The sequence below is a fragment of the Pelophylax lessonae genome, assembly GCF_965119305.1.
Source record: "Pelophylax lessonae genome assembly, chromosome: 1".
Taxonomy (NCBI): Eukaryota; Metazoa; Chordata; class Amphibia; order Anura; family Ranidae; genus Pelophylax; species Pelophylax lessonae.
The window spans coordinates 462,665,874-462,809,722 of NC_138768.1; the positions used below are offsets into that span (position 1 = coordinate 462,665,874).

At 44.1% G+C, this 143,849-nt stretch overlaps 2 protein-coding genes across 5 annotated transcripts; both read right to left on the reverse strand.

Moving 5' to 3' along the window:
• Window positions 1–4,306: 4,306 nt before the first annotated feature.
• LOC309568295 (survival motor neuron protein 1-like) lies at window positions 4,307–75,604 on the reverse strand. 4 transcript variants are annotated; one of them, XM_082273960.1, is made up of 10 exons: window positions 75,418–75,604; window positions 56,446–56,517; window positions 53,594–53,827; window positions 53,216–53,410; window positions 50,920–51,150; window positions 49,732–49,914; window positions 49,525–49,593; window positions 49,290–49,439; window positions 23,444–23,518; window positions 4,307–4,641 (listed from the first exon to the last, which is right to left on the reverse strand). In XM_082273960.1, the coding sequence occupies exons 1-9, from the start codon at window positions 75,463–75,465 to the stop codon at window positions 23,453–23,455; spliced, it is 1,248 nt and encodes a 415-aa protein (XP_082130086.1). In that variant the 5' UTR covers window positions 75,466–75,604; the 3' UTR covers window positions 4,307–4,641; window positions 23,444–23,452. The 4 variants fall into 4 exon arrangements, with proteins under 4 accessions (XP_082130086.1, XP_082130087.1, XP_082130088.1 ...); XM_082273961.1 differs by having other exon boundaries at window positions 50,956–51,150; window positions 75,418–75,603; XM_082273962.1 differs by lacking the exon at window positions 56,446–56,517.
• Window positions 75,605–103,268: 27,664 nt separating this feature from the next.
• MICOS13 (mitochondrial contact site and cristae organizing system subunit 13) lies at window positions 103,269–133,600 on the reverse strand. Its single transcript, XM_082245093.1, has 4 exons — window positions 133,476–133,600; window positions 126,469–126,625; window positions 105,960–106,011; window positions 103,269–103,412 (listed from the first exon to the last, which is right to left on the reverse strand). The coding sequence occupies exons 1-4, from the start codon at window positions 133,502–133,504 to the stop codon at window positions 103,315–103,317; spliced, it is 336 nt and encodes a 111-aa protein (XP_082101219.1). The 5' UTR covers window positions 133,505–133,600; the 3' UTR covers window positions 103,269–103,314.
• Between the last annotated feature and the right edge of the window lie 10,249 nt (window positions 133,601–143,849).

Sequence of the window (143,849 nt, forward strand, 5' to 3'; positions counted from 1 at the left end):
AGTGGTGAGGCCCAAGCCAGAGCCTCACCAGAAAGAGTTATATAATGTACGCCACCTTGAAACGATCAGTGGGAAAATTAACTCAACATGAATTATGGTTGATGAAACCCCAACAAGCTTTTGGATCACCAGAAAAGCGAGGCAGCAGAGGCAGCTGGAGTACTAAAGGACAGGCTGAGACGGGGGGAACAACGGGAGCTGGAGCAAAGGTAGGAACAGAGGGAGGGGAAGAGGACACAACCTGCAGCTGATCCAATCGAGAGGAGAGTTCCTGTAGACATTGCGAGGTCTGCTCTTGATAGACCTGCTGTAGGTCAACTCTCTGCGACAAACATTGCAATTGTTCCAGAAAAGGCTACGGTGTCTCCAGAGAGTTTATGGCCTGAGCAAACATTTAGGTTTCAATGGTAGTGAGGTCTTGTAGATTGCCAACTTGGGGTTCCCCAGGGTGTAGAGTCCAACCCCCAGCATGCTTTTTTACCAGGGTCCCTGATGGTTGAGGATGGAACCAGGGTGCAGCCCCCAGGTTACGCTCAGCTAAGAATTTGAAGTACTCTGCATGCAAGTGATTTAACAGGAGGAGACAAAAGGGAATCCAAGACACAAGACACAGGTCAGGGTGGGCGACAGAAAAGCACAAACAGTGGACAAGCCACGGTCGGTACATGGGAAGTCAGACACAAAACGATAGTGATAGTGAATGGGAGCTCAGAGAACTCTGAAGTTGCTCAGGCAAGGAATGCTGCACTGAGCATGTGTATATATAGTGAAGCAAATAAGGAGGCATCCCAGCAAGGAAAGGAGGAAAAAGGATATAAATCAACAGTAGAGCAGGCAACACCCATAGGTGAACAGAGGAGCCAGCAGCACATATGAAATGAAGTCATAGATCTAGCAGAATACTGCAGCAAAGAAGTAAGAATTTCACAAACAGAAATTGTAAAGGGGGGTACTCAAAAAGGAAAACTCTTCCTTTTCGGTAAGTACAAATTTTTCAAGCTGTGATGCCTTAAAATGGCCTCTTGTGGGTCTGCCAACCTCCTAACATGTCACCACACATCGGAGAATTCCAGAAGAAAGTTCTTCACAGCCTTTTCACTAAATCGGGGATCCCCAACACTTGGGCCACCAACTAGTGCCAGTCCGCGGCCTTTTGATGACCAAGCCGCACAGCAGGAGATGAGCAACGGGCTATCACAGACCACAGTTGCCGCTCACCTCCTGCTGTGCGGCAATGCCTGTTGGTCTTCTCCCGCCTCCCCTGCCCACCTGGCTGACAATGTCATCCAATCAGCAGGTCAGAGGCGGAAGGAGCTGCAGAAGGGAATAGATAGCTCATCCCGCCCCCTGCCCTGCTAATAGGATGACTACATCAGATGGGCGGGCAGAGAAGCTGGGAGAGGACACACGGACTGATCATAGCCTCTGCCCTGCCTAAGGTACGAGTCCTGTGCAGGGGAGGCAGACATTAGAATGGTGAAGTGTCATGTTAGAGAGGAAAGAGGGGGGGGGGGAGCAGACTGCAGGGGCACTGTGCTGAAGGAGGCTGTGATTGCTAGAGGCACTGTAATATAAAGTGGGATGCACTGTAATCAGTGCCCCCTTTACAGTGCAGTCACCTTTACATTAAAATGTTCCACTTACAGAGCAGTCCCCTATATCTTACAGTGCCCCTTTTACAGAGCAGTCCCTGTTACATTAATGTAAAGGGCACTGTGATGTAAAGGGGACTGCACTGTAAAAGGGACACTGTAATGTAAAGGGGGGCTGTGATGTGAAGGGGAACAGAGGACACTGATATAAAGGAGGGACTGAGGACAGATTCCCTGCACAGCCCTTCCCCCAAAGCCCCCCCCCCTTCATGGTCCCTGCAAAAATTGACTGCTGTGAAACCTGTCCCTGGTGCCAAAAAGGTTGGGGACCGCTTTGCTAAATGACATCTGGGCTGGAGATTGTGGGATCCTCTGCCGGGTGGAGCACACAAACATGAGAACCTTACTCTTGGTCTACAAACCTGTGCCCTGATTTTAGAAAGTAGAAACAGTATATTTGAAAAATACTGGACCGAAGACGCAGATAAGAAATCTATGAAACAGACTCTGGGGGTAGCCACAAAAAAACAATAACATGTAAAGATATATATGTATTTATATGGGGGAATCCCGTGCAATGGAAAATATAGATTGGAGTTGCTGCCTACCCAGAATACTACTCACCGTGGTGGGAAGTCAAAAGTATATATTCAGTGTGTGTGGGTGGTGGCGCTACTCTAAATGTGGGGTCTATCTACTTTGGTCGACTTTGTAAATGCTTGATATACACATATGCAGAAACAGTATCCTTATGCAAATGTATATATGAATGAAAATAAATATAAAAAGATATAAAATGGTGCTGGTGACCAACCAGTGTACAGTGAATATCCGTGATAATCACATATAAAGCATTATTAATTATTAAACCAATATTGGAGACAATTTTGTGGTGAAATGAACCTATCGTAGGTTCATGAAAGTGACTCTGCAGTAAGTCAATTTAAATTTAATTATATAAATAGTATAAATAGATATATAAACAATATTATGTAAAGTGCATAAGTGTCGTGTGCAATAAGAGGAAATAGGTGAACCAATAGTCCTCCTGCTTAGTCCCAATGAAGTACACTTTGATAAAGTGCTCAGTGCAGAGGATGTTCCTCTAATGCAATCCTGCCAGTCCCAATGTAATGCACCTGTAAAAACCTGTAAAAAGTGCTCTGTGCAAAATAAATATTTCTGGCATGCAATCCAGTTGATGGTGTTCCTTTAGTGCCACAAAGGGGAAAAAACACAAGAGATGTGTGAAGTGCCGATGCTGTACTGTACTGTTTCCTTGCTGTGCTCAGTGCAGTGCTCCGTGCCCCTAATGAAAATGCACTCACCGCAATGCTCTCCCCTTGAAGGGGTAGTAAGTCTTGCACAACAAATGGGTGATCCTGCCTTTCCCTCTGGGTTCTGTTTGATGGCCTATGTATCCTGGTCCTGGTGGATATGGATGCGCGTGCCTCCAATGCAAGGTAGACAGGCCATAGTGTAGTATGTCAAAATATTTAATAAACATAAAGCAAAATATCCACTCACAGTTTTAGCGCTATATCATATGCTGATAGTATGGCGTCCGTGCCGGTTGTCCGGGTGCAGATGTGTTCCACAATCAGGAATCACTTTAGCGGAAGTGACGGAGCGACGTAATGTCCAGTCCCTGTTACATTAATCTAAAGGGCACTGTGATGTAAAGGGGACTGCACTGTAAAGGGACGTTGTGATGTGAAGTGGAACAGAGGACACTGATATAAAGGAGGGACTGAGGACAGACTCCCTTCACAGCCCTTCCCCCCCATGGTCCCTGGGAAAATTGACTGCTGTGAAACCTGTCCCTGGTGCCAAAAAGGTTGGGGGCCGCTTTGCTAAATTACATCTGGGCTGGAGAATGTGGGATCCTCTGCCGGGTGGAGCACACACACATGAGAACCTTACTCTTTGTCTACAAACATGTGTCCTGATTTTAGAAAGGAGAAACAGTATATTTGAAAAATACTGGACCGAAGACGCAGATAAGAAATCTGTGAAACAGACTCTGGGGGTAGCCACAAAAAAAAAAAAACAATAACATGTAAAGATATATATGTGTCCACATAGGGTAACCACTAAGTCTTTTTGGGGCTATTTTATGCAAACAAAGGGAATATTGGAGGCCCTATATTTTTATGTAATTTTATCTAAGTAGAATTTTGGATAAGTACATTTTTTATTTTATAGTGTTATACATGTGCTGACCTTTTCAAGAAAGACCCCCAGTTTCAATTTGGGTAAAAAAAATGTAAGGTAATTTATATGGGGTGGTCAACACAATGTAAATATTAGGCTACATAGTATCTCCGTCAGTTAATGGTAATTTAAAAAATACCAGTTTGCATACTCACCCTGCCTGCCCTGAGATCCTTTTCCCCAAAGACGAAACCTCTTAAAAAAGTTTCCTGCACTATTTTGTGCGATTTCATGTGTGTTTTGCATAGACATCTGTGCATGAAGTCACACAGATGTCAGGCAAGTCGAACCTGAAATCATACTGACCTGCGGCTTTGAAATCTCTTGAAGTAGCCGCATTCGGTGAATGGGGGCTTAGAGTTTACAATTTTAAAAACTATTTTGTGAGTATTTGGATGGAATAGACTGAGATTGTATACGATTTCTTATCTACATTTTACGCGTCCTAATACTGACCTAAATCATATCATCTTCAAACATTATATTAAGAAGCTTTACAAAACATTTTCACCATTGATTTTATTTTTACCCTGTTAATCTTTCAATTTTTTTTATTTTGTTGCAAAGTTGTTTTAATACTCAGATAAATTTATCATTTTGGTCAGTAAAAGAGAAAGGAAAAATATAATAGCTGTGTACATGATAAATAGAATATGGCAATAAACTGGAAACATTTTATTATTATATCATTTAATATCTCTGTATGTGGGTCTCTCAACATGTGTGAGTAGTTGTCATGAAATAGGGCGAGGGCAGTGGAGGAGGCTGTCCAAGGGGAAAAGAGGAACGTAGCGAAGTGTCCTGCCTTCTCCATGGGAGAGATAATCCTTTCATTCTGGAGCAAAAAAACAACAATTAACAGAAAATAATCATAACACACTGTAAAGCGCTGCGCAAACTGTTGGCGCTATATAAATCCTGTATAATATAATGAAAATAATGATTATCATCTCAGAAACAGTTACTTTTCTCTATAAAAGCTTGGTTAAGTCATCTTTTCATTCCCATAAAAATCTCTCCAACCTTCTATACAGGTTTGTACATTTACATTGTATCTAAACACAAAAATGAAGTCTTTAGCTGCTGCTGAAATATGGTATATGTCCGCAGTACCGGGAAAGAGGGGGGGGGGGGGTTATCCACACTCCCAGCTGCTGTAGCGTAAAGTGTATAAATCTGAAAAGTCGACTGTCAGGTGGAAGTGATCGGGCAGTGCCAAATCATTTTCATGCACCCTCAGTATATTCAAACCCCACCTACAGTGGTTATAAAAAGTCTACACTACCCTGTTTAAGTGTCAGGTTTCTGTGATGTAAAAAAATGAGACAAAGATAAATAATTTCAGAACTTTTTCCAACTTTAATATTAACCTATAAACTGTACAACTCAGTTGAACAACAAGTTAAAATCTTTTAGGTGGAGGGAAGTAAAGATAAAAAAACTAAAGTAATACAGTGGCATAAGGGTGCACACCCTTAAACTAATACTTTGTTGGAGCACCTTTTGATTTTTTTTACAGCACTCAGTCTTTTTGGGTATGAGTCTATCAGCATGGCACATCTTGACTTGGCAATATTTGCCCACTCTTCTTTGCAAAAACACTCCAAATCTGTCAAATTGCATGGGCATCTCGTGTGCACAGCCCTCTTCAGATTATACCACAGATTTTCAATCCGATTCAATTCTGGGCTCTGGCTGGGCCATTCCAAAACTTTAATCTTCTTCTTGTGAAGCCATTACTTTGTTGATTTGGATGTATGCTTTGGGTCATTGTCATGCTGAAAGATGAAGTTCCTCTTCATGTTCAGCTGTCTGTAATGTTCTGGTACCTCTGGTACCCTTGTTCCATATTTCTCTCTTACTAAATTGCGTCCCATCTTGTTATCCAAGAGATGCATACACCTTTAAGACCGGATGACATCATTGCTGAGCGCCGCTATGAGCGGCTATTTCAATCGCCGGCTTTCTCTCACTCATTGCTCGTTCAAACCACATGTTCAGCGCACCTTCTCCTGTGAAGTCGGAGCTGCTGACATTTCCCTTTGCTGAACTGAAGCCGGAACCTCGCTGCTGATCCGTATCTCGCTACGGGATCACCTCTCTCTAAAGGACACTGTTACTACTAACCTATCTAAGTGATAAGTACCCCACAGGGGATTCCTTACTAACCAATCTCCTATTGTCATCTACTGCAATTACCAGGACTATCTGTATCTATCTATTCCCTATCATCTGCATAGACAGTTAGCTCTTGGGACTACCTTCAACTATCCTTGCACTAGGTTACTCTGTCTAAGTATACTCCATCTGTGTCCTCTTACCATCTGCACTATACTTGACATCAGAACCTATCTGCTTTACCATCACCTGCAACTCTCCTAATACTACTCTTAGTGCTCATCATACAATAGCCTGTCTCTCATCTATACATTCTCATATATTCTATCCCTCCATTAAACATCTGATTAAGTATATGTATATTGCATAACAGGCTGTGCACTGTGATGAAGTCCTGAGAGTTGGATATGTTTGTTCAACAGAATCTCTACAAGGCTACTGAGTGTAATAATTCTGCAGCTGTAAATCCATCCACTAACAAAAACGCATGAACGTCACAGATTGAACGAGCCCTAAAAAAAAATATGGATTCAGCAGAATTACCCACTCATGTACTACAATTAAAAAACAGCAAGTAGATGCATTGATCCTTGCGCTTACAGAGGTACAAAACGAAAATCAGACCTTGAGACAGCAGGTTGGCCGTCTCACACAGCTTTCTGCTGCTCAGCCCCGTGAGCCTAAGATAAACCCTCCTCTAGTGTTTTCTGGTGATCAGAGCAAATTTCATGAATTTAAAAACGCATGTCGATTGCTTTTTTTGTTAAAACCTCTAACCTACACCACTGACCAAATTAAGGTTTGTACCGTCATCTCCTATTTAACGGGTGAACCCCGGGCCTGGGCAGACGCTCTCTTTGAAAAGGATGATCCTCTCCTTAATTCTTACCCTTTATTCCTAGCACAACTCGCTAGTTTATATGAAGACCCCAATAAGCAGAGTACCGCTGATACCCAATTACGGGCCTTAAAACAAGGAAGGAGACCTGTTGAAGATTTCGTGGCAAATTTTAAAAGATGGTCCCCTGATTCAGGGTGGAACGACACATCTTTTTGAACGCAGTTTAGACTCGGCCTATCTGAGGCCGTTAAAGACGAGCTCGCCCGAGCGGATTTACCTGGCACTCTAGAGGGACTGATACAGACCAGTATCAATATTGACAGACGACTACGAGAAGATGGGCTCACCATTTTCCAGTCCTTCTCGGATGTTGCCTGCTGACCCTACTCCTATGGAAGTAGGAATGATACGCCCACCTCTGACCCTTTCTGAACGTGCCAGGAGGAAAACCGAACATCTTTGCATGTACTGCGCATCCCCGAATCATTTGATAAGCGGCTGTCCCCTTGTCCGCAAGAAAAGAGGGTGAGTGTTCAAATGTCTTGCTAGGGGGATTCACAACTTCCTTTTCTAATCCTTATCTTTTTGTTCATTTACCATTGCATTGGGACCAAACTAGGATCACCACCCAGGCTATGATCGACACAGGATCTTGTGGAAACTACATTGACATTTGTTTTGTCTCCCTTAATAAAATACCTATTGTTTCAAAACCCAAACCTGTCTCCGTTAGTTTTATTAACGGTACCCCTTTATCCTCTGGTCCTATCACCAGTCAGACACAGGCACTCCTTGTAACTGCTGACGAGTCTCATGTGGAGACCACCACCTTTGATGTATTAACTTCACCACATTTTCCAATCATTTTGGGACTTCCCTGGTTACACATACATCAACCAATCATCGATTGGAAAACAAGAACGCTAGCCTTCTCTTCTCACTATTGTGAAACGACGTGTAATCTCCCCACATATGATAGGATCCTGTCTGTAGTGCCGGATGACATTATACCCAAGTGTTATCAGGATTTATCGGAGGTTTTCCTTGAGAAAAACGCTCAAATGCTACCTCCCCATAGGGACTATGATTGTTGTATCGATCTACTCCCTAATAGCAAGTTGCCTTTCGAACATGTTTATCCTCTCTCACAGGATGAACTCTCTCATCTTAAGGAGTATCTGGATGAGAACTTGGCAAAAGGATTCATCCGACCTTCTACTTCCTCCACTGCTGCTGGACTCTTCTTTGTCCGCAATAAGGATTCTAGCCTTAGGCCTATCATTGATTTCAGACAATTAAATGCCATTACAATAAAGGATCGTTATCCTTTACCTCTTATTCCTGAACTTATCGAACAGGTGCGTGGAGCTTCTTTCTTTTCAAAATTGGACCTAAAAGGGGCATACAATTTAATTCGAATCCGTAAAGGGGATGAATGGAAGACGGCATTCAGAACCAGATACGGACTGTTTGAGTACCTTGTAATGCCATTTGGGCTATGTAATGCTCCCGCAGCCTTCCAACGGTTTATAAATGAGATATTCAGAGACTTGCTTGATGTTTGTGTTGTAGTATATTTGGACGATATACTTATCTATTCTCATTCCTTAACTGAGCACATAAAACATGTGAGACTTGTGTTGTCAAGGCTACTTGCACATAACTTATATGTTAAATCAAAAAAATGTTTGTTTCATAAAGAGGAAGTACTATTCCTAGGATATATTATATCTAAAAATGGAATCAAAATGGACATGAGCAAAATATCCTGCATTCTGGATTGGCCTGTGCCAACCACTCGCAAAGCATTACAAAGGTTCCTAGGATTCTCTAACTACTATAGGAAATTCATTAAGAACTTCTCTGCGATTGTGAAACCTCTCACACAACTCACAAGCACGAAGAAACCATTTAATTGGTCAACAGAAGCAAATGGAGCATTCTGTCTGCTGAAATCAAGCTTTACTACTGCCCCCATACTATGCCATCAAGACCCATCCCTTCAATACATCTTGGAGGTAGATGCGTCAAATATGGCAGTAGGAGCAGTTCTCTCACAACGACCAACAAACACCTCACCTCTTCACCCAGTTGCTTTCTTCTCAAAGTCATTAAGCAGCCCCGAGGTGAACTACCCAGTAGGTGAGAAGGAGTTACTAGCCATAAAACTGGCGTTAGAGAATTGGCGACATCTACTTGAGGGCACTCAATTGCCAATCCTGATATATACTGATCACAAAAACCTTCAATACCTTCAGACTAATAGAACTCTTTCCCACCGGCAGGTACGGTGGTCGTTATTCTTTCTGAGATTTAATTTTTTAGTGACTTACACGCCCGCAGACAAAAATAAAAAAGCGGATGCACTTTCACGACTAGCCGAGAAAGATTGTACCGAGGTTCCCTCAGTTCCTATAATACCACTTGAACGTATTATCGGTGTCGTTCGCTCCGTGAAGGAAGAGATTTTGCACAGCATAGGACTGGACTCACCTCCACCACAACTAACTACTGACGCAGAAGGCTTCCTCTACTACAACGATAAATTATACATACCCCCTACTATGCGAACCAAGATCTTGGAATTGTCGCATGATGTACCTATGGCAGGACATATGGGTATGACTAAAACTTTCAATCTACTTACTAGGCAGTTTTGGTGGCCAGACATGAAGACAACCGTAAAAAAGTTTGTTTCATCTTGTGATATCTGTGCAAGGTCTAAAATTGACAACACAAAACCATCGGGGTTACTTTGTAGTTTACCAATACCCCAGGTTCCGTGGGAAGTGGTATCCTTAGACTTCATAGTGGAACTACCACCTTCCAAAGGATTCAACACCATCTTGGTGTCAGTGGACCATCTGACCAAGATGGCACATTTCACTCCTATCCGAAAACTAACTTCATCCAAACAAACAGCGGAATTGCTTGTGAAACATGTCTTTAAGTTACATGGTATTCCAAAAACACTGCTGTCTGACCGTGGTTCACAATTCATCTCAAAGTTTTGGCTAGCTCTATGTCAGATACTACGAATAGAGCGTAAACTTACTTCTCCCTACCACCCTCAGACCAACGGACAGACAGAGAGAGTTAACCAGTGCATTGAACAGTATCTGCGTTGCTATACTTCGTATCTACAGGACGATTGGGCAGATCTCCTCCCGCTAGCGGAATTCGCCTATAACAACGCGACTCATAGCACTACTAAACAAAGTCCATTTTACCTAAATTATGGGTTTCATCCCACACTCCTTCCTCCACGTATCTTGCCATCAAGTAATCCAGTGGCATCTGATTATCTTGCCCAGATAAAGGATTCTCTGGGATTACTCAACAATACCATATCCCATGCTCATAGCCAACAAAAGAAGTACTACGACCTCCGTAGGAAACCCTCTCCCCAATATGCCATTGGGGATCTTGTTTTGCTTTCTACAAAAAATCTGAGATTAAAAATCCCTAGTAAAAAACTTGGACCTCTATTTCTGGGACCTTTCCCAATAGAGAAGCTTATTGGAAAAGCTGCAGTACAACTCACATTACCAACGGACCTCAAGATACATCCCATCTTCCATGTGTCGCTACTGAAGCCCCATGTTCCTAACCAAGGAATAAGGCCTACTATCTCACCTCCACCTCCTATACAAGTGGAAGGTGGAGAAGAATTTGAGATAAAAGAGATTTTGGATTCCCGTTTCCATAGAAGAAGACTCCAGTATCTTGTACGATGGAAGAACTATGGGCCCCAAGATGACACCTGGCTGGATACCTCCGATATACATGCCCCTAGACTGATTCGCAATTTCCACTCGAAATATCCAGAAAAACCAGTTCTAGAGGCCTTCCGGAGCCGGCCTTAAGGGGGGGGGGTACTGTAATGTTCTGGTACCTCTGGTACCCTTGTTCCATATTTCTCTCTTACTAAATTGCGTCCCATCTTGTTATCCAAGAGACGCATACACCTTTAAGACCGGATGACATCATTGCTGAGCGCCGCTATGAGCGGCTATTTCAATCGCCGGCTTTCTCTCACTCATTGCTCATTCAAACCACATGTTCAGCGCACCTTCTCCTGTGAAGTCGGAGCTGCTGACATTTCCCTTTGCTGAACTGAAGCCGGAACCTCGCTGCTGATCCGTATCTCGCTACGGGATCACCTCTCTCTAAAGGACACTGTTACTACTAACCTATCTAAGTGATAAGTACCCCACAGGGGATTCCTTACTAACCAATCTCCTACTGTCATCTACTGCAATTACCAGGACTATCTGTATCTATCTATTCCCTATCATCTGCATAGACAGTTAGCTCTTGGGACTACCTTCAACTATCCTTGCACTAGGTTACTCTGTCTAAGTATACTCCATCTGTGTCCTCTTACCATCTGCACTATACTTGACATCAGAACCTATCTGCTTTACCATCGCCTGCAACTCTCCTAATACTACTCTTAGTGCTCACCATACAATAGCCTGTCTCTCATCTATACATTCTCATATATTCTATCCCTCCATTAAACATCTGATTGAGTATATGTATATTGCATAACAGGCTGTGCACTGCGATGAAGTCCTGAGAGTTGGATATGTTTGTTCAACAGAATCTCTACAAGGCTACTGAGTGTAATAATTCTGCAGCTGTAAATCCATCCACTAACAAAAACGCATGAACGTCACACTGTCTAGCAGAAGCCTGAAGGTTTTGTGCCAATATTGACTGGTATTTGGAACTGTTCATAATTCCCTCTACCTTGACTAAGGTCCCTGTTCCAGCTAAAGAAAAAGAGCCCCAAAGCATGATGCTGCCACCATGTTTCACTGTAAGCATGGTGCTCTTTTGGTGATGTGCTGTGTTTTTACGCCAAGCATATCTTTTGGAATTATGGCCAAAAAGTTCAACCTTGGTTTCATCAGACCATAACACATTTTTACCACATGGTTTTGGGAGACTTCAAATATGTTTTTGCAAATTTATCCAGGCTTGGACGTTTTTCTTCGTAAGAAAAGGCTTCCGTCTTGCCACTCTACCCCATAGCCCAGACATATACAGAATATGGGAGATTGTTGTCACACAGCCAGTACTTGTCTGATATTCCTGCCAGCTCCTTTAAATGTTGCTGTAGGCTTCTTGGCAGCCTCCCTGACCAGTTTTCTTCTCATCTTTTTATCAATTATGGAGGGATGTCCCGTTCTTGGTAATGTCACTGTTGTGCCATATTTTCTCCGCTTGATGATGACTTTTGTAGCAGAGTGTCCCAGAGAGAGCTGGGAGAAGTCCTGTTTGGGGTTTATACATCTCCCAGGCTCCTCTCCTACACGTTTAGGGATTTCTGATCCACAATCCAATTAAGATCTTGGTCCTCACCCCCAGGCCAGATTAGGCTCACCTGGGACAGACAGCCAGTGCTCTCATCCTGGGAAATCAGACACCTTCTGTCTGTGAGAGAAAAAGGTTGGTGAAAATATACAAGTTGTATATGTGGAAGCTGACAAGCTGTAGGCTTGCACAGCCTGGTAGTTAGGACTTGTATATATTGTATAGTTAGTTCCGAGTCATGGCTAGGTTTTTGTTTTGTTATTTTTGTTCATGTTTGTTTTTTCTAAGACACTGTACAGCACCTGTATATAGACTTGGAAATATCACAAATAAACACTGCAATGTTTGTCACTACCTCACTGTATTTGGTATCTGTGCCTAAGAGACTGCTTATCCCCAGGGAGCTTTGTACCTGCTACCTGTTCCCCAGCTTACATATGGTGGAGGATGCAGGCAGCTGTAGTAGGTTAGGACTTAAAGGGCCAGTACCTGGAATGACTAAACATGGAGGAAATTCTCAAACAGTTGGTGTTGTCTATTGCTGCATAGCAGAAAGCAAATGCTGCACAACAGCAAGCAAACTCTATCGCACAAGTGCAAACAAAGGCGCTGTGCCAACAGATTGGTGCTGTACAGAAGCAAACGCAGAGGTTGTTTGAACAGCTAGCCACTGCTGCAAAAGCGGATAGGAAAACCCTGACTGAGGTTGTGGAGACGCTGGCGCAGTGGTCACCTGCTATAATTGAAGGTGTTGGAGACCAGCCCTCAACCATCCATGTGGGTCGCTTCCTCTCCAAGATGACGACCCAGAGGCCTTCCTGCTGATGTTTAAAAGGACCACTGAGAAGAAAGGTTGGCCTAACCCAGTGGGCCAGACTGGTTGCACTCTTACCTACTAAAGAATTGCTAAAGACCTACTATGATCTGGAGGCGGCAGAAGCAAGGGAGTTTGAGAAGGTGAAGCAAGAAATCCTGGCTTGACTAGGTGTCACCTTGGCCGTTTCGAGCACAGCGGGTCTACAGCTGGTCCTTCCGAGATGAAAGGCCCCTAAGATCACAGATGTTTGACCAAATCCACCTGGTTTGGAAATGGCTACAGCTGGAATCCCTGTCTAGGCCACAAATAGTGGAGTATGTGGTCATGGACCGATTCCTGACGTCACTACCAATTCCTCTGCAGAAGTGGGTGAGTCAAGGGGCCCCCAAGTCGGCAGACAACCTGCTGGAGCGCGTTGAAAAGTACATTGTTGCAGAGATCCTGGTCACCACCCCTACAGTTGCACGGACTTTCCACCCAAAGCCACGGTTTCCACAGGCAACCGGTAAGACTGTTCCAGGGGAAGTGGGTGGTAAGCATGGCAGTAAAACAGAGGGGAGGCTTTTTTGTGCCAGGTCTGAATATTGGCGCCCAAACAAGAGAAGCCAGGGCCTGTCAGCAAACCTAACTGTATAAATGTTAAGTGTTTCTGTTGTCAGCAACTGGGACATGTTGCAGCAAACTGTCCATTGACAGATGAGCCTATGCAATGTGACTTATCTTTCAGACAGCAATTCTGGGTAAACACGTGTCAAATGACTGTCAGTAATAAGCCTATTATGGCCTTGCTGGACTCAGGAAGTTTGATTACTTTGGTTAACGCTGATGTGGTTAAGCCTGAGAACTCTCATGCTAAAAAACTTTCTGTGAGTATTGTGTACATGGGGATATCCAGGGGTATCCTATAGCCCCGGTAAAGTTTCAATTTGACATAGGTACTGTGACTCATCTTGTCGGATTTGTACCCCACTTAGTGCATGAGGCCATAGTTGGCAGGGATTTCCCCAAGTTTTGGGAACTGTGGGATTGTCCAGACTCGATCACAGTAGCCGAATCAGAGGCAGAGCCAGAATCCCTGGCCAGCACATAAAATGTGGGTTCAGGTGCCTCCTTTCAGGAATCCCCAGGTCTTCCTTTCTCTGTTATGACAGGAGAACTGGAGGAGACTGAGGAAGTCCCCACAGCCAGTGAAAGTGGACAGCCTTCTGCTGACACTGACGTTACATTAGAATTTATTGATCTTAATGTGCACCAGGAAAACTTTGGTACTAAGCAGAGAAAAAGACCCTACCCTTGCCAGGGCCTGGGAAAAAGTGGTATTGGTTAACGGTGTGCCTGTTGAACCAGGGAAAAGGCCGTGTTTTCCGTATTTCAGTAGCAATGAGGATGTAATGCATCGAATGTATAAAAAGAATGGTGAAATTGTTGAACAGTTGGTGGTCCCTAAACCGTACAGAAGGGTGGTACTAGAACTTGCCCATGGACACTTGCTGGGTGGCCATTTTGGACTTCTTGCTTCCATACTTGATGTTTGCTATCAGGGAGGTTCCCCAATCCTTTACTGGGTACTCTCCATTTGAGCTGCTCTATGAGAGACACTCTCGGGGACTCAGACATAACCATGGAAACCTGGGAGGGGGAGTAGACACCCCACAAAAGTGTAATTGAGCATATTGCTCAAATGCAGGACAGAATTGCAGCGACAATGCGTGGTAAAGGAACACTTACTTCAGGCCCAAGAAGCCCAACAAAGAATATACAACAGGGGGGCCCAACTCTGTGTTTTCTCAACAAGTTCCTACTTGGCTAGTGGCAGGGTCCCTTTGAAGTAGTTGGAAGAGTTAGGGAGGTGAATTACAAGGTAGATTAGCTGGGTAAAAGAAAGCCTAAGCAGATATACCATGCAAACCTTTTAAAGCCCTGGAAGGATAGGCTGGCATTAGCTGCAAGCTTTGTGCCTGTAACTCCTGGGAGTACCGAGTCCCCTCTGGTCCCTGAAGTTACAATTCCAGACACACTGTCTCGTTCCCAAAAGCAGGAAGTTACAGAGCTCCTGATAAGGAACAGAGAAACATTTGTACCTTTTTGTTTTTTTTTAATTTTTGAAAAGTTACCAGGCACAACTTCAGTGGTTCAGCATGATATTGTTACTGAACCTGGTGTACATGTCAAACTCAAGCCATGCAGAATTCCTGAAGCTAGGAGAAAGGACATCAGAGACAAAGTCAAAAGGATGCTGGAGCCAGATGTCATTATGGAGTCCAATAGTAACTGGTCTAGTCCCATCGTGTTAGTCCCAAAACCGGAAGGTACTTGGAGGTTTTGTAATGACTTCAGGAAACTTAATTCAGTGGCAAAATTTGACATGTACCCAATGCCCAGAGTAGACGAAATTATAGCCTGACTTTTCAAAATCCACTATCTGACAACTTTAGACTTGACCAATGGGATATTGGCAGATCCCCCTGACTGATAGCGCCAAAGAAAAGACTGTGTTCGTGACCCCTGAAGGTTCATTTCAGTACAAAAAAGATGCCCTTTGGGTTGAAAAATACCCCTGCAACATTTCAGAGGGACATGGACAGGAACCTAAGACCTCACCACCAGTATTCAGCAGCCAATCTAGACAACATAGTGATACTGACTGGGAGTCTCACTTTCCCCCAGGTCCAGGCAGTCTTGAATTCCCTTTTCAAGGAAGGTTTTACGGCAAATCCAAAAAAGTGCGCAATTGGTTTAGAAGAAACCAGGTATTTTGGCTACACTATTGGTCGAGGAGTCATAAAATCCCAATTAAACAAAGAAGAATCCGACCAAAAGTGGCCACGTCCGGTAAACAGGGGATACTATAGAGGGTTCATCCCAAATGTTGCCACTTTAGCAGCTCCACTGACTGACCTTACAAAAGGGAAAGACACAGTAATGGTAAAATGGACCCCAGAAGCAGAAGAGTTTTTCCAAATCTTGTTGTTTCCCCCTCGATTTTTCCAAAGATTTTTTAGTTCAGACGGATGCGTCTGATGTTGGAATTGGGGCAGTATTGCCACAGGTACACAATGGGGAAGAACACCCTGTGGTGTACCTGAACAGAAAGCCTAACCCCATGGAGCCTAAGCCTTTTTCTGACATATGTTGCTTACAAGTTAAAATCAGTATTTTGTGCTAGAAAATTACTTAGATAATATTATATATACTGTATATATATATATATATATATATATATATATATATATATATATTTTTTTTTTTTTTTTTTTAGTAGAGACCCTAGAGAATAAAATAATGGTGATCATTGCAATATTTTATGTCACACGGTATTTGCGCAGCGGTCTTTCAAAAGCAATTTTTTAGGAAGAAATACAGTTTTATTAATTAAAACAAAACAAAACAGTAAAGTTAGCCCAATTTTTGTATAATGTAAAAGATGATGTTACACTGAGTAAAGAGATACCTAACATGTCATGCTTTAAAATTGCGCACATTTGTGGAATGGCAACAAACTTCGGTACTTAAAAAAACGGAATTTTTGTAAAATCTTACCTGTAAAATTCCTTTCTCTGAGTCCTCCGACAGTCGCCGCCTCTTCATATTCGTCACATATGGGGTATTAGACTTTGCTCCGAAGGAGTAGCTAGGCAACAGAATATGTTAACAATAAAGCTTTAACATATCCCACCCTCAAGGGGTGGTCCCCTCAGTCAATACCCTCCTACTTCCTGCAACCATATCTCAGTTTTAGTGGAATAGCAGTAGAGTATACATTCAACCCCAAAAGAGGGGCGGGGCGGCGACTGTCGGAGGACTCAGAGAAAGGAATTTTACAGGTAAGATTTTACAAAAATTCCGTTTTCTCTTACGTCCTCCGACAGTCGCCGCCTCTTCATATTCGTCACATATGGGGACGTCCCAAAGCAGTGCAAACATGAGGGGTGGGAAACGCATCCGCGCCGAAAGGCAACGCAGTCTCCACATCAAAGAAAGGAACCTTACCAAAGGAAGGAAACCAGCTGGGCAACAGCAAAAATAAGTGCTCAACAGGAGCAACAACCCAGGAAAAGACAAAAAAACCAGGGAATACAAAGATATCCCAACAGCCAGGAGTCCCCAACAAGGGACCCTATGGAACAGCCGCACTAAGAACCTTGCGGCCAAAGGAAGCATCCGCCGATGCCTGAACATCTACTTTGTAGAATTTTGTGAAAGTGTGCACGGTCGACCAGGTCGCCGCCTTACACACCTGGGCTACAGAAGCCCCATGACGGCAGGCCCAAGACGTACTCAGTGATCTAGTAGAGTGCGCCTTCACAGGCACAGGGGGAACCTTCCCCTGCAAGGCATAGGCCTGTTCAATGGTCTGCCTGATCCATTTGGCGATGGTAGAGGCCGAAGCCGCCATGCCCTTCCGAGGACCCTCTGGAAGAACAAACAAGGAGTCCGTCTTACGAAAAGACTCAGTCGATTTAAGGTAAACCCCAATCGCCCGAACAACATCCAGAGAGTGCAATCTCACCTCCTTTGGATGTTTAGGCTTCGTGCACAACGAAGGCAAAACAATATCCTCGTTAAGATGGAATTCCGAAACTCGTTTCGGCAGAAAAGAAGGATTAGGTCGCAAGACCACCTTATCCAAATGAACAACCAGGAACGGAGACTTGCAGGACAAAGCCGCCAGTTCCGACACTCTGCGAGCCGAAGTGATCGCCACCAAAAAGGCGACCTTTTTGGACAACAGAGACAACGAGATCCTGACAAGCTAGACATTAAAACTGAGATATGGTTGCAGGAAGTAGGAGGGTATTGACTGAGGGGACCACCCCTTGAGGGTGGGATATGTTAAAGCTTTATTGTTAACATATTCTGTTGCCTAGCTACTCCTTCGGAGCAAAGTCTAATACCCCATATGTGACGAATATGAAGAGGCGGCGACTGTCGGAGGACGTAAGAGAAATGGGATTTTTGACCTACCGTAAAATCCATTTCTCTGATGTTTGACGGACACAGCTCCTGATATTCATAACCATTGGGTTATACTGCCCCCTACAGGAGTAGGACACTAGGCAGAAAATAATTCTGGCTACACCCATGGGCAGTTCCAGGGGGTATACTCTCTCTCTGCTATAGCCACTCAGTTTTGTTACAAGCAGTGTCAGGAGAATTATAACTCCACAGAGTGGTGGGTGCTGTGTCCGTCAATGAACATCAGAGAAATGGATTTTACGGTAAGTCAAAAATCCAATTTTGTCTTTCGTTCATTGACGGACACAGCTCATGATATTCATAACCACTGGGACGCCCCAAAGCAGTGTTAAACATGAGGGGTGGGAACAACAAAAAAATTCCCAAGGCTAAACATTAGCCAACCAGGCAACAGGAGCACAACCAAACATCTAGAGCCCACCTGAAAAAAAAAAACAACACACCCTCAACGCAGCTGCAAAACCTTGGGGCCAAAAGAATCACCTGCAGATGCCAACACATCTACTTTATAAAACTTTGTAAAAATGTGTATCGATGACCAGGTGGCCGCCTTGCAAACCTGTGTCACTGACGCCTGATGACGGAAAGCCCAGGAGGCACTAAGCACCCTAGTAGAGTGCCCCTTCACAGGCAAAGGAGGAACCTGACCCCTGATGGAATAGGCCTGAACCATCGTTTGTCTGATACATCTGATATTGGCGCAGAGGAAGCGGACAACCCAGGAGGCACTAAGCGCCCTAGTAGAGTGCCCCTTCACAGGCAAAGGAGGAACCTGACCCCTAAAGGAATAGGCCTGAACCATCGTCTGTCTGATACATCTGATATTGGCGCAGAGGAAGCGGACAACCCTTTTCGAGGTCCATCCATGAGCACAAAGAGAGAGTCTGACTTCCTGAAAGACTGCATAGCTGCCAGGTACACCCTAATTGCCCCGACCACATCCAAGGCATGCAAGGCAATTTGCTTCAGATGTTTAGGCCTGCGACACAGGGAAGGGGGATAAAGTTTGAAACACGAAATCATAAATTATAATATAATAATAATACATTTTATTCAATAATATAATCAAACCAAAAACACTGAAATGTATACAAACAAGGGGTGTGATAACACTAGTAACTGTAATAATGGTTTAGTAAACATCTCAGATATGAAAGATTTTGAAACATGGGACTGCACAAAGTCCAACGTTACAATCGGGACAATAGAATCTGGTTTCCTTTCTTATTTTCCTTCCACTGGCATCTCTCATTGAGCAACAAACCACGCGCATCCTTGTAGGTGCTGACTTTTTCTCAGTTGGTGGGATGTAGTCCATGAAGTGAAGACCAGTCAGGCGTTCCGGGTTAACAATGCCAACAGCACGGTGTCCAGATCTATTCACAGCCATTGATGGTGTTTGGTGATTCAGAAACATATGTTCGGCAACTTTCCAAATGAAGTCCGAATGAATCACAGGCTTGTAACTCATTTTTTTTAGCTAAATGTAGGCATTCCACAAGCATTGCTCAAGAAGATGTCTGAAGATCTTCTTATAATACTTCTTTTGCTGTTTCTCCATTGCTGGATAGAATGTCATTGCTTGGTCGGCTCTGTCGACACTTCCCATGTTGTTGTTGTAGTCTATCACTACTTCATGACTTCTTTCCCACCTTTCATGCGTACCATAACAGTGGAGGTGTTATGCACTGTACTCATTAGGGGCACATCTTTTTTGTCCCACCATCGCAGTGCCATCATTTTGCCTTTCTGCCAGGCAACAATTTCTCCTGTCTTGAGCTTCTTTTTGCCAAACATTGGCGGCATGTCGCGCCTGTTAGCCCTTACGGTTCCATAGGCATCGGTTTTGTTTTGCAGTAGAACCTCATAAAGTTCAGATGTATAAAAGTTGTCAGTTGTTACACAATAGCCCTGATTTAGCAATGGCTCAATTAGTGAAAGAACAGAAGATGTTGCCATTCCATAATTGCTGTATTTTTGATCAAATTTTGTTCCTTTTCAAGTGTATATCACTGAATTCCAAATGTAGCCAGTTGGTGAATCGCATAGCATGTAGGATTTTACGCCAAATCATACCCTCTTTGATGCAATGTATTGCACCTAGCTGAGCCTTTCCTTGTAGGCCATTAGACTTTCATCTATGCTGATGTCTCTTTCTGGCACATAGCTCCGTTGGAAATTCTGTAGAATCCTTTGATATCTTTCCCACATTTTTTTTTAGTTTTGGTGCAGGATGAGTAGTTTCATCAAATTCTTCATTGTTTTCGAAGTGGAGATATTTGATTATGAGGGAAAATCTGTATTCTGACTTGACTGTGCCAAAGAATGGAGTGGCAAGTAATGTTTTGGTTGTCCAATACCTCTTCTGCAGGGGTTTACCCCACTACTCCCTGAAGAATTATTAGGCCCAGAAATTTCCAAATGTCATCTTTGGTCACTGGTTCCCACTTTCTGCATCTTGTAAACTTCTGATGCGTAGCCAATTGTTGCTCTTTGCACCGGTTTGTCTCAGTAGCTATTTTTTCAATAACCTCATCGGTCAGAAATAATTGTAGGTATGCCCAGGGGATGTTATGGTCAATGTAAACTTTATACCAGGTGCTCCGGTAAATGGGAATCTTGGGGGCGCTGCCTGATCTGTACCACAGTCAATAGAGCACCAAGTTCTCAAATCGCTGAGCTCAGTCGCAGAATCGTCGCTGTCGTCACTTTCAGTACCTGATGACGAATTTTCCCACTAATTACTATTGCTCAGTTCTTCAAATAATTCTGATTCACTGTCGCTGTTTTCCAGTTCGTCTAAAAGCGCTTTTGAGCTAAAAGAACGCTTTTTGGATGCCATGGACATTCTCAATTTTCCAGGCACAAAGAACTGCAAAAGCACAGGCAGGGCACTGGAAAAGCTACTAGGTGAAAAGCTGTGGTGAAATGGCTTGATACAAAGTTGTAATCCTAACAGATTACACTGTATCATGTGATTTGTTTTATTTACTTTTTTTAAATTCCCGCCGGTTCCACCACCCCCCCCCCCTGCGTCGCAGCGCACGCAGGGGAGGGAACCTGAAGAGCGGTGCCGGCATCGGCCGGAGCACACAGCGGCAGGACAGCAGGAGGATGGCTGCAGGACATTGGGGGGATCGTAGCAGAAGGTAAGTGTGATTGTGGGGTAATCCCAATTGTGGCTCGAGGTTACCGCTTTTGGCACTGTATATTAACCCCGAGCCACACTCGGGAATACCGCCAGGGAATTTAAGGCTCTAGTACCCAGGAGTAATGTCATGTCACGGGTTTTTACATCGGAGACCTGATCAGAGCCGAATGCGGCTTTGTTCCGGTCTTTGGCCAGCCGACATGCTGGCTGTTTTCTCCGGTCTCCTTGTGGGACAGGAGACATGGCTAAGCCGCGAATGCGGAGAGAGGGGGGGATATGCCCCGTTCCGCTCCTTTTAATGACAGCCAAGTGGCTGCTCCACCATATCAGTTGTCATTGCAAGAAAGCCTACCGTCGGCTCTAAACAACGGTGCTAAGGTGATGCCTCTAGCTGCAGGCATCACTCCAGTACAACCCCCTGAACCTGAGGCCACATATTTGCGTTTCGTCTGCTTTATTGAACATAAGCGAAAGTATGCTATTATAGAAAAGGAATGTTTAGCCATAAAGTGGGCATTAGACGCACTAAGGTATTATCTATTAGGGCGCAAGTTTGAGTTAATAACTGACCATGCTCCCCTTAAGTGGATAGCCCAAAAAAAAAACACAAATAGATGGGTGAACCCTTGGTTTCTGGCTCTTCAGGACTATGCCTTTACTGTAAAGCACAGGCAAGGGCTTAAGATGGGGAATGTAGATGCCCTGTCCCAGGTTCACTCCTGTTGGGCCACCAGTATTCCAACCCTGGGGCTGAAACAAGAGGGAGGGGGGGGGGGGGGTTTGTAGCAGAGCATTCCAGAGAGAGCTGGGAAAAGTCCTGTTCGGGATTGATACATCTCCCAGGCTTTTCACCTAAACATTTAGGGATTTCTGATCCACAATGCAGTTCAGGTCTTGGTCCTCTCCCCAAGGCCAATTTAGGCTCACCTGGGACAGACAGCCAGTGCTCTCATCCTGGGAAATCAGACACCTTCTGTCTGTGAGAGAAAAAGGTTGGTGAAAGCATACAAGTTGTATATGTTGAAGCTGACAAGCAGTATGCTTGCTCAGCCTGGTAGTTAGGACTTGTATATATTGTATAGATAGTGCCGAGACACTGTACAGCACCTGTAAATATCACAAATAAACACTGCACTGTTTGTCACTACCTCACTGGATTTGGTATCTGTGCCTGAGAGACTGCTAATCCCAGGGAGCTTTGTACCTGCTACCTGTTCCCCAACTTACACTGTCTTCACTGTGTTCCATGGTATATCTAATGCCTTACAAACTCTTTTGTACCCTTCTCCTGACTGATACCTTTTAACAATAAGATCCCTCTGAAGCACCTTGCGGACCATGGCTTTTGCTGTAGGGTGCGACTAAGAAAATGTCAGGAACGACCTACTAGAACAGCTGAACTTTATTTAGGGTAATCAAAGGCACTTTAAATGATGACAGGTGTGTACTGACTCCTATTTAACATGAGTTTGAATTTGATTGCTTAATTCTGAACACAGCTACATCCCCAGTTATAAGTTAGTGTGCACAGTTATGCAACAACATTATTTTAGTTTTTTATTCTTACTTCCCCCCTAAAAGATTTCAGTTTGTTTTTGAACCGAGATGAAAAGTTTATAGGTCACATTAAAGGTGGAAAAAGTTCTGAAATTATTTACAGAAACCTGACATTTTAACTGGGGTGTGTAAACTTTTTATATATCTACTGTATGTGCCCTAACCCTGTACATTCACAAGGCAACAACCCCCCCCCCCCATTCGGGCACACCTCAGCCATGTTTTCTGGGCTCTGCACCCCCAGTTTTAGGCCCGGGAACCACATAGCAGGTGCCGACAGGTAATGGGGAAGTGAACCTCTGAACTACTCTACCTAGTAAGATCAGCTGTCACATGCCACAGTGCCAGGGGAAGAAGCTAATGGGATACAATCTGCATTCCATTAGTTACACTGGAGGGCAGATGAGACAACAGGGGGTCAAAAATACCCCTGATGTCCCTTTGAAGAGAACCTGTCACAATCCATGGGGCTGAACAAAAGAAATGTAAGCATGTATGGCTAATTAGGAATTAGAGTCATGGAATTTGATGTACTTCGCTAACCAATGGGGTATAAAAAAAAAAAAAGATGTTTTGGGAGAGATTGGAATGATTTGTTTAACCTTAGGGGTATTGGCTTATTTTGTACAGTACATAAAGCCAAAATATTTTGTAAAGTAATGAACTTGGATGACAATATGAAATGTAACATTTTTGTTTTCAGCAAAAAATAACTTTCTATGTTTAGAGGACATGGAGACATTCAGTCTGAAATTGGTGTACATTGCGTCAAGATTATTAATAGATTTCCTACTGCATGCAATAATACATTTTTACTGTAGATAATTTACTCTTCTATCAGTGTGATGACTTACCTTTTTATGTTATTTTCTTCTGGGCCCTTTTTTAAGATTGGGTCTTAAAGCTTCAGCCCGTCCTTGCTTTAGGCCCTGGAATACAAACGGTAAGTAAGTTCTGCACATTCTTCATAGAAAGGCATACACATGTAAAAAGATTGGAAATATTTGTGGGATCAATATTAGCTTTTACACGCTGGAATATTGTAACTGTACTGTTGCCCTTTATTTTGTAAAGTGCTGCACAAACTGTTGGTGTTATATACAGTTAGGTCCATATATTTTTAGACACAGGCACAATTTTAGCTTTTTTCAGATATTTACCAAAAACATATTTAAGCTATAGTTTTACAATGGGAATGGGCTGAAAGTGTACCCCCTAAGGTTAAATTTGAGGGTATGTACATCCAAATCGGAGGAAGGGTTTAGGAATTAAATATCTTAAGAATAGCCATCCCCCTTTTAAAGGGACCAAAAGTAATTGGACAGTTGAATCAAAAGCTGTTTCATAGCCAGGTATGGGCTATTCCTTCGTTATTTCTTCATCAATTAAGCAGGCAAAAAGTCTGGAGTTGATTCTAAGTGTGGTATCTGCATTTGGAATCTATTGCTGTGAACCTACATAAATGTATTTTCTATATACGCATATATATATATATATACACACACATACACACACACACTGTTACTTCTGCTTTTTCACTGTCATTTCATTTAAAGAGCTAACGTACACTTTCTCTTAACTGTAGGAAACAAAGTCTGTGATGACACTCACCGCCTGTCGAAAACCAACCACCTATCTTCCTGTTTGATCAAAGAATAGACATTTGCGAGCAGGACCAGTTTGAACCAACAACTGTCATGGCGGACTGCTGCTAGTTCCATTTTTGTGTCAGTCACATGATGTTAACGCCCATTTAACTATTAGCTTGCTATTCAGAAGATATGGACACTGATTAGATTGATTATACGATCACACCTAGATTACAACCTAGAACACGCCTATGTCTTATGCATATTCATTACTATAAATTAGTAAATTAGTTAGCCTAATGCTTGTTAGCTAGGCAATATACTCCTGCTTTTGCCCAGTTCACTTCAAACTGAGCTTCTGTAAAACTGTATCCTCCCACTGCAGTGAATAAATGCACCTTTTCTTTCATCAATTTGGACTCACTATCTCATCTTAAAGGTCTTATTTGAAGACTCCCTAACGGGAAGTAACAGTTCAAAGGAGCTTTCCATGCAAGTGAAACAGGTCATTGTAAGGCTTCAAAAACTTAATTTGGAGTGGCCAAATCAATAGTTTGATACATTCTGCGGAAAAAAAAACACACTGGTTAGCTCAGCAACATAAAAAGGCCTGCATGTCCAGTGGTGGATGATTGCAGGATCCTTTCTACGGTAAAGAAAAACCCATTTACAGCATCCAGACAAAGGAAGGACACCCTCCAGGAGTTAGGCGTATCATTGTCAAAGTCTACAATCAAGAGAAGACTTCACAAGAGCAAATACAGAAGGTTCACCACAAGGTGCAAACCTTTCATAAGCCTGAAGTATAGAAAAGCCAAATTAGACTTCGCCAAAAAAAACATTGAAAAAAGCCAGACCAGTTCTGAAAAAGCATTCTTTGGACAGATGAAACCAAGATTAATCTGTACCAGAACGTGGGGAAGAAAAAAGTGTGTAGAAGGCTTGGAACAACTCATAATCCAAAGCACACAACGTCATCTGTAAAACATGCCGGAGGCAGTGTGATGGCATAGCTTCCAGTGGCACTGGGTCATTGGTGTTTATTGATGATGTGACAGAAGACAGAAGCAGCCTGATGAATTCTGCAGTGTTTAGAGATATACTGTCAGCCCAGATTCAGCCAAATGCATCAAAATTGGTTGGACAGCGCTTCACTGTACAGATGGACAATGATCCAAAACACACTGCAAAAGCAACCCAGCAGCTTTTGAAGGAAAAGAAGAGGAATATTCTGCAATGGCTGATCAATCACCTGATCTCAACCCAATTGAGCATGCATTTCACTTGCTGAAGGCAAAACTAAAGGCAGAAAGACCCACAAACAAGGAACAACTGAAGACAGCCGCAGTTAGAGCCTGGCAAAGCATCAGAAAGGAGGAAACCCAGTCTTTGGCAATGTCCATGGGTTTCTAGACAGTCAATGCCAGTAAAGGATTCTCAACAAAATAATAAAAATGACTATTTCATTTAGGATTATATTCATTTGTCCAATTAAGTTTGAGTCCCTGAAAATGGGGGGACTGTGTGTAAAAATGGATGCAGTTCCTAAAATTTGTACTTGATATTTATGTTCAACCGCTTGAATTAAAGCTGAAAGTCCGTACTACAAATTAATTTGGATTGTTTCATTTTCATGTGATTTTAGTGGCATACAGAGTATGAAAATCGTGCCTGTGTCCAAATATATATATATACCTAACTGTATATCCTGCATAATAATATTAATATTCATTTACAGAAACATAGAACCTGTCTTTCCAAGTATAGCTTCATGTTTATTCCAAGCATACTTAAATTTACTTACTGTTGAGGGACCCACTACCTCTACTGGAAGTCTTTTCCATCATCAACTACTCTTTCAGTAAAATACATTCTAAGGTTAGTTTTGAACTTTCCTCCAGCTGGTTTGGGGTCATGCCCCCCTTAATCACACCAATAATATATTCCCCTTAATCACACCAATAATATATTTAAATATTTAGGTCACATGTTTCTTTTCCTCCTTTTCTCAAGACTATACTTATTACCATCTTTACCACCATGACAGTATGCGGAAGGTGGGTTTACACACTCCCAGCGGCAAAGTAATTGTACCTTCCCTATTAACTATATTGCATTCAAAAAAATTGTGTAATTTCTGAGAAAGATTTTTATTTCATTCACCCCTGTTTGTAAATTAGTTGAATCAGAGAATTTAAGAATTGCAATCTTTTCATTTTCCATAAGATGTCTCTTGACCAATCTACAGAGTCCCACAATGTATTAATCACAATGGTCTGGATTCTTAAAATGCAAGATTCTCTATGCAATAGAACTATATTTAAGCAAAGTATAATACGCTTTTTACAAATATATCTAATAAAACAACTGGTCATTTGCCATGATCTGAAATTCAGGCAAGTAGATATTAACCACTTTAGGACCGCCCGCCGCAGTTATATTGCGGCGCCCCTCCTGTGCGAACCGCCATATGGGTGCATCAGTCGCGCACCTGGTGCAGCGGGGATGCTGATGAACGGGGCGAGCGGCCCGATTGCCCCTGGGCCACCCGTGATCGCTCCCCGCTGAGAGAGGACGGTCAGCTGTTGTAAACACAGCTGACCGTTCTTCTCTCTGAAATGATCACAGAGCGTCTGTGAGCCTTCTATGTAGGATCACAGGTCTCTGTGATCATTTCAAAAGCCCAACACAACACAGCTAGTAAACACACCCCTAGGCTTACATTTAACCTCTTGATCACCAACTAGGTTAACTCCTTCCCTGCAAATGTCATTATTACAGTAACAGTGCATATTTTTAGCACTGATTACTGTAGTAATGTCAATGGTCCCCCCAAAAGTGTCAAAAATGTCAGTTAGGGGTCCAATCTGTCCACCGCAATGTTGCAGTCCCACTAAAAAACGCAGATCGCCGCCATTACTAGTAAAAAAATAAATAAATAAAAATGACAAATCTTTCCCCTAGTTCGTAGATACAATAACTTTTGCGCAAACCAAACAAAATACGCTTATTGCGATTTTATTTTTTACTAAAAATATGTAGCAGAATACAAATTGGCCTAAAAGGATGAAAAATGTTGATATTTAAATTATTTTTTGGGAATGTTAAATAGCAGAATGTGAGAAATATTGTTTTTTTTTTCAGAATTAAATTTTTTTGTTTATAGTGCAAAAAATAAAAATTGCAGAGGTGATCAAATACCACCAAAAGAAAGCTCTATTTGTGGGAAAAAAAGGACATCAATTTTATTTGGGTACAGCATCGCACGACCGCGCAATTTTCCATTAAAATAATGCAGTGCCGAATCGCAAAAAATGGCCTGGTCATTAAGGGGGCAAATCCTTCCGGTCCAGAACTGGTTAACAATGGTTTGAACTGTAATATATTTACTAGAAATGATTTTTCCCAGTATTGGCCAGCAGAGGTCCCTGCTGATTGCAAGTACTGAAACTACACATAACACATCAGGAAAAACTGTCAGATTTTCATACCTAGACTAAAATAAAAAAAAGCAGTAAACATGTAGAAATACTAAATTCAGAAATAAATCTTCTTATCTGAAAAATATGTTTCTTGAAGTTCATTAAGGGACAAAAGATCCAGTTCGAGTTAGCTGGGTTATACTGTCACCTACAGCAGGACCTGGACACTGGCAAACAAAATGTCACTGGCCAGCCAGGTATACCCCTTCCCTCTCCCAGCATGCTTTAGGTTTTTTTAAAAGCTGTATATATGTATAATGTTTGCACACATTGAAAAAATCATTTTAGGCCCGAAAGTTACTTAAAAACCTCAAACATGTTATTTATTTTCTGTACTCTACAACTTCAATAGGAGATGCTTTAAAAGCCCCCACACATCATCAGTTTAGAATTAGCCGTGAATAATGGGCCTAGAATATATTTTCTTTCACTCCAGTGTGCGGGGCGATATGAAAAATAAGTAGTAATCAATGTTTTTCTGTGTCACCTCCCCCTCAAAACCAGTGTTTACATTTGTATGTGTCTGTATGTGGGCATGAGGCTTAAAGGAGTTGCAAAGGCAGAAAGTTTTTTTCCCTAATACATTCTTTGCATTAAGATAAAAAGCCTTCTGTGTGCAGCAGCCCCCCTAATACTTACCTAAGCCCCATCTCTATCCAGCGATGTCCATGAGTCCCTCGGCTGTCCTGGACTGTCCCTACTGATTGGCTAAGACACAGCAGCGGTGCCATTGGCTCCCATCACTGTCAATCAAAGTCAGTTAGGCAATCAGGTAGAGAGAGGGGACGGGGCCTGAATGGCAGCTCCGTGTCTGAATGGACACAAGGAGCTGCAGCTTGGCTCGGATGCCCCTATAGCAAGCTGCTTACTGTGGGAGCACTGGACAGGAGGGAGGGGCCAGGAGCAGCGAAGAGGGACCCGAGAAGTGGAGTATTCAGGCTGCTCTGTGCAAAAACACTTCACAGGGCAGGTACTTAGTATAACACGTTTGTTATTTTTTTTTTTTTCAATCATTTTTTTTGGGAGGGGTGGTTTTACGTTTTTTCTTGCCACAAGGGGCTCTTCCAGACCTGTGGATAAGGCTTCCTCTGCATGAAGGGGCGCTCTCACCTGTATCTGTGGTGGGGGGACGTCTTCGTTAATTTCCTGGATCCGTGGACCTCTCTGGTACAGGTCAAGTTGGTCCACGAAGTCATTATGTCCAGCTACAATATCAAGTTTTGGTCTTTTCCTCCGGAAAGGTTCTTCCCTTCAAACCTGCACTTGTCCCCAGATCGCTTACGGGGTCACTTTGTGGCAGTGCAAGACTTGTTACTTCATGGGGTCCAGCTTCGAAAATGTTTTCAGGGGTTTTACTCAAACCTGTTTACAGTTCCCTGGAAGGAAGGCAAGGTACGTCCAATTCTGGATCTTAAGGCGCTAGACTGCTTTGTGCCGGTACAGAAGTTCTGCATGGAGTCCATTCGCATGGTAGTGGCGTCCCTACATCTGGGGGATTTTCTCGCTTCTATCGACATCAAGGACGCCTACCTTCACATTCCACTATGTGCCTGGTCACCAGCGCTTCCTCCGCTTTGCCGTGGGCAGAGAGCATTATCAAATTGTGGCGTTTACCTTTGGTTTCGCCTCCACTCCTCGGGTCTTCACAAAGTGTTGGCCCCGGTGCTAGCATTGTTGCGTCAGCGGGGGATCGCGGTACTGGGGCACCTGGATGATCTTCTTCTGCGAGCAGGGTCTCCGACTGCTCTGATGGACACCTTGGGGGATTACTCTGCTATCTCTGAGGGAGTTTAATTGGATCCTAAACCTTCAGAATTCTGCTCTGGTTCCGTTCACAAAATTGGACTATCTGGGTGGCTTTCGGCCTCAGCCAGAGTGTTGCTTCCTCTGGAAAAACTCTAGAAATTGAAGGAGACAATTCAGCTTCTGTTGTCCAGCAGACGGTCATTCCTCCAGGCTTGCATGCGAGTACTGGGCCTGATGGTGTCTACCTTCGAGGCGGTCCTGTTTGCACAGTTCCCCACGAGATCTCTGCAAAAAGAGATTCTGGTGAAATGGGACAAGAATCTATAGTCTCTAGAGGTGGCTTCGTTCTCCAGCACTTCGACAGGGAAATCTTTCTCCCCCTGTACTGGGCGGTTGTCACCACGGATGCCAGCCTGTCTGGGTCGGGAGGCGTCCTCAGGATAGATTGTGCTCAGGGGGTCTGGACTCGGGAAGAGTCCAGACTGCCGATCAATGTACTGGAACTCCGAGCAATCAGACTTTGGATCATTGGACAATTCGTCTTCAGGGGTGTTCGGTACGAATTTAATTGGACAATGCCACGGCGTGGCCTATGTCAATCACCATGGGGGGGCACAAGAAGTGTCATGGCGGATCGGGAAGTAATTGGCATTCTAAGGTGGGCAGAGCGATCATTCCAGCCCTCTCTGCTGTACACATTCCATGGAAGGAATTGTGGCTGGGTTTTGTTATCTTCTGGCTGACGCATTAGTGGCTCCTTGGCATCAGTATCGTCTGATTTATGTCTTTCCCCCTCTCAAACTTATGCCAAGACTCCTGTGAAGGATCGAGGCAGCAAGGGATTCCGGTCTTTCTGGCTCTCGACTGGCCTTGCCAGTCTTGCCAGTCTTAGTACATCATACCGATCTGGTACGGCTGCTCACCAATGCTCCTTGGAGACTTCCTCTCAGGGAAGATCTGCTGTCTCAATGACCAATCTTCCATTCTTCCTTACATTCGCTGGTTTTAATGGCTTGGCTGTTGAAAGCCAGGTGCTGGGAGTGCGCATGCACTCGGGGACGGATGTGAGCTGACTGAGCTCCGCACACCGAAGCCTTTACCACGTTTCTGACAAATCTGGGCACACGAGGCGTACCCATCAGCGGGATGCAGCGCAGAGGGAGCGGGCAGCCGAAAAAACAGAACTCAAAGCAGGGATACCCGCTACGATCAACGCGGCCTTCCTCCTCCTCTCAGCAACACTGTCCCAAAATGGCGTAAGGTAGGAAGGAAGCACGAGGGGACATAAACACCAGGCAGTCACATCCATCCCGGTAGGCTTCTTCCTCCTCATCCACACTTGTGGGGGAACACTACCCCCGGGAGTGGGGAGATCAGGGGGAAATTTTTTTTGGGGAAAGCTCTCCATGCCCCTCATCCCCAACTATGTTTTCAGGCCAGCAGCACTTTGAGGGGTACCCAGCCTCATCCCTGGACAGACACATGGCTGATATGGCTGAACTGGCTAGGAGTCAGCCCAGCCCTGCCCATACTCAGCCTGCCGCATACACAGGAGACGCTGCTTTGATAGCCTGCTTCTCCAATCTCTTACAACAGGAGTTGTCTAAAGCCTGCACCATCATCACTTCAGATCTTAAATGTGATTTCCAGGATATTGGGAACAGACTGGACACAATTGAGACTAAAATGGATGGCACCATCTCCAAAGTTATCCAAAATTCAACTATGATAACTGCATGATAGATTAGAAGAAGCCTATTCCAAAATAGAGGAGCTGGAGAATAGGTCCCGTCGCTATAATGTGCGCATATGGGGGCTTCCAGAAGCTATTACGGATCTAGAGGAGACAGTATAAGAGCCGATGAGGGATATTTGGCCCCATCAACTTGAAATTGACCACGTTCATCGCGCACTTACAGCTACTAGGCCGGATGGTCTGCCACGAGATGTGGTGCTCAAGCCTCATTATTACAGAATCAAAAGAAAAAATTATGTTGGCGGCCAGGCTTAAATCTGATCTCTCTCTACCAGGATCGCAAATTCAGTTTTCGGATCTGGCCCCATCCACGATCCAGAAGCGACGGAATATGAAACTGCTTCTGGAACAGCTCATGAATCAGCAAATCAAATACCAAAGGTCATTTCCGTTCAGACTCTCTTTTACTTATAGGGGTAAATCACACTCCTTTTCCACTTTTCTTGATGGAGAGGACCTACTAGTAAACCTGGGAATTATTTTTAGGGACCCAGCAACGCCTCAACAACCAGGGAGAGCTGATGGACCATTATCGCCTATCTGGTCTACCCAGAAACAACGTCAATGCTAGTCTTCATTGAGAAAGTCTACCCCAATCACTTGAAAGACGGCTAGGACCTACTTTAAGTTTTGGGCTTTATTTCAGGAACTCTGCCTTCCCAAATGGTCACTCATGGTTGATGGGGTTCTCATACCTCATCCTGTCCTTATTGGTGCCTCTGTGCTTCTTTAGTGTGGGATACATGCCTATTTGAGCAGTTATTATAGTTTCTGTTGACTACTTGTATTTTTTTTAACTTGAAAATTCAGTCCTGGCTATATGCTAGTGTGGGCACGAGTGGAAGTGTATGCGCATGCCACGTTTGGTGATCTTGTCTTCATCTCTTGGGTGATGAAAACTTTGCGCTTGATTGGTCAGGCTTGGATTCTTACCAGGGTTATCGCCAATGGTTCAAATTGTTACCAAAATGTATTATTTGAGCTATGTTTTGGCCATAGACCAATTAATTTCTTCTATCTATCCTTATTCTTTTCTTTCTTTTTTTCACATCTTAGTTCTTCAGGTCTAGCGTGCAGACTGTATCACAAAGGTTTGATCAATGTTTCCAGCTCGGGGGTTGCCCATGGAGGTTTTGGGATCTTCATAGCTAGAGCAGGTGAGCTTGTTCTGCCCTGCCATGATGCTTAACCCACACTCTACAAAGTACACAGTTATATCCCACAATGTACAAGGCTTTAATGCCCCCACAAAACGCACAAAAGCTTTTCAATGCTACCACAAACTGAGAGCGGATATCCTTTTGTTGCAGGAAACCCATTTTTCTAAAACATCGGCCCCTAAATTTCTCAATGCAAAATGCACGCAATGCTATTTATCTTTGAGTCCCGAAAAGAAGTGTGGGGTTGCGATCTGTTTTTCCAAAAAGGTCCCTTTTACTCCCCACACAATTGTTAGAGACAAGGAGGGTAGATATGTCATGATGGTGGGCAAGATTAATGATCAGGAGGTATCCTTTATTTCCTATTATGCTCCTAATGTGGGGCAGGTAGAACTTTCTTGCAACATGTTGGAGGTACTACTCCCTAAAACGAGGGGAGGGATGGTGTTGGGCAGTGATAGTAATCTTCCCTTGGACCATGCCTTAGACAAATCCCACCCTCACAGAACAGTCATTAAAAAAGCCCCAAAACAGAGTTGTAAATTGGCGCAGTTATTGCACCAGCATGACTTAATTGACGCCTGGAGAGAGAATAACCCGTCTACTAGAGATTACACCCACTTCACACACGTCCATAACACCTATTCACGCACAGACCATATACTATTGCAAACACCTATGCTGTCATTCATCACTTCAGTAAAGATTTTGGATGCACCGTGGTCGGATCATGCTGTGATCCAACTAACGTTGTCTGACCTATGGTCCAGACCGTTCCCCTTCATCCTGCAGATTGAATGCCTCCTTAATCAACGATCTGATTATATTCCAAGAAATAGAAACGGAGATACGGAAATTTCTTTGATGAAAATCTGCCTTCTGACACACCCCCTTGTAATAATTGGGCATGCCCATAAAGTGGCCATAAGAGGGAAGATAATCCAACTAGCAGCTAGAGCAAAGCAGACTCGTGACAGTACGATAAAACAACAGGAGGATGCATTGACTTCTCTTAGAGAGGAACAGCGTAAATTGCCTCAGATGTATATTAGACACAAGATTGATATGGCAAGGGTGGCTCTAAATTTAAACCTCACAACGCGACGGAAAAACCTATTCGCTCGGCTAAGCATAAATTCTATGCAATGGGTGATAAACCCAACACTATGCTTGCGAGAAAAAAAATGCCCCGGACCTACACAGCAGCCTTACCCAAGCTACGCCTTAAAAATGGTCAGGTTACACAGAATCCGCAATGGTCGTGAAAGAATTTTTGATTTTTACTCAGCTTTGTATGACAAACCGGATTCGTTGAGAGAGGCACAGGCTGATACATTTTTCAGGATATTCCCTTGCTCAAATTACAAAAGACACATATGGAGCCTATGGATGAGGAGATCAGGGATCATGAAATCCGAGCAGCGATTAAAAATGTAAATCCTTTCAAAGCCCCGGGCCCAGATGGGTTTTCTGGACACTATTATAGAAAATACCAGGAAATATTGATCCCACACATGCGCTCTTTTTACAATGAGATCCAAAAGGGAGTGCCCCTTCCACCAAATGAGAATAGGGTGTTTATTCATGTTTTACCTAAGCCAGGCAAAGATCATGGAGATTGTGCGAATTACCGCCCCATTTCTTTGATCAACGTTGACTTAAAAATCCTGAGGTTCTGGCAGCACGTATGAATTAGTTTTTGGCTCGCTATATACACCCAGACCAAGCGGGTTTTGTCCCCACCAGGCAGGCCTCAGACCAAACCAGGCGAGTTATAGATGTATTATCAGCAATATCAGGAGGTTACCCTGCTTAAGTTGTCCCAGAAGGTGGCCTTTTTTGGAGGCTAGTTCTTCTGCTTGCAGGGTGTCATGGTGGCGTTGTCTTGTCGTTTACCTTACCTGTTGGTTTACAGAGCTGAGGTGGTTCTTCGTTCCTGTCTGTTGTTTCTTCCAAAGGTCATCTCTGATTTCCATTTGAATGAAGCCATTGTGTTGCCTTCCCTATGTCTGAGGCTTAAACATCCTAAGGAAATTGCTTTGCATTCCCTGGATGTGGTTCGGGCAATCAGGGTGTACCTGGCAGCTACGGAGTCTTTTGGGAAGTCAGACTCACTATTTGTACTCACAGCTGGACCTCGAAAAGGGTTGGCCATTTCTCCTGTGACCAATCCCAGATTGATCAGACAGACAGTGATTCGGGCCTATTCAATTAGGGGTCAGGTTCCTCCTTTCCCTGTTAAGGCACACTCTACTCGGGTGCTTAGTGCCTCTTGGGCCTTCCGTCATCAGGCATCAGTGATGTAGGCCATCTGGTATTCTGTGCACACTTTTACAAAGTGGAGGTGTTGGCATCTGGGGATGCTTCTTTTGGCCTCAAGGTTTTGCAGGCTGCTGTTTAGAGGACCTGGTCCCCTTTGAGGGTGTACTGCTTTTTTCAGGTGAGCTCCAGCTGTTTTTGGTTAAGCTGCATGTTACCTGGTTGGCTATGGTTAGCCTTGGGAATCTTTTTCTGCTGTTTTCCCACCCCTCATGTTTAACACTGCTTTGGGACATCCCAATGGTTAAGAATCATCAGGAGCTGTGTCCGTCAATGAATGAAAGAGAAAATGGGATTTTTGACTTACTGTAAAATCCATTTCTCTGATGTTCTTTGACGGACACGGCACCCACCCCTGTGTGGTGTTGGCTTTCTTCTGACACTGCATGTAACATGCCAGTGCCTATAGTTGAGTGTGGGAGTATACCCCCTGGGACTGCCCATAGGCGTAGTCAAGCTTTTTCCCGCCTAATGTCCTACTCCTGTAGGGGGCAGTATAACCCAATGGTTAAGAAGAATCAGGAGTTAAGTCCATCAATGAACATCGGAGAAATGGATTTTACAGTAAGTTTAAAATACCTATTTTCTATCTACGACTGCGCCTCATTCATTTTTTGATTGTATGGATATACTGGAAAATGCTTCATAGCTAAATATAAAAAAAGAACTGGCAGAAACCACTGGGACCCTGTTTGGAGAAGTCTGGACAAAATCGGTCTTCATGGAAAAGGGTTCATACACATTTTCACCAATAAAATTCCATGACTTTTCCATGACTTCACGTAAATATTCATGCCCTAATGTTTCATGAAATGTCTATGTATACATTTTAAATAAGAAGAAAATCCATGTCACACCCAGCATATTTTTACTAAAATAAATGACAAGCATTGTAGTGTACAGTACCTCTGCAGTTAGGGTTTAGTTTCTGGATACAGCGTGACTCAAAATGGTCCCTTGTTTTACAGTGAATGGGATGGAAGCACCGCTGCTGCAGCTTTCGGATTGGAAGCTGTCGAGCACGTAGCTGCAGACTGGTGCTTTGCACCTTTAGCGTGGCTAGACAGTGCTGCCTCTCCCATATTCGAAATGTCAAGCGTTTTTTACGACACACACTGTACATTTAGCGGACATGATACAGGAGGTGGTCAGAGGCAGCAGACATGATACAGGAGGTGGTCAGAGGCTGCGGACATGACACAGGAGGTGGTCAGAGGCTGCAGACATGATACAGGAAGTGGTCAGAGGCTGCGGACATGATACAGGAGGTGGTCAGAGGGAAAACCAGGGGGATGGAGAGCACAGGGGGAGGGGGGGAACTGGAGAGCACTGTCTGGGGGGGAACTGGAAATCACTGAGGGAGCCAGGGAGCACAGGGGGGTGGAGAGCCCTGGGGGAGCCAGAGAGCATGGGGGGGAGATGAAAAGCACTGTGGGGAGCTGAAGAGCACCAGGGGGGCTAAGAGCACGGGGGAGGGCTTAAGGGCACTGGGGGGACTAAGAGCACTGGGGGGGTTAAGAGCACTGGGGGGGGCTAAAGAACACTGGGGGGTAAGGAGCAATGGGGGGCCAAAGAGCACTGGGGGGGGCTAAAGAGCACTGAGGTGGGGTTAAAAGCACTGAGGGGGGTAAAAGCACTGAGGGGGGGTTAATAGCACTGAGGGGGGGTTAATAGCACTGAGGGGTGGGGTTAATAGCACTGAGGGGTGGGGTTAATAGCACTGATGGGGGGCTAAAGAGCACTGAGGGGGGCTAAAGAGCACTGAGGGGGGCTAATAGCACTAAGGGTGGGGGTTAATAGCACTGAGGGGTTGGGTTATTAGCACTGAGGGGGGTTATTAGCACTGAGGGGGGTTATTAGCACTGAGGGGGGGGTTAATAGCACTGAGGGGGGGTTATTAGCACTGAGGGGTGGTTATTAGCACTGAGGGGGAGTTATTAGCACTGAAGGGGGGGCTAAAGAGCACTGAGGGGGGCCAGCAAAGGAAGTTGTATAGGAGGGGGATAGGGCAGCTGCATATAGATGAATTGATCTTTCCATATTCCTCCTGCAGCCGCTGAGAGGAAGAGAATCAGGTATTCAGGGACAGCAGAAGGAATATGGAAAATTCAATTCATCTATATGCAGCTGCCCCATCCCATCCCCCTCCTATCCAGCACACAAACAAGGCTGCTCAGACATTCTCACTGACCTTCTTCCTGCACTTTTCCAGGAATTTCATGACCGTACGAACCCTGTGGAAGAACTGCGGCCAAAAAGCCATGCCTCAGATATCAAAACAAGGCTAAGCGACTCAACTATGCACAAAAACATAGGAACTGGAGTGCAGAGAAATGGAAGCAGATGCTCTGGATTGATGGGTCAAAATTTGAAATATTTGGCTTTAGCAGGAGGCCTTTTTTTTTCCCCAAAAGGGCTGGAGAGCAGTACAATAACGAGTGTTTGCAGGCAACACAACGGCCACAAACATACAACCAATGTCATTAAGAACTATCTTCAGCGTAAAGAAGAACAAGCAGTCCTGGAAGCGATGGTTTGGCCCCCACAGAGCCCTGAACTCAACATCATGGAGTCTGTCTGGGACAGGGCCGTCTTTAATATGGATTGGACCCTGGGCAAACATTTTCTTGGGCGGCCCCCCCCGATCCATGCAATTTAGCTCTCCACCCCAAAATCTAAAAAAACATACACACACATAGAATTATCAAAAAAAAAACTTTAATAATATAAACATAAAGAACTAGTCCACAAGCAAGTCAAGTCCTTAGCTAGATCTGTATGTAACAGTACTCGCCAACTTAATAACTTTTAGTAAAACAGTGCAAATCAACATTATGTTTTGTGTGTAAAACAAATAGCTATGTTGTCTAGTAACACAAAAATAAATATTAATAAATAAAGCAATTAACAATACACAGCAATTAAATAAACAAATATCAAAATGTATAACCCGTAGAATCCAAAATCAAACATTAAAGATAAAGTACTTATGTTCCACTCCAATTTAGAGAAAAGGTAACCAGGTAGCAGAGTAACATCATCTACTACACTAAAGCTTGAAGCTATGTGCTTCTGCACTAAAAAGGGTGATAAAACCATCCTTTAAAAAAAAATCAAAAAAACAAAAACAGGATTTTCTGTATAGCAGCCTTGGGAAGCTTTATGGAGAATCCTTGTATGTTAACATTCCTATTAGGCAACAGCTGCTAGACTATTGTCAACCACTAATCTAAAAGTGCAGATAACTATACATACAAAGTAAGAAATACTTAAATGCAATTTATACCACCAGTCTACGTGCTTTTTTAGCAGCAAATGTCTTTGTAATGTCGGTGAAGTAAAGACTGCGAAGTATATCTGATTCAGCAGACATTAAAGACAGTTTGGTGAGACGACTTTGGCTCATGGTCGTGCGTTGTAGATTTTTGATCCGTTTCATTTTTGAAAATGATCGTTCACCTCGACAGTTAGTAATCATTAAAGTAAGATACATTTTTAAAGCAATTTCCGTGTTGGGAAAGGTATCCCTAACATCCTTGTCAAAAATGGTATTGTACATAAATTGCTCTATGCTGCAGTCATCTGGTATTTTTATCGAGAAACATAGAAATTAATGACTGAAATTGAATTAGCTTGTCACCAAAGGTTGTGCCCAAATCATGCTTGTAGAAAGCAGACAACATTTGTGCTGCAATTTTAATAGAATCAAAGTTCATCACTGGAAAATTTATAAAGAATCCAAATAAATCACACACTTCACTGTAAGCTCCTAGTCGATGCTCCAGACACTAAAAGTTTGTCAACACATGGGAGAAAGGCCTTAACATAAAAGGTCTCCTTGGGTGTTTAGTGTGCTTCTTCACTGTGTCCATAGTCAAGTTGCTGCTGACGGACATTCCGGCGTTGAAGACGACGATGAGCCACAGTATACTCTTCAGTATCTGTGAGACGCTTGCCAGCTTCTTCAAATGCATTAAATTTAGTACGTTGTTCATTAATAGAATCTTTAAAAAATTCCAAAACGCCAATTGCTGAATTTAGGTTGAGTTGAACAGACTGCAAAGTTTTGCTGCTGCTGTTGAAGCGCTGTAAAACAGTGTTCCAGAATTCTGCAAAAATCCCAGTCTCAAGTTTGCTCATCTGATCAAACAGTTCTTTTGCCATATAGCGACACTCTGATCTTTCTTCACAGTCAGCTGAAATTTCCAACAAAATGTCCATTATATTTTGATAGCCATGGACTAATGCCTGACAAGCATCAGCACGACATGACCAACGTGTGTCACTTAGCTTTTTTGGCATGGACACAGTGAGGTTTTTCTCATCAAGCTTGTCTTTAAGCTTCTTGTAGCGTCTGTTGAGCCAGTAAAGAATGCATACAGAGCTTGTATGAAATCAAAAAACATGACAGCTTCACTACAGGAATTTGCAGCATCCTTTCCAACAAGGTTTAGTGAGTGTCCAAAGCAAGGTATATACTTCGCATATTTATTCAGGTTAACAATTTTTGCTTGCATACCCTTGTAGTGACCAGACATGTTGCTTGCATTGTCGTAACTTTGTCCACGGCATTCTTCTATGGAAAGTCCAACATTATTAAGGAATTTTATTAGCGCATTTGCCATTTCTTCTCCTTTATGCCACGTTGAGGGTAAGAATGTTACAAAACGCTCCACAGGTTGTTTTCCTTCTAAGTATCGTAAAATCACTGTGAGCTGATCAGTATGGGAATAATCTTCAGATAAATCTACAGATACTGAGTAGTACTTTGGCATTTTAACCCGGTTGATGACATGTTCTAAAATAATTTCCCCTGTAATTTTTATAAGTTCTTCACAGACATTTGCTGATAGATAACTTGTACATCCTTTGCCCTTGTTTGCCTTTGTTTGGATGTGTTGTGCTAGGAAAGCATCGTATTCTGACAGTAATTCCAGAATTCCAAGATAGTTGCCATTGTGTCCCATTTTTGGACCAGTATTCCCGCATCTCAAGAGTAGATGGGTTGGGCCACAAACCAATGTCAGTCATGAAACCTGACTGTTCCACAGTTTCTGGCAGTATATCAAATGCTTCAGCAGTAGGCTCTTGCATTTCCACAGTATGGAGGCTAGGCAGCAAACCAATATTACTGAATAGGCCTTGCTTCTCCACTTCCATGGGAACAGGTGATATTTCTAGTTGCGTAAGTTTATCAGAAGACACCACTGCATCAGCTTCAGAGCCAAATTCAGATATACTCTGAGCAGGAATCACTTCCTGAGATGTACTAGCACGTTCTCCAGAAGATCCACTTGTAGATACAAGAAAACCAGTTATTTTTGGAATTCTGCATAGTTTTTCCTCCAACCCCTGCTTCTTCTTTCGCTTCTGTGCACCACTGAGAGGTTTGGACATATTAAGGCCTCACCAGCTCTTCAAAAAATAGATGTGACTGACACCTGTATTAAAAAAATAAATTATGCTCTGTGCAGTCTCTTATTAGCTATTAATAAATGCTTCTATGGTGTAGCATTCAGTAGTAAAATGCCAAACTCTACATGCTGAGATCAGTGAGACCTCAGTATGTACCGCATCTTAATAGCATCTAGGGCCCCTGATAAAAGTAATGCACTAGGGTCCTTACAAGCCTGCCCCAATTTACGCACCTACTTTCAAAGATTAAAGAATAAATCGTTTCAAGATATGAATATATATTTCTTAGTACTTTCAATAAAATTGAATTTAAAGCGGAGTTCTGGCCTCAAAATCCACTTTGGGCCATCCGCTTGCTCAGTGTCACCTAAAAAAGAAATGGATCATCCCGATTTTTTTTTTCAATTACTTACCTTGATATTGAAGAAAATATACTCACCTTTCTTCTACTTCCTCCCTCTGCGGCCGCGGCCTGCGCCGTCACTTCCTTCTTGCGTTGACTCCTGGGAGCTGAACGTCATTGCTCCCCAGAATCAATGCGCCTGCACCGGCCACGCTCGTCACTTCCAGTGCAGGCGCGTCATTCCCTGCTAAACAGCTTCTGGGCATGCCCAGAAGCTGTGCAGGGATGACGCGCCTACACTGGAACTGACGAGCGGGGCCGGTGCAGGGCATTCTGGGGCCGAAGAGGACACGGAAGAAGACGCAGAAGTGGACGCTCTGGCTTCAGCTGAACACACCTGAGATAGCAGCTCTGGAAAAAGAAATTTCAAGTACCCCTTATCACATCACAGTGCCCCATTACATTGCAGCCATTTTTATGCATAGTGCCCCTTTACGCATCACAGTACCCCTTATCACATCACAACACCCTATTACATTGCAGCCATTTTCACATCATAGTGCCCCTTTACAAATTACAGTACCCCTTATCACATCACAGCACCCCATTATATTGCAGCCATTTTCATGGCTTCTATGCACAGAAAGTCACTGTCTGAGAGACTGTCTAGATGCAGCGGACCGGACCGGTAGATTTACAGCGGTCAGCGCCGATGGGGCTCCCGATTTGCGGCTTAAGGGGCATCTCTGCTTTGGGCCCCTAAAGATTGACAGGGCCCTGGGCAGCTGCCCTTTTGCCCTGCGGTAAAGACGGCCCTGGTCTGGGATTACATTAGGAGACAGAAGGATTTGAGGCAGTCTACATTCACAGAAGATCTGTGGTTAGTTCTCCAAGATGTTTGGAACTACCTGCCTGCCGAGTTCCTTCAAAAACTGTGTGCAAGTGTACCTAGAAAAATTGATGCGGTTTTGAAGGCAAAGGGTGGTCACGCAAAAATTGGATTTGATTTAGATTTCAGTTCTGTTCATTTACTTCCCATTTTGTTAATTGATAAAATTAAACTATTAACACTTCTATTTCTGAAAGCATTCTTACAACTGGAAGACAAGGCCTTTTTCTGACACTTTTTGTTTACAAGTAAAAATCTGTATTTTTTTCTAGGTAATTACTTAGAACCTCCAAATTTTATTTTATATATATATATATATACATATACATACATACACACACATACAGTGGGGAAAATAATGATTTGATCCTCTGCAGATTTTTAAGTTTGCCCACTTACAAAGAAATCAAGGGTCTATAGGTTTTATTATAAGGCCCCTTTCACACGGGCGTTCCGTATGTCCGTATACCACCCCATCCTTTTGCGGGTGATATATGGACATAATGCATGTCAATGGGATTGTGGACGTCAGTGGATGACCATCCGCTGACATCCGATTTGCGTCCTTTCAGTTCTGTTCCGTTTTTTGGAACGGAACAGAACCCTATTTTTCTTTCGTTTAAGAAACGGAAAGGACGCAAAATCGGATGTCAGCGGTGTCATCCGCTGAAATCCGCAATCACATAGACATACATTATGTCCGTATATCATCCGCAAACGGATGGGATGATATGCGGACATACGGACCAGATGACACAAGTGTCATCCGTGTCCGTATAAAAAAAAAAAAAAAGTGCCGCAGCGGATGAAATAAACTGAGCGGCCGTGTGAAAGAAGCCTTAGTGTATTTTAAATGGTAGAGACAGAATGTCAACCAAATATCCAGAAAAAAACATATTAAACAAATGCTATAAATTAAGTTTTAGCTCACTGAGTAAAATACATATTTGATCCCCAAGCAAAACATGACTTAGTACTTAGTGGAGAAACCCTTGTTGCAAGCACAGAGGTAACACGTTTCTTGTAGTTGGTTACCAGATTTGCACACATCTTAGGAGGGATTTTGGTCCACTATTCTTTACAGATCTTCTCCAAGTCCTTAAGGTTTCTTGGCTGTCTGTTGGCAACTTGAAGGTTCAGCTCCCTCTATAAATTTTTGATAGGATTAAGGTCTGGAGACTGATTAGGCAACTCCATGACACTAATGTGCTTCTTCTTGAGCCACTCCTTTGTTGCCTTGGTGGTATGTTTTGGGTCATTGTCATGCTGGAAGACTCATCCATGCCCCATCTTCAGTGTTCTGGCTGAGGGAAGAAGGTTTTCATCCAAGATTTTACAATACATGGCCCTGTTCATTGGCCCCTCATTGTGGCAAAATCATCCTGTACCTTTAGCAGAGAAATAGACCCAAAGCACAATGTTTCCACCTCAATGCTTGACTGTAGGGACAGGGTTCTTAGAGTCATAATCATCAGTTTTCTTCTCATTATGCTTTGGGGCCGTATCTCTGCTAAAGGTACAGACCGACTTTCCCGCTCTGAGGGGCCAATGGACGGGTACATGTATTGTAAAATCTTGGATAAGAACTTTCTTCCCAGAACACTGAATATGGGTCATGGATGGGTCTTTCAGCATGACAATGACCCAAAACATACCGCCCAAGGCAACGGTGGTTTAGGAAGAAGCATATTAAGTTCATGGAGTGGCCTAGCCAGTCTTCAGCCCTTAATTGTACAGAACATTTATAGCGGGAGCTGAAACTTCAAGTTGCCAAGCAAAAGCCAAGAAACCCTAAGGATTTTGAGAAGATCTGTAAAAAAGAGTGGAACAAAATCCTTCCTGAGATGTGCAAACCTGGTCACCAACTACAAGAAAGGTCTTACCTCTGTGCTGGCCAACAAGGGTTTCTCCACCAAGTGCTAAGTCATATTTTGCTTGGGGATCAAATACTTAATTTACTCACTTAACTGCAACTGATATATATTTATTTGCAGAGGTCCTAGAGATTAAAATTGTGCAGCAGTTTTTCGAATACAATTCTTTTGGAGAAATTACGCTTAAATGAATTTTATTGCACACAAACACAATAGATTAACCAATTTTCGGTCCATTCTAAAAGATGGCATTACGCCAAGTAAATAGATACCCAACATATCATGCTTTAAAATTGTACACGCTTGTGAAATGGCAACAAACACCATAGTTGACACTTTAAAAGCCTTTGCAGGTTAGCAGTTTAGAGTTACAGAGGAAGTCTGGTGCTAAAATTTTTGTTTTTGCTCTGACGTTCGTGGCAATACCTCACCTGTGTGGTGCAATTGCTGTTTACGTATGCGTGCGTTACCAACACATGCGCGTGCCTTTGTGGGCGAGCACAGGAGGATGGGGGCGCTTTAAAAAAAATTATTTTATTATTTATTTTTTTACACTGTTTAATATTTTTTTAAATCACATTTATTGCTATTACAAGGAATATAAAACATCCCTTGTAAAAGCAATAGGCAGTGACAGGTACTCTTTATGGAGAGATAGACCTCAGATGTCTCCTCTGCCCTAAAAGCATCTGATCACACCAAGATTAGTGTGTTTAGATGCTTTATCAACTTAAAAATTGAGCTGTTTACATCTGGGAAACCGGAAGTGATGTCACCGGGGACCTTCCCATCCTCCACAATCTCTGTGGTAAGCTGGCAGAATTGCTGACTTTCATTCTGGGCTCCCCGCCGGCATGGGAGGTCCCGGAGAGACATGAATGGGCAACGACCTCTCCTGCCACCTGTAAAAGCAATTCAGCAGCTAATTAGCTGCTAGGATGGCTTTTACATAAAAGCCTGAAGTTGCCTTTAACCACTTAACCACTCACCGCAAAGTGACGTAGGGGTACGTCTGCAGACTTTGCAGGGTTATACCAGGATGATGCCTCTAGCTAGGTACTGTGGTTTAGAGCCGACGGTCGGCTTTCCGTCGGTAACGACCGATGTGGCTCGGGTGCCGCTCGATCGTTACCCGGGTGAGCAGGAGGGGACGCCCCCCCCCCCTCCCGCCGCCTTCCGTGACTTTGCCCGGGCCTCCAGTCCCACCGGGAGACCCGAGCACCCAGCCGGCACGTCCGCCTGCTGGATGGAGTCCCGATCTAAGCCGGAAGCGGCTTCGATCGGGTCTCCGATGACGTAACCCGGAGTCGGCGTCCATGACGTCACGTCCGAGTTACTCTGCTGCAAAATGCAGCAGATTTTAAAAACGACTATATGCAAAAATGCAGTTTTCGGTGTTTTGCATACATGAAAGTGTAGTGGAAGGGTCTAGGGTCTTTTAGACCCTCAATCCCTCCATAAAGAGTACCTGTCACTGCATATTGGGGTCACAAGGGATGTTTACATTGCTTGTGACAGCAATAAAAAGTGATCAGATTTTTTTATTTTTTTTTAAAACCTGTAATAAAGTTAAAATAAAATAAATAGGAAAAAAAAAATTTAGCCGCCCCCATCACCGTTAGCTCGCGCACGAAAGAAAACGTATACGGAAGTCAAGCCGCGAATGAAATCACTGTTCAAACCACACATGTGAGGTATCGCCGCGATCGCCAGAGCGTGAGCAATAATTAAAAAGAAAGAGCTACACTCTAACTCTAAACTGGTAACCGTTAAAAAAATTTAAAGCGTCGTCTATTCAGATTTCTATTGACCGTAGTTTGTCGCCATTCCACGGGTGTGCGCAATTTTAAACCATAACATGTTGGGTATCTATTTACTCAACATGACATCATCTTTCACAATATAAAAATAATGGGCTAACTTTACTGTTTAGTATTTTTTAAATGCAGTGAAATGTGATTTTTCGTAATTTTTTTACAAAAATGGCGTTTTAAAGACCGCTGCGCAAATACCGCGTGACAAAAAATATTGCAATGACCGACATTTTATTCTCCAGACTCTTTGCTAAAAAAAATATATATGATGTTTGGGGGTTCTAAGTAGTTTTCTAGGAAAAAATACTGATTTTAACTCGTAAACAAAAAGTGTCCGAAATAGGGCTGGGGTTAAGGGCCAGACCATTTTTTGCAATACGGTATTTTTTACAATTGTGCGGTCATGTGACGCTGTACCCAAATGAAATTGATTTTCTTTTTTTCCCACAAATAGATCTTGCTTTTGGTGGTATTTGATCACCTCTGTTTTTATTTTTTTGCGCTATAAACAAAAAAAGAGCGACAATTCTGAAAAGACATGACAATATTTTTTACTTTCTGCTATAAAACATTCCCAATAAAAAAAAAAAAAATCAAAAAAATCTAATTGTTTTTATCAATTTAGGCCAATATGTATTCTGCCACATATTTTTGGTAAAAAAAATCCCAATAAGTGTATATTGATTGGTTTGCGCAAAAGTTATTGCGTCTACAAACTAAGGGATAGATTTATGTAATTTTTATTTGTTTATTTTTTACTAGTAATGGAGGCGATCATTGATTTTTAGCGGGACTGCGACATTGCAGATCGGATACCTGACACTTTGGAGGGGACCAGTGACATTACTACAGTAATCAGTGCTAAAAAATATGCACTGTTACTGTATTAATGACACTGGCAGGGAAGGGGTTAACACCAGACGATCAATTGGCCCCAGACTGGACAGAAGGAGAAACAATATGTCCTATGGAGTACTTTCTAGGATGAAGATCCTCACCTCACACCAAGCAAAACAGATCTTTAAGTTGTAATGGTGGAGTTTGCAAGAAATCAATTTCCCAGCCAATAGGATGGTAGGGATGACAAAATCCAACAGGCCCCTGCCCCTTAGGACTATGGTTTGAACAGCCATGCCATTAAAGGCAGCAACCTATGCAGCAGGATGGGACACTAGCCCTTGGGACAGGTGGCCTGAATGATCCAAAAAGGACCATGGAGGGTCTGTCAGGTGTCTGAGTATGTCTGTATACCATGTCCCCCTGGGCTCATTCAGTACAATCAGGCTAAACTGATCACACGGCGTCACCAAAGTGTCCACTGTGAAGGCCCAAGGATCCTTGGATCTGGCTACAAATCTGTCCAGTTTGTTGTTGAATATGAATGGAAGAGGACCCTCATCTGGTGTCCCCATGTGTGGCAAAGAAACTGAATTTCCTCTGCATAGATGGCCCATTTCCCAGGATCTAGACGCTGTAGACTGAGAACTAGGAATAGTAAAGGGCTTCCCTAACTCCAGCACAGAGTTGGAAATCCACCAGGCTAGGATAAGCCTGGCCTTTGAAGTCAGACATAGATAGTGGACCAAGGACCAAGCCTGTTTGTCCCATTCTGCTGGAATGTTTAACTGCAATGGTCTGGAGTGAAACTGGGCATACGGCACAGCCTGGAAGGAGGCAACATGCGACTCAGTACCCTCGTGTATGCACAAACCAAGGGTTTCCTCTAGGCCCAAGCTTGAGAGCGAAGAGCCAGGAGTTTGTCCTTAGGCAGGAAGATCCTTGAGAGGGCCATCTCCATAGTCAGGTCTAAGTACTTTAGTCTGTAGAGATGGGTCAATCACCATCCTGGCATTTTCCATATAGAAATTTTTGAACTTTTGAGCCCTCAGGAACAAGCTGGGAATCTTCAGATTCAATATGGGCCAGATTCTATTCTGCTGTTGGTACAGTTGTAATGACCCTTGAGACAATTCGGGCATGCACAATAGGGAAACGGCTATGAACCTGCAAGGCTTTACTGCTGGTTTGCCTTACAACAAATGGCGGCGGCAGCACCAAGGAGCCAACTAAAAAATCGGCTGGAGTGAGGACACCGCGGAATCCCTGGACAAGTGTCCTAATATTAAAAGCCAGCAGCTACAGTATTTGCTGCTGACTTTTAGTTTTTTATGAAGGAGCCTGGAGCTCCGCTTTAAACAAAGTTCATAGCTTCTAATCTACAGGGGCCTTAAACACCTTATAATCCTCAGTGAGGGTCATGAGGGTCTTGTTAAGGCAAGAGAAACCAAGATCTGTCACAGGAAGCACCCATTTACTAAGGTAAGTTTCATCTATAGGATATTGTTGGGCAAAATGTTTTGGAGGAGTAAACATCTTCCGTAGATAAGACCAGTCCCTATATAATGCAGGCTCCACCACAGAATGCACTAAGAAAGTCTTGGCTGGTCTAGGGAATTTAAGGAATCACATACTGAGCAGACTCAGGCTGCTCTAACTCTCTAAGAGCATACAGCGTTAATAAGGTTAGCTACAGTATCCTTACCATGAAATCTCTATAATAGGTGTGTCATCCTGATCTAATGCCTCAGAAGGTAAGAGAACCTGCTCTTCAAATGTTACTTCCTCACAGTAACCCAGGTATTTGCAACAGAATTCATGGTAATGTTCCCACAGCAGAGAAAAACCAGATATAACCAGTACCGTTTGCAAAAACATAAAAAGCTGGATGCACAACCGCCGTAATCTCCTGGAGGATGAGGTGGTGCAGGTGTAGCACGCAGAGGTTTTCAAGGACAGGACTCTGCTCCAGGCAGACCCTAGCCCTGGATCTGTAAAGTACCGTGAAGCTAATTCCATGCTTTTCACCATGTGCCAAAGGAGTGCCTCGAGAGGATCCAATGCAAAAGCAATATTAAGAGCAGCCTAGTATCCTAAAACAGCTGGGGTCCGGGTACCGTCCCTCAAGGCTCTGCCGAGGCGTCAACCGATCCAAAAGTTGCATTAAGAGCCGCAGTGGCTATGATGTAGCTGAGAACTTGATATAAGAATCAAGATGGAATAATCGTAGATAGTGAAAAGGTCCATCCCCTAACGACACCAGCAAAAAACTAAGGCTAGTTGGGTGGGAGAGGGAGGGATTATATAGGGGATGTCTCGGCAGATCACGTAATAATTTCAAGAAGTCTGTAATTTATGATCAGGAAAAGTTATTTTGTCTTGAATTCCTCCTGAAAAATAGCAGTGCCCTTCCTGGTATGTGAAGTTACATAGGTACTCATCTGTCTACAGCCTTATAGCTGTATATCTGCAATGTGACATCTACAGTAAGGCACTGCTGTGTTTGACTGCTATTCGCATCAGATATGAATTGAGATTTGGTAATTTGGAATCCAAACTGAGATGTGACAGCTCCATGTGAGACAGTATCAGGTGCTGGTCGGATCCGTAATCCGGTAACTGTTTGATCAAGGAAAAAGTGACCGCACTCCGAATTAGAAATCAAACAGGAGTGTATTTATTCCACATCAAAAATAGGCATCAAAACTTCAAACTGTGAGACATGGGACAATAGGTAGACGCGTTTCACGACTAAAAATGTCGCTTACTCATTACCAAGTGAGATTTGGTAATGTCACTACTGTCTTGCTCAATGTTCTCTTTGCTGGAGGCTCTGACCTTAGGGAACAACAGCTCTGCCTCTGCCAAGATGGCCACTTCCACACAGAAACACAATGCAGGGCAAGGCATGGCCAATCAATAAGATCAGCTGCAGGGAGAAGACAATAAATACTGGCAACTTGTTCTTCGCCCTCTGCTTGCCCATTTTTTTTGGGCTTCCAGATTTCAGTTTCTCTTTACAGTAAACATCTTCTTTGCCCATATTAGGCAAAACTTTCCTTTAAAAAAAGTTACTTCCCTTGAGCCCCTCCCCTTCAAATCACCAGAGAAATACCACAAATACCCAGTACTTCTAAGTAGGGAGAAATATGTGATACTCCCTTGCATTCCCAAAAGGCAGTGCTCAAAGCCTGAGCAGTCACTCACCAATCCTAAGTGCTGTCATATGGGGAAAAGGTATATGTACAGTACATAGCCCTGTCTAATTTTCATTCATTTAGCAAACAAAAATGTATAGAAGAACCCCCGGTGAAAAGGCAGTATTAAAATAGTGGGTGAGCACAGATAAGGTAAACACAGCTTGCTAAAAGAGAACCTGTTGCCTAATAGGGGAAAGCATAAGGATCACTTTAATCTTAATGAACTTTCGTTTACCTACTGTATCTAGTCACTGAGAAGGCACCAAAGATAGATACCTTGTAGAAGCCTGTATGATACCCAGTCATATACCAAGCCATCAGCATACAAGCTAAGACATCTTCATCTTCCTGCTCTTCTTCATCATAGTCCTCCCACTCTGTGCTGAAGAAAGGAGGTGGTGGCGGTGGTGGAGGAAGGGGTGCTGACTGACAACAAGAAAAGCAAACCACTTTAGAAGCAGAGAAATAAACAAGGCAGAATAAAAATGTATGAGGTATTGCAGTCACTTACTGGGGGCCAATTGTGCCAGGCAGGAAGGTGAGCTCTCACAGGTGGTGGAGGTGGTGGCCAAAAACAGCCCTAAAATAAAGAAATTTAATATTTATTTCAATATTTACTTTTTGGCGGGTCTCGAAGAAGTCAAAGACTCATCATCCCCTATCTCACCAGAACACAGAGGTAAGCTTTTCCTAACCAAACATATTGTAGGATACTCACCTTGGGTGGAGGAGGAGGAGGTAATGAGGGTGGAGGTGGTGGAGGGGGAGGCGGAGGCGGTGGTGGAGGTGGAAAAGTGTACATCCAATCAGACTTCTTCCCTTGTTTCCTCCAATTACGTGATAGATCGGGTGAAGAGGTAGAACTTCTCCTTGTGTACATCCAGTCTGTATCCTCCTCATCCTGCCAATCAAAGCTTTTACATGTGAAAGCCAGCCAGCTCCTAGTGAATCATGCTCAGTCTCCCCCTGCACCATTTGAACTAGTAACAAACTCAGTCTGCTCATCTAACAGTCTTAATCGTTTGATTGTCAGCCAGAGGAAATTTAGCAAACAAGTCTAACAAAGCAGATAATGAAAGTATGTCCGGCATCACAAATCCGTACAAAAAAAGTAGCACTATTGAAAGGATGACTTATATTTGTAACATTTTGGGGATTAAGAAAGGTTCTTGCACCATTATAATATGCCACATTAAAAAAAAAACGATAGATACCTACAGCAACAGCTGAACTGACTTCTGTGCTTTGTCTGGTGCAGACACGGCCTAGAACACTGAACAGATTGCTCCTAATTAACAAAGGGGCTTGCACCCTTTTTGTTCAATAGCAGTAGGATCTGCTCTTTTTTCTCAGTTTAGAACAGTAGCGCAAGCATAAAGCCTGTGCCACTCTTTAATTCTCCAGATTATGTTCTTTCTCTAGCAGTTACCTTGTGTGTTAACTACTAGTTAACTACTAGAGAAAGTACACAATGGCCGAAACACGTTGCAGTGTTTCTACATTGGCGGGATGCTGGACATACTTTCTTAAAGCACATTTTTGCTGCTTAACAAGCCATCTGTGCATCGGAACAGATGTTAGTTCTAGTGCATGAGAAACATAAGAAAGTGCTGTGCATGGGTTCTTTGGGTGGCAATGAAAGGGTTAAACATATATTACCCCCAATAGGCGGAACTAGATACCAGTCTAATTCTTTAGTCAGTCTCAATAATGTTATATGCTATGTCTGACGTCATTGTCTGTCTCTCTGTATACTAGGCACAATGTTTTACTTCAAGTCTTAGAAGTGTTACACCTACCACCCCCAATATTAGCACAAGGGTAACAAATTTAAACCTCTACCTCTTACAGCCCTAAATGGTCCAGGCACCAAACACAACTCAGTTCCACACATATCAGGCAGTACCCCTGAGCTATCCAGTCCTAGAGGTGCAGGACTCGCCTGCTTCTTGCCGCGAGTGTGTGCGGGGAGTCTGGATGGAGGCATCAGATCAGCCAAGTTCTGCTCCTCCTCATTGTTATATCCCTCATACACCACCACACAGGTGCCCAAAACCTCATCCACAGAGCGAATAACGGCTGAGTATAGCTGTCCATCCTCAGACCACTGCACTGAACAACGGTCACCAACCTTCCACTATATGAGAGAAAAAAAAATGAGAGATTGTGGACTTGTAGGTGTTATAAGAAAACTATAAATGTAATAGAAAAATTAAAAGAGAAATAGAAGAAAAATAGTATATCTGCCATTAGATTAAAAAGTCGGTGTAAAGAAAAGCTACAACCAGACAGGAAGAAAATCTGACAGTATACAAGAATACCAGTTAAAGCAGGGGGAGGGTTGGGGTAATCTATCCATGCCCTATTACGGTGGACCAAAGCCCAGTACACATTATCAGCGGGGTTGCATGAAAAAAAACTGTCAGCTCCGGTAGGATCTGCTGTACTAACAATGCTAGGTTAGTTCAGAAATCTCCCCAGCTAAGCTGTTGTGTTCTGACAGGGGGACAGTCATTGGCTGAGAGCGCTGATCAGGACTCCGACTGTCCGACAAAAGCCGGCCGACATACACACAGCCTGAATGTTGGCTTTTTTTTTTGAACCGGCCATTGTCTCCCGACATTCAGCCCGTGTGTACAGGACTTGCAAAATGTCAGGAGACAACGGCTGGTTAAAAAAAAACAAAAAAAAAAACGTCCGACATTTGGCCTGTGTGTATGTTGGTTTGGCCGGCTTCTAACGGATGTGCATGCTGGAAAACCAGCATCCAACCGACTCACGATCAGCCCTCTCAGCCAATAGCAGAGAGCACTGATCGGAGAGTTCTGGCAGGGGGGCCGTCTCCCTGTTAAAACACAACAGCTCGGCTGGGGAGGATCGCTGAACTAACCTCGCATGGGTTGCACGAAAAACGAATAGTGTGTACCAGGCTTTAGGAAACACAACTGGTTTGGCAGAGATCGTAAGCTTAGTGGTATAAATGGTGGTCGTCGTAATGACCACTGGGGTTAATAGGAAGAAGAGCTCAAACCTTTGATAATTAATTTCTGTAATCTGCTAATTAATCTGACGGTGAAGACAGTAGATGCACAAAAGTGTCATTTATAAACTGCAGAATGAGATCTTTTTGTGCTCTCCTAAAAACAGGTACCCTTCTAACATGCTTGTCTGAATTCACCAATAAATGTATTTTTTCACAATGACTTACAGGCATGTTAAAACCTTGGGTCAACTATCCTCAGAATCATAAAAAAATTCTTTACTGTCCCTATTCAACCCCTTTGAAATTAAAAGTTTTGCAATATCTTGTTTTACACGAAAAAGTGTTAATCTGATAATTCTTTACATCAAACTGATTTGCTCCATTCACAGATAATATCTAAACCAGGGGTCTCCAAACTTTCTAAACAAAGGGCCAGTTTACTGTCCTTCAGATTTTCGGGAGGACTATACTGTGGTCAATGGGAGAATAAAATGTCCTGGCGTTAGTGGTAGTAAACAACGCTCCATGATTGGCATTAGGGGGAAGTAATAGTGCCCAACTGTTGGTATCAATAGGAAGAATAGTGTCCCATCATTGGTGTCAATGGGAGCACTAGTGCCCCATCATTGGTATCAATGTGAGGAATAGTGCCCCATCATTGGTATCAATGTGATGAATAGTGCCCATCAATGGGAGGAATAGTGCTCCAACATTGGTGTCAATGGGAGGATTGGTGCCCCATCATTGGTGTCAATCGAAGGAATAGTGCCCCATTATGGGTGTCAGTAGCAGAAACTATGTTGGCAACAGTGGGGAAATAATGTCCCAAGGGCTGGATAAAGGCAAGCAAAGCTCTGCAGTTTAGAGACCACTGATCTAAACTAAGCTAACAATTGTTGTCATATCAACAAAGTTTAAAATATAAAAGATGAATGGCTACTACGTAACCATGAGTTTATGCAAATCTCATTTACATGTACTTTATAAATGACCCCCTAAGGTAACAACGCATCACAACTACAGCGAACTGTGATAATACTTTATTAGAGGGGGTATAAGAAGCCATTAACATAACTTAGAAGCTGTAATCACTAAACTAGCAGGGAAAATATGTAAGTATTGTAAGAAGGGTCCACTGAGGTGGCAACACAGACACTGAGCAGTGAGGTCCATAAGAAGAAGCAGGTTTGGTTTGATACTACAGAAAAGACTCAGTCACCTGTTTGACAGGTGGGGTGCTATCCCCACTGCTCCCAACAGACACTATTTCATCCAGCTGATGCCTCTCGGTATTTCCATAGCCATCATACTGGACCACACAAGTGCCGCTTTCTCTGTCAATGGATTTTACTGTAGCAGGGTAGACACATCCATCCTCTGACCAAACTGCACTACAAGGGTCTCCCACTTTCCACTAAGAAGGATAAAAATATGATATTGAGCATGGGTGGCAAAATACAGTTATAGAAAATTCCATGCAACATTTACTTCTTTCTCAGAAAACAAAGGTAAAAGAAGAAACAAATAAAATACAGTGCAATCTGCAACTCTGTCCATTTACGTATTTTAGTCTATATTTTATAAATAGGCCACTCACTTTGGTTGCGAGAGAGCGAGAGGTTGACTGAGAAGAAGGATGTGTCAGAGGAGGAGGAGGGTGTGCCTTCTTCTTCTTACTCCACTTATCCCCCTCATCCTTTGGGTGATCCCTGTGACCGTCTCTCTCCCACTCTGATTCTCTTGTCACGTCTCGTTGACAATCTTTTTGGGGATCACCTGATGCAGTGGCTTCTTCTGCCCTCCGGTTTTTATCAGTGCATCTAAGCATATCCTGGGGATAGGGATTGAACTGGTTAATATTCAGTTTCCTTCAGTGGATCTTCACCTAGTTTTTTGTTAGCAGTATTATTTTATTCTCTACTTTTCAAAGTGGTTGTAAAGGCTCAAGTTTCTTTACCTTCATACATTCTATGGATGAAGGTAAAAAACCTCCTCCCCCTACTACTTACCTAAGCCCGATCTCGATCCAGTGATGTGCATGAGAGGTGGGCTTCTCCCGAGTCTCTCATTCCTCATTGGGAACATTGGCTCCTGATACTGTCAATCACAGCCAGTGAGCCAATGAGGAGAGAGCTGGGGGCAGGGCTGAGCCATGGCTCTGTGTGTCTTATGGATGCATAGAGTGGGGCTTGCGAGTGAACACGCACCAGTGCCCCCATAGCAAGCAGCTTTGCTACTGGGGGCACTGGCTAAAGTGGAGGAACGGGGCTGCTCTGTGCAAAACCAATGTACAGAGCAAGTATGTATGACATGTTTGCTATTTTTAAGAAAAATTGTAACCTTTAATGCCACTTTAACTTATATTAACATTTAGGGGATCAAGCCCTAAAATTAAAAACACAATAGCTTAGGTTGCCTTTAGTGGAAATCACATGTCAAAATGATCCGTAAAGCCAGAGAGGCAGAAGGAACCACAGCGGCCAGAGGCACAGCAGGTATTCCACACACCCAGAGGTGTAGAATACTTGCAGTTTCTGGGGTCCCAGAAAACAGGGAATTTTCAATACACAAGCTGCTGAAAAAATAAATATATAAACGCTTATTTTACAGGTGACCTGTTTTATAAAGGTGACCCAGTGGTGAGACTGGTAAGGTAATTTGCAACCAAATGTCCCTGGAATGAGAAGGCAAAACTTGTTTTAGTAAGGTCTTACTGGTTAACAGAGGCGTTAGGAGCCATTTATAGAAGCTTTTTGGTTTGACTGGTTAAAGGGCAGTCTCTCCACTTATAACTAAATATTTAAAGGAAGCAGAATACATCTGTTCCTTGACTAATGATATACATCTATTTTCAGTTAATGGCACTTCACACTTTCCTTTGAGAAAGTTCTGGACTGATTTAAAGAGAACCAGTATGACTCTGAATCTTTAGTGTTAAAGAGACTCTGTCACTTTGACCATTTAGTATCTTTAAAGCCTTCCCCCAACCTACCTTATACTAACCTTCCCTGCACTCTCCAGCTGCTCCCTTGCTATGCAGTCCCAACACTATGTAAACTCTGTTTTAGGTAGTGTTCTAGTGTAATGATTTCCAAAAAACAACAATATCTCTCCTGCGCTCAAGTGGTATGCGGGAAGGTGAATCTTCTAGGCGGTTTTATGACACAAAAGAAGTGGTCTTGCTGCCCCCCTCAGGACCAAGGGTATCCAAAAGGCACTACAAGAAAACAACAAGAGAAGGGCGCACCGACCTTGTGTATTACCACTTAAAAGTTTATTAAAATCAAAGAAGGGTAGCGTACAATATACTCACAAACGTAGCATATGAACAAGCATATAGGAAACGGGCACCGCTCGCTTCCAGGACACTTCTCTACTGCTGGATAGCGTGATGGCGTCCTCAAAACCTGATGTGGCTTACGCGTTTCGAGGGAGGACCCTCTTCCTCAGAGCCAAAATCGCCACTCGTGTAGAGAAGTGTCCTGGAAGCAAGCGGTGCCCATTTCCTATACGCTTGTTCATATGCTACGTTTGTGAGTATATTGTACGCTACCCTTCTTTGATTTTAATAAACTTTTAAGTGGTAATGCAAAGGGTCGGTGCGCCCTTCTCTTGTTGTTTTCTTGTAGTGTTCTAGTGTATCCAGGGTAAATGACATTGTCCCCTTGTTCAGCAAACAGCCTTCAGGACTGGCGATTGGCCACTCAAGCTGAGCACTGCATCTTGGGAAAAGGTTACATGCCCCCCTACACCTGGGTATTTGTAATGCCACAGAGCAACAAAACTGTGGGGGAGCATAGGGAAAGTGATTATGTGAGATGGGGAAGCAAGGAAATAAGAGAGTTGCTCAATTCACCCTGAATGGGACAATATTCTCATTAAGTTGTTATAGCATTGCAGCTGCCTTTCCGCTCGAAGATAGATGTGAATGCTGTTATTCACTTATATTCTTTCCATATCGGTGCAGAAATGTCAGTCCAGTGTCAGGCTGTAAAGTCTCCTGCCTGTGCTCAAGGTTAAAATCTGGGATGCCAAAGAAGAATTAAAGTTCAATAAACCTAACTGTACATATATAATTTTGAATGTGTGTTTGCAGCACTGAGCTCAGGCAAGATGGCCTTACAACCGAACCCTCAGCTGGCAGCTCTGCTCTGAAAGGGAGAATACAAGTAAATAATAAGCATTCAAGCAATCCTGAGCAGAAAGACCTTACAGTTACAACAATTAAATCGTAGAGGTTTACCTTATTATAAATGCCCAGTGGCACATTAACTGTCCCTCTTTATTCTTCAGAAAAATTGAGAGGTTTCTATTTCAACCACTCAGCAGGAGATTCTGTTACAGAACCTAATGAGTGTTACTGCTGTCACACTTGGATACCAAGTTTAAAAAAAAGGGTTCCCATAAAAAAGGGATAGAGATACACAACTATGTAGTAGGTATAGGTACCTGGAAAGACTGGACAGCCTTTTCATAGGATTTAATAAGAGCAGCATCGTCCCACTCATCAATATCTTCACTCTGCAAGACCCGAGAGAAGATATTTCAGGACACATGCATTTCCCATCTGTCACCAGCATCCACACTTCTCAACTTTTATGCAAACACCACTATGTATGCATCTCACAAGCGTATTTATTCACACAGCCATTAGGACACATACTTTATTTCACCTCAAACGCTACACCAGTATGGCTCACTCTCTGGGATAAAAATTTGACCTTTCAGAAAGTCACAGCAGCATACATTTTGTCCATACCAATACCAGTCCCAAGTTTGTTTTTATGTCCAGTACATGTTGCAGTGGCAATTTTCTTTCTGTACTTGCTAGAGCATTCTGGAAGGGAGGCCTACCTGCAGTTTGTCAGCCCCTTGGTTATATGCGTGTGAAAATATACACCTTGTATAGGTAACTTTTCTTGTATGCATGATGATCTCATTCTTCTATGGCTTTGCTCGTGGACTTCACAAGAACATTTATTAAAGTGATTGTAATACTTATTATAGAACAAATTGGAATAGCTTTGCTTGACTTCCAATAGTTCTGTCATCTACAAACAATGAACTTTGTGTGTGTAAAATTTCCACCTGGAAGAGGTCTATAGCAGGTATCAGCACATAAGAAGGTTGGGAAAATGTTGGACCACCTCTTGCTCAGTGAGACTAAGCTATATCAATTAGGGTCCTTTTACACAAGCCGACCCGTTAAGTCCACCCATCAGTTTTTTTAGGCTGACACGATTTGACCCTCCAGCCTCCTCTATGGAGCAGCGGGTGTCAATGGACATGTGTCCCTTGACACCCGCCAACACCGGATCCAATCCCGTCAGCTAAAGACAGACAGATAGGGATCTGTTCCCCATCCAAATGGCGGATTGGATGGCAGTCAGGTGTAAACAGACAGGCAGTCTGTTAAATTCGACCTACCATAGAGGAGAGTGGGTTGCGTCTGTGTCTGCTCTGCATATGTGGACTGAACACAGACCAGCCACCCACCTGCTCAGCGGGGATCAGCAGACAGATTCCACGCTGAACAGAAACGTCCCACGTGTAACGCCCCTTAGTTGTCAAAAAAAAAATTTTCGCTGCAGGGAAAGCCAGAGAAAGCTGAAAAGAATGATCATTATGAAAAATACATGGTATGCCTTAGTGAATTAAGTTAATTTCAAAAGTGCACTAGTATCCCAAACAACAAACAAAACATGGAAATAGTGCTCAGGTGGATGCCTTTCCCACATTAAACACAAGCCTCTTACCAGACCTTTATGATCTTAAATTATAGAGATCTCGCTGTGTACATCCAAAGGATGCAGCAGGACACCAGCCTGCTCGTGTGGAATGACGCCACAGAAGTGGCTCCACCCATCTGGGACGTCATTCTGCACAAGCAGGCTGGTGTAGACCGCCACTGTGCTTGTTAGGCCCCTTTCACACGGGCGTTCCGTATGTCCTTAGATCACCCCATCCGTTTGCGGGTGATATACGGACATAATGCATGTCAATGGGATTGCGGATGTCAGCGGATGACCATCCGCTGACATCAGATTTGCGTCCTTTCAGTTCTGTTCCGTTTTTTGGAACGGAACAGAACCCTATTTTTCTTCCGTTAAAAAAACGGAAAGTACCTAAAATCAGATGTCAGCGGTGTCATCCGCAATCCCATAGACATACATTATGTCCGTATGTCATCCGCAAACGGATGGGATGATATGCGGACATACGGACCGGATGACACAAATGTCATCCGTGTCCATGAAAAAAAAAAGTGCCGGAGCGGATCGCAATATGGTCCGCTCCGTGTGAAAGAGGCCTTATTGATTGTGTCTCACTGGTTTTTTACTTCATAAGTGTAAGTGCATTTGATGCTTTTAATTATTGTTTGTTTTTAACCACTTTACCACTAGAGCATTTTGCTGTCTGGGCCACTTTTTGCGATTCGGCGCTGTGCGAATTTAACTGACAATTGCGCGGTCGTGCGACGCCATACCCAAACGAAATTTACGTCCTTTTTTTCCCACAAACAGAGCTTTCTTTTGGTGGTATTTGATCACCTGTGCTATTTTTACTTTTTGCGCTATAAACAAAAAAAGAGCGTAAATTTTGAAAAAATAACAATATTTTTCACATTTTTTTATATGAAATTCCCCCCAAAAAATGTAAAAATCGAAATTTTTTAAAATTTTTGGCCAATTTGTTTTCTGCTACATATGTTTGGTAAAAAAAATCACAATAAGCGTATTTTGATTGGTTTGCGCAAAAGTTATTGCGTTTACTAACTAAGGGAAAGATTTATGTCATTTTTGGTGTTTTTTTTTTTTAACGAGTAATGGCGGCGATCTGCAATTTTTTTTGCGGGACTGCGACATTGCGGCGGACAGATCGGACCCCTGACTGACATTTTTGACACTTTTGGGGGTACCAGTGACATTACTACAGTAATCAGTGCTATAAATATGCACTTTTACTGTAAAAATTACACTGGCAGGGAAGGGGTTAATTTTATTGGAGAGGGAGGGGTTAATATATGCCTGGTGCTTACTGACGTGTGGGGGGGAGGTGACTGAGTGACCCAGGGACAGATCGAGGATTCAGCTATGCTGAACCCTGCAATCTGACCCTGCCTGTCACTTAGGAGATCCGCCCGCTGTGTTTACACACAGCGAGCGGATCTCCAGACTTGATCCCCGACGATCGGGGAAGAGCGGCGGCGATCGCCACCGCTCCTCCCCTGGCCCGACTCCCGCTGTGACTGAATACAGCGGGAGCGAGCCTCCGGCGGAGCGCGGGTGCCGCCGAGAAGGGGGAGTGTCTGGCGACATAGGTCTACGTCGCCAGACGAAAACGAACCACTTTGCCGCAGTAGTGCTCGAGTGAGCAGACGGCAAGTGGTTAAGCTTATTACACTACGAAGTTTTCCTCTTTCTGCATATGTTGAGAGCACAAATCTGCTATTTCATGTATTTGATACACTTGGATTACTATACTGCTAAGAGTGGAATGGGATGAGCTATCCTCTTGCTGCTGAATCCTTTGGATGTACACTAAAGCCTCGTACACACGATCAGATTATCGGACAAATTTTCTTTAGTTTTTTGTTGCATGCTAGTCTCATATGGAAAGTGAAGCGGTTACTTTCATATGTAAATTCTCGTACGACAGAAGTGATGTCATGTGTTGAATTGTTTTGTATGTATTCTTTCGTTTACGAGCATGCCTAGTCTTCTTCCTCTTATGATTTTTTTTCGGAAGAAAACTGTACTAATTGAACGGAAATTGGACGTTGTGTTCACTTATGATAAAAATTTTATAGCCTGCACATCCAATTTTTGTCATACGAAAATCCGGAATCGGCTGTCAAAAGCACTATACTAACGATCCAAAAATCGGCAGATCGTTTCCGATTTTCGTATCGTGTGTATGGGCCTTTAGCGAGCAAGATCTCTATAACTTGTGATCATAAACGTCTGTTAAGAAGCATGTTTTTATTGTGGGGAAGGCATTCACCTGAGCACCGTTTTCATGTTTTCTTTGTTGTTTGGGACACTGATAAATCACTTGGATATTCACTATTGGATTGAGTCATTTGTATGTGATTCAATCCTTGAACTGTCACTTGTAACCAATTTTCTTTTAGGACTTTATTCATGCATTAGCTGTTTTTTATCCATTTATTATTTTGAATACTGTTTTTTGTATTGTCACGATTGTATTAAGTTATATTTAACATGTTTATTTACTTTATTCAAATATTTTGTTGTACACATTGTTTGGATGATTAAGTGCCCATTCACACAACCGCAACTTGTCAGGTGACTGGTCAGCCTGACAAGTCGAGGTCCATGCAGTGCTACGGGAACCGTTCTAATAGGAGCGACTCAAGTCGCTCCGACTTAGAAAATAGTTCCTGTACTACTTCGGGGCGACATCGGAGCGACTTGCATTGAAATTCATTATATGAAGTCCGTGCAAAGTCGCGCCGAAGTCGTGCCGTGGTAGTGTGAACCGGCACTTAGGGAAGCGCACTAGTACACTTTTGAGATACTTTTTATGAGCCTTGTGTTCGGACTCACATAGTTGCGGCTTTCATAGACTTTAAGGTTCAATTATTGTATTAATCATCTACACATTTGTTTATTAGTGTGGTGGTGGGATAAGCACAGGATTTTTTTACTTGAATAAGATTGAATTTGGCAAAATTCTTTGCTCTGCAATCTGCCCCATATGATCTACTGGAAAATTTCTGTTTTTTTTTTTTCTCCTCTTCCTTAAGGGCACATAGCAGCCATTTATTTTGGACTTGGTAATGCACCATTTTCCTCCTTCTCAAGGGTGTAAAATACCCACTTGCCTTCCTAGAACTGCTCCTGCACTCTTTCTCCTCTGCTAATCTAGCCATATCCCTGCCAACAGGCCATGAGAAGTTAGTTGAGGGGTGGTATACAATAACATGTAATCCACCAAGATGAAATTTACAATAATGCAGCACAGCGAACAACGTGGTACACATTATGGGGCTGATTTACTAAAACTGGAGAGTGCAAAATCTGGTGCAGCTGTGCATGGTAGCCAATCAGCTTGTAACTTCAGCTTTGACAAAAACAAGGAAGCTGATTGGTTTCTATGCAGAGCTGCACCAGATTTTGCCCCCTCCAGTTTTAGTAAATCAAGCCCGTTATGTAACACACCGCACTGCAATTCAATGTAATATGGCATAGTACAGCATAGAGTATAGCTATTTTTCAGCAGCACTGTATATTATAGCAGCAAACATATCTCTCATTGCAAGCACTCTGTCAGCTCTTCCTATCTACTTCAGGTCTCTCCAACATGCATTGACTGTGTATAGCACCATTGCACTCTATTTAGCACTTTCTGCAGCACTGTATAGCACAGCAGCAACTATTTCTCCCTGTGAACACTCTTGTCAGCTCAGCTTATCTACTTCAGTTCTTTTCAACAAACATTGACTGTGTATGTGACTGACTGTAAGACATGGGTGCTCAACCTGCAGCCCTCCAGCTGTTGTGGAACTACAAGTCCCATCATGCCTCTGGCTTTAGCAGTCATGCAATGCCTCATGGGACTTGGAGCTTTGCAACAGATTGAGGGCCACAGGTTGAGCACCCATGCTGCAAGGCCGCTTGCAACTGATACTCCTGTTTGAGCATTTACTTTTTCAGACTTTTTTTTTAATGTATTTGCGCATATTTTTGCACACATGCGTTTGCACAATTTTACACGCACACACACATTTTTGCGCAAATGCGCAAAAACGTATTCTCACGTTCTTTTCTGCACAGTATGTAAATGGGAATTTGCGCTCATAAGGCATAAATTACTGACCAAAAATTGTGTGCATAGGCACATTACAATTATTGGGCTGTATTTTAACTAAAGGAAAAAGCTGTACTGAGCTTTTTCAAGCTGCAGTGTGCAAGAGGCCTTCATAGAGAATTGTTCCAGCACTATATAGTATAGGCAAACTCTCCCTACCTCCAAGATCTCTCCCGATCTACTCCAAATCATTCACACAAAAAAAAAAGACTGCTGGAAACACAGACTTTTATATGGAGGGGGCTGGAACATAACGAAAGCTCCATCATTTTAAACCACCGTCGACATTTCGGAGCCCAGGAAGTGCGTTTTTGGTAACTGTTAACTATAATGGAGCTATTTTCCTAAACTGCGAATAACTAGGATTCAGGTAGAACTTATGTAACACCCAAGCCTGAAACTTATCCCTACTTATAAGTAGACAGCCTTTGAATTCAGGCCTATGAGGAACCCCGTATCCCTGGCACTCTACAACCTGATATTGCATTTCCTTGTCACCCTGCACTCCTGACTCTGGGCCTCCCTGCCTCCCAGCACTCCTGGCGCTAAATCCCAACACCCAAGACATGGTACCTTACTGCCAGGAATAAACTCTGCTACCTGTTGTCATCCTTGCAGAGACATGCAGAGAGTAGGAGAGGACTATATGCCCACTTCCCCCATAGTGCAGACTGTCAAGGCCAGTCATTCCTTCAGTCTCTAGGGGTGCTGTGCACACTGTGTGTATTTCCAGGGAAGAATGAGGAGGCACCCACTTCCAGGCTAAAGGACAGTTGGGAGCCAAATACTCAGAATGCCTACTACCTCCCTTACTATGAAACCCTTCCAACATGGCAGCCATTTTCTGGAAGTCCAGCATCCAAATGTACAGTGGGTACGGAAAGTATTCAGACCCCCTTAAATTTTTCACTCTTTGTTATATTGCAGCCATTTGCTAAAATCATTTAGGTTCATTCTTCTTCCTCATGAATGTACACATAGCACCCCATACTGACAGAAAAACACAGAATTGTTGACATTGTTGCAGATTTATTAAAAAAGAAAAACTGAAAATATCACATGGTCCTAAGTATTCAGACCCTTTGCTGTGACACTCATATATTTAACTCAGGTGCTTTCCATTTCTTCTGATCATCCTTGAGATGGTTCTACACCTTCATTTGAGTCCAGCTGTGTTTGATTATACTGATTGGACTTGATTAGGAAAGCCACACACCTGTCTATATAAGACCTTCCAGATCACAATGCATGTCAGAGCAAATGAGAATCAGGAGGTCAAAGGAACTGCCTGAAGAGCTCAGAGACAGAATTGTGGCAAGGCACAGATCTGGCCAAGGTTACAAAAAGATTTCTGCTGCACTTAAGGTTCCTAAGAGCACAGTGGCCTTTATAATCCTCAAATGGAAGATGTTTGGGACGACCAGAACCCTTCCTAGAGCTGGCCGTCCGGCCAAACTGAGCTATCGGGGGAGAAGAGTCTTGGTGAGAGAGGTAAAGAAGAACCCAAAGATCACTGTGGCTGAGCTCCAGAGATGCAGTCAGGAGATGGGAGAAAGTTGTAGAAAGTCAACCATCACTGCAGCCCTCCACCAGTCGGGGCTTTATGGCAGAGTGGCCCGACGGAAGCCTCTCCTCAGTGTAAGACACATGAAAGCCTGCATGGAGTTTGCTAAAAAAACACCTGAAGGACTCCAAGATGGTGAGAAATAAGATTCTCTGGTCTGATGAGACCAAAATATAACTTTTTGGCCTTAATTCTAAGCGGTATGTGTGGAGAAAACCAGGCACTGCTCATCACCTGTCCAATACAGTCCCAACAGTGAAGCATGGTGGTGGCAGCATCATGCTGTGGGGGTGTTTTCAGCTGCAGGGACAGGATGACTGGTTGCAATCGAGGGAAAGATGAATGCGGCCAAGTACAGGGATATCCTGGACAAAAACTTTCTCCAGAGTGCTCTGGACCTCAGACTGGGCCGAAGGTTTACCTTCCAACAAGACAATGACCCTAAGCACACTGCTAAAATAAGGAAGGAGTGGCTTCACAACAACTCCGTGACTGTTCTTGAATGGCCCAGCCAGAGCCCTGACTTAAACCCAATTGAGCATCTCTGGAGAGACCTAAAAATGGCTGTCCACCAACGTTTACCATCCAACCTGACAGAACTGGAGAGGATCTGCAAGGAGGAATGGCAGAGGATCCCCAAATGCAGGTGTGAAAGACTTGTTGCATCTTTCCCAAAAAGACTCCTGGCTGTATTAGATCAAAAGGGGGCTTCTACTAAATACTGAGCAAAGGGTCTGAATACTTAGGACCATGTGATATTTCAGTTTTTCTTTTTTAATAAATCTGCAACAATGTCAACAATTCTGTGTTTTTCTGTCAGTATGGGGTGCTATGTGTACATTCATGAGGAAGAAGAATGAACTTAAATGATTTTAGCAAATGGCTGCAATATAACAAAGAGTGAAAAATTTAAGGGGGTCTGCATACTTTCCGTACCCACTGTATGTATTACTAAACTGATTAGGGGATTGCAGGGCCTTAATTATGAGGAGCATTTACAAGCGCTTGATTTATTCTCCCTGGAGAAGAGAAGTCTGAGAGGGGACATGATAGTGATTTACAAATACCTCAACTGTAATCTCAGCATGTAAAAAACTATTCAGTCACAAGGAAAGTAAGGAGGACACGTGGCCACACAATGCTATTAGAGGAGAAGAGATTTAACCTCAGGCTACGTAAGGTTTTTTTTTACAGTAAGGCAATAAGATTGTGGAACTCTCTTCCACAAATGGTAGTAACTGTGTGGAGTATGGCTACTTTTAAAAGACTGTTGGACGTACAACTCAAAGATCAAAACATTCAGGGGTATGGGAAATGAATACGTTCACAAACACTGACACAGGTTAAACTGGTTGGACTGTCGTCTTTATTCAACCGTAACTACTATGTAACTATGTAATTATTTATTTTTATTTTTTTCAATACAACACCTTTTTTGTTACTCCTCCCTCCCAAAATAATTGGCCCACTAAATTATTAGTTTAAAAATGTAATCTCTATCAGGCAAAAATTAAAGCGAAAACCAAAACTCAGTTTTACTTACCGTAACCTTCTTTTGCAATAAGGATAAGTTAGCATGCACAACTATAGCACCCAAAGTCTGATAATGTTATGGAAATAGAGCATGTATTATCAGTCTGCAATGCAAACACAAGACAAATGTTTAACTTAAGGTTGCAGCACATCAGCGCAATGCAAAATGCCTGTTCGACAGTTCAACAAAAAAAGGACTTTTAGAGGTCGCAGTATTGCCACCTGAATGCTTGCAAACCTCCTCTTACCTTCCTCTGAAAAGCGATCCACCACAGATCACACTTCAGGGGGCCAGTAAACACTGCCCCTATGTAAAAGGAGCCTTACTGTGCACCCATGTTTTACCTACTGTATTAGGCATGTACAGCCATGGCCAAAAGTTTTGAGAATGACACAAATATTATTTTCGCAAAGTCTGCTGCTTCAATGTTTTTAGATATTTTTGTCAGATGTTACTATGGTATACTGAAGTATAATTACAAGCATTTCAAAAGTGTCAAAGGCTTTTATTAACAATTGCATTAAGTTGCAGTGTTGACCCTTCTTTTTCAAGACCTCTGCAGTTCGCCCTGGCATGCTGTCAATCAACTTCTGGGCTACATCTTGACTGAGGCAGCCCACTCTTGTATAATCAATGCTTGGAGTTTGTCAAAATTTGTGGGGTTTTTTTTGTTTACCCGCCTCCTGAAGATTGACCACGAGTTCTCAATGAGATTAAGGTCTGGGGAGTTTCTTGGCCATGGACAAAAAATGTTAATGTTTTGTTCCCCAAGCCACTTAGTTATCGCTTTTGCCTTATGGCAAGGTTCTCCATCATGCTGGAAAAGCAATTGTTTGTCACCAAACTGTTCTTGGATAGTTGAGAGAAGTTGCTTTCGGAAGAGGTTTGTACCATTCTTTATTCATGGCTGTGTTTTTATGCAAAATTGTAAGTGAGCCCACTCCCTTGGCTGAGAAGCAATCCTACACAGGAATGATCTCAGGATGCTTTACTGTTGGCATGACACAGGACTGATTATAGCGCTCACCTTTTCTTATGTGGAGAAGCTTTTTTCCAGGAGCCCCAAACAATCGGAAAGGAGATTCATCAAAGAGAATGAGTTTACCCCAGTCCTCAGCAGTCCAATTCCTGTACTTTTTGCAGAATAGTCTGTCCGATGTTTTTTCTAGGGAGAAGTGGCTTTTTGCTGCCCTTCTTGGCACCAGGCCATCCTCCAAAAGTCTTATCCTCACTGTGTACACTGTACAGATACAGATGCACTCACACTTGCCTGCTGCCATTTCTGAGCAAACTCTGCACTGGTGGTGCCCCGATCCCGCAGCTGAATCCACTGTAGGAGACAGTCCTGGCACTTGCTAGACATTCTTGGGCTCGCTGAAGGCTTCTTCACAAATGCAGTGGAAATGTTTTTTGTGGGATTAAAGTTAATTTTCATCGCAAAGAGGGACTTTGCAATTAATTGCAATTCATCTGATCACTCTTCATAACATGGAGTATGTGCAAATTGCCATCATAAAAAACTGGGTCAGTAGACTTTGTAAAAATTTATATTTGTGTCATTTTCAAAGTTTCTGGCCACGGCTGTAGACCAAAGCATATGGCGCAGTGTATGTTAAAAAAAAAAAAAAAAAAAAACAGACCATACACCAAATATTCTGACTGTATATGTCCTTTAAATCTACCATCAACTATTTAGGACAAGAGCCTACCTGATTTGATATAAATTGAATTTTGTACCAAATCCCAAAAAGGGAATTTTGACTTACCTGCAAATTCCTTTTCCTGGAATACAATATAGGACACAGGACTTGTATTGGTAGACAATGGGTTATGTGCAAGTTAAATTCAGGTGATTGGACACTGGAATCATTTTTCTAGGGCCACCACTAGGGGTATGCTCATATAACCCCATGCACTCCATAAGACTCCAGTTTTTAGCAAGCAATAAGGAGTGACTAAAAGATTGTACTGTACTTCAAAATGATGAATTTACAGTCATGTCAAAATTACCCTTAATTGTACAATGTACATGTACATCATCCAGCCTGTTCCGGGTTAGGAGCGCGCATGTGGGCACTCCCTGCTGATCCATGCTGACCCTGGCTACAGCAGGATTTTGTCAGCATGTCCTGGGGCCAATAATTTATGGCTGAGACCTGACCCCTTCCTTACCCAGGCTCCTCATTGTTTTTAGGGTGAGGAGAGGGGCCTGGCCTGGGCAGCTGTCAGAGCTGCTCTCCATCCTCCTCCCTGCTATTGTAGTTCCTGCTGGCTTCCCTGTGTGTATATTTGGGTTCATTAACCTTTTTACAGTTACCCTTGGAATCCAAAACATCATTTAGGGTAACACTCAGTAATATATTACACTCTTCACTCTTAAAGTTACAGATACTGTCAGTATTCTCTTTTTTCGTAGCTGCTTTGTGGGTAACCGACGGGATCTCTGCCGCTGCTAGATCCACTTCAGGCCCTTCTATTTCCTGAGGTTTGGAGACTGATGCAGAATACGTGCCCTTCATCAAGATCTGATCAGCCGCACCTCTGACTGCACCAGAAGAAATGCCTTACGCCATGTGACACCCATGTATACAATGGCTGTGCCTTTAGGAAATAATGCATTTCAATTAATGTATCGGTCATTTTAAGACACCCTGACTCAATACTCAAGACTTTCCTCAGGGATTTTTGCATCAATATGGACGTGGAGGGCTCATTCGCTGAGGCTTGAGAGGCTGAGACGTCTACAGGGTCCTCCCCGCTGGAGTGAGCCAACACCAGTCTGGTGCTTTCCTAGAATGCTGCCAGCTACATGTCTCACTCCCAACCTTTCAGGTTTAGTATCAGTGAACTGCTCCAGGTCTTGATCTGTGTCAGTTTGACACTCCACATCATTATTCTTTGCTAAGCCATGGACAAAACACCTGCTGTGCACTAGCCTTCCATCTGGAGGGGGTTAACCTCTGCAGCAGCCAACGCAGCATCTTCTACTGGCTGTTATGCAGTCCCTCCTTTTGGTACAGCAGGCAGTAATGTCACCCCACTGTTACACATGGAAACCTTGCCAAGTATTGCGAATAATCTTTTGTATCAACCATCGTAGTCCATTGTGTTCCAGTTGCAGGTACTCCACAGCACCGCACCATCTGCCTGAGGAGGCACAAAGGAATTATATGGCTCAACAACAGGTACACCTGTCACTATGACCCACATCAAACTGTGATAGCACATTTTCAATAAAGGGGGTTGCAATACCCCAATTTTACCAGCTTGCTATGGTGGCGGCGCTTCATCAGCCACACCAACCTTTGTACTTTCAGCTTTAGCATGCTGAATTACCCCTTATCAACATGGTAATTCTTAAAGTAATGGACTGCACCCACACACTCCTGCTGCATGGCACAGGCCTACTCTGTTACACTACAGCATCAGAGCTGTCCAGGACAACCTCTGGCTCAACACACAGTTCTCAGGAGATTTTCAGGGACATCTTTGCTGTCCTGCCTATGGTTACCATGGGAAACAACCCACCTTCATCGCCATTAATAAATGCACCAAGAAAATTCTCAGCTTTGGCATGTTTCCTTACCAACTGGATCCTGTGACCTCTTAACACACCACCCTTCCTCTTTAAAGGGATATTCTTTCCCACCAGGGCAGCTTCACAGTTGGCCTAAGAAACCTCAAGCTCTGATGCGTGGGCTCCTGGGAGGTTTCCAGGTACACCTCTGTCACATCTGATGCGGTCACTAAATAGCACACATACTTCTATGTTCACCCTAAGTAAAACTGTCCCAGCACTCTGCTGGTTTAGCACAGGTACATGCAGAGAACATATGTCCTTATTAGTCCTTAACATTGCTGTGGGTTTAGCTTTAAACTGTGTCTCACCACTACACAGGGTATTCCAGAGTGGCAAGTCTCTCTTTAAACAAACAGTGGGTCTCCCAACTGGGTTTATTCCCACTTCACGTGGGTCAGTTCCATAGCCAGATTTTTGCACATTTATAATAGTAAGACTTTAACCCAGTCCTGGCCCCGGGGCAGGTGTTGTGATCTCATATTTTGAGAGTGTTGCCTCTTCTCTATTGCACCTTCACCGGCTAATTCCCCCATATGACCACAGGGCGAATATACAGCCTTCCTGGACTTTCTAACGCACCCTGCAGGCCAAACAGGTTTCCTGTTGCCAAGGGCAAAAATAGACCTAGGTCCTTGGTCATAACTCTTGCAGGATGCTGGATACTGAGCCACAGCTCCTATACAACACGCTTTCCTCACTTACTACAGGATACCACTCAGTTTCAGACAAAACTCACTGGCCTTTCCAGACTGCTAGCTTCCCTTTTTGAAGACGCCATTTGCCATGACCCTCAGCAGAGGGTCTCCATGGACTACAGGACTGGTTTCACTGGCGCTGCGTTTGGCAACCTCACTTCACCTTTGCTGCCAGTCAGCCTCTTGCACCCCCTTGACACTTGGAGTGCAGATATGAATTTCTGCCGGGCAGTGCTATTTTGTGCAGTTTCCAGGGACAAAGGGCACTTGAGAATTGAGCATGCCCCCACTCACCGCATCCCAGGCAACACACAGGCCTCTTACTGCCTTCTTATCCTGGTTCCTTTCCCATGCTGTGGTACCTTTAGACCAGTGCTGCCAGGGACAACAACCCATTTAGCCAGGGTTAATGCTGCATGCACCAGTCTACAGCATCTTCACATCCTCTCGGTCACATACACACAGGGGGTGATTTACTAAAAGGAGTGCCCACAGAATCCGGTGCAGCACTGCATAGTAACCAATTAGCTTGTAGGTTTTATTGTCAAAGCTTAATTGAACAAACTGAAGTTAGAAGCTGATTGGTTACTATGCACAGCTGCACCAGATTCTTAGTTCTCCAAATTTTGGTATATCTCCCCCACAGTTTTTTTAACTTTTCAAAGTGGAGCCCTCTATCCGTAGGGGCACCCGCTGAATGCAATGCCCAGTTTTCTGGCTCCTCCACATGGAGCACAACCAGATTATGACACACTTTCACTTTTTGCGCAAGGATTCAGACGATTCCACTGCATGCTTTGCCTGCCTCTGAGAACCATTTGGGATCTTATGGGGTAATTAGCTCAGTGGTAGAAGCATTTTGAGTGAGTCAACGCCAGTCCAAACTGTGGTTTAGGGCTTGCCAGCCCATTTTTATTAAACAGAATTACAGTTTAACAAAAGCAGTTGCCCACGCAGGGGATTTTCACCATCAAAACAGGTAACGAAAACAATGCCAAGCCATCTGGCTCTCTCTTCAGGAGTGCCACTACTTAGTCCCCTTACACCATTTTACACAGTACCTCTGCGTTCATTCAGCTTTCCCAGTTCTCATGGCTCTCTTGGCTCTTCCAGTTGTCCTGGCTCTCTCAGCCTTTTTAGTTACAGCACCCTGCTGCCTGAGCCCAATCCCTAGTCTCTCGATAGGGGCTCTCCAGACACGCCAGGCTCTCTTACTCCTCTGAGAGCTCAAGATTTCCACAGTCCCCTAGACTCGTCTTGGCTCTCTCAGACCTCCATACTCACTTAGCCATCTCAACCCACACAGCTCTATGGACTCTGTAATGTCTCTTGAGTGGAGCACATCTGTCTCCTAAGCAGGAGTCTTGAGCTGTGCACACCTGCACTCAAAGCCTGCCGGTATCCTACAAGACCTGGACACTGACTTGGAGACTTCTACCGACCCAAAACTCTTTGAAATCTCCAAACTCCGGAACCAAATACGGGAATACCAAAACCCAGAGAAAGCTTTAAAAACGGTTTACTCCGCTCATAATCGATACTCCAGAGCCGCACACACTGCATATGTGCAAACCCTGTGTCATTTCTATTTTCATTTTCACAGCAGCAGGGCCTCACACTGTCACAACAGCTTCAAATGCTGTAATTTTTTTCACCCATGTCCAAGAGGCCTAAGATGCTGATGGTATGACATACATTGTGTTTAGCTTCTCCTAAAGTTTCTGCTTTTCTATCCTCCCTTATCACCTGTTCCCCTGCTTGCTGGCCCTGATTTTAACCATAAGGATGGATCCTTGGCTTGTACGGTCCTATGGAGCCCCACTGAAGTCACCCTTATTGCATACGCACAAATTATGTGAAGCTGTTGAATGCACTGGATACACATATACCCCATTCACAATGGAGAGGGTTTTTTTTTTTGTAGCTCCAACTCGATGATCAGAAACACTCAACAAGTAAAATCTCATTCATTTCAATGGCCCCCCGTTTACATCTGAGCGTTTTGTCACCTGTAGCAAAATGCCTGTTGCTCAAAAAAGTACTTGAGCTTCTTTTCAAGCAGATTTGAGCATTTTTGTCCACACTGACTTCAATGAAAAACACCTGAACCGTGAGAAATGAGAAGTTTCAGGTGTTTTTTCAGGTGTTTTCAGCTCAAAGAGCAGCTCCCTTCTAGCATCACTCCTCACCTTACACAGCTTTCTATTGGCCACAGCAAAAACACCTAAATGAAAAACGCCTATATTTGCAAATCTGTTAAAAAAAAACCTCAAAGATGCCTGAAATAAACACTCATGCCTGAAAAAAAGATGCCTGAAAAAAACACCTGATACACACAAAGTGAGTGACAGGAAAGAACTCTGTGTAAGTAAACAGTGCAGAGCTCTCTACTGACAGCGGCGATGTGCCAGGGAATCAAAACTGGCACATTACCCGTTAGTAAAAGCGGTCAGATTGCTCGCCGTACTTTCACAGTCCCACTATTTTTCAAAATGTGCACTCTTTTTCCGTTTATATGATTTAAAAAAAAAAAAAAAAACAGTAGTGATCAAATACCACCAAAAGAAAACTCCATGGGAAAAAAAAAATTATATAAATTTAGTTTGAGTACAGCATTGCGTTGCATGACTGCGCAACTACCAGTTCAAAAATTGCTCTGAGGGGGGTAAAATCTTCAGGAGGTCAAGTGGTTCAAGTAAAAGTGGTTAAAGTAGCACAATGCTGAGTTGGAAAAAAATGGTCTGGTCATAAAGGGGGTAAAACCTTCTGGAGATCAAGTGGTTAAAAATGTCATCCATAAAACTAGAATGGAACCCAAACTGCTACATTCTGCAAGGCAATATTAGCATAGTACGTCATCTGATCCCCAAAATACGAGAGGTGAAGTATGGATCTGATGAAAATTGATAATACACTGATAATTCATCCCTTTAAGATGTTACTAAACCCAGGACTCTGCATTCACAATATCTGATCACCCACAATACACAGAACATGGAAATGCAATTGTTTTAGTAAGTATAAATAAATATAATTAGTAAATATAAACTGCTAAGTACATTTTCCCATCAGCAGTTAGAGCAGTCTTGTGACTTCGATCAGTGTCAAGCTGAGCACTGTTTAAAGCTTGTAGAAGGAGTTTTCATTCTCACTCGATTGCCCTATGAGGCTGCAGGACCCCTGACCCTCTGTCTGGACAGTGCTGATTGGCTCTGTGCTGATCACATGCACCCTCCCAAAAAAAAAAAAAAGGTCTCTGAGCATGTGAAGCTTGCCTCCAAGGCTCTGTTCTATCAGGAGATGGATTGGGGACAGTAAAAGAATGGGAAGATTAGAGAAGACAGGATCAAAGAGCCTTTTTACACAATATAGAGGATTAACCCCTTGGGTTCCACAGTGAGTATAACCCAGATAGCAAGGATAACTTGCTATAAATTTGTGGCAGTGTTGAATTGTAAGTCTTGTTAACTTGCTGCACATTTTGACTGGCAAGTTGTACACTTGCAGAGCACTTGAAGCACAAGTTCTAGTTGACACGTTGACAATTTGTAGCAAATTTGTGTGGCAAGTCTCTAGCAAGAGCAAAGTTGCAGTGGCGAGTCTACATCAAGAGCTCTGCAAGTCTACAACATGTAATTTCAGCCACAGTGACCCCCTGTGGTGGGATGACTATAGCACAACATAACTGAACCAGAACTTGCAGCAGACTTGCAGAACGTTTGCAAAGAAAGTTGATTTGGAGTCATGCAATGCAGACTTGCTGCAAGTGTGCAACAAACTTGTGAAGCCTGGCAAGTCTAGCAATAGTTTAGCAAGTCATTTTCAAATCTGCAGCACAATTGCTTGCTATCTGGGAACAAGCAAGCTTTACTGCATATTCACACTCATTTTCCTGCTGTGGGTTTAGTAACACTTTAAGCCTGGTACACACAATGAGATTATCGGAGTAATGATCATCCATTTTTTTTTTTGCATGGTAGTCGCATATCAAAACAGAAGAAGAGGTTTCTAAAGTAAACAAATTCTCATACGACAGAATAAAAATGTTGGAAGTGATGTAATGTATTGTATTGCATTTGTATTGTATTTTCAGATGAAAACTGTACAGCTTATACAAAAATCGCAAGATCTAGTATCGTCCTAGAAAAATTTTTGGATTTGTCCCTTCTAATGATTTTTCGGACGAAAGCTGTGTACGAACGATCAGATTATCGCACGATCGATTTAAAAGCAGAATTTGCAATCTGCAGCATTTCAAAAGGGAAAGTAATGGAAATGTTTCTGAATGAGGGGAAGCGGTGATGGAATTATTGAGGATTGTGATAGAAGCGACAAGTTGCACGGTGTGGAGCCTCTCATGGAAAGGACTTTAGGACCAATGATGGTGGACTTCAGGAGCAATGATGGTGGACTTTAGGACCAATGATGGTGGACTTCAGGAGCAATGAATTAGTTTACTCTCAGCCTCCACACTCTTCTCTGTAACCCACACTGTATCAACCGAGAAAAAATTTCGTATTTGTCCCTTTGAATAATTTTTCGGACGAAATCGGTGTACGAACGATCAGATTATCGCACGATCGCTTGGAAAGTGGAATTTGCAATCTGCAGCATTTCAAAAGGGAAAGTAATGGAAATGTTTCTGAATGAGGGGAAGTGGTGATGGAATTATTGAGGATTGTGATAGAAGCGACAAGTTGCACGGTGTGGAGCCTCTCATGGAAAGGACTTTAGGACCAATGATGGTGGACTTCAGGAGCAATGATGGTGGACTTTAGGACCAATGATGGTGGACTTCAGGAGCAATGAATTAGTTTACTCTCAGCCTCCACACTCTTCTCTGTAACCCACACTGTATCAACCGAGAAAAAATTTCGTATTTGTCCCTTTGAATAATTTTTCGGACGAAATCGGTGTACGAACGATCAGATTATCGCACGATCGCTTGGAAAGTGGAATTTGCAATCTGCAGCATTTCAAAAGGGAAAGTAATGGAAATGTTTCCGAATGGGGGGAAGCGGCGATGGAATTATTGCGGATTGTGATAGAAGCGACAAGTTGCACAGTGTGGAGCCTCTCATGGAAAGACCTTTAGAACCAATGATGGTGGACTTCAGGAGCAATGAAGGTGGACTTTAGGACCAATGATGATGGACTTCAGGAGCAATGATGGTGGACTTCAGAAGCAATGATGGTGGACTTTAGGACCAATGATGGTGGACTTTAGGACCAATGATGGTGGACTTCAGGAGCAATGATGGTGGACTTTAGGACCAATGATGGTGGACTTTAGGACCAATGATGGTGGACTTCAGGAGCAATGATGGTGGACTTTAGGACCAATGATGGTGGACTTTAGGATCAATGAATTAGTTTACTCTCAGCCTCCACACTCTTCTCTATAACCCACACTCTGTATCATCCGAGAAAATTTTTCGTATTTGTCCCTTTGAATAATTTTTTGGACGAAAGCGGTGTACGAACGATCAGATTATCGCACGATTGATTTGAAAGCGGAATTTGCAATCTGCAGCATTTCAAAAGGGAAAGTAATGGAAAGGTTTCTGAATGAGGGGAAGCGGCGACGGAATGAATTTTGATAGAAGGGACAAGTTGCACTGTGTGGAGCCTCTCACGGAAAGGACTTTAGGACCAATGATGGTGGACTTTAGGACCAATGATGGTGGACTTTAGGACCAATGATGGTGGACTTTAGGACCAATGATGGTGGACTTTAGGACCAATGATGGTGGACTTGAGGAGCAATGAATTAGTTTACTCTCAGCCTCCACACTCTTGTTGCTAGGCAGACAAAAATCCATTTTTCTCTCTGAAGCAGATGCCAATTTGTACAATCTTTTCCTACAGATCAGCCAGGAGACGGTACACCAGCTAGATGTCTCCTGATACATGATCCATTCTTTTCAATCGGTGGCCCTCATTAATGTGACTCCTACATCATCATGTCATCCATCCCACACACAATCCCAGTTACACCAACCTATACACTGTCTATGGCCATCTGATGGGTATCAGGCACCTTAGTACACAAACCCATACAGAATCCTCGAGATCTCATCATCCGGGTAACTGATGATCATCATATGCCTAGATGCAGAATAATAAAAACCCCCACACACAAAACATGAATGTCCATTCTCACCCAGACACACCATAGCCCTGTACATCACATGTACCATCCGCTATTTGTCACCTGGGAGCTGTCCTTATGGTACAATATCTCCCTGTCACACGCTGCCATCCTCCGGTGTATTAGACCGTTCCCAGCCACCAGCACCCCATCCTTGCTCTGCAACCAAGGAGCGAGGCTTTATGGGAAACGTAGTCCTCTCCCTGTTACAGCCTCGGCACTGCAGCATCAGCACACATCATCTCCCAGAATACACCGCGCCGACACAACCACTCATCGCTTGACAGAACGCCTCAGCGCCCTCTGGTGTCGGCATAGCAGCGCTGCAGTCTTCTGACAGCTGAGAAATAATTCAGAAAGCTGAACCCAGCAAAGAAAAACAACAAATATTGTCTAAGTACAAAGACGTGTGGGTTATTACTTTTGCACCTTGTTGTGCTTTGTGGATTTCCTCCAGAGATGTTCAATAATCCAGTGTGAGGCTTTTTTTTTTTTGGAGAAAATTCCTGTAATGAAGACCAAACGCTGCTGCTCTATATCTTATACAGGGTGCCCCCCCGTCGTCTTTTTTTTTTTTTTTAAAGACAGCCTGTAGTAGATGATGCCTCTTAGGTCCCTCTCTCTGCACAGGCTATATACAGTAGTGATCGACCGATAACGGTTTTTCGTTGCCGATACCAATATTTTGGCCAATGCACATCGGTATCAGCCGATACGGACCGATATTTTCGTACAAAATTTTTTTTTATTTGACAGGTACTCTTGAGGAGGGATATGGGGGTCTATAAGACCCCAAATCCCTCCTCTGCACTTAAAACAATTCAAAACGCCAAGTTTGGCTGTTTTGAATGCTGTCATTTTTTTTTTTTAAATCTGGCGCCAGACACTGATGTCACTCATGACATCACTTGGGGGTTTTTGCATGGAGACCCAATCAAAGCTGAATGTAGCTTTGATCGGTCCTTCGACGGCCGTGCAGGATCGTTGCCCAGGTCTCCCGGTGGGACGGGAGACCCGGGCGAGCTGCAGAAGGCGGCGAGAGGGGACGTCCCCTCCGGCTCCTTGTAATGACAGCCCAGTGGCTTCTCAGCCGCATCGGTTGTCATTACAAGACAGGCAACCATCGGCTATGGGCGCCGGTACCAGAGTGATGCCTCTAGCTGCAGGCATCACTCCGGTACAAGCACTTTCCCGAAATATCAGCAATATTGATAACCTTGGTGGCCAATTCCGATTTATCGGAGAAAGTGCATATCCGCCTTCGATACATCGGCTTTGCCGATAATCGGTCGATCTCTAATATACAGCATGGTGATAATTGTACCACTATTTTATAAGTGTAGCAGGATTCCCAGCCGTTTTGCTGGATATGGGTCCCCCTGGGTCACACCGGGTGCAACAAAAGTACCTTTGTGCATATTTCTCCAAGTCTGAGCACTGAAACAATGACCAGTCCAGTATCTTTGGGTTTTTATATTTATTGAGAACTTGGATGGAAGAAGGGAATGAGTGGGATACTCCTTTGGCTTAACTACGCACAATTTACAGGGGACAACTGAGAAAATGCCTGTTGATGCTGACTTGAAGCTGGCTTGATGCCGGTCAATGGCAGTTAGCGCTGGTTAACGCTGGCCTGCTGCCTGTTAACGCTGAACTGACTTCTGATCACCTCCTTGTGACTCAGAGTCCTTTTGAAGCTCCCTTTGGCACTCCTTGCTGAGGTAGCTACCTTATCACTGCTGAACACTTGTACACTTCAGGGCCCACACCGGCACCCTCTCTCACACACTTATCTTCAGGGCTTAGACTCTTGCACCCCCTTTCTAAGCCTTCTCTACTGGTTAGCCGGCTCCCGGATCTGTCTGACCTTCTGGAGTTGTCCCCTCTCCTAGGTGGACCCCTGGGCAGTTTACAGTACTCACGACACTGCTTTCCTGGAAACCTCTGCCCAGCAGCTTCACTCGATCCTCAGCACACTGGATCCCTCTCTGCAGCTCAGCTCAACTTCCTGTCCTCTAGGCCGACTGCCCAGGACACCTTTCCTGACACTGACAGGAGGAGAGACAGCCGTCACCCCCCTCCTGGGATTTTGCTTCCCGCCAAAGATGCTCTGTCATGTGCTCCCCTCAGACTTATATCCCCTCCCAGGATGCATTGCGGCAGATTCTGCCCTCTGGGATAGATACAAGCCCTGGTGTGCTATTGGTCAGGTTTCCTCCACTGTCCAATAAGAGCCCTCATTGGACACAGTGGGGAGACTCCCCAAGCTCAACAGGCACACCTGGGAACACATGACAGCCTAGCTGAACAATCAAGGCCCCCTGATAAGCAGACAGGACCTCCCCTATGGGTTTCCTAGCACCTACCTAGGAGGGTGCTACATCAGGAAATATTTTGGTTTGCAAAGGAATTTGGTGTACACAAAACAGATGTATATCCTTTATGTCTGTTGAGGAATATATTTAAAGTGATTGTAAACGATCACCTTGAAAAATAACCCATTCAGTTTAAAATATATATGAAAGGCAAAACACTTGTGTACAGATACCAAAAACAGTATAAATCCCTGCTTTTCCTTTTTTTACAAGTGATCACATTCCCTCTGTTCTCAGCCACATAGGAGCTGGGGGGAGGAGGAACAGCACCACACTAAGCTTCCCAGTGAATGGCTGTGCAGGGGTGTGTGTCAGGACAAGCCTGATCATTGGAGGAGAGCATACTGATTTCCCAGCATAGCTAGAGAACTGGCAATGGTGTGCTCTCCTGCTTAGTGTGGTCAGCTTTTAATAGGGAAGCAGGTGGACTGGCAGGAACCCCAGGGATTTCACAAAAAGGAAGCAATACAAAGAAAACAGGATACTTTTTCATACAAGTACATGGTACAGCAGCCACATATCAGGAATATGAAGTGTTGGGGTTGCATACTCTTTAACCACTTTCACCCCCTTTTTGCCCAGGTCCTTTGTCATCCATGGTTCCCATGCTAGTAATTTGGAGTGTATCTTATTTGTTTGCTTAGCTTGTACCTTTTCATTATTTATTATCTGCGTAACTCTGGCTTTGGCATCCACAATTAGATACTATACTTTTGCCTAGCAATAATACATTTTGGTTCATGAGAATATGCGTCAGTAGTTGACATTTTTTATTATTAAAGTGTATGTAAGCCCAATAAGTAATGCTTCATTTAAGTTTTACAATCTTAACCACTTTGATACTTTAACTCCCTTCCTGCACAGGCCTATTTTTAGCTTTCAGATTTTCATTAGTAATTTAAAAATACAGTTTGTAGAAAATTGTAAAAAAAAAAAAGTTTCCGTTTTGGAAAATTTAGCAAATGTGTGATTTTTCTTCTTCACTGGTGTGGGCTGGTGAGGAGGCACTGATGATCAATACCCTGATTATTAGTGTAAACAATGTTCTGACAGGCTTGTTGGTTAACGCCTCTTCTTTCCTCCCACGGATACAACGTGGGAGGTAAGGACTGCTGATAACCGGCAAGTTCGTTTACATGTGATCAGCTGAGATTGGACAAAAAAGCTGCTGTGATTGGACCTTTACCTCGATCTGTGACTAGCTGTGTCCAAAGGACACAGCAGTGACAGAGCGCACCCGATGTGCACCACAGGAGGCGCGCAGGTGGCGGGGTTCTGGGAGGACGTCTAATGACGCCCTCCCAGAACTGGACAACCGCACTGTACCCATCTTTTTGCTATAGAACAGTCGGCAAGTGGTTAAAGGATAAGTCCACCTTTGTTTGTTCTTACAGGTAAAATAAAAATATCCATCTATTATTTTATCATTGGATCGCAGGTGCAATGTCAGGCTCCTGCAGACACTTTCTGCAGTTCTGTGCCTGTACCTCCATGTAGGCTGTCAGTAAGGAAGTTGCAGGAAGCATCAATGGACTATGAAGGTGTTGATCAGTGTCCTCAAGGTCTATTGAGAACAACAAATCTCTGTGCCATGGCGACAGCTGGGACTTATAATTTAGTAATTTTGCAGATCACTGTGAATGAATGATGCAGCTGTGCAGACAGAGCCCCACACAGCTATACTGATTTGAAATATGACAACAGCTGCGGGGAGAAGAACCACATATATGCAAATTTGATGCCTTTTAGAGCGCATTCAATTCGCATGACGTGAATGTGACCGGCTCTCAATGGAGCCGATTCACACATGTCCAGGGGCGGCTGCAATGTGGTTTGGAAAAGGGTTCTGTGCGTTTTTGTATCTGGTTCAGGTGTGAATTCAGGGAAAAATTCAGCCCTGAATCACATCTGGACCGCTGAACACAAACGCATTGGACTGCGGACATGTGTTAACTCAGCCTTACTTGTTACACAGTAATTACCGGTGTAACATGTACCCCGAACCTATTCTTTAACCACCTGACCTCTGGAAGGTTTTACCCCCTTCATAACCAGAGCATTTTTTGCTATTCAGCACTGAGCTATTTTAACTGGCAATTGCGCAGTTATGCAACACTGTACCCAAATTAATAATATCTTTTTATCTTTTGCGATATAAACAAAAAAAAGTCCAAAATTTTTGTCAAAAAAACTATTTTTTTTTATGTTATAAAACAGTCAGTAATAAGAAATAAATAAAAGGTCTTAATAAATTTAGGCCAAAATGTATTCTGCTACATCTTTGATAAAAAAAATAATCCCAATAAGTGTATATAAATTGGTTTGTGCAAAAGTTATAGAGTCTACAAACTATGGTATATATACTGGTATTTACACAGCTAAAGATGCTATACTGTAATGGTGGTATTAAGCGACCTATAGTGTGACTGTGATAGGGTGGGGGGCAATCTGCAGAGGGTCACTAACTGATACCGCTAACGACACTAATACAGTGATAGATAGATAGATCAGATGACACTGGCTGGGAAGGGGTTAATCTCTAGGGGCAATCAAGGGGTTAACTGTGTACCTAACAATGTGTAATGTGTGCTGCTTTTACATTCTGATCTGGTTGTTTTTTCTCCCTGTATTTCAGGGAGAAGAAATGGCCATATCGCTGTTCCTATGCACACAGAGTTCTGTGTGTTTGTAAACCCAGAATATATAAGGGGGCACAGTATGTGGCCACTTGTGTGTGATTGTGGCCACCCCACCTGTTAGCAAGTTATAGTTAGATAGATTCAAAGGGTTGCTGTGGTGTTATCATTAGGCATTTATGTGGTTCATTTCACATGGGAATAGGTAGCAGGTAACAGCCAATCATCTATCAAGGAACATTCTAGTGGCTGGAGCAGAGGCTATTTAAGACTGGTGCGGTCTGGAGTTCTTCCCTTTGCACCGAAGAGCACAAAGAGAAAAGTTCTGGAAGTTCTGGCGCTGTTACTCCTTACCTGCCAGCATGGAATCCCTCTTGAGACAGCTTATCGAGGAGGCATTGTCTTAATATGCCTGGGGCTGTTTCTCAGCAAGAGCAGACCGCAGTGGATATCGTAGCCACCTCCTCCATGGTGGAAGTGAAGACTGATTGGCCTGCGGACAGTCCGGTCGCCAGACGAGAGCGAGGAGAATCCGGGCCCCAGAGAGGAAGAAGATACAGGAGAAGCCAGAGCATGTAGCAGCGGGCGAGCCGCCATGCGGTGTCATGGCGGTGAAGACGTTCTCTATTCCTCTTGTCATTAACTGTTTGCATAATAATATTGACCAAAGTATATCAAATTATTCTAATTGCTTTTCTGTACAAGCACCATTACAGGCGGGTAGTAGCGTACCAGAGGTGTGCATGAAAGATGCGATGCCTTGCGAAATGTCGCCTCTGGGTTACCACCTGAGCTTAGGGGTTAAAGAAAGGATCTGGAAAGGTTATTTTATCAATATATTATCACTTTTGCCTACGCATAAGGAGTTGTCTGTTAGGATGGACAGGAGGGAAGAGAAACAGGAGGAGGAGAGGCACAGGGGGGCCCCCAGATCATTTCATAATTGGCTGCAAGCATTTTGCATATTCGCTGGGGTGATGGCGGAAAGGCACCCTGAAAGGTGCGGGGGCTTGTTTCAACACCTGGATCACGTTTTGGAAGCCTATAAGGGTTTTGGGGGGTTAGGCTGGTACCACCACTGAAAAAGTTTGGACAGCACAGGAGCTGTATCCAAAGCTGCATCAAATAAACTGCAGCCTATGGACCAACTGGTTCGATAAATCAACAAACAGCGGGGACCTGCTCACCCCCCAGGCCCTGACGCAAAAGCTTGGCCCATTAAGTTAGGGTCTGAGGCAAAGACTGGCTGCAATGCCAAACCAGCCATAGTAAACATGCTGCGTGCCACAGCCTCCGCTTGGTCAGCCGGTCCTTAAAGGATGGGGATTCCTCTATTGGGATCATGGTTGCTTTATTCAACCTGGAAACAGGAGGGTCCACCACTGGTGGACTAGTCCACTTTTTTTAAAGTGACTCCTCAAAAGGGTAATGTACCGCAAAACGTTTGGGGACCACAAAGGGTAATTTTGGTTGGTCCCATTCCTTACAGGAAAACCTGTCAAAATAAGTCACATAAGGAAACACCTTTGAAGTACGAGGCTACTTAGGTGTACCAAACGGCACAGCCACGTCCGTGGCTACATTAGCCGCATCCTCCATCTTTAAAGTCTCACGCACTGCAGTAACAAGTGCGTCTACCAGTGGCTTTTCATTCGCTGCTGTGGCCATGGAGGAATCATCAGGGGTGTGATATTAAGTGCCCCTGGAAGGGCCGTGTACATGGCGGCATCCGGCTCAGAATCAGATGACACAGACTGAGCAGGTGAAGGCAGGGGACGCTTCCTCCTGGGCCTTTGTCCACATGCCACTTCCACCCGGGACACGAAGGACTGCAGGACCACCGTCAGTTCAATCAAGGGAAGGTGGGATTGTGAGGGACCTGCCACCTCCATGAAGGGGGTCAGTGGAGGAGATGGGACCCTGAGGCTCCATAAGTAAAGGAAGACCTTGCAGTACAAAAACAATCTTTTGGCACCACTAAAGGATTCCTTCAAGGCTCAAGGTACCTATCAGCAGAGAGAGATAACAGGGACCCCCAAAGACTACCGACCGGAGGAGCGACAAGAATTCGAACCCAGCATCATCATGGAGGCTATCCCTGTTCATATGTCCCGGGCACAGGAAGAGGAAAATAAGGAGGAAGAGAAGGAGCTTAGGCATCCCTACGAGGCTTCAGTTGTCTCCAGCATCTCCCAGACTAAGGGAAAAAGGCCCCCGTGACATCTGACTACACAAACATGGCCACCAACCGGAGACCAGCCAGACTAAGGGAAAATGGCCACCAACAGCTACAAACACTGAAGCATGCTGCCACAATCTTTCCTGTACCCTCTGCAAGGGGGGCCCCCCTCCACTCCCATTAAACTCACTTTCACAGATAAGCCCAGGGAAACACATAGGGATCTCTTCAGAACAAAAGGTAGGAAGCTGCAAAAAGGTTTGTCAAACATAACTTATCACCCAAGGGGAATGTTAGGCTTTAAGTGGAGTGGGAATCACTGGTTGAAGTTATACAAGTGGGTTGAGCACTGCACTTTAAATCACAATATTGATTCATTCATTCTGTGCTAGCAGTTTTAATTAAAGTTGTTAAACTGTGCAAAAGGATTCCATGGGGATATTTTATTGATACTTGATTGACTGAACTGCCTTAGGGCTCATTTAGACTTGTGTTGCCTGCTGCAGAGCAGTCTGTGGTAGATCCCTTTTCAGAGTGAATTTTGCACATCATGAATACGCCTGCACTCTGTATGATACGTTATTTGATCCTTGAGCGCTCCAAGTTTTAACCCCCCCCCCCCCACCACTCTTAGCACTCAAATTTCTCCACTATGCACCTTGCCTCGTTCTTCTCTGCTGGCTGCCTGCCTGCGGGCAGTGGGGGGTGTGACCTCAGGCCTTGTACGCGTCAGATAGGCCTCTGAGGTTTTGCCACCTATAAACATACACACTGCATACACTACACAATCAAACACTTACCCTAGCATTTTTTTTTCCACTGATGGGGGCAGCTCACTTCTGCTCAGTTAACTTTGCCCTTGCACAGCTCCTCCTATCCCTTCCTCGTCCTCACCTGGCAGCCAGCAAATTTAGGGCACAGTGTGTGTGACTCAGAAATGGCATCATGCACACCGCTTTCCTCTTCATAATTTCTGCCCTTTCCCCTGCAATGAGTATTTTGCACTCCTCTTAAAGTGATTAAAAAAAAACAGACTTTACAAACATGTTATACTTACCTCCTCTGTGGGATCCTCTTCTTATCGAGTCCTTTTTGCTGCTCCTGGCCCCTCCCTTCTATCTAGTGCCTCTACAGCAAGCAGCTTGCTATGGGGGCACCCGAGCCAAACTGCAGCACCATGTCCATTCAGACATGGAGCTGCCGATCGCCCCTGCCCCCCCCCCCTCTCCTGATTGGCTGACTTTGACAGCCGCAGAAGCCAATGGCGCCACAGTTGTGTCTCAGCCAATCAGGAGGGAGAGTCCTGGATGGCTGAGGAACTTGTGGACATAGCTGGACAGAGAAGGACTTCAGGTAAGTATTACGGGGGCTGAGGGGCAGCTGCTGCACACAGAAGGCTTTTTATCTTAATGCATAGAATGCATTAAGATAAAAAAAAAAAAAAACCTTTTGACTTTACAACTTACATGCCAGAACCATATCCCTCCTCCTGCTACGGCAGATCAGCAGAAAAGGAAAGGGAGGAAAAGAGTACATTGGCTGTCCTGAAAAAATGGCTGCTAAGCACACTGGAAGAGAAGAGGAGAGAGGGGGGGGGGGAGAAAGTGGCACATTAGTAACACTCTAAAAGAGTGTATGGTATGTGCCCTTGAGTATTGGAGGAGCTGCCTATTGCTGCCAACTTTTCTTTGTTAAGGTGTTTCTCGCACACAGCTCTGTGGTGCAGTCATGCATTTCCTCATGCATCTGGTACTTTTACTATAGCTGCTACGCTGGGATTAGCAGATAGGTTTTACAAAAGGGTGCACAGCCCTTTCTACTTGCTGCATATTCAATTGCTTGCATACTGTTCAGCTAGTCAATTTCTACCAAATTCATAACTGAAGTCTACATTTTAAAAATTGGGGAAAAAATTGATCGCATGGGGATGGGAAGGGGTTTGGGGAATGTGGGGGCTGTGGTTTTGAAATTGCATTTGTGCACTCTGTTTTGACATATTATGAAACGTTAAGGCAAGGTTCACATCTATGCAGGTTGCGGTTTTGCCGTGCATTTGACTTTTTTTTTGGTAATAGGAAAGTATGACATTTCTGTTCCTGAAGTGTGACTTTATACTCTCTGTAGAGGTTTAGAGGGTCATAGTTTTAGAGTTAGGGTTCTTTTTTTTTTTTTAATTCTTTATCAATATTTTAATATAATACAAATTCCTATAAATATTTCAAACTAATAATACACATTCCAGGATTTAAAAAAAATTACAGTGAAAAATACAGGTAAACAAAACAACTATGTCCCGGTAATTAATTTCAACCCCCTCCCTCCCCCCCTTCCTCCCTACCCTCCCGCTCCCATACCCCCTCTCCTTATCTCTCAGTTTTTTCTTGATTTTCATTTTCTCCCTCAATTCTTTTGGTGTATTCTCTAGTTTTTTTTAACTGCATTCCCATACTGATTCCCATTTTTTTCTATCCTCCTCCCCATCTATACACAGAAATTCCAGGTTTTTAGTAGCCTCTATTTTTTTCAACCATATGCCTATTTTTGGGGGGTGTTCCTTCTGCCAGTTTTGGGGTATCAGACTTTTGGCCGCGTTCATGAGGTGTGGGATCAAGGAACTTTTATATTTTTTAACCGAACCTTTTATTCCATAAAACAGACAATACCACGGATCATCTGGGATATCAAAGTTTGTGATCTTTTTTGTCAGTATGGCTACCTCCTTCCAATATAATTTAATTTTCAGGCAGTCCCACCATAAATGTGCCATAGTGCCATCTATTTCACACCCCCTCCAGGACTTTTTTAGGTTCCCAGTCTGGTATTTCCCTGTTTTGTCTGGGGTATTATACCACCTAGATATACATTTATAGTTCATTTCAGCTGTATTAGTGTCTATTGCGGAACTGTGAATTAATTTCATACTTTTTTTCAAAATGGAAATCTGCTCCGCTTGGCCCCAGTTCTTTTTCCCATCTCCCGATAAAGGATGGCCTTGTCTGATCCATCTCCTTCGCTAATATTTTATATATGCTTGAAATTTTATTTCTGTGTCCCTCTCCTACACATATTTGCTCAAATGATGAGAGCTCTTTTTCGGACCTTAGTGGTTGTGGTAGTGTCATAACAAAGTGTTTCAACTGGCAATACCGCCACTCGTCTATTTTCCCAAGCTTCTTTTTTAAATCCTCAAAAGTGCAAATTTTCCCTTTTCCCAATATGTCTTTTAATCGTATATCTTCCCTCCCCAACCATTTCCCTTGTGTATCCTCATACCTGGTGGAAAAAATAAAGGTATCAGTGGTGAATTGAATTCCATTTTTCCTTTTCTACAAATTAAATCCCAAATTCTAAGTGCTTGTCGTGTTATAATGTGTATTTTATTGTTTAGTTTTCTATATTGTGGTGGGATCCATATAATTTTCCCTAGTTGTGTATAACTCATAATGTTTTCTATATTTAACCAACTTTTTTCCGTTTTTATTTTCCCCCATTCCATCACCCGTGATACTATTGACGCAAAATAATATTTTTTAAAATCTGGGACTGCAAGGCCGCCCTGTATCTTACTTCTGGTTAATACTTCGTATTGGATCCTAGGTTTTTTTTTTTCCATATAAATCTTGTTATTAAAGTTTTTAAAGTCCTGAAATAAACCTGAGGTATTGGTACTGGCACCATTTGAAATTTATACGTCACTTTTGGGAGAACAATCTTAACCACTTAAGCCCCGCAGGATTTGGCTGCTAAAAGACCAGGGGGTATTTTGCGATTCGGCACTGCGTGACTTTAACGGACAATTGCGCGGTCGTGCGATGCTGTACCTAAGCGAATTTGACGTCCTTTTTTTCCCACAAACAGAGCTTTCTTTTGGTGGTATTTGATCACCTGTGCGATTTTTTGATCACGCGCTATAAACAAAAAAAGAGCGTCAATTTTGCAAAAATAACAATATTTTTCACATTTTTTATATGAAATTCCCCCCCAAAAAAAAAAGTAAAAATCAAAATTTTTTAACATTTTCGGCCAATTTGTTTTATGCTACCTATGTTTGGTAAAAAAAAAATCGCAAAAAGCGCATTTTGATTGGTTGGCGCAAAAGTTATCGGTTTACTAACAAAGGGAAAGATTTTTGTCATTTTTGTTGTTTTTTTTTTAACGCGTAATGGCGGCGATCTGCAATTTTTTTTGCGGTACTGCGACATTGCGGCGGACAGATCGGACCCTTGACTGACATTTTTGACACTTTTGGGGTTACCAGTGACATTTCTACAGTAATCAGTGCTATACATATGCACTGTTACTGTAAAAATACACTGGCAGTGAAGGGGTTAACTTTATTTGAGAGGGAGGGGCTGTGTGTGTCCCTAGGGGCGTGATTCTAACTGTGATTGGCTGTGGCTTGAGGTGTAGGGACACTGATCAACGGTCCTACATAGTAGAACCGTATGATCAGGGTTTCTACACAGGGAGAACTGACAGGCAGCTTGTTTACACAAACTGCCTGCCTTTCTCCCTCTCCCCCGCCGATCGCCGAGTGACCGGCGGACATCGGGTCCGCCGGTCACACGCGCGGGGGGGTCCGTGACCGCGCGGGAGCGCGCCGCCGGCGGCGCACGCTCGCTCCCCAGACCCTCCCAGGCTAGTGACGTTTATATACGTCACTTTGCCTGTGAGGGGCTGACCGCCGCAGTATATTTACTTGCGGCGGTCGGCAAGTGGTTAACAATGTTTATCCTTCTGATCCATGCTAGAACCCTCAGGCTCCATGCACACAGGGCGTCATAAAAACGTGCTCCAAAGCTGTTTACTTGACGCCGGAAAACAGCAGCTGTAAAAAATCGGATTTTTGTAAGATCTTACCGTAAAATCCTTTTCTCTTAGCTCATTGACAGACGTAGTCTTCTTGATTCACAAGAACAGTTATGTTGTCTCCGCAGGAGCAGGACTAGGCAGAAAGAAAAAACGTTCTGGCTCCACCTTAGGGGCAGTCCCTGAGGGTATATCCTCCCTCTCTCTGCTACAAGGCATCAGTTCTGTCACAAAGCAGCAACAGAGAATTTAACCCAACCCAACTCAATGATAGAGGGGCGGGTACTACGTCTGTCAATGAGCTAAGAGAAAAGGATTTTACGGTAAGATCTTACAAAATCCAATTTTCTCTGTCGCTCATTGACAGACGTAGTCTTCTTGATTCACAAGAACTGGGACATCCAGAAGCAGTGCCACAAATGAGGGGTGGGATTGACCGAAATCAAAATCCAATCTAGAAGGCCCAACCGGTGCCAAACTAGAAGTTTTAAAGGCTCATTATAAACAAAGAATGAGACTCAAATGAAAATTTCCAACGGAAAAAAACCCTCGAGGCAGACCACTGGTCTCCTCAAATGGCGGCCTGCAAAACCTTGCGGCCAAACGAGGCATCAGACGATGCCATTACATCAACTTTATAATGTTTTGTAAAGGTATGCACCGACGACCAGGTAGCCGCCTTGCACACCTGGACCACTGACGCCTGATGGCGAAAGGCCCATGACGCACTAAGTGCCCGAGTGGAGTGCGCCTTAACAGGGAACGGGGGCTCCCGACCCTTAATAGAATAAGCCTGTACCACCGTCTGTCTGATCCATTTGGAAATAGTCGCGGCAGATGCAGGCAACCCCTTTTTGGGTCCATCCGGGATCACAAAAAGTGAATCCGTCTTGCGAAACGAGTCTGTCGTTTTCAAGTATACCCTGATCGCCCGGATCACATCCAAGGAGTGTAAAGCAAACTCCCGAGGATGACTGGGCTTAGGACACAGGGAAGGTAATACAATTTCTTCATTCAGATGAAATTCTGAAACCACTTTTGGTAGGAAGGATGGATTCGGACGAAGAACCACCTTATCTCTATGAACCACCAGATATGGGGAACGACAAGATAAAGCGGCCAGTTCTGACACCCTGCGTGCAGAAGTGATAGCCACCAAGAAGGCCACCTTCTGGGACAACGTAGGTAGAGGAAACTCCCTAATATCTTCAAAGGGAGGTTTCTGAAGAACCGACAATACTAAATTAAGATCCCAGGGTGGTAACGGCGCGCGCACTGGCGGAGCCAGCTGTCGCACCCCCTGGATGAAATTCCGCACCAAGGAATGAGTAGCCAAAGGCTTCTGAAAGAAGATAGCTAATGCTGAGACCTGACCCTTGATAGTGCTCAAGGCCAGTTTCTGCTCAACCCCTTGTTGCAGAAAAGCTAATATTCGACTAACCGAATAAGACCGTGGACGGAACCCCAGAGGTTCACACCATGCAATGTAGGACTTCCATGTACGATGATAAATCTTTCTGGAAGTCGCTTTCCTTGCTTTAACTAGAGTAGGAATAACTGAAGCTGACAATCCCTTGTCCTTCAGCACCTGGGTCTCAATAGCCAGGCCGTTAAAGCCAGCGATCGTAAAGCAGGATGGAAGCCACTTCTTTGGCCGCTCGGACACTCTTGGTGCCCCCCTGGTGATTGACATAAGCCACGGCCGTGGCGTTGTCCGACTGGATCCGAACCGGGCTGCCCTGGAGCTGCTCGGTCCAGTGAATCAGACAAAGTCTGATCGCTCTCAGTTCCAATACATTTATCGGCAACCTGGATTCTTCCAGGGACCAAAGTCCCTGGACAGATAACTGACCGAGAATTCCTCCCCATCTGGATAGACTGGCATCCGTGGTCACTATCGTCCAATATATTGGCAGAAATGACTTTCCCTGGCTGAGCATCGGAGACCGAAGCCACCAGACCAGAGACTCTCTGGTCTGTTTGCTCAATCGGATCCGATTGTCCAGGGATTCCGGATTCCGATTCCATCTGAGAAGAATCTCTTGCTGAAGAATTCGGGTATGGGACTGGGCAAATGGGACTGCTTCGAAGGAAGCCACCATCAACCCCTGAACCCTCATGCAAGTTCGAAGAGAAGACCAGCTGTTGGATAGTAACAACTGGACTGCTGATTGAATCTTCCGGAGTTTCCCTACCGGAAGGAAAACTCTTGACCTGACTGTGTCTAGAATTAGACCCAGATATTCGAGCCTCTGGGTGGGAACCAGAAATGACTTTTGCTGGTTCACCAGCCACCCGAATTCCTGTAAAGAAATTATAGTAATTTCTATGTTTTGTAGCAGGGTCTGAGGAGACTCTGCATGAAGCAGGAAATCGTCTAGGTAACCTAGAATCGATATGCCTCTTTGGCGCAGTAGTGCCAACATTGGGGCCAACACCTTCGTGAAGACCCGAGGAGCCGTGGCGAGACCGAAAGGTAACGCCACAAACTGATAGTGGTTCTCTTCTACGGAAAAGCGTAGAAACCGCTGATGTCCTGCGAAAATGGGAATGTGAAGATAGGCGTCCTTGATGTCTATGGACGCTAGGACATCCCCTGGATGCAGGAAGGCTGCTACTGTGCGAATGGATTCCATCTTGAATTTCCTTATGTTGAGAAAGGAATTGAGTGCCCTTAAGTCCAGAATTGGACGCACTTTGCCCTCTTTCCTGGGTATTGTAAATAGGTTTGAATAAAACCCTTGAAAACGTTCTGTCCAAGGAACGTGGACTACCACTCCTTGTTGTAGTAAATCCGTGACTGCTCTCCGCAGATCTTTTAAACGATCCGGGGATAGTCGGATAGTGGAAGGGAAGAATCGCGCCGGTGGGAGAGATCGAAACTCGATCTTGTACCCTGACCTTATGACTTTGCAAACCCACTTGTCCGGGATTCTGGAAAGCCATGGATCCGGGAACCGGCGAAGACGTCCCCCCACCCCAATTATGGGTGGGGGCGCACCTTCAGGCTTTGGACGATTTATCTTCAGGTCTGGAGGGGGCGGGCTTTTGCTTGCCCGACCAACGTCCCCTGAAGCCTCCTGAAGGAGCTTTGGAGGACTTCATTTTTTCCCCCGCGGGACGAAAAAACTTTTTGTGAGCAGAGAAAGAAGGCCCTCGTCTTTGACGAGTTCCTTTACCCTTAACATTTTGCGGTAAAAAGGTGCTCTTTCCACCTGTGAGATCCTTAATGATCTCATCTAAGTTGGCTCCAAATAGACGCTCTCCTAAAAAGGGGATATTAGCCAATGCTTTTTTGGAACCTTGGTCGGCTAACCATCCTTTTAGCCACAGTGTACGCCTGAGAACCACTGCTGAAACTGATGCTCGCGCCAATAATGGAGTGGCGTCTAACGCCGCATCACACACAAACTGTAACCCCTGTATCATTTGTTCCAACAAATCTGATACCGCCTGAGGGACCTCTTCTAAGTCCCGGCGTAACCACTTGGTCCATTCAGTTACAGTCTGCGAAACCAGACCAATAGCAATTATTGGTCTGAAAGCTGATCCAATCAAGGAAAACATGGTGCGAGACATAGCTTCTATCTTGCGATCCACTGGATCTTTAAAAGACGGAGCGTCTTCTAAAGGAATAACCGTGGCTTTATTCAATCTACCAATTGGTGAATCCACCACAGGTGGTTCTGTCCATTTCTTAATGAGGGTTTCCTCAAACGGATAACGCCTGGTAATGCGTTTAGAAATAGCAGAGGTGCGTTTTGGCAGACTCCATTCTTCTTTGATTGGATTGCCAAAACATTTGGGCAATGGAAAAACCTTCGCCACTTTGATGCGTTTTTTAGTCCCAAAAGGGATTTCAGTTTCAGCTATTTCCGACGGAATACCCTGTAATCCTAAGGTTTCTTGAACAGATACAATGAGTGCGTTTACCAACGCTTCCTCTCGGGCTATGGCTGATGCCGAAACATCCTCCTCACTGTCTGAAGAGACAGTACCCGAGACACCAATCCCAGATGAAGTACCTGCAACTGCAGAAATAGGCTCAGATTCTGAATCCAAAGTTTCAGATAATAAGGGGTTAGGCGGGGGTCGCTTTCTTGCGCCCTGTCCCTGACAAGCCACTTCCACCCAGGACACAAAAGTTTCCATAATAGCTGACAATGATTCAACCGTCAGTGGGGTGCTGGAGGATCCTGCAGACACCTCGAGGGGATCCGGTGGAGATACATGAGTGGCAGGGTCCGGACACCTCTGCCAGAAAAAACAAAAAACTTTTTTTTTTTTTTTTTTAAATAAAAAAATACCTCTTTTTTTTTTTTTTTTATGTGTCTCCCCCTAGCGCAATAGCGCCCCTCAGAGTACCTGCTTCTTGATCCCCACAGAGAGAGAGAGGGACCCCCAAGGCTCACCACCCGATGCAGAGAAGTTTCCAACCAACTGCAGTCAGCGTCTGTCTTTTACAGACTGGAAAGAGCTGTGTTAGTTTTCCCGGGTAGAAGGACGTGGCTCCGCCCCCTGTGTACGCCTTCCGGCGTTCCCAGATCTCCACGAGGTAGCTGGGCTCATCAAACATGGCCGCCCCCATACGGGAGACAATAGACTCCAAAAACATGGCGGCCGGCGTGACCTGAGGACATTCATGCACCCGGTCTACGGCAAAATGGCGGCGGACTGCCGAAATCGTTTTTCCCAGCACATCCACCTGCATCTCTGCTAAGTGGCGGTTTATCGATCTGCAGGAGGTACACTACAATTAAGGTAGGATTATACCTCCTATGTCTGCTGTAATACTACAGTCTGCTGGGTAGAGTGTTAGCTCTCAAACCAAGTCCACTTCCCACCAAACACATACTGTATTTACAAGGGGGACTTTTAGTGTCAGATATATACTGACCATGTATGGAGGGGCCCATAATTCATACTGCCTCATAACGAGGAAAAAAGGGAATGTTTACTCACCATACCGAACCGACAGGCACCCTCTCTTCACAATACCCTCCCCACCGGGGTGGGGGGTTGTGGACCACTCCGGACGCCTCGACTCTCTGGTTCCTGGCGTCCAAGCGAGACTTTTAACTCGCAAGGTCAGTCCCTCCAATGGGACTCCGTCGCGGCCGACCCAGCGCGGAGCTCTGGTCTGCACGCGCTCGTAGGCAGAAACCGGGGTGACCACTGGATCTCAACATCCAGCCCGTCGCCCGGCCCCGCATACTTACTTGAATGTGTCGCGGCCGACCAAGCGCAATGCAATGGTCTGCGCGCGCTCCTAGGCCGGCTGGGGTGACCACTAGTGTCGCCCAGTCCGGCGTATTTGCTTGAAGATCTCACAGGAAAAAAACACTGGAGAAAACTACCTAAAAAATATTTTTTCTAAAGAAAAAATCTTGCCAGGACCAAAAAGATCCCAGCAAGGAACTTAGGTCCTTACTCCTGACTAGACAGAAAAAAACTGATGCCTTGTAGCAGAGAGAGGGAGGATATACCCTCAGGGACTGCCCCTAAGGTGGAGCCAGAACGTTTTTTCTTTCTGCCTAGTCCTGCTCCTGCGGAGACAACATAACCCATTTCTTGTGAATCAAGAAGACTACGTCTGTCAATGAGCGACAGAGAAACGTGCTTTCAGTAGCTTTTTCCACTAGCGTTATTGCACGTTTGGCCACAGTAGCTGTTAGCAGCGTTTTTTCTGCCTCCATTCAAAATCAATGGTTCCCTATGGGAGCCTATTGATTTGAATGGAAGTCGCACCGCAGGTCGGATCAGGGTGATCCGACTTGCGGCGCGACCTGCACTGTGAGAATCTTGAGGGGGAACTCCACGCCAAAATGGGGTTGCAAACCAGGCCCTTCGGGTCTGGTATGGAATTTAAGGGGAGCCCCACGCTGAAAAAACAGCGTGGGGTCCCCCCCAAAATCCATACCAGACCCTTATCCGAGCATTGCAGCCCGTCATGCCAGGAAAGGGGAGGGGACGAGCGAGCCGTCCCACCCCCCCCTGGATCATACCAGGCCACACGCCCTCAACATGGGGGGGTGTGGGTGCTTTGGGGCAGGGGGGGCTCTGCACGCCCCACCTCAAAGCACCTTGCCCCCATGTTGATGAGGACAAGGGCCTCATCCCCACAACCCTGGCCGGTGCTTGTGGGGGTCTGCGGCCAGGGGGCTCATCGGAATCTGGAAGCCCCCTTTAACAAGGGGGCCCCCCAGATCCCAGACCCCCTCCCTATGTGAATGGGTATGGGGTACACTGTACCCCTACCCATTCACCCCATAAAAGACAGTGTGTGTAAATAACGACAGGAGACGTTTTGGAAAGTTTATTAAAAATCTTCATCCCGTCTTCTCCCTCTCCGGTCTTCTGCTCTTTTGCTTCTTGTCTTCTCCTCTCCGGGGTCTTCTGCTCTTTTGCTGTCGGCTCTTCTTCTTCCTCCGACGACGACGTCTCCGGCGATTATGCCGGTCTCTGCAGCTTATTATATAGCCATTAGGGGCGTGGCCGCCAGATGACGTCATCTCCCGCCCCTTATGTCACATATGACCCTGTCAAATGCTTTTTCAGCATCGATTGACAGTATCAATCCTGGGTCTTTACTTTTGGCCATATGTTGTAATAAATGGATTTTTGTAAAATCTTACCGTAAAATCCTTTTCTCTTAGCTCATCGACAGACGTAGTCCTCGGTGATACACCACCTTCGGGTTATGTTACCTCCGCAGGAGCAGGACTAGACAGGAAATTAAAAAGCTCTGGCCACACCCTAGGGGCAGTCCCAGAGGGTATATCCTCTCTCTCTCTGCCTCAGCAAATCAGTTATGTGAAAAAGCAGTGCTTAGAGAATTTAACCCAACCCAACTCCAAAACAGAGGGGCGGGGACTACGTCTGTCGATGAGCTAAGAGAAAAGGATTTTACGGTAAGATTTTACAAAAATCCATTTTTCTCTAGCGCTCATCGACAGACATAGTCCTCGGTGATACACCACCTTCGGGACGTCCCAGAGCAGTATCACAACTGAGGGGTGGGAAAATGGAAATCAATCCCAATCTAGAAGGCCCAACCGGTGCCAACTAGAAGTTTACAATGCTCATCCTTAATGATGAGACTCAACCAAAAAAAGAGAAAACAATTTTTTTTTTTTCAAACAGAAAAAAAAAACCCTCGAGGTAGACCACCGGTCTCCTCAAATTGCGGCCTGCAAAACCTTGCGGCCAAATGAGGCATCCGCCGATGCCGTCACATCAATTTTATAGAATTTTGTAAAGGTATGTACCGACGACCAGGTGGCCGCCTTACATACCTGGACCACTGACGCCTGATGGCGAAAGGCCCAGGAAGTACTGAGCGCTCGAGTGGAGTGCGCCCTAACAGGGAACGGAGGACTCTGACCCTTAATAGAATAAGCCTGTACCACCGTTTGTCTAATCCATTTGGCAATGGTCGCGGCAGATGCAGGCAAACCCTTTCTGGGGCCATCCGTGATCACAAAAAGTGAATCCGTCTTACGGAATGATTCCGTAGCTTTCAGGTATACCCTGATTGCCCGAACCACATCTAAGGAATGCAACGCATGTTCCCGATGATGCTTGGGCTGAGGACACAAGGAAGGTAGTACAATATCTTCATTCAGATGAAAATCTGAAACCACCTTGGGAAGAAAAGATGGCTTAGGATGAAGTACTACCTTACCCCTATGAATCACTAGGTATGGTGACTGGCATGATAATGCAGCCAGTTCTGACACCCTGCGAGCAGAAGTAATAGCCACCAAGAAGGCCACCTTCTGGGATAGAGTAAGCAAGGGAATCTCCCTGATGTTTTCAAAGGGAGGTTTCTGTAGAACCGACAAAACCAAATAAAGATCCCAGGGCGGCAAGGGCGCGCGGACTGGAGGAGCCAGGTGCCGCACCCCCTGGATGAAATTCCGCACCAAGGATTTGGTAGCTAAAGGCTTCTGAAAGAAGATTGCTAATGCTGAAACTTGACCCTTGATGGTGCTCAAGGCTAGCTTCTGCTCAACCCCTTGTTGCAAAAAGGCCAATATTCGAGTCACCGAATAGGTACGTGGAGGAAATCCTAAAGATTCGCACCACGCAATATAAGTCTTCCATGTGTGATAATAGACTTTGCTGGAAGTCGCTTTCCTTGCTTTAATGAGGGTAGGAATGACTGAAGTAGACAAACCTCTGTCCTTCAGTACTTGGGTCTCAATGGCCAGGCCATTAAAACCAGCGACTGTAAAGCACGAAGGTAAATTGGTCCTTGAGACCACAGACACTCCCTGAGACGAAGTTCCCACGGAACGTCTGCGACTAACATGTCCAAGTCGGCCAGGCCGGCTTGAGGAGGCCAGCCTAGAATTTCTAGGACCACTGGCGCTGATTGGATCTGAACCAGGCGTCCCTAGAGGTATCTGGCCCCGACCATCCGAGAAAGTCTGGTCGTTTTCTGTTCCCACACATTTATCAGATACCTGATTGCTATCAGGAAGGGTGATCTTTTCTGGTTGAACCTCAGGGACCGAAGTCACCCGACTAGAGGCTACTTGGCCTATCTGGTCAACCAGATCCGATTCCTGTGAGGTATCGGGACTAATCTTAGGAAAAGGTAAAGGAAAAGATCTTTTCAGGGAACGGTAACTACCGCTTCCTGTGGTACTTAAATGTTGGAAGGGAAGAATCGCACCGGTAGTAGTGGTTGATGCTCGATCTAATGTCCTGAATACCGGTGAAAACGTCCCCCCACCCTGAAACCGGGTGGGGGCGCACCTTCAGGCTGTGTACTCCTTTGCTTCGGGTTTGGCTGGGTTGGTCCCCTTCTTGAACCCTCCTGGAGGAGTCTTGCCTTTCCCGCTAGTACCAGCCGGGCGCCCTTTATGGGCGGTAAAGAAAGGTCCTCGCTTGTTGCGAGGTCCCTTAGCTTTAGCAGCCTGTGGCAAAAAAGTGCTCTTGCCCCCAGTGGCATCCTTAATGATTTCATCTAGGTTGGCTCCAAATAGACGATTCCCCTGAAAGGGGAGATTGGTCAAGGTCTTTTTGGAACCTAGGTCAGCTGACCAGCATTTTAACCACAGCACACGTCTGAGGATCACTGCTAACTTAGATGCATGCCCTAATAGGGGAGTAGTGTCCAAGGCTGCGTCACAGATAAACCGTAGCCCTTGTATGATCTGTTCCATCAAATCAGATGTCTCCTGGGGAATATCTTTTCCCCTAAGATCTTGGCGTACCATTTTCGCCCATTCCGTAAGTGTCTGGGAAACTAGACCAATAACGATTACTGGTCTAAATGCTGACCCTATCAGAGAAAAGATAGTGCGGGACTCTGCTTCTATCTTTCGATCCACCGGATCCTTAAAGGACGAAGTGTCCTCCACTGGAATAACCGTGGCTTTATTCAGCCTGGAAATAGGCGGATCCACGACTGGTGGTACCGTCCATTTCTTAATGATGGATTCCTCAAACGGATAGCGTCTAGCAATACGCTTGGAAATAGTAAAGGTACGTTTAGAATGCTCCCATTCTCCTTTAATCTGATTACCAAAACACCACAACTAGTGCGTCCACCAATGCTTCTTCCTGAATTATAGCAAGAGAAGAAGCGTCCTCCTCACTGTCTGAGGGGGCTTTACCTGGGATAACAGCCCTTGCAGAGGAACCTGCAACTGCCGTGACCATCTCTGAATCTGAGTCAGAGGTGTCAGATGGTATAGGGGTAGGCGGGGGTCGCTTCCTAGACCCCCGTCCCTGACAGGCCGCCTCCACCCGAGCCACCATAGACTCCAAAATTGCTGTAAATGACTCTATACTCTGTGCACCGGCGGGTCCCGAGGCCCCCTCGAGGGAAACAGGTGGGGGAATATGTGTGGCAGGGTCCATAATAACTCCAGTTACTTCCTGGATAATATAATTCAAAAGTAAAGAAAAAAACTTTTTTTTTTTTTTTTTCTTTTCTGACCCCCAGCGCCACAAAAAGCCCCTTAGTGTTACCTGCTTAGGGATCCCTATCGATCGAGAGAGAGAGAGATAGACCCCCAGGCTCACCACTTGATGCTCAGAGTTAAACTGCAACAGCTTACAGCGCTGTCTTGACAAACAGGAAGTCTCTTGGCTGGCTGCCCAGGAAGAAAGGAGGCGGCTCCGGCCCTCTGCACGCCTTCCGGCGCCTCCCCCAAGCTCCACGAGGTGTAGGATCACCTCAAACATGGCCGCCCCCATGCTGGAGACACGAGGCTACGCCAAAATGGCGCTCGTGCGATCCAGCAAAAAAAATGGCGGCGGCCTAAACTGAATAGCGGTGTGCTGCAGGGCACACAACACTCTCTCTGCATGGGGATATGGCGTGGTTGGCGGTACCGGCCCTGGCGGACCGCGTGGCCGTTCGGGAGGCCTGCTATTAGCTGGAGATCTGATTTGGAAGGCAGTCTACATGTCCGTGGCTTCTGACTGGTAGGTAGCTTATACTTAACCCATAAGATTCCCAGAATGCCACAGATTACATCTTTAAAACATGTATACAATAGATTGTTAGCTCCCAAGCCAAGCCTCCTGGCTTTTGCACACATAAATCACACTCAAAGTAGGAGGATTTGTGACATGTTATAGGATAGAAAGGACTCTTTCTTACCATACAGAGAGGGGCCCGCGTTCACCACAGAACCCGTCAGGGAAAAAGGGGGAACATACTACTCACCATACCGGAACCAGGCGGGCACCAACTCCTGACAGTACCCCTCTCCACCGGGGCGGGAGGGCTGTCGACCGATACGGACGCCGTGACTCATGGTCTTTGGCGTTTCGGCGAGACGTTTAACTCGCGTGGACAGTCCTTTAATGGGACTTTGTCGCGGCCGACCCAGCGCGGAGCTATGGCCTGCACGCGCTCGTAGGCTGAACTGGGGTGACCACCGGATCTCAACATCCAGCCCGTCGCCCAGTTCAGCTTTCTTGCTTGAAGATCTCACAGGAACACTGGAGAAAAAAGCTGTCTAAAAAAATCTTTTTAAGAAAAAAATCTTGCCAGGACCTAAGATCCCAGCAAGGTGTCTAGGTCCTTACTCCTAACTAGACAGAAAATAACTGATTTGCTGAGGCAGAGAGAGAGAGGATATACCCTCTGGGACTGCCCCTAGGGTGTGGCCAGAGCTTTTTAATTTCCTGTCTAGTCCTGCTCCTGCGGAGGTAACATAACCCGAAGGTGGTGTATCACCGAGGACTACGTCTGTCGATGAGCGCTAGAGAAAGTAGGATTGTCCTTTACGCTATTATCTTTGCCCTGACTTCCTAGGATAAATCCCACTTGGTCCCCATGGACCCATTCTGCCATCAAGCCCCTCATCCTAGTAGCCAGGATTTTCAAAAAAAGCTTTGTGTCTGCATTTAGTAGGGAAATAGGTCTATAACTTGAACAAACTGTTGAATCCTTTTTTTTCCAATATAACCGTAATCGAGGCCCCTAAGGCCTCTCTACTCATTTTATACTGACTACCTAGCCCATTCATATACCTTTCTAGTCTAGGGATCAGCAAGTTTTTAAACCTTTTGCAATAACTACCGTATTTTTCGCCGTATAAGATGCATTTTTTCTTCCCCAAAACTGGGGGGGAAAAGTTGGTGCGTCTTATACGACAAATACACATTTTGCCTGCATTAAAACTGCCCCTAACTTTGTGTGGTGCTTGCTCGCAGTCCTCTTTTTATGCTGTGTGTGCTGCAGGCTGGATTTGTTGCATGTACTGCGGGCTGTGGAGACTTCTCCGACTCTCCCTGCATGGCCAGGCTGTGTGTGTTCGGGCTTCCCTCTCCCTCCTATAGAGCGCCTTGTCCCCCCCTCACGACAGTCTATCCATGTGCTGCCCGGGCACCATGTCAACGCTGAGCTTACCGGTATCCATCAGTGCGGGCTGTGCCTCCTCATGTCTCCCCGGGCCACGTCTGCCCCTCCTGCTCCATACGTTCCTGCTCCTATTTGATTTGATGCCCGTGATTGATGGGCAGAAGAATTGATCCGCCAAAGCAAAGCCCCCCGAATCCCGGGGAGAAAGCACCGTCCTCCCTACCTCATACTGCTGCTCCTGCTCCGCCCCCACTTCGCCTACTACTCTATTGGATGCCCATGATTGATGGGCAGAAGAATGGCTCCACAAGCTCCGCCCCCGAATCACAGGGAGAAGACACACCGCCCTCCCTACATCATACTGTTGCTTCTGGATAGATCACAGGCAGGGTGTGGTGTGTGTGAGAAAGTGTTCAGGGGGACCAACTATAGGGTAAATGAAATGTAAAATGTGCATACACACCCACACACACCTAGGGTCTAAGAGAGCCTACAGTATTTGGTTCAGAATCTTTTTTTTCTAGATTTTCCCCCTTTAAAATTGGGTGCATCTTATACGGCGAAAAATACGGTAATTGTAAACCCGTCAGGGCCGGGACTTTTCCCCACAGCTGTTGTTTTTAAAGCTTTCTCTATTTCCTCTCCTGTTATGGGGGCTTCCATCTGTTTTAATTTCTCTTGTAGTTTGGGCAACACTGCATTCTTTAAATACTGCTTTATCAGTTCTATTCTATTCTCCTGTTGACTCTGTCCCTCTTTCCCATTAACGTCATATAGTCTCCAATAGTATTTTTTAAACACTTCTGCAATCTCCGGCGTTGAGTACTTTAGTTCTCCTTCCTCCCCTCTTATTTGTTCTATGTAATTAATTGCTTTTTTTTTTTTTTAACCATCCTTGCCAGCTTCTTCCCAATTTTATCACTCCATAAGTATTTTTCTTTGGCTACTCTATTGAATACTTGTCTGGTTTCCTGCCCTAGTAGTGCTTTCAGTTGGTCCCTTTTGATTACTGATTATGTAACTTTTCACCTTGAACTTTGTTTTTGTTCTAAATCATAAATCTCTCTCGAACAGATTTCTGTCAGAGAGAGAGGGTGGACACCCCCGAAGACCGAGACGAAACTTCTTTCACAAATCCTTTCAGGAGAGTTCCCCTTTACTTCCCTCCCCTTCCCCTCCCCCAAAAGTATAGGAAAAAAAGAAAATCAAAAGACTGACCTCCGGGGGCTCCCATTGAGTCTTATCACTTATTTCTATCATCCCTCTTCTCTTTAACCTCCATTCCTTCCCTCCCCCGCCCCCTCTCCACCTCCAAGTCCACTTCCTCTTCTCCTCCCCTTTTTTTTTTTTCTTCCTACCCCCCATAAAGTCTGTACTTTTCTCATTAGTTCTTTATCTTCTTCCTTAATGTAGAGGTCTTCTTTGGGATTGTTTGCCAATGATCTACTGTCTCTAAGCTGAGGGCTGTCCATTCAGGTATCTATCTCTGGTATGTTTAGAGCTTCACAAAATGCCTGCAGTTCCTCAGGGAATGTCAGCCCGAATGTCTTTCCTTCTTTTCTTACCCCCAAGCATGCCGGGTACTGCAAGTCATGTTGTTTTAATATTTCTGTTAATGGTTTTAAGACCTGCTTTCTGACCAGAGTATCCTGGGCAAGATCATGGAACACCTGTATATCTATTCCTTCATACTGAGGTCTAGTTTTTGATTTCTCCCAGATCTGTGCTTTTATTTGGTACCTGGAGAATCGGACAATGACATCTCTTGTTTTTTCCTTTGGTAAATTCTGTGGTTTTCTTATTCTATGGGCTCTTTCAAACCCAATTTTTTCTGTCTCTGCCCTTCCCATAAGAGGGTTGAATAATTTTTCAATAATTTTCCCTAGATCATCTTCCTTCTCAGACTCCGGTAATCCTCTTATTCTCAGATTTTTCCGTCTATTCCCATTTTCTTGGTCCTCCATCCTATATGACATTCCTCATGTCTATTTGTGTCTTTTTCATCTGTTCTTTTAGTGATTTAATATCTTCATCATATTTATCTATTTTCTTTTCTGTTTCCTCCACTCTAACCAAGATCTGGCCCATATTTCCATGTAATGTTTCCATCTCCCTTTTAATAGAGCGCTCTAAATTTGCAAACATCTCCGCTATTTCGCATTTTGTTGGTAGTTTATCTTTTGATCTTAAGTTCCATTCTCTTCCTGATTCTCCTCCTTCCTCCCACAGAGCGCTGTCTCTTGAGAAATTAGGGCCAATTTCTTTAACGGCATTAACATCTTTTAGATTACGAGGTTTTTTACTGTCAGTGTCCTGTTTTATTTTCCCAGCTTGTTGCTTTTCGGTGCCAATAGCTTCTCCTGTCCCTTCTGTTGTCATATATTTTTTTATACTCGCAGGACTTGCACTTACTTTTCCTGTTTTCCCCCCTCCTTTATTTTTCTTTTTTTTCCCCTTCTCTTTAGCCTGTCTAGTCTCTCCCCTTTCCTTCAAGTATGATCTTTCTTAGGACTTTGCTCTATGGAAGGGAGGGCTTTTCAGATGTTTCTATATAAAAAATTTTTTTTTTTTTATTGGTCTTCTGTAATATTCTAATTTTCTGAGATACTGAATTTTTAGGTTTCACTAGATGCAATCCATAATCCTCTTAATTTTAAATTAAAAGAAAAATGCTTGAAATATCACTGTGTGTAACAAATCTATATAAAATTTTGACTTTTTGAATGTAAACTTTGATATTCTATTTTTTTTTATTGCACCTGTATATAATAGGGGAGGAATTAGGAAGATACCCTTGTCTATTGCAACTTGAATGGGTGAAAAAATGATTAATCTAGCTATCAGGACAGGTTCTAGCACTAAGAGCATAGTATAATAGGCATATCATTTTAAAGCAGAACTCCATTCAAAATAAACCAGATAAAAAAAAAAAAAAAAAAACAGTACAATAAAGTTTAACCTTAAATAAATTGTTCTTGCTGCAATATTTAACTTTGATCCAGAAATTTTCATCACACTAATTTCTTTCTGCTGCTGGAGGTCATAAGCCGGATGGCCAGTCAACCCACTTCTGCACCCAAGTCACCCTGGGCTTTGATAGTGGAAGGAAATGCAGCACAGAGACAAGCTCATGAGCATGCTACTCTGCTTTTTCTTCTTACCAACATGCTTCTTGCCTGCATATGAACTGGTTTGCACCATGTACTGCTTTGTCCCCCTCAACTCCAGTTCTGCTGTACAGGGACAAAAATCAGCCGATAGGTCAAATTCAGGTACTTACATTGCTTGCATTTTAAAAATAAATTTACATGATGTATTATTGATTACAAAGCTGCATTAAAGTGTGTCTTTTAGGTGTGCACTTAGTTCAGCTTTTAAAAAAATTCCAGGTCTGGTAAATGGTCTTTAAAGCAGATCTTCACCTCTTTCTAAAGTAGGGTTAGCATTAATTATGCAGTTGTGTATTCTGTTTGGATAGTGCCATGTGTGATTTTTTTATAACTTATTTTTCATGAATCCCACGGCTTCCACAATTGGCTGTCCAGTAGTTTTATGTCATCGGTGTATGCTCGTTGACGGCTGGGATATTGGTATCAGCTTGTAAAAATGTGCCATGCAGTGTGAGTACTGCGCAGGTGCAAGATTTCTCCAGAAGGGAGGCGAGCTCCTGAAAGGAGGGAGGAGACAGGCGAAGAGTGAAGAAGAATTTGTTTGCTATTCTCTGCACTCTCTCCAGTTCCCCAATGGTACATCACTAACATCCCTAGACCGTTCAGATTATGAATCATTAACCCCTACTCTCTGAATTCTGAAGCACTGTGCTGCCAGCTCTGTGAAAGTGATGGGCTTGTGTTTTAATGGTTTAATCTTTGGATGTACATAGTATTCCCAAAGAGCTGAACAGGATATGCACAGGTTCTAGCTGCAGCAGCCCGTTTTATCACAAATATCAGTCCTCATATCAACACTTGTGTCCTGCAATCAACATTTTCTAAACTTCCTTGCAAAGTCAGTCAAATACACAGTTTGCTAACAAAAACTAGATTACAAACATGCAGTTAATTCAAATCATACGAAAGAGAAAATAAAATGTATAAATAAAGTTTATTTTTTTGCTTATATACAGAGGAATCACTTCACCGAGTCTTTTATATACTTCCAGCCATCTGCCGAGTACTCACAAACTTTGGTTGGTGCAGATGAGAGAGCAGAGACAGACTTCTGCACCCCTAAAAACAAGACAGGTTGAGAATTAGCAGCAGTTCTGAACAGTTGGTGCACACTATATGGTTTGCTGGAAAGGTTTTAAAAAAATGTTTATTTCATATCTTTTGAATTAAGACTCATGGACGTAGAGTTTCAGCAAGTGTTTTAACCCTGATTGTGTACAGAAATCAAATCTGCATAGATGGTGCTTGCCTGGTTGAATACAAACAGATTTGGACTGCACTGATCACCCAAGTAGACAAGCTTTGAACCCTGCAACAAAAAGTATTAGTCAGATGCTCAGCTTAGAACAGCTTAGCACAGAACACACCGGAACGCACCAGACCCCAGTACAGTGTAAAAAAAAAAAAAAAAAAACACAACAAGAAAGGGAAAAAAAAAAGGGGGAAAAAAAGCATCTGGAATGCATCAAACATGCCCTGGAACAGATACAAAAATGCGTCAAAAATGTGCATAATTTTGTGGTGTGAAATGGATCTTTACACAAGGTAAACAGTTTATTGTAAGCTACAGTTTACTGGGTGAAGATTCTCAACCCTTTTACTATATCACCCCAAAAGGTCTAACCGCTACACCCTGATGCAGTCATGTCAAATGCAAAAACAGTGGGCTAAACTGAGTGGAATACTTCAAGGAGCCACATTTCCAGAGGGTAAAATGTACCTCGTAGGGGGGGAAAAAAAAAAAACCTTTTAAACACTATAATTTTGAACAGTATAGCAACTAACAAGATTTTTTTTCCAGAAGGGGAGATAAAACAGTTCTCACTGCAGCAATTTCTAAAAAGCAATCCGCGGTTTTAAGAGGGCAGCCAAGGAGCTTCTTCTAGGTGTTCAGGAGGTAGGTTATTTTTTTTTCTCATTGATGAATAGCAATTTTTTTTAGCACAACTAAGCTTTGCGTTAGTCACAGTTGCGGCACAGTCCCAATGGCTTGAATGGATAGGTTTGGCAGACTGTGCTGTCGGTTAACTTGATAAGGCACTTTAAATTCTACAAGGCATCGCTGGCTACTTCATGTGTACAGGCCCCGCTGGCAGCATGTTGGATTTTAGGTAGGACGTCGGTAAAACCACCTGTTTTTACTGCCCACTGGCCTCCTATGTGAAAGAGGCCTTAGGCCCCTTTCAGACAGGGCAGATTCCGTGAAGCGGATCCGCCTGCTCAGCAGGGGATCTTTCCACTGATCTCCTCTGAACAGGTCCGTATCTGCGCTACATAGCCCACTGTTCTCTATGGAGAAGTCGGATCCATCCGACTGTCATCCGATTCACAGGACGGATAGGGAACAGATCCCCATCCATCTGTTTTTAGTGGACAGCATGAGATCAGATGTCAGCAGACACATGTACACTAACAGCGGCTACTTCAAAGAGAGCTATGAATGGCCCGATTGGGTTTTCTTGGAAAACTGACAGGCGGACCCCACATCAGTCCTTCAGTGTAAAAGTGGCCTTATTTAGCTGCAAAAAGGTTTACGTGTAGCCTTTTTCAGCTGGTTAACCCACTGAGGGCCATATGCAAGCCAAAAAACGCAAGCCTGCCATGGCTGCCCTGAATTTTTTCCACCGCCTGTGGAAGTCAGGCGGCTAGAATTTTTACAAGGTTATCAGTGATTCCAGTGGGCTGAATGAAAAAAAAACCCAACAAGAAATTGCCATACTAACATGTGATGTTAGCGCGACAATCTCCCCTGCTGTTCCCTGGGTGTTCTGACAGGGGGATGTACCCCTGCAAGAACACACTGATCAGCACTCGCAGCCATTGTGAGCACTGATCGAATGCTGGTTTTCCAGCATGTCCCTTCATCAAAAGTCAGTTGTTAGACTGCCCATGTGTACGCAGCCTTAAGCCTCAACAATGAGAATATCAGACAGATGTTTGTCCGTTTCTTTTGCATGCTAGTCTCATATTAAAAAACAAATAGTTTACTAAAGTTCTGAAAATTCTCGTAAGACAGAATAAAACTTCCCGCGATGATGTAATATAATGCATTGTACTGTAACGGGTTTGTTTCTTCAGATAATTTTGCATGAATGGTCATGATTGGCTCTCGAAAGCTGTGTACTAAGGAATAGATTATCGTGCGATTGCTCAGATAGTGCCATTTTTCATCTGATTTTCTCATCGTGTGTACTACTAGTACTACTAGGCATGTGTCCCAAACTATTGATTTATAAGGGCCAACATTGACAGGCAGGAGTTCTGAATTTGCATAATGAGCCAGCAATGGTAGCTTCAATGTCTTTTCATAGAAACCATTTAATTTGAGGAAATTCAAACCTTTCTTGGCCTAAATGTAAAAACAGACAATGGAATTTTTACTCTCTATAGCATTTAATAAAACCTAATTTTCACACTGTGCATTAGCCCCTTTATAGAAGGAAAGCTCAACATGTATGCATGCTGGGTGAAAAAAAAAAAAAAAAAAAATATCTGAGGGCCTGATTTTTTTATTTTTTTGCCAAATGATTAGGTTTCCTCTATGTAGAGCCACAATACAAGATAACCATTGTATACATTTTAAAGAAACACTAAGGAAATTTTTACCCCAATTCCATGATTCGCCAAGAGAAAAGTCAAGCTTTGGTGTAGATGGAAGCTGTAAAAGAAATATAATCATATTTACTGGTTTTCCCTTGAGGTAACGCAAACAGAATGTATACAAAATTATATAGGATTAAAAGTACCATAGACAAAGGTTATTGCATTACTAACAAATATTACGTTTAAGCATCTTTACTGTGTCAGTTTACCAAGCACAGACAAGAGCTGAACTGATGTTTGATGTGCACCCTGAAACAGATTGAATTCCTAGCATAATGTATATGGTGGCAGCAGTCATTATATCTGCTGGACTTTTCGAAAGCCATCTACCTATTTTTTAGGTGTACGTATCACAGGGGCACCAATCCTTGTGGCAACTGAAATGGTGAAAAAAAAAGAAAATGATTGCTGCAAGTCTTTTAAAGATTCAAAGATTGCTCAAGCGTGACGATTTTTTTTTTTTTTTTTTTTTTTTAAGCACCAATATTGGAACTGTATACCCATTAAAAAGCTCTATTGTTCTGATATTCAGCAGCCTGAATACTGTGGCAGTATTTTCTGAACCTACAATTATTTCTCTGTGTAGCAGACCTCCCACCTCACAAGAACTAACAATGGGCTCACCCAAGGACCTCGCTACTCTGGTTAGTGACATTAGCTTTATAAGAACAGAATACACAGACTTGGTCAGATTCAAACCGTTGCAAGGTGTTACTGTGCATGCATTAACACACTGCAAGACAGTTCACATCTGTGGGCTGTGGTGAACTAAAATACAAGTGGAGCCATTATTTGGAATGTGATTTTATGTGTATCATTGAAGCACACGGAAATAGTCCGATTAGATTTCAGCGCTGCTCCTATATTAAATCAACATCAATAAACTGTGCAAAAATTAGCTATAACTATAATAAGAAAATACATATAAAATCAATAGTGCCAAAGTGCTATGTGCAATAAAGTGACAAAATAAATGTCCATGTATCATTCCATTAAGTGTCCAAATAACACTCCTTAAAGTGCTGCTGCTTGACTTCAGTGATGAATCAATTCATGTGCAGTAAGTGATCAAACCGCGCTCCCCTATGTGCCCCCACTCACCGGAGCAATGATGGATAATGCAGATATAAAACTTTAAATGATGGATCCCCCGCACTGGTAAATAAATCATCCACAAATTTTATGTGGATACATGCTACAAACGTCTGGCTTTTATTCTGGCGGCTCCTCCTACTCCACCCAGAGGTGTAGTAGGTGTTAATGCATCTTGATCCATAAAATTAGTGGATGATTTATTTACCAGTGGGGGGGGGGGGGGGGGGGAGATCCATTTAGATCTGCATTACCCATCACTGCTCCGGTGAGTGGGGGCACATAGGGGAGCGCGGTTTGATCACTTACTGCACATGATTTGATTCATCACTGAAGTCAAGCAGCAGCGCTTTAAGGAGTGTCATTTGGACTCTCAATGAAGTGATACATGGACTTTCATTCTGTCACTTTATTACTATCGATTTTATGTGTATTTTCTTATTACATTTATAGCTAATTTTTGCACAGTTTATTGAAGTTGATTTAATATAGGAGCTGACATTCATTTCCTTACATCATTTAAAGGCACACACCTTTATGCCAGCAGCAGCCCACACGTGGTGACACAAATTTTTAATTTGAAACACAAGATTTATTTATTTATAATCCATAGCGTGTGGATTCCCATTCAATTTTCATTAGTCTGATCATATTGCCAACTACATGAGGACTGGTGGCAAACAAACATTTTGCTGTGAATTGGGGTGCGCTAAACAAAATTCCTAGCGTAAACACACAAACAAATGAAAATACACGTGACCATCTCCATAAAGTTCAAATCAATAGTCCAACAAGTGCAATAGTGAAACTGTAAATATTCAGATGATGATAAACGGTGATGAAAAATCAATAAGTCCACAATTGGTCCAATATATTGAACACTCCTCACCCTGTGACGGTGACCAAACTTCTTGATGAAAATTAACTCTGGTGATAAAACAACTGTGTGAGTGATTCCCCCCACCTTCAGGCTTATCTCCTTACCAGATATTGACAGCTAATGGGCAAGGTTGATAAATGCGGCCAGCTGATAAGGAGAGATCCTCCACCACACTCCCACTCTGTGTACACACACTGATGGGCCCCTTACCAAAAGGTGCAGGTAAAGCGCGGTAAAAATCACCCTAAATGAAGGATCTCTCGAATGGCCAGACGCCCTGGGCAGACTTCCCACCTTATCGGTCCGCTCTTCTATTTTTGGCCACTTGCTTCCAAAAAACAGCTCTGTGGATCTGTGTCTGTACAGATCTCCTTTCTCCACAGAAGTAACTTTATTATTGTAAAGTTTATTCCAATTTGATGGAGCTATGCTACATATTTAGTCAATTTGTGCAGTCACTCACACTCTGGGGGTTTTGGGTGTATTTTTGAATGTAAAGCATTTTAAACGAATATGTGTGTGTTGCATGAGGATATTGTTCATGGAAGATACTTTGTGGCGATATGATCATATATACAGTGTTTTAGGATATTATTATGTATGTATTACATTTTTTTATTAATTTTAATGTTTTCACACACAAATTTATTTCCGTTTTTGTTTTTATACAACCCCCAGGTTTGCGAATGAGCAAAGTGATATGTGACCTAATGATGACCCCGTTAGGGGTAAATTGCTTGGCCATTGATTGCTTGAGCAGCCTGTGGGGGTGGTCTTTTGTTCAGTTAGGTGCATCTGATTCAGTTTAAGACAATTATGCATATTATGGAGCTTTTGGTTGTCTATATACAACTTGTTTTTAGTTGTACACACTATAGGTATGATTAAGCACTGTTAGTAGAGGGAAACGCATCAGTTGTTTTTGATCAGTACCTCTGCATGCTGTGGTATTTTATTCTCTTTCCAATAAATATTTGCATCGGAGGGCAGCTGTCCAGACATAGTTTTTGTTCTATATGGCAGCTGAACTTTGGTTTGGCAATTTAGACCTGGGAGTAACGACTACTCTTCTTGGCCTCTAATAAGGGATGAGACTGCTTCCCAAACTGAGCCCTAGGCCTTTTCTGAAGAGAAGGTGGGTACTCTTACCCTCAGTGACATTAATCAAAATACGAAGGGCAACAAAAGATTCTGCCCCTTGAAGGGCATGCAAAGAAAGTGCATTTTGCAGGCAGGTCCCACAGCTCAACACTTCAACCAAATAGTCCTCCATGCGTTCAATAAAAGGAGGCCCATCCAGTTGATGGGAAAAGAGCCTTCTAACAACTTGTCCACACTGTAGTTCAAGGCTGCAGGCATAAGCTTTATGTGCTCTATGATCAAGGGATCATTTGCCATAATGATCAAATACCTTTAAATGGTCTCACCCCAAACAGATAGGGTCTTATGGACTATATTACAGTAAAGACAAAATGCAATGCAGGTCCTGTCAGAGGTAGCATTGTTTTAGAAAGGGCATCTAGTCCTACCTGGGGTGGTCAAGGCTTTGTTAAGACATGATACTGTTGAATCCCCAGAGGGGGGCAGTCCAATTTTCACCAAAGTTCTGCTCAAATGGGTTTAAGACAGACTCTTGGTAAGGGGAAAAAAAAAAACCAAACACTTGTCAGGGTTGTTCCAGTCTCCATAAAAAATGAGAACAGCAGGTGTATCTAAATGATTCTGGTGGTCTTGGAAGCCCTAAGGAAGCCTAGACAGCAGAGATCAAACAGTGAAGTGATCTGTCATTTGCAAATCAGGAGCAGAGTTAAAATGTACGGTCTCGATTTCTTAGTGAGGAGAAAAAGCATGGATCATGCAACACTTTATCCAGCAGAGGTCCATTCAATCCCTCAGCATTGATCCTCTTTTTCATTTAAACCAACAAAGTGGAAATCCGAAATGGTATCAAGCGGTCCTAGTAATGAGGTAGCTCACACTCTCCTGCAAAGCCTACTCGCAAAGAGTCCTCAGAGTCATGCCTAATGCTGTGCCAAAGCTCTAAACCCGGAGAGCACGCCACAGTTCATTTAAAGTGGTTCTAAAGCAGGGGTCTCAAACTGGCAGCCCTCGAGCATTTGCGAAATTACAAGTCCCATCATGCCTCTGCCTATGGGAGCCATGCTTGCACCTGTCAGCCTTGCAATGTCTTATGGGAATTCTAGTTCTGCAGCAGTTGGGGGGCCACCAGTTTGAGACCCCTCTTCTAAAGCCTTAAGGCTTTTCACCTTAATGCATTCCATGCATTAGGGTAAAAAACCTTCTGTGCTGCAAAATCCTTTTCTTATACTCACCTGAGCCCGATCCGATCCAGCAATGTGCATGAGAACAGCGGCTCTTGCCGCTGTCTCCTTCCTCCCTGGAAAGATTAATAGCAGCGGGAACAATTAAGACCAGCTCAGTAGCGATGCAGCAGGAATCCTTGTTAGAAGCTTAGGTGGTTTCCAGAAGCGAGCGGGTTGTCTGTGTGAAATACACACAAATCGAGCAGACAGCACTGGCTCTGTATGACCATGTGTAATTATACCAGGGGGACCTGCATATTGTGATGTTCCTTTACAACTTGTTTTGGGAGTATGCGTTCAACATTACTCTATATAGTCCTCCTTATTTTGCTGCATTGGGCCAGGGTGAGAGGAGGAGAAGAGGGCACTAACAGGAGCGAGGCTTCTGTATGAATTTGCAACAGCAAACAGTGAGTTTTGCCCATATGAAAAAGGCGAGGAAATTAAAGCTGGGGAGTTTCTCTTCTCTGGACTGGAAAAGGGGCACAGGACCACAGAGTGTTTGGTTCACAGAATTGAGCACTTTAGTTTGTATTCAAGATTTTCTCACTATTTGGACATTATCGCTGAGGAAGATATATTTATAAAGACTATACAATAATGTATGTGTGCACAGAGCACTGGGTGTGATACTGGATTAATCACCGACTGAATGATTTTGGTTATTGGTATGATCGAGGCCCTGTTAGGTTATCTGTTTGATCATATTTGCTTCACTTTAGGACTTTAATTTGTGGCTACAGCTCTGTATTTGGAGGATGTATTTTCATTTCACATTTTTAATTTTGGGGCATGTTTAAATACAGCAGCAGTAGATTATTGCTCTATATTACAGGATTTGTTCAAAACATGAACTAGCGTGCATAAACGCATGTGAAAATGCCTGAAGGTATTTGCGATGTGTATTGCATACAAAAAATTATTTTCAACAAAGCATGCCAAAATTGCAAGCATTTTGAAACACAAAGTATGAACCAGCTTTACATTAGTTGGTACATGTCTTTACTAAACTGACAAAAGTTAAAGCATTATTAAACCCAAAATCAAAAATGTAATATACTTTACTCCAGTTTACCAATCCCTAAATGGGGTGGATGCATTAGCTTTTTGTTTAGGATTTTTCCTTCGGTTTTCACCTAATGATCTGGACAGTAACACACCTCCTGTATTGGCAATGCATGTCCCTATACTGGATGAAGGAGCACAGCAGACAGCAGCACTGTTATTCTTTGGGGTTATTCTTTACACAAACCAGTTAAAGTGGAACTTCACTCTCTCAATCAACACAGACTATTTTTAATCCTTATGCTGCTAGCATTAGTAAATAGATAAGTAAATGTGATATACTTTCCGGTTTTAAACATTTGTTTTTTTACATTTCTTTAGTTACGTCCTGTTTCCATGCCTAAGCAAATGAGGTCATACATCCCAGGAGTCTTCAGAAGAGAAGGGAGGGTTCTCAGCTCAGCCTATGCCTGAGCTGAGGGCAGATGGATTCCATGAAGTAAAAGATACATGAATCTGCCCTTACTAAAAATGGCCACCACCAAAAATGCTAGGGGGTGTTTTTTCAAAACGATTTCTCAGCAAAATAAAGCATGGGGACATGGATGGATGGGGGAGATTGCTTTCAATATTACAAATAAATTAAATAGCATTTTTGGTTTGTGGTGATCAAGAGCAGGGCAGTTCAACTTTGTTTTTCTTGGTGTGTCACAATTTGTTAATATCACAAGGTAATAAAGTTCTGTTAAATTTAATTGTTGGCTTTGTCTTCTGAAGTTGTACGTGAATGGTTAGGTCTATACATCTTTTGTATTTCTATGTTTTTCTGCTTATTGTAATTTTGAAAGCTTTCTATAAATAAGGAATGCATTAAATAAATAAACTCTGGCTGTCACATCAATCAGGAAGGGACCTGGTGGCGAGAATTAATGAAAAATTGGATTTCTGACTTACCGTAAAAATCCATTTCTCTGATGTTCATTGACGGACACAGCTCCTGATCTTCATAACCATTGGGTTATACTGCCCCTACAGGAGTAGGAGACTAGGCAGAAAAAGGAAATGGCTATGCCTATGGGAAGTCCCAGGGGGTATACTCCCTCTCCCTGCTATAGGTACTCAGTTTTGTTACAAGCAGTGTCAGAAGAATTACAACTCCACAGAGGGGTGGGTGCTGTGTCTGTCAACAAACATCAGAGAAATGGATTTTACGGTAAGTCAAAAATCCCATTTTCTCTTTCGTTCATTGACAGACTCAGCTCCCGATCTTCATAACCATTGGGACATTCCAAAGCAGTGTTAAAAAACATGAGAGGTGGGAAACAGGGAAAAAAAATTCCCAAGGCTAAACATTAGCCAACCAGGCAACAGGAGCTCAACCAAAAAAACTTGAGCCCACTTGATAAAAAAAAAAAAAAATAATAAAAATAAAAAAAAAAAAATATACACCCTCAAAGAGGACCAGGTCCTCTAAAAAGCAGCCTGCAAAACCTTGCGGCCAAAAGAAGCATCTGCAAATGCCAACAAATCCACTTTATAAAAAAAAAAAACTGTTAAAGTGTGCACCTATGACCAGGTGGTCGCCTTGCAAACCTGCGTCACTGACGTTTGATGATGGAAGGCCCAGGAGGCACTAAGCGCCCGAGTAGAGTGCGCCTTAACGGAGAGGAGGAACCTGATCCTTGAGGGAAAAGGCCTGAATCACCATCTGTAAATAGTCGCCGAGGAAGAAGACAACCCTTTCTGAGGCCCATCTGTGAGCACAAAGAGTCTGACTTCCTGAAAGCCTCCGTAGCTGCCTGGTACACTCTAATTGCCCAGAGCACATCCAAGGCAAGCAAGGCAATTCCTTTGGATGTTTAGGCCTGAGACACAGGGAAGGCAACACAATGTCTTCATTTAAATGAAAACCAGAGAGACAACCTTTGTGAAGAATGACAGACAGGGGCAAAGAACCACCAGGTAAGGTTAAGGACAGGATAATGCCGCCAGTTCCAACACCCTGCGTGCAGAGGTAATAGTCACCAAAAAAAAAAAAATCACCTTCTGAGACAATTTAAGCAAGGGAATCTCCCAAAGATTCTCAAGGAGGGGGCTTCTGAAGGACCAAAATCACCAAATTGGAGGTCCCAAGGTGGCAACAGAGACCGCACTGGAGGAACCAAATGTTGGACATCCTGAAGAAAGGTACGCAGCAGGGAGTGTGTGCCTAAGGGTCATTGGAAGAAGACAGCCAAAGCAGACACCTGGCCCTTGATGGTACTCCTGACCAATTTACGTTCAACCCCTTATTGAAGGAAGGTCAAGATCAGAGTCCTTTAGCACCTGGCGTTCAACAGCCAAGCTGTCAAAGCCAGTGACTGTAAAAGCAGGATTGAAGATTGGTCCTTGGGACAGCAGATCCTCCCCAAGAGGAAGCTTCCAAGGAACGTCGGCGACCAGCCGCACCACAGTGGTGTACCAAGCCCAGTGGGGCCAGTTCGGAGCCACTAAAATAACCGGAATCCCTTCTGCCTCGATCCTGCTTAGAAGTCTTGGCAGAAACTTGAGAGGAGGGTAGGCGTAAATCAGACGATACTGACCCCACGGGGCCACCAACAAGTCTGTAGTGTCCGCCAGAGGATCCAGTGACCGAAACACAAACCTCTGCACCTTTCTGTTGAGCCCAGACGCCAACAGATTCACCTCGGGGATGCCCCACCAGAGACACAACTGATGAAACCCTTTTGGATTAAGGGACCGTTCCCCTGGTCCAAACGCCTGCCGACTGAGGTAATCCGCCTGACAGTTTTCCACCCCGAGAATGTGTACGGCGATGGGAACCGTTCTGCCCACCTTAGAATGCTGGCTACCTCCAGAGCCGCCAGGACACTTCTTGTGCCCCCCTGGTGATTGACATAAGCCACGGCCGTGGCATTGTCCGATTGAATGCACACTGGGCATCTCTGAAGATGATCTTTCCAATGGTCCAGACACAGTTTGATCGCTCAGAGTTCAAAGACATTGATCAGTAGTCTGGACTCTTCCAGTGCCCAGATTCCCTGAGCAGAAATGTTTGCCGAGGCCGCCTCCCCAGATGGACAGGCTAGCATCTGTCCAAAACAAGGGGAAGAATGATTTGCCCAGGCGAAGCGCTGGAAAAATGAATGAAGCCACCATATCAGGGAATCCATATCCCGACTCCCAAAATCTCCCTTTGCAGGGACCTCGTATGGAACTATGCAAACGGAACTGCCTCGAACGTCGACACCATCAGGCACAGCACCCGCATGCAAGTCCAGAGGGATGATCATCTGTTGGACAGCAGGAGACGAATTGCAGCCTGCAATTTGTGCAGAAGAAGGAGCACTCTGGCTAAGGCCGAGTCCAGAGTCAGACCCAGGTAGTCCAGCTTTGTAGACAAAACCAGAGCAGAATTCTGAAAATTCAGAATCCAGCCAAAGTCCCACAGAGTTCATATGGTGATCTCCAGGTTTCCCACCAAAGCAGTATGAGACTCCGCTCGCAGAGGGAGGTTGTCCACGTAGCCCAGTACCGCGTTCCATTGTTGGTGTAACAAAGCTAGTACCGGTGCTAACACTTTTGCGCTAGACCCGAGGAGCAGAGGCGAGACCAAAGGGTAACGCCACAAACTGATAATGCTCCTCTCCCGTGGCAAAGCGGAGGAAGGGCTGGTGACCGGCACATATCGGAATGTGAAGGTAAGCATCCTTGAGGTTGATAGAGGCAAGAAAATCCCAGACGCTGGGATGCCACCACTGTACAAATGGACTCTATTCTGAACTTCTGCACCCGCACAAAGCAGTTCAGTGCCTACGACAAGGTTCCCTGCCCTTAATAGCCTGTGGAAGAAAGGTACTCTTCCCCCCCTGTGAGACCTTTAATAATGTCATTCAGGGTAGCTCCAAACGGACAACCTCCTTGAAAGGGTAGATCAGTCAAGGCTTTTTTAGAAGTCTGGTCTGCATTTGAGCCAAAAGACACGCCGAAGGACCACTGCCGAAACGCACACTCACTGGCCAGACTGGGGTGACTACTGGATCTAGATTATCCAACCTGTTGCCCAGTCCGGCAGTTGATTGTAGATCTCAAAGGATAAATCCAGGAGAAAAAAATTCTATCGAAAAAGAAAAAAATTGCCAGGACCAGAGATCCCAGCAAGGAACTAGGTCCTTACTCCTGACTAGGCAGAAAAAAAAACAAGTACCTATAGCAGGGAGAGGGAGTATCCCTGGGACTGCCCATGGCCGTAGGCAGATTCTTTCTGCCAAGTGTCCTACTCCTGTAGGGGACAGTACCTTCCAATGGTTATGAAGATCAGGAGCTATGTGTCAATGAACGAAAGAGAAAACAACTTTCTAGAAGAGCAATCAATCAGCTTGTCCAAAGTAAACCCAGAAAGCTTATTTTAACATCTTATCAATACAATCCTAACAAAATAAATAGCACATATACAAAAAGTAAGCTATTATTTGGGCTCCTAGATATTCCAGGGGCCACATTTGAGGCCCACAAATTGACCACTGTCTTTTTTAAACCACTATGGACATTTACATATTAACTAGAAGTAAAAGCTTTAAAACAAGCCTTCACTGACCTCTATAGTTACAGACACTGTGGAGCAACTCATCCTCAAATCCACTGCAGCAGCGATTCATTTACTTCACTAAGCTAACTTTGTTCCCACCATATTACTTACCTTTCTTTTGCTCCCCGACTGCTCTGTTCAGCAGTGGAGAAGCAGAAATACTTTGTTCTTCCAAGTATAAAGTAATTGACGCATTCCATATAAATGTGCTCTGCCAATTAGCACCATCACAAGGCGCATCCATAGGCCTATGTAAACTATGACTCCGGCAACTCACAACTTAAACAGGACTATATTGGTCGCAAAAAATGGATTTTTGGAAAATCTTACCGTAAAATCCTTTTCTCTTAGCTCATTGTTTGATACAGTTCCCCACAAGCGCTTAATTTATAAAATAAGGTCTGCAGGTATCGATAGCAGGGTTTGCTCTTGGATACGGAACTGGCTAAAAAGGCGGGTCCAAAGGGTAGTAATAAACAGCGCATACTCAGACTGGTCTGAGGTAGGCTTGTGACGGTATCAGATTTTCATGCTGCGATTAATTGATTAAGGTTTTGCCACGGTATACGGTATTATCACGGTATTCTATTATTAAATTTAAATTATTAAATTTCCACCTCACTTCAATTTCATTGCTGAATTTAGGGGCTTTGGTTCACTTATGCACATTATTATATAGTCAGTCAGTACAGACTCTGTGAACCAGGCCTAAAATAAGCCATCAAGCAGTGTCTGGCCTAACTGGTGATAACTGGTCCTGGCGCTCAGCTCCGATCCGATGGCCTGGTCATTAGGAGGGCAAATCCTTGTGGTCAAGATGTGGTTAAACCTGAAGGAGGTGTTGTTTATAAATTACTTTACTATTGCTTTAGGCCTGGTTCACATGTATGCGGGTTGGCGGTTCACATGTATGCGGGTTGGCGGCCCACATTTGCACAGGCATAGCAGCCCATTGATTTGAACGGGCTGCTATGCCCTCATTTTCCGCAGAAAAAAGGTGCATGCAGCATTTTCTTTAAAATTCAGTGGCCTTGAAATCCATCCTGCTTTTGCACCATGCGACTAACCTGCAGTTCCTGCTCTGGCAAGCTTTCTGCATTTTTTGTATACGTGGGCACGGCATTTAAAAACAGTTTGCGTGTGCAGCAACGGCAGGTAAGTCGCATGGTGCAAAAGAAGGATGGATTTCATGGCCACTGCATTTTTTTAAATTTTGCATGCACCTTTTTTCAGCTGAAAACGCAGGCATAGCAGCTCAAGCCCATTCACATCAATGGGCTGCTATGCCTGTGCAAATGTGGGCCGCCAACCCGCATACATGTGAACCGCCAACCCGCATACATGTGAACCGCCAACCCGCATACATGTGAACCACCAACCCGCATACATGTGAACCAGGCCTAAAGCAATAGTAAAGTCATTAATAGATAAACACACCGGTCCTCCTGCAGGTTTAACCACTTCTGGATCGCAAGGATTTGCCCCTTTAAAGACCAGGCCATCGGATCAGAGCGCCAGGACCAGTCATCACCAGGTAGGCCAGACACTGCTTGATGGCTATATAATAATGTAATGTGGGCTGCTATGCGTGTGTGTATATATATATATATATTAGAGCTGCACGATTCTGGCCAAAATGAGAATCACGATTTTTTAGCTTGGAATAAAGATCACGATTCTCTCACGATTCTCTGTGTAACAAAAAAAAAAAATTGGGATAACTTTACTGTTCCGTTTTTTTTTTTTTTTATTCATTAAAGTCTATTAATTGCGTTTGAAAGACTGCTGCGCAAATACAGTGTGACATAAAATATTACAACAATCGCCATTTTTTTCTGTAGGGTCTCTGCTAAAAAAATATATAAAATGTTTGGGGGTTCTAAGTACTTTTCTAGCAAAAAAAAAACTGATTTTAACTTGCAAGCAACAAGTGTCATAAAAAGATCCAGTCTTTAAGAGGTTAAACTTCCTTTCTCCCTGGCAGAGGGAAGGAAAAGATACAAATGTAATCATTTTTGTTTATAGTTAGGAGACTTAATGCAGAAAGGTGTGAGTGAATGAGTCATCCAGCTCACTGAAATGTATCAATTCACAAGTCAGGCAGACTTGACAGAGAGCCCCCATTCACACTAGGGCGACTCACGAGGCGACTTGTGTCGCCCCAGGTCGCCCCAGGTCGCTTGACATGACCAAACCAATGTAAATGAATCAGTGCCGTCTTAATTGCCGCTATTAAGGTCGCTCCGACTTCAGAAAAGGGTCCTGTACTACTTTCAGGCGACCAGTGATCCGACCTGTCCCATATACTTCAATGGGAGTCGCCTCCTTATCTTAATTGAAGCGACCTGTAATCCGACTTGTCATCCGACTTTGCTAAAAAATGGTAGTGAACAAGAAAAGAGCATAATTTTCTTGCAGGCATTAGCGGTCATTTTTTTAGGCAGGCATGTCATTTTTTGGATTTCGTTTCTGGGGGGTCTAAAAAGTGTCCCTGTCAAGTTTCAGCTCTGTAGCATGTCCAGAACCCCTAAAAAAAAATCATTTTTCTTTTAATTTTTTGTAGTGTCTTTACCAGCTGTCTTTTATTCTTGCTGGCATTCATGAGTGGTCATTTTTTTAGGCAGGCATGTCATTTTTTGGATTTCGTTTCTGGGGGGTCTAAAAAGTGTCTCTGTCAAGTTTCAGCTCTGTAGCATGTCCAGAACCCCTAAAAAAAAATAATTTTTCTTTTAATTTTTTGTAGTGTCTTACCAGCTGTCTTTTTTTCTTGCAGGCATTTAGCGGGCATTTTTTTTAGGCAGGCATGTCATTTTTTGGATTTAGTTTCTGGGGGGTCTAAAAAGTGTCCCTGTCAAGTTTCAGCTCTGTAGCATGTCCAGAACCCCTAAAAAAAAACATTTTTCTTTTAATTTTTTGTAGTGTTTTACCAGCTGTCTTTTATTCTTGCAGGCATTTAGCGGGCATTTTTTTAGGCAGGCATGTCATTTTTTTGTATTTAGTGTCTGGGGGGTCTAAAAAGTGTACCTGTCAATTTTCAGCTCTGTAGCATGTCCAGAACCCCTAAAAAACATCATTTTTACTATATTTTCAGGGATACGGCTTCTCTGCGGCTGGCTTTTTTTCTTGCAGGCATTTAGCGGGCATTTTTTTAGGCAGGCATGTCATTTTCTGGATTTAGTGTCTGGGGGGTCAAAAAAGTGTCCCTGTCAAGTTTCAGCTATGTAGCATGTCCAGAACCCCTAAAAAAAATCATTTTTCTTTTAATTTTTTGTAGTGTTTTACCAGCTGTCTTTTATTCTTGCAGGCATTTAGCGGGCATTTTTTTAGGCAGGCATGTCATTTTTTTGTATTTAGTGTCTGGGGGGTCTAAGTGTACCTGTCAATTTTCAGCTCTGTGATTGGCCAAATAAAAAGTTGCCTCGCGATTAGGTCGCGTCAAAGTCGCGCTAAGTCGCGCTAAGTCGCGCCAAAGTCGCGTCAAAGTCGCGCCAAAGTCGCGTCAAAGTCGCGTCAAAGTCGCGTCAAAGTCGCGCTGGAAGCGACGCTACTTTAGTGGTGGCGGCAGTGTGAACCAGCACAGAAACTCGGTATTTTAAAAATGTCACAATAACAATACCGTGGCTATGCAATACCGCGATATATCGAATTACCGAAAACCGGCATATGTCTAGTCTGAGGTGGTAAGCGGGGTCCCCCAAGGCTCAGTCCTGGGACCAACCTTGTTCAATTTATTCATAAACAACATTGAGGTCGGGATCAGTAGTTCGATATCAGTTTTTGCAGATGACACAAAATTGGGCAGGGCAATAACTTCACAACATGAAGCAGATATCCTGCAGAATGACCTGGACAAAATAACAGAGTGGGCAACGACATGGCAAATGAGGTTTAACGTGGAGAAGTGTAAGGTTTTGCACTTGGGGACTAAAAACATAAAATCACAATACACGTTAGGAGGGGAGCCCTTGGGGGAATCAAAAATGGAGAAGGATCTGGGAGTATTGGTTGATGATAGATTAGGAAACAGCATGCAATGTCAAGCGGCAGCTTCCAAAGCCAACAGAATATTAGCATGCATAAAGAAAGGGATGCATTCCAGAGATAAGACTATAATCCTTCCACTTTATAAAACTCTGGTCCGACCGCATCTGGAGTATTCCGTCCAGTTCTGGTCGCCAGTCCTCAGGAGGGATGTGTTGGAGCTGGAGAGAGTCCAGAGAAGGGCAACTAAACTAATTAGGGGATTGGAGGACCTTGACTATGAAGAGCGTCTACAATCGCTCGATTTATTCTCCCTGGAGAAGAGACGTCTGAGGGGGGACATGATAGCAATTTATAAATATCTTAATGGGGATCCCAGCTTAGAAAAAAAGCTGTTCATTCGAAGGGATTGCATGAGGACTCGAGGGCATACAATGCGATTAGAGGAGAAGCGTTTTAACCTCAGGCAACGTGGGGGGTTCTTTACTGTTAGGGCAACAAGATTGTGGAATTCTCTACCACAAGAGGTGGTTTCTGCGGGTAGTATGGTGGCTTTCAAAAGACTCTTAGACTTACATCTCAAGGATCAGAACATTCAGGGGTATGGGAGATGATTACAACCACACATGCCTACACAGGTTGAACTGGATGGACTATTGTCTTTATTCAACCTCACCTACTATGTAACTATGTAACTATATGTATGTATTGACAGACGTAGTCCTCGGTGATACAGCACCTTCGGGTTATGTTGCCTCCACAGGAGCAGGACTAGACAGGAAATTAAAAAGCTCTGGCCACACCCTAGGGGCAGTCCCAGAGGGTATATCCTCTCTCTCTCTGCCTCAGCAAATCAGTTATGTCAAAAAGCAGTCTTTAGAGATTTTAACCCAACCCAACTCCAAAACAGAGGGGCGGGGACTACGTCTGTCAATGAGCTAAGAGAAAAGGATTTTACGGTAAGATTTTACAAAAATCCATTTTTCTCTATCGCTCATTGACAGACGTAGTCCTCGGTGATACAGCACCTTCGGGACGTCCCAGAGCAGTATCACAAATGAGGGGTGGGAAAATGGAAATCAAATCCCAATCTAGAAGGCCCAACCGGTGCCAACTAGAAGTTTACAATGCTCATCCTTAATGAGACTCAACAAAAAAGAAATTTTTCAAACAGAAAAAAACTCTCGAGGTAGACCACCGGTCTCCTCAAATTGCGGCCTGCAAAACCTTGCGGCCAAATGAGGCATCCGCCGATGCCGTCACATCAATTTTATAGAATTTTGTAAAGGTATGTACCGACGACCAGGTGGCCGCCTTACATACCTGGACCACTGACGCCTGATGGCGAAAGGCCCAGGAAGTACTGAGCGCTCGAGTGGAGTGCGCCCTAACAGGGAACGGAGGACTCTGACCTTTAATAGAATAAGCCTGTACCACCGTCTGTCTAATCCATTTGGCAATGGTCGCGGCAGATGCAGGCAAACCCTTTCTGGGGCCATCCGTGATCACAAAAAGTGAATCCGTCTTACGGAATGATTCCGTAGCTTTCAGGTATACTCTGATTGCCCGAACCACATCCAAGGAATGCAACGCATGTTCCCGATGATGCTTGGGCTGAGGACACAAGGAAGGTAGTACAATATCTTCATTCAGATGAAAATCTGAAACCACCTTAGGAAGAAAGGATGGCTTAGGATGAAGTACTACCTTATCCCTATGAATCACTAGGTATGAGGACTGGCATGATAATGCAGCCAGTTCTGACACCCTGCGAGCAGAAGTGATAGCCACCAAGAAGGCCACCTTCTGGGATAAAGTAAACAAGGGAATCTCCCTGATGTTTTCAAAGGGAGGTTTCTGTAGAACCGACAAAACTAAATTAAGATCCCAAGGCGGTAAGGGCGCGCGGACTGGTGGAGCCAGGTGCCGCACCCCCTGGATGAAATTCTGCACCAAGTACTTGGTAGCTAAAGGTTTCTGAAAGAAGATTGCTAATGCTGAAACTTGACCCTTGATGGTGCTCAAGGCTAGCTTCTGCTCAACCCCTTGTTGCAAAAAAGCCAATATTCGAGTCACCGAATAGGTACGTGGAGGAAATCCTAAAGATTCGCACCACGCAATATAAGTCTTCCATGTGTGATAATAGACCTTGCTGGAAGTCGCTTTCCTTGCTTTAATAAGGGTAGGAATGACTGAAGCTGACAAACCTCTGTCCTTCAGTACTTGGGTCTCAATGGCTAGGCCATTAAAACCAGCAACTGTAAAGCACGATGGTAAACTGGTCCTTGAGACCACAGACACTCCCTGAGACGAAGTTCCCACGGAACGTCTGCGACTAGCCTGTCCAAGTCGGACAGGCCGGCTTGACGAGGCCAGCCTAGAATTTCTAGGACCACTGGTGCTGACTGGATCTGAACCAGGCGTCCCTAGAGCTATCTGGCCCCGACCATCCGAGAAAGTCTGGTCGTTTTCTGTTCCCACACATTTATCAGATACCTGATTGCTATCAGGAAGGGTGATCTTTTCTGGTTGAACCTCAGGGACCGAAGTCACCCGGCTAGAGGCTTCTTGACCTGTCTGGTCAACCAGATCCGATTCCTGTGGGGAATAGAAATTAATCTTAGGAAAAGGTAAAGGAAAATAACTATTCAGGGAACGGTGACTACCGCTCCCTGTAGTACTTAAATGTTGGAAGGGAAGAATCGCACCGGTAGTGGTAGTTGATGCTTGATCTAATGTCCTGAATACCGGTGAAAACGTCCCCCCACCCTCAAACCAGGTGGGGGCGCACCTTCAGGCTGTGTACTCCTTTGCTTCGGGTTTGGCTGAGTCGGTCCTCTGTTTGTCTGACCAGCCTTTCTTGAACCCTGCTGGAGGAGTCTTGCCTTTCCCGCTTGTTCCAGCCGGGCGTGCGAGCCCTTTATGGGCGGTAAAGAAAGGTCCTCGCTTGTTGCGAGGTCCCTTAGTTTTAGCAGCCTGTGGCAAAAAAGTGCTCTTGCCCCCAGTGGCATCCTTAATGATTTCATCTAGGGTGGCCCCAAATAGACGATTCCCCTGAAAGGGGAGATTCGTCAAGGTCTTTTTGGAACCTAGGTCAGCTGACCAGCATTTTAACCACAGCACACGTCTGAGGATTACCGCTGACATAGATGCATGCCCTAATAGGGGAGTAGTGTCCAAGGCTGCGTCACAGATAAACTGTAGCCCTTGTATAATCTGTTCCATCAAATCAAATGTTTCCTGGGGAATATCTTTTCCCCTAAGGTCTTGGCGTACCAATCTCGCCCATTCCGTAAGTGTCTGGGAAACTAGACCAATAACAATTACTGGTCTAAATGCTGACCCTATCAGAGAGAAGATGGTGCGGGACTCTGCTTCCATCTTTCGATCCACCGGATCCTTAAAGGACGAAGTGTCCTCCACTGGGATAACCGTGGCTTTATTCAGCCTGGAAATAGGTGGATCCACCACTGGTGGTACCGTCCATTTCTTAATGATGGATTCCTCAAACGGATAGCGTCTAGCAATACGCTTGGAAATAGTAAAGGTACGTTTAGAATGCTCCCATTCTCCTTTAATCTTATTACCAAAACACTTGGGTACAGGAAAAACCTTCACCGTTTTGATGGGCTTGTTAGTACCAAAAGGAATCTCTGTATCAGTTGCTTCTGCCGGTAAAACTTCAAGTTTTAAGGTTTCCTGCACTGCCACAACTAGTGCGTCCACCAATGCTTCTTCCTGAATTATAGCGGGAGAAGAAACGTCCTCCTCACTGTCTGAGGGAGCTTTACCTGAGGTAACAGCCCTTGCAGAGGGACCTGCAACTGCAGTAACCATCTCTGAATCTGAGTCAGAGGTGTCAGATAATATAGGGGAAGGCGGGGGTCGCTTCCTTGACCCTCGTCCCTGACAGGCCGCCTCCACCCGAGCCACCATAGACTCCAAAATTGCTGTAAATGCCTCTACACTCTGTGCACCGGCGGGTCCCGTGGCCCCCTCGAGGGAAACAGGTGGGGGAATTTGTGTGGCAGGGTCCATGATTATTCCAGTAACTTCCCGGATGATATAATTCAAAAATAAAAATTTTTTTTTTTTTTTTTTCACAGACCCCCAGTGCCACAAAAAACCCCCTAGTGTTACCTGCTAGGGATCCCTATCGATCGAGAGAGAGAGAGAGAGAGAGAGAGAGAGAGAGAGAGAGAGAGAGAGAGAGATAGACCCCCAGGCTCACCACTTGATGCTCAGAGTTTAACTGCAACAGGTTACAGCGCTGTCTTGACAAACAGGAAGTCTTTTGGCTGGCTGCCCAGGAAGAAAGGAGGCGGCTCCGCCCCTCTGCACGCCTTCCGGCGCCTCCCCTAGCTCCACGAGGTGTTTGGATCACCTCAAACATGGCCGCCCCCATGCTGGAGACACGAGGCTACGCCAAAATGGCGGCTCGTGCAATCCAGCAAAAAAAATGGCGGCGGCCTGTACCGAATAGCGGTGTGCTACAGGGCACACAACACTATCTCTGCATGGGGATTTTTTGGCGTGGTTGGCGGTACCGGCCCTGGCGGACCTCATGGCCTTCGGAAGGCCTGCTATAGCTGGAGATTTGACTAGGAAGGCAGTCTACATGTCCGTGGCTACTGACTGGTAGGTACCTTATTCTTATCACAGTAGATTCCCAGACTGCCACTGATTACAATCTTTTAAACATGTATACAATTAGATTGTTAGCTCCCAAACCAAGCCTCCTGGCTTTTTGCACATAAAATCACACTCAAAGTAGGGGGATCTGTGCCATGTTATAGGATAGAGGGGGACTCTATCTTACCATACAGAGAGGGGCCCGCGTTCACCACAAGACCCGTCAGGGGGAAAAGGGGGAACATACTACTCACCATACCGGAACCAGGCGGGCACCAACTCCTGACAGTACCCCTCTCCACCGGGGCGGGAGGGCTGTCGACCAATACGGACGCCGTGACTCATGGTCTTTGGCGTTTCAGCGAGACGTTTAACTCGCGGGGTCAGTCCCTTAATGGGACTTTGTCGCGGCCGACCCAGCGCGGAGCTATGGCCTGCACGCGCTCGTAGGCTGAACTGGGGTGACCACCGGATCTCAACATCCAGCCCGTCGCCCAGTTCAGCTTTCTTGCTTGAAGATCTCACAGGAACACTGGAGAAAAAAGCTGTCTAAAAAATCTTTTTAAGAAAAAAATCTTGCCAGGACCGAAGATCCCAGCAAGGTATCTAGGTCCTTACTCCTAACTAGACAGAAAATAACTGATTTGCTGAGGCAGAGAGAGAGAGGATATACCCTCTGGGACTGCCCCTAGGGTGTGGCCAGAGCTTTTTAATTTCCTGTCTAGTCCTGCTCCTGTGGAGGCAACATAACCCGAAGGTGCTGTATCACCGAGGACTACGTCTGTCAATGAGCGATAGAGAAAGAAAGATACGTAAACATACAGAAAAAGCATAGCTTCACTTTACAAGTGAACTAAGGGCAACATTTTCTTTAGTTTGGATAGAGCGAGTGTTATAACCAGTTTTTATTGCGTGTCCATCTGTGTCTAATTCAGGAGATTGCCCTTTGCTTCCTGCCCCGAAACCAAAACAGAAAATGAGAGGAAATACCTTCAAAGTGAGGGAATCCCTGGTTGTCACCAGGATCACCAGATTTCTCCTCTATTACTGTTCTGGGGGCAACCCAAAAATGTGTGTGACAGGAGTCACTTTGGGCATGGGGGTTGTGGACCCCAAATTCCTTTAAAGAGGTTGGGAGACACCATGTCCAGCCTTGTGTGGCTTTCTTATGTTTAAGTCACCCTGCATCCTTTATGGATGCAGGGTGACCGGGAGGGTGGTGTACACTGAGAATATGGTTTGGACTATTTCAAATGGGACAGTATATGCATTACCAGTATCTCTCAGGAAATATGGAGATCTAGCTTATTCCTATACACTGTAAGGCACAGGAAGTGCAACTCCTGATTTGGGCGTCCAGGAACTAGGAGAGACACTGTGTCTGCTAATTCAATGTGTATTAGCTGCAGAGAGATGGGGGGATTGTTTCCAGCATCCCCTCCTAAAGAATGTCTCCTAATTAACTAAGTGCTTTTGTCTTAAATAGGACAGTATGTTAATTGGGTCTGAGACTATTGATAAGTATGTAAATGAGCTCACCTGGCTGTAATTACACAGTCATTGTTCATGTAATATTCTCAAAGTATATATAAATGCTGTGTTTCTTTCAATAAAGAGGAAGAGAGTTACTCTTGATCGAACCTCACTACAGAGCCTTGTCTCGTACTTGGGGGGGAATTATTGATGGGCTTCATGTATGGCGGATTGGAGTGGTCGATAGCTGCCCTGGTGTTCGGGAGCGGATTATCCTAGACGACTGTAACCCCTGTTATACTTGGGGTGTCGTTACAGTGTGATTTTCTTTTAATTTCACTTTTGATGATAACAGTAAACATGACAAATAGGGTGATTAAAAAAAAAAACCTGACAGGTGTTCCCTCTACATTCTGTCCAAGACAAAAAAGGTTTGCCTTTAGTTATACTTTAAGTCCAAGTTTTAAGACCAAGCACTTCTATACACAAGGGCCATTATGCACGACCAGTTAAAAGTACTGATCCGGTATACTGTACCTGCAAACCAAAGTAGTCTGCCCATTCATGAACAGCAGGAGGTACAGCTGCAGTAGTCTTTTTCAGGGCTTCTTCTCCCCGACTACCACTTCCCAGCAGCCCATAGTCATACGCTACATAGACAGCTCCTCCAGCCAACGCAACTTTTGTGGTGAACCTGAAATAACGTACATAGGAATATGAACAGTTAAGAACTAAGTCAAGCGGAAAAAAAAAGAAAGCAACACGTTTAGAAATAGGGAAGGGCGGTTAAAAAAAAAAAAAAAAAAACGCAGGCTAAAAAAAATGCCCTGAAAGTATACAGATGAACTCAGATTCCAGTTAATGCTAGTGTGTTGTGGCTCAGTGGACTCAGTAACAGAGCCATATGCAATAAGGCAAACAGCCTTGTCAAAAGGTCATAAATGGCAAGCTATATATCTGAGGAACAGAAGTGAAGGAATGAGTGACAAGACAAGCGATTATAGTCTTCTTTTGCAGGTCCTGCTTTGTAATATTTTAAGCATACTAGAAAAAATGTGTGCCCAGAAGAGGGAAAGTTAGATATATAACAAAGCTAATAAAGGGTCTTAGGGGCAATTTATGCTGGAGAATAATGTGAATGAAATGACAGCAGGCAGCGTTTGCAGGATAGGAATGCAAAGAGTATTACAAAGGGAGGTATGTGCAGGAGATAAGTGCGAAGGACCCCTGTACTCAAGAAGAGTAGGTCTACTGTATAATCTTCCCTTGCCCGGTGCCAGCACGATTCAAGATCCCTTAGCCCACCTAGTCACTTATCAAGATATCAGTGTAGGGTGGTAAGAAGCGTAAGACTATTTATATAAAAACACAGGCACAAGGAGATATACACTCAAGGGAAAATCCCCCCCATTTGCATGACACAGGGCGGGGTAAACTACATTTAGTAACATGACACACCTTTTAGGAAGGGATGCAGGAAAAAATCCCCCCTCCCCTCTAGCAGCTAATCCACATACATCCCAAAATAGTTAGCTTCCAAGGCAGACAGAAATCGGACAAAAGCCACTTAAAGCGGAGTTGCGGCCACTAAATTTTTTTTTTTCAATAAAAATACCCCCGGGACAGTCAGGGCTAGTACATTCCACAATGGATAGCCTCTGTACTGTCCCGGGTCGCACTTACCTGGAAAATTTCTTCTCCAGCACTGCCATCTCGGATGTGGGCAGCTGAAGCCAGCGCGTCCTCTTCTCCCAGAATGCGCCTGCACCGGCCCCGCTCGTCACTTCCGGTGCTTGCCCAGAAGCTGTTTAGCAGGGAATGAGGCGCCACACCGGAAGTGACGAGCGGGGCCGCTGCAGGCGCATTGATTCCTGGGAGCGATGACATTCAGCTCCCAGGAATCAGTGCAAAGAGGAAGTGACGGCGTGGGCCGTGGCCGCAGAGGGAGGAAGTGGAAGAAAGGGGAGTATATTTTTCTTCAACAACAAGGCAAGTAAACAAAAAAAAAAAAAATCGTAACTATCCATTTCGTTTTCAGATGACCAATAGCAAGCGGATGGCCCAAAATCGAATATGTCGATTTAGTGGCCAGAACTCCGCTTTAAGAATAAACACATAACCCCCCACCTCAAACTATCTAGCAATGGTCTGTGAGACACCCCTACAATATTCTAGCAGTCTGAAAGGTGGAATTATTTATCTTCATATATTTCTTGAGGGATATCATTCATAAATATTACTGTCCTAAGAGAGCCCCTTCAACTTTCTCAACACAAACCACATATATAGAACCCAGTATAACCAGGTTGTACTGCGAGTCTGGTTAGGACAGACCCAACTGGGGTTCTCAGTCACCCTGTGCCCCCAGTTGACACAGGGTGCCTTAAACATAAGAGGGCCCGAGGGAGCTGAAAAATGGGTTTTCAGAGCTCTAGGGTAAGCTAGGTTCCACAAGCCCCCCCACCCAAAGTGACTCCCATCAGAGAAGGGTATAACAACAGGGAGCAGTATGTGCAGGAGAGAAGTGTGGAGTGTATAAGAGGTAGCAGTATGTGCAGGAGAAGAGTGTGGAGTGTACAACAGGTAGCACATGTGCAGGAGAAGAGTGTGGAGTGTATAACAGGTAGCAGCATGTGCAGAAGAGTGTGGAGTGTTTAACAGGTAGCAGTATGTGCAGGAGAAAAGTGTGGAGGGTATGACCAGGACTTGGAGCAATATGTACAAGAAAGGGCATGACATGGGGATGTATGTGCAGCAGTGTAGATAAAAAGACAGAGGAAGGTATGTGCAGGAGAGGAGTATAGTGGATATAACAGAAGGCAATATGTACAGGATATCAGTGTGGACAGCATGAAAATGGGTTATATGGGCAGAAGAGTGCAGCGAGCATGAGAGGGGGAGATACGTGCATGAAGGGAGTGCGGCGAGCATGACAGGGGGAGATACGTGCATGAGGGGGAGTGAGGCGAGCATGACAGGGGGAGATACATGCATGAGGGGAGTGAGGAGAGCATGACAGGGGGAGATACATGCATGAGGGGAGTGAGGAGAGCATGACAGGGGGAGATACATGCATGAGGGGAGTGAGGAGAGCATGACAGGGGGAGATACATGCATGAGGGGAGTGAGGCGAACATGACAGGGGGAGATACGTGCATGAGGGGAGTGAGGCGAGCATGACAGGGGGAGATACGTGCATGAGGGGAGTGAGGCGAACATGACAGGGGGAGATACGTGCATGAGGGGAGTGAGGCGAGCATGACAGGGGGAGATACGTGCATGAGGGGAGTGAGGCGAACATGACAGGGGGAGATACGTGCATGAGGGGAGTGAGGCGAGCATGACAGGGGGAGATACGTGCATGAGGGGAGTGAGGCGAACATGACAGGGGGAGATACGTGCATGAGGGGAGTGAGGCGAGCATGACAGGGGGAGATACGTGCATGAGGGGAGATACGTGTAGCGAGCATGACAGGGGGATGTATGTGCAGGGGAAGGGAGTGTGGAGGGCATGACACCAAACAGTATGTCCAGGAAAGTACAAAATATATGCAAGAGAAAAAGGTGGAGGGTATGATGCGGGAAATCTGTGCAGGAGAGGAGTGGGAGATAATGACTACCGAAAATTCATCTTTTGACTTAACGGTGGTTTTTGGTCTTTCCATAACCTAAAGCAGATTATTTTGGGACTGCGGTGGTCTGCAGAATGGAAAGGTAGTGGAGGGGGAGGGATCCAGATGGGAACAGGAGGAATGTGTTAGTGCAATTGAGTTGTTGCTGGGGAAGTGGAAGATGGAGCAGAGTTTTGTTGCCAGAGAATGTTTATGGAGGAAATTGCACAGTGGGATTGAGATTACCACTGGACCAGTCAGTGTAGAGGAGACTGATACTTGGGAGTAGTGCACTGAATAAATGGGAGGGATTATACTAATTACACTACAGACTCGCCGCGGAGGGGGGTTAACATACATGCACTGGGCAGAGGATAAAACAAGTGCTTGCTACTGATCGCTGAGTGGCCGCTAAGGGGTAAGTTCAAACATGTTAGGTACTGCTAGGTGAAGGATAAATGAGTTTGTGACCTAGAGATGAAATCTTACAAGGGAAAAACCAATCTGTGTGCTGGAGGGGGGATACAGGGAAAGGACCAATGTGTGTGCGCTGCAGAAGGATACATGGCAAAGACCAATGAGCATGCTAGTGGTGGGATCCTACAGGGGAAAGACCATGTATAACCTGGAGGTGAGACCCTACTGAGGAAAAAAATCAATCTGTATATTGGAGAAGGGATCTCACAGAGGAAACCCCAATCTGTGTCCTTCAGGAGAGATACAGGGAAAAGATCAATGTGTACATGCTGGAGGAGGGACACAGGGGAAAGACCAGTGTTTATGCTGGAGGTTCACCAAGTGTGGATAGGCAAGTATGGCAACAGGATATCACGGATAGTGGAGGCTATCTGAAATCCAGTCCAACAAGATAAGATTAGTTCACATTCACAGTAGCTGAAGGTCCACCAAGTGTGGATAAGTGGCTCCAATGTTGGGATAGGCAAGTATGGCAGTGGGCTATCTGAAATCCAGTTCAACAAGATACGATTAGTTCACATGACTACCCATTTCAGGAAGTACTGGTAACCTGTATCATTCTCTTCCAACATACGAGACCTGCTTGGTGGTCGCTGTTAGTAGCGTAACGTGTGAGTGAAAATCTCAAGTAGTCACGCTCACCACTCCTGTCCTCGTCACGAGTGTCTTTATATCCGGGCAGTCTGTTAATTGTTCCATTTCTTGTGAGCTCAGAGCTCTGAGGAAACTGACGTGATTGGCCAGTGAAATGAGTCAGCGTACAGGTTACTATCACGTGACAACAAATGGGAAAGGCTGCAGGGAGCATGCGTGGTCTCACCTGACACCGCAGGTGATATCAGAACTTTTAACGCGCCGATAGTGTAAGAGGCTGCGAGAGACCCCCTCTTAAGAAATGGAATAATAACAGACTACCCAGATATAAATACTGTATTTTCTGGCGTATAAGACTACTTTTGAACCTCAAAAAAATCCCCCAAAAATGGGGGGGTCGTCTTATACGCCGAGTATAATATCTCCAAGGTAACCTAAGTATAAGTATTACCGGTAGATCATGTAATAGGGGGGTCGTCTTATACGCCGGAAAATACGGTACACTGGTGACGAGGACAGGAGTGGTGAGTGTGACTACTCGAGACTTTCACTCACACATTACGCTACTAACAGCGACCATCAAGCAGGTCTCCTATATTGGAAGAGAATGATACAGGTTACCAGTACTTCCTGAAATGGGTAGTCATGTGAACTACCGTAATCGTATCTTGTTGAACTGGATTTCAGATAGCCCATAATTACCTATCCCAACATTGGAGCCACTTATTCATACTTGGTGGACCTCCAGCTACTATTGCTACTGCACATTGGCCTCTATATATGTATGGACATCATTTTCAAGGGTGGATGTGTTGGATAGGTGGGCATATGGATGGGTAAAGCATGCGCAGCTGCCTTATTCTCCTATTGTTTTTAGACATTGGCAACGTTGTCATTTGGTGAAGGTTTTTGTGATTATTGGTCACTTTTTTCTCTCTTTTTTGTATTACTGTTCAAACTTCAAATAAACAAACCTGAATACCCTAGTGTCCATATATGACCTCGTGTGTGAGTGCGGGGGGGGGTTCATCTCTGTACTAATTTTCTCTGCCGTTTTTCTTTTTCTCTTTCCTTTCCCCCCTCTTTTTCTACTTTTCTATCTTTATTCATCCTTTTTCTAACTCTTCCCCCCCTGTCTTTTTTGACTGATGTCACGCCATCGGTGCTCTGCTTCACTGCCCCAGGAACACAGCGGTTTCTGGTGGTCCCACACCCGAGTGAAGCAGCAGGTCCTCAGGACTCTAACATTCATGTGCTGTGATCATCCTGACCCTTGGCGGGTCCGACAAATGCTTATCCTTTCTTTTGAATGTTGCCATTTGTCTTCAATAAACTTGTTGGTTATGTGACATGCTACACTTAGAGAAGCACTCTGCGTTTGACTACAGCAGGTCTTCTACATACAAACCTTCAAGTTAAAGAGGTTGTAAACTCATTAAGACATTTTTTTTCCAACCTGAAAGAGAAAGACATAATGAGCTAGTATGCATCGCATACTAGCTCATTATGAAATACTTACCTTAGAACGAGCCCCCGCCGTGCCGCCCGCTTACCTGTATGACGGGCGACATGTTCAGTTGCCCGTCTTGCGGGATCGCAGCATCCGGCCATCTGATTGGCCGGACCCACAATTTCGTCACTCACGCACATGCGCGCGGGAGCCAACGGTCACTGCACGGGGCTCCGAAGGAATGGCACGAGCGGCCGTTCCTTCAGAGCGCATGTGCCAGTGATGTCACTGGCTGCATGTAAGGTAAATATCTCCTAAACGGTACATGTTTAGGAGATATTTACAGTACCTATAGGTAAGCCTCATCATAGGCTTACCTAGAGGTAAAAGTTGCAGAGGAGGGTTTACTTCCTCTTTAAGAACTTCCAAAGATGCAAACATGTGTTAGCACAGTTTTTTTTTTTTTCGTTCAACCCAGCGGGCTGAGTGAAAAACACTGACAGATCACCCTACCAACACAAGCAATGTTGGTGCAGCGATCTGCCCAGCTGTTCTATTTTGCTCTGACAGGGGAACACCAACCCTTGCCGCTCGCAGCCTTTGTCTGTAAGCACTGATCTTTGTGGGACTTACAAACAAGCCCCCAGAGTGGAACTCGTTTGTAAGTAGGGGGCTTAATGTATTGCTTTTCCTAGGACCCACCTTCCGAGTGCTGCCTTTTTTGTCCCCCATGATTACTAAGTTTGATGCCTCCCCTTTTTGCTTTGGCTCATGGACTCAAGCTATCACCCATCCTTTGCACCATCTTATAAAGCAGGGCTCATCAAACTATGGCCCTCCAGTTGTTCAGGAACTACAATTCCCATCATGCCTAGTCAGGTCTGTGAATGTCAGAGTTTTACAATGCATCATGGGATGTGTAGTTCTGCAACAGCTGGAGCGCCATAGTTGGAGGATCCCTAAAGGCTGTTTTTCAAATCAGATGCTGTGGGTCAGATATTTTGACAGCTGGTGAGGTGGCTGTCACAAAACAAAAGCTGCAGCAGGAAAGAAGTCCATTTGTGCTGTGTAGGGAAAATAAAAATGTATATGGCCAACTTCAGTGTATACAAGTGAAGCATCCAACCAGTATGACCATTACTATAAAGTGCAAGCTCACTGATTGCCATGGGTTACTGCAAACTCCACTACTTTATGCAAACACAATCCTAAACCAATGAAATGTCTTCAGAATCCACTCAGTATTCAAAGTCATTCTCCCACCTTAGTACGGATAGTCCTACCACACCTGTCAGCTAATGCTTGAACACTAACTGCAGCCCTGACTCCCTGGGTGTTTCATGCAGCACGCTTTTTTAGAACAGATAGCTCAGACACGTTTATTGATATCCCTGGTACAATTCAGGACTCACTTGAGAAGTCTCAGCACGGCAGGCGCCATGTTTCTCCCCAGCAAGGACACACCACCACAGGAAATACGAGGCCAGAGGGTAACGCCACGATCATGTGACTGTGCAAAGGAGGCGGGACGTAGAGCTGGGCAATCTTGAGGATAGATCGAGTGAGAGGGGCGTGGCGTAGAGGAGGCGCGGTTACTTCTGGTTTCTGTATGCTGTCCTGTGCTGTGTGTCCTATCAGAGTCGGCTGGTGCGAGAAAACTTACTGCGCATGCGCCATGCGTTCCAACATGGCCGCTATGCGTTCCAATTGCTTTCCTAATGTGACAGAACACGAAGCAGCAGCAGCAACAACAGCAGCAGACATGTTTTTGGATTTCAGACTGATTTTAGCAGTAAACTCACCTTATATACTGAAATTGACTATTTCACCGCGCCCAAGTGAAATAGTCTATTTCACTATATATTCAGTTTGTCGCTGAGCATGGGTGTAGCAAGATGGCCGTCAACCACCTTCTACCTGCACGTTACTTGCTATATTTACTATATTACAATAATAATAGAAATGTAATACTGGTAGTCAGTCTATAAGGTCAGTTTACTGCTAAAATAAATGTAAGACATCCGTGGGTGTAAGATGTCCGCCGCTGCTTCGTGTTCTGTCACATTAGGAAAGAAATTGGAACGCATAGTGGCCATGTTGGAATGCATGGCGCATGCGCAGTTTTTCCTGTCCTAACGTCACTTCTGGTTGCAGAATCTGATAGGTAGCGGTATTCTGATAGAACATCGTGCGCTGTGTAGCGCAGGCGCAGCTGATATGTGCTATTACTGCTGTAGGCTGGGAACTTTGGTCATAAGAGTAATGTGAGGGGCGTCATTGCTGGCCTGCTGAAAATGTCAGATAGCTGGGTGTAGTTTTAGCACTTCTGTGTGAAAAGACCCAGAGCAAGTATTCAACATAGGAAAAAAAAAGTCTTGTCTGCACGACAACCTTGGAAAACAACCCATTCAGTTTAAAATAGAAATGAAGGGCAACACATTTTATATATATATATATATTATAAATACCTAATTAATATAAGCAATCACATTCCCTCTGTTTTCAGCTGCATAAGAACTGGGGGGGGGGGGGGGGGGGAGAAGCAGCAGTACACTAAGCTTCCTAGTGAATGGCTGTGCAGCGGGGGCGTGTCAGGACAAAAGTATATGAGGAAGGCAGCCCATGAACCACACCGGGATGCAATGGATAAGGAAGTTAGGTGAACATCCAGAATAGAAAGGTTTAACAGTTTATTGGTTTTGATACCTGAAAAACAAAGTACATAAAATGCTTACATCCCCCTGGGCTGGAGTGGACAAGGGCACCTGGCAGCAAGCAACACAAGTGCGAGGAGGTCAGTCTCCCAGGACTGCTGAGCAGTGTGTGCACAAAGCCGGAAACCAGCCGGCGCGAGGATGAAAGGACTCCGCTGCAGTTCCGTAGTGGTGACAGGCGCCACTTGCGGGGAAATACCAGGAACCAGGGTGGAACACAAGCTATATGGTTGCCATGACTACATGTTTCATGCTATGCGCTTTATCAAGTGAACTGAGAGCCCCGGAAAAGGTCAATCCGTGATTGCATGTTTCTACAGGATAGGTAATCCTTCTGCCTGACTTGACGTGATTGAGCTCTTTTCACCTGTGAGTTTGGAAGATCTACCACATCCATAGAATATCAGATGTACCTTCATAAAGAAAATCTATGATTATTGAATGTGCTTTTGCTGTCCTATAACCTAGACAACAATTAGTTCTGGTGAGTTGGCACTTCTTATATTTGGTGGAGTCAATACATGGATGGTGATTTGAATGAAAACAAATTTATGCAGCGCTAGCAACAAATTAGTGACAAAAATTGTTTGAAATGAAACCAATCTATATCATGTAAATTCAATATGTAATGATAAATTATATCAATCACATTAAAGTGCATAAATTCCTATAGTAATAAATTAAAGTGCATAATTAAACTAAAAAAATTAATAAATATACATTCAAAGTGTAAGATTTAAAGTGCAAAAATAGTGGAATAAAGTCCTTATTAATGATCCAAAAAGGTGCCAAAGTGCCAAGTAAATAAAGGTGCTTATAAGGTGAAGGTGCCCTCTTGGTTCCCCACTCACCGGAATTAGATTGTATAAAAGCCCTTGATTTTATTGCACATTTGCCCAGGATCAGATGTGGGATTCCTCCGATGTGTCCTCCGTGTTGAAATCGTTCCCGATAACACCATTAAAAAAAAAGAGAGGGCCATACATCGTGAAGTACGTAGGTATAATTTTATTCCCCAAAAAGCGATTGAATACTTACAAAATCAAAGAGTTAAAATGGCATATAGCAAACAAAGCAAGTGGCGCCGCTCTTGGCGTGCGTTCCACATACAGGAAGTTCCTGACCGGAAATGACGTTACCAACTTTCATATATAGAAAAGCACCAAACCTTAGGAACCGGCTGGTGCACAATGTTGTTGATCCTCCTAAGCAAATAAACCTTCCAACCAGCCTAAAGGGCTTCTTTAGGTGCGGAAAATGTCTCCCATGTAGAACATCTAAGGAAAAGAGAAGAAAAACAACTTCCTTTATGGCACATAGTACAGGAAAAACATATGAAATAAAGGAAACCATCACATGTACAAGCACTCATGTCACCTATGTGGTGGAATGTCCCTGTAAATTACAGTATGTAGGCCGCACCACCAGACCCCTATTTGTCCGCATCAGGGAGCACGTAAAGAATATCAGAAAAGGGTTTGACAAGCATAGTCTGTCACGACACTTCAAGCTTCACCATTCCCAAGACCCCACCGTAATGGTATTTTACGCCATTGATAAAATAAAAAACAACTGGAGAGGAAGTAACAAGAAAATAGATGTATCAAGGAACGAAACGAAGTGGATATATCAGATGCAGACCCTTCAACCAAAAGGCTTGAACATTGACATAGATCTGAACTGTTTTATTACTGATTTTTAATCTTTTAAGGCTTGTGCCCCCCTGGTTTGATTCTCCCTTTGATTCTCCTTTAATCCTTTATACCTCCCTATAGGCCCTCATTATGAGGGTTTTTTGGGTTTTTTAGGTTTTTAAGGAATTCAGTCCTCTCTTACTTGTATCACAGCTCCTTGGTTTTAAAGAAACTTGTTTTTTAGAGATACAATTTTTACATTTTTATATATATATTTTTATATATATATATTTTTTATATATATTTTTCCACATATCTTTAGGTAATATATATATAATTTTTACCTACCTTGGAGCATTTATAATCTATATGTTTTTTCCCGCATAACATTATTTGGGTCCTCTGGAAAAGCCTGGATGTATAATAGATTGGTATATTCACCTATTTTAATTTTATTTTTATTACTATTTTTATGGAAGTTCACAAAAACATGGACCTACATTTCAGCGGATGGACTCATGGAAGAACCTGTTTTTTGGTTTTTGTTCTTGTTTTTGTGTTGGTTTTAAAACAACAGAAAAAGAAATTTTTTTCAGCACGAAAATTCCTTTTTTTCAGCACGAAAATTCCTTTTCAGCACGATTTCTATCTCACCGATTAGATTGGTACATGTATGGGCACTTTCTTCTTTATAGTCTAGCACCATCTGCGCAGACACATCGGCCCACGTACTTACTAAGTGTAACCCACACACATTACTAGATCACATTGTCACTCAATAAAAATATCTAATGAGTATTCTTTTATTTATTTATATCACGGCACTACTGGACATCGGCTCACTACCGATTAAGCCAGACACATCACCTTTAGCACATCTCTTTTTTATATTTTTCATCCCATTTTAATTACCAATAGGCATTTAAGTTTAGTCGTACTTGTTGTTTTAATAAAGTTTATGGTTTTATATGTACGGCAAACACAGCATGAAGGGAGTTCACATGATGAATAAAGATCATTAGGCTACGGGATAGGTGCACCAAGATGGCCGCCGTGTTCGGCCTCAAACTTGGTGCACCAAGATGGCGGCATCCCAGCCTATAAAAAGACCGGGAGTAGTGATGGATGGCACGCTCCAGATGACGTCGTATGACGAAACGCGTAGGGCGTGGTTTGTGTACGTCAATACGTCACTTCCAGGAACGGTGGTTTGAGCCGGTGGAACGCGGAAGCGGTCCGGCGAACACCTCTCAAGCTGAAAGTGAACTCCCTAACTGTGAGTGGATGCTACGTTATTTTGGTTGACATAACATATGCTACGCAATGGAGGCTTATCCTTTATTTTAGTGACCAGGAAGTGTCGAGGCATTGGCCGAGAGAGTGTGGTAAGCAGCGGTGTTTCTGGTGGGACATCCACCAACGCCATAACTTTGCTTGTTTATTTGTCTCCTTAATCACTACACGTGGTTCTTGGCATTATCAGCACTCGGCACTTTATATGTACAACATATGATGTTTACAATGTGGCACATTAAGCACAGCCCATAAATAGCACGTAGCACTTTATATACTATACATATATTTTATAATTTATATTTTATATCTTATTGGGTGCACTTTAGCACTATATGCACTTTTCTAATTTGCACATGCACGATTTAAAGTGGTAGCGCCGGGTCCAACTCTTTTGCATTTTTTCTAATTTACTGCCTCAGAGGTAGGTTGGAGGCAGCTTACACCACCATTTGAGCCTGATTCAGTACAACTCCATAGCGCTGGTATACAATCCCTTTTAATTACTTGTCAGAGGTAAGTTGTGTCAGTCTAATTACCTGCTGCGACAGAGCCTGATTGTCTTCTTTTAATTCAGCAAGTGCGTGTATTAACGCAGATACTTGCTGTTTTAATTGTGTCACCTGAGTGGTTATTTCTGCTGAATCCATTTTTTGGTTCGTTTAATCTGTAACGCTCCTGCGTTTCTTATATGGTGTGGATTTTCAGCTGCAGAAATAGTTCCACTTCAGTAGTCATGTAAGAGATATGCTGAGATACCATTCCCAACCTCAATGACTCATCATGTGTGGAAGGTCTTATTTCAGCCAGTAAATACACACAATTAGCAAGCTGGTTCCTAGAGTGACTTTATGTATGTGGTAACACAATGATGAAGGTTGAGGGATAGGTTGAGTGGAGGTGGTAGGTGATAGACACTTGAAGGTGAGACAGTAGCAGATGGATGCAGGAAGGTTTAGCAATGTTGTATGATAGCAGATGATAGAATAGCAGGTGGACATACAAAAGAGATCAACCCAGTGCAGAAAAGTAGCAGTAGTCTCAAGAGCTAGCAATCTAGTTATGCAGATGTGATAAACAGTCTTTACTATGCAGAGCTAGATAGTGTAAGCTTAGTATAAGTTTTATAGAGAATTCCCCTGCGGGGTACTTAGCACTATTAGCGATACAGCCGAAGGGTGGTTCAGGAGAGGCGGATGATCCAGTAGCGGGATACAGGGATCAGCACAGCGAGGTTCCGTCAGCGAAGTAAGCTTGCAAGCATGGAAGCTTCAAGCAAGGTTAGCATCCAGGTAAGGGTGTTTGAACGAACACATGTGAGTGAGAACCGGCGCTTTAAATAGCCATCTAGTCCGGCGCTGGGTGATGACAGCTCCAGTCTTAAAAGGTGTATGCGCACCTTTCCAAAAGTAAATGGTGGGGCGCATACACTTGTGGAAAGTGTAATTTAGGGTACCAAAGGTACCGGAACATTACACCTTAGAATTTAAAAATGGCGCCGCCCGGCTCCACGCATCAACACGTCCGCGGCTGGCCTGACATGCACACTGCGCATGCGCCGCCACCGCCGCTAATACATGTTAGGCTATTCCCGGAAATAGTCAAACGTTTACGGGCTTTGCCGAGCGGCAGCGGCGCATGCGCAGTGTGCATGTCGGGCCAGCCGCGGAAATTTTTTTTTTTTTTTTGCGATAGGCGAAGAAGAGAAGAGGCAGCCGGGGGCCGCCCCTCTCTAACTGCCGCCTGGGACCCATGGTAGGGCCGGCCCTGCCTCCAGCAAGAAGAAACAGGAGCAATGCTGATGGAAATTTACAGTACACACTAATTTTAGTAGCATAATTAATAATGTGGAATGTATGTTCCTTGGTAAAGAACATTATTTTTTATCAAGTTGTTATGGGTAAAGGTCCTGCTTTAACCTGCATGCAGTCAAATAGAGAGAGGTGCTGAGCAATGTTAGCAAGGGGTGCCATTGATGCAATCCAGATGTGCTGGCACAGCTTAGGGTAGTTAAGGGGTGGTATGGAGTTGGTAGATGTGTGGAGGGGGGGGGGGTTTGGGGAAAGTGGGATATGATTTTGGTGCACTAAATGTCCTGCTTTCAGCAGCTCAGTTTTTGCTAGCAGCGTAAATGCAGGTCAGTTGCCCTCTCACTGACTCCCAGGAGGTGGTGACCGGCTCTCCTTGCTGAGAGGGCCACCATAGCCTTGTCCTGGCAACTGGGTTCTTCAGTGAGCTGAAGTGGAGAGAGTAAGATGAATATTTCAGGTTCTCGGCGGCAACTGCAAAAGATAGCATTACTGATAGGGCTGTTAAATCTCCAGTGTCTTCTCTCCTAGCTTTGAGTCTGGCGGTCTTGACCTCCTGCCTACAGATAGGTGCCCCTCGGCTGTGTTCACCTGGATTTCCACAGCAACAAGAGAGCAGTATTCCCTGGGCGATTCAGTAAAAACCCCCTCCTTGCTCCTCCTGCTGCTAAAAGTCTGTTGGAACCTTTTTTTCAGCAAGTCAGTTATTCCTTTACATGACTGCGGTTTTGGACTACACGTCCCAAGATTCTAAGTGATCTGCATTAATGTCTTTGGGCTCACTTGACTTTATGGTATGGGTGAAAAATTGCTGGTGAGCATCTACCGCTTTTCTATTCAGAGTATTCTGCATTTTGGTGTGGTATGCCAGTTTCTCAACAGCTAGCATGACTGCATTGCAGAAAATCATTATTACCGCACAAAAAATGATTGGCTGTCAGCTCTACATTTTTGATTATTTTTCGTTCTTGTGGCCTGCGTAGAACAAAATGTATTTTGTAGGATTCTTTGCACCCCAGGCATTTTTTATTTGAAACATTGTTCTCAGGTTGGTGTTACAGGAATAATAAAGTACAGACAAATAGATTTAGAGATAAATTCTTTCCCAGGGCTATGAATGCACTAAATGTTACTTAAAAAGTTAATAGCAAGAAAAAAATACATGGGATAAGTACAAAAGTTTGAGACTTTCTAATGTTTAAAAATGTTTAAATAATGTTTAAAAATGTTTCATTATATTTATTATGTAGCCAGGTACCTGCTGGCTTATGAAGTTCCCCCTGCCGCCAGAGATGTGCTTTGTGTACTAGAGTTAAGCTACACAGGTATGAGTAACCTATAACCAGGTGTGTCGTAGGGATAAAGCGGCTTCAAGAGTCAAGGCAGAGGACTAGCGACCATTCATACAAAGCAGCCCCCTCCCTCAAATGGGGATTTGTCCAGGATACCTCTGTTCTGCAAGAAAAAAGCCATGGCAACAAGCTAGAGACAGCTAACATGGATACTGCTGCTAAAGCTCAGTGGTGCAAGGAGGTAAATAGCCTCTGGGAGTCAAGTGTGGAGGTCGAAATTCCCAGAAATGCCTGAACGGAAGAGCAGCTCTGTCAAGCAGTAACTGCACTAGATCCTGACTAAAGAGCATACATACTGGACATGAGAGCAGATCATACCTCCTCTCTCACTACGTCTTACTAGAGTGGAGAAGGGAAATACTTGCCTGCTTCCAAGGGGCCAGTGTGCAGCTTACTAAATACATTGAAGCCCACCTGTTTCAGCTGAAAGTGCCAGATGTCAACCCAGAAAGCACAAGTCGGGAAACTCCAACAGAAGACACAAGTCAGGCAACTCCAACAGAAGGAGGTGCATTGCCAGCACCTGATGGGGCCCGAATTCATTGCCACTCTTGGAGAGTTCATGGAGAAGTGTCAGAAGAGTAGCCCAAGCCCAACTTACACTGGATCCGGGTACTGGAAGTCAAGGGTCTTTTCAGGTAACCAGGAAGTGCCTACCAGTGGAGAGGGTTTTGAGTAGTGGCTGGAGCAAGCCATGCAAGCCTTGGATGTATAGGACATTCCTGAGGCTCAGAAGAAACAGAGAATTACCAAGGGTTTAAGGGAGTCTGCACTTGCAGACATTCAGAACCTGAAGCCCAGCAAACCAAACTGTACTGTAATTACCTCAAAATCCTTTAAGATGTGTTTGGGAGAACAGAGTACTCCTCCAACCCCTTATGTACCAGTTTGAACATACTGTGACAGTGAGAGACCCTGTCACTCTGAGAATATAAGAAAATGTGGCACAGGATTCGCATTAAGGGTTAATGCGAGGTTCTGGACTATCATTTCTGAGCAGAGAAAGCTATGCTTTTGGCTTTCTCTGGATTCTGCAATTATGGATTGGAACTTTTAGCCCCAGTCCACATCGGTGCGATTTGACAGGTCAAATTGCATGTCAAATCACAGCCTATTGCCGGCAACGGGAGCGTCCCAATCGGTGCAACGCTGACTTTGCTGCGCCACATCGGTTAGCCACTAGTGTGAATGAGGGCTCAGTCCTATGTCTGGATTTTACCAGGTGCCTGCGATCTGTGTGAGTACACAAGTGTGCAGGGTCGTTATATACTCAGGTCTGAGGATAGCAAAGTGGCTGCCATGCCCTAAAATACAGTTTTGGACTGGCGCAACTAATTGTAAACGCACCTACTGCTTGAGTTTGATCTCCCTAGTGCCACAATACCTACCAGTTTGAGGAGGGAAGCTGTCCAAATACATGACAAGATAATACATCAGCTACTGTTGAAGAAAGGTACAGTAGATTAAGTTCCCGCCGAGACATATTTTAAAGGGAGTTTAGCCCTTTGATCCTATCATGCTTTAGCTGAAAACTCAAGAAGATGGTGGAATCTTGAAGAACCCTGAATTAATTAGGACTGTGCAAGAAGAACAAGCTATTCTAGACAATAAAAAGATGAGTTTGTAATCAAAATCTTTTGCTAAAGTCAGGTTGTCTACTTTGGTGGAGATCAACTCAGAAATTGCTGCACTGAAAGTGGAAGTGTCCCAATTGAAGGAAATGGTGACCCTGCTAGCAGGAAGAATCAGCAAGCAGCTTTGAAAGATAATTCAAGATACTCCTTTTGAGCCGCCAGCAGATTCATTAACTCGCTACAATTGTGGAGGTTTAGGCCATTACAAACGTGAATGCCCAAATCCACCAATGGAGAAGAGCACCAACAGTAGCCACAAAGAAATTCCAGAGAGTCTGATAGGTGCCCGACTATTTCAGGCAGCTTCTGATGGCATTGTGATACAAGGAAGAGTAATAGACCTGAATCTTTATGAGGTTTCCCTTCTGTCTCTTCAGAGAGACCACTGGGGAAACCTGTTCATGTATCGAGTCATACTGTTCAAGAGAGGGGTGATCATCAGTCTTCAAAACCTCATCAAAAGCAGCATTCGGGTCACCATGGAAGAAGGAAACTAGTCCAGTCTTATAGGCCTGGTACGTCATTTGATGTTATCCAGGTTCCTGAAAAGCTAAGAGGCCTTTCCCCTGTGGTATTCGTGTTAGTGGAAGGAATTTACACAAGAGCTCTTCTTGACTCAAATGACTTTACTGACTCTAGACTTTTACAGCTAGTACTTGAAATATAAGCTTCTGCAAAATTTGTAAAACTTATATGTCCAAGGCATCGGAGAAGAGAAGTACCCCTGTGACGATTACTTGCAGTTGTCATTTAATCCACCAACTGTTGAATGATCAGTAACCTTTGACACACTGGCTGTTGTGTGTTAACAGCCACCAGGGTCCAAGACAAGTCCCTTGATTGTAGAGACAAACACAAGCTTTGTGACACAACTGTTGGCCCATGTTGCTCCCAGAAATAGTTTGTTTGCAGAGCATAGATAGCCAGTCATCCCTTCCACCACCCAAGAGGGAGCAATGAGCAAGAAGAGCGATCAGCCCATCCAAACAGTTTTCCCATAACAAATTGGTGTGAGAGGTTCAAGAAAGTTGTCAACCTTCACCGCTCTATTTTCCAGAGAGGGCAACTCTGGCTCACCCCCGGACACACTTTGGTGGGCCTTACCAGTATCAGTGGTCTATGGTCAAGGCAACCCCTCTCCCTCTGACCAGTGGTGGAAGGCTCTCTTGTCAGGCTCCTGTTGAAATGCCAGTGAGTTGCTGTGTTCGTGAAGTGCTGGGCTGTGTGCACTAGAGTGGACTCCTCTTCTCACTGCCGTTGTGTTGTTCGGCCAGCTTTGTACCCTACTCCCTCCTTTTGGCAGCTGCGAGGTCTCAGAGGAAAAGTAGGATTTGAAATTGCAGAGCTCTGT

Coding starts and splice junctions, on each gene's coding strand:
- LOC309568295 (XM_082273960.1), bottom strand. CDS start 75,465: ATGGCAGCGTGTGACAGGGAGATATTGTACCATAAGGACAGCTCCCAG. Junction 53,411..53,593: donor CTCGCTCTCTCGCAACCAAA/GTGAGTGGCCTA, acceptor TATCCTTCTTAG/TGGAAAGTGGGAGACCCTTG. Junction 49,915..50,919: donor TAGGACTGGATAGCTCAGGG/GTACTGCCTGAT, acceptor TTTGATTGGCAG/GATGAGGAGGATACAGACTG.
- MICOS13 (XM_082245093.1), bottom strand. CDS start 133,504: ATGGCGCCTGCCGTGCTGAGACTTCTCAA. Junction 106,012..126,468: donor CAGACTACTTTGGTTTGCAG/GTACAGTATACC, acceptor TTTCTTTTACAG/CTTCCATCTACACCAAAGCT. Junction 103,413..105,959: donor TGGCGAATCATGGAATTGGG/GTAAAAATTTCC, acceptor TCTTGTTTTTAG/GGGTGCAGAAGTCTGTCTCT.